Source organism: Dromaius novaehollandiae, chromosome 3 (genome assembly GCF_036370855.1).
Source record: "Dromaius novaehollandiae isolate bDroNov1 chromosome 3, bDroNov1.hap1, whole genome shotgun sequence".
In the NCBI taxonomy this organism is placed as follows: Eukaryota; Metazoa; Chordata; class Aves; order Casuariiformes; family Dromaiidae; genus Dromaius; species Dromaius novaehollandiae.
This window is the reverse complement of record NC_088100.1, coordinates 35,143,447-35,268,210: the sequence shown is the minus strand read 5'-3', so window position 1 is coordinate 35,268,210 and position 124,764 is coordinate 35,143,447. Positions and strand designations below refer to the sequence as shown.

The 124,764-nt window shown below is 39.1% G+C and overlaps 1 protein-coding gene across 4 annotated transcripts; it reads left to right on the top strand.

Moving 5' to 3' along the window:
* Positions 1-15,317: 15,317 nt before the first annotated feature.
* Positions 15,318-121,332, top strand: COL12A1 (collagen type XII alpha 1 chain). Of its 4 annotated transcripts, XM_064508680.1 has the most exons (67): positions 15,319-15,530; positions 15,701-15,787; positions 18,169-18,276; positions 26,487-26,603; positions 27,367-27,510; positions 28,339-28,395; positions 28,645-28,908; positions 29,022-29,186; positions 29,640-29,813; positions 30,644-30,934; positions 31,155-31,757; positions 33,209-33,481; positions 35,610-35,882; positions 38,131-38,403; positions 49,284-49,553; positions 51,422-51,688; positions 54,072-54,264; positions 54,966-55,087; positions 57,772-57,921; positions 58,005-58,124; positions 58,687-58,851; positions 59,034-59,180; positions 59,834-59,973; positions 61,166-61,295; positions 62,011-62,156; positions 62,438-62,567; positions 63,439-63,578; positions 64,330-64,459; positions 66,146-66,285; positions 66,535-66,667; positions 66,770-66,796; positions 67,112-67,254; positions 69,822-69,951; positions 70,727-70,866; positions 72,164-72,293; positions 73,017-73,159; positions 74,178-74,307; positions 75,207-75,349; positions 76,901-77,030; positions 77,219-77,338; positions 77,977-78,123; positions 78,946-79,062; positions 79,550-79,696; positions 80,152-80,226; positions 80,731-80,870; positions 82,359-82,482; positions 82,686-82,829; positions 85,323-85,487; positions 86,362-86,400; positions 86,500-86,638; positions 88,792-88,934; positions 89,315-89,424; positions 96,526-96,675; positions 97,890-97,967; positions 98,623-98,709; positions 99,730-99,783; positions 100,278-100,373; positions 101,737-101,790; positions 103,424-103,477; positions 104,664-104,717; positions 105,618-105,689; positions 113,599-113,634; positions 113,739-113,805; positions 115,455-115,643; positions 116,588-116,656; positions 117,717-117,887; positions 120,235-121,332. In XM_064508680.1, exons 3-67 carry the CDS (start codon positions 18,204-18,206, stop codon positions 120,414-120,416), a joined length of 9,369 nt encoding a protein of 3,122 aa, XP_064364750.1. In that variant the 5' UTR covers positions 15,319-15,530; positions 15,701-15,787; positions 18,169-18,203; the 3' UTR covers positions 120,417-121,332. The 4 variants fall into 4 exon arrangements, with proteins under 4 accessions (XP_025958054.2, XP_025958056.2, XP_064364750.1 ...); XM_026102269.2 differs by lacking the exon at positions 15,701-15,787 and having other exon boundaries at positions 15,318-15,658; positions 119,008-120,387; XM_026102271.2 differs by lacking the exons at positions 15,701-15,787; positions 120,235-121,332 and adding an exon at positions 118,251-118,309 and having other exon boundaries at positions 15,318-15,658.
* The last annotated feature ends 3,432 nt before the right edge of the window (positions 121,333-124,764 follow it).

The window sequence follows — 124,764 nt, the reverse complement described above, 5'->3', positions numbered from 1 at the left end:
TGCTGCACTGTTGCTGACAACTTCAGTTGCTGGAAGCTGACCGTAATATGTCTAGAAGTAATCTACTTCCAGACCACCATGCAAAGATGGTACCACTGTCCTTTGCAACTTCAGGGGCTTAGAAGTATTCTCAGTTGAACTTGGCACCTTCACCTACTGGATTTTTTCAGTGACTTTTGTCTGGTACAGCTTAACGGAATTTTATATTTCCTACAGAGAATGGGGACTTCTGAGTGCACAGATATAATTAGGTAAGTGTTCATGTATTTATTTTGCTGCCTATGAAATCGACATATATATATATATTTATCATCTTTAAGTGCTAGTATTCTTCCAACATTGATTCATGTTTCAGAAGGCCATAGCTGGATTGTTTGTAGTCATTAGGGTAAGAATAGCAATCAGCTCTGTAGCATGAGACATGAAAGAAGATTATAACTGGGAGAATTAGTGGGTCTTTTAGAGCAAGTATTGAAATAGAGGTGAGGCACAATATGTGTTAATCCTAGTTGTACAAGTGCAGTGCTAGAATTCCTCTGCCGGTTTAAAAGGTTTATAGTGACTCCATCAACTAGATAAATATTGTGGCAGTTGATTGCTAATTTGAGCTAGCCTGAACTGGACACTGTTAAGCCAGAAAAACTGAAGATACTGAAGGCAATGCTTACTGAAACTACAAATTCCTACTATTTTCTTCAGCTAATTTTTAATGCTCTTTTGGAAGAATTTCTCCAGAATTCTCTACTTGTAATGGGGCAGATGGGCTAAATGCTTAAAGAGAGTGCCTTCTACCTCTACAAATTGTGGTACTCTTTTGTGCTTTGGGAATGAGATTGTTTCATATCTGTAGGAAAGGAGCAGATCTAGCTGATAACTACACACGAGGCTAAGTAAAGTAGGTTTCGAACAATCATAGAATTATTTAGGCTGGGAGGGCCCTCTGAAAGTCAACTGGTCTAATCTTCTGCTCAAAGCAGGGTCACTTCAGAATTACATTGGGTTGCCCAGGGCCTTGACCAGGCAAGTTTAGAATACCTCCAAGGATGGAGATTTTACAACTTTTGTATAACCCGTTCCAGTGTTTGACCATCCTTTCTCTAAAGAATATTTTTTCTTTTCTGAGTTACAAGAATACTTGCAGTTGTTAGTGCTTCTGTTATGACTCTAAAGAAAGCTACTATTAAATTTGAGAGGAGAGGCACACTGAGGCAGCCAAGAATTTTACAAACTGAAAAGGAAAAGCAGGTATCTTTCAATCTGTTTGGTGTTTTAAGACCTCTCTCAGAAAATGAGACAAAGGCTGTGGTCATGGCAGAGGTTATTTAGGCTATTGCTACTCCTTCATTTCCCTCTGTCAAAGACTGCTGCTCCCAAAGCTCAGTCAACACTATGGTTTGTGTAAGTTCTCCAGTCTGCTCCAATGTAAATTATGCTGGGTCACTTCAAACACTTAGTTCACATTCCTGCCCATGTGGTTTATGCTGGGTTACTTGCCTTAGCAATGAAATGGTTAAGGAGCACTCACATTGTCTGCTTCACCAGCACAGCTGTACCACAGCCCTCTGCATCTGTGTAGGCACAGCAAACAGCTGATAAAGCTAATGGTTTGACTGACCATGTCTGCAGTTCTTCTCTTTCAATGGCTAAGATTTATTTAGAGGCTTGCTAAGACACCGAGAACCACAAATGCGACTGGAGATCAGTCAATGTATTAATGAATAAATAAGAATTGATTGTGGCCCTGAATTGGCCAGGGGTACCTGGTAACAACAATAAGCTTCTATCACGTATTTAGGAATAGCCCTTATTTCTGAACTAGATAATGATGTCAGTGAAAATGCCCACTGTATAAATCTGTGTCTAGGAAACTTCATCTTTAAGTTGGTGGGTAGCACAGTGGGTATCATTTGTAAACTCACTTATCATTAGCTACCCAGATGCCTCTACTTCTTATCTTAGTATTGGACTGACTGTTGCAATTACTGAGGGAGAACATCTCTGACAGACAGCCAGTGCTAGCTGTGCATCTCTGATCAGGTTTTATGTTCCTAAACAAAATTTGTGCCTTTGCAGCCTTCCTCCCAAGTTGCCACTTGGTGGTTCATTGTATGCAGTTCAACTTGTTTTGCTTCAGTCAGTCAAGAAATTATTGGCTGGAGAAGCATTCAAAAGTGGTTTCAGCCTATTCCACACCATTAGATGCAAAGAAATGTTGGATCATATCCCATAAGGTACATCTTGGAAGCACTGTCCCTATAACCATACATAGGATTTTCCCTGAGGTCACTGTAACAATTCTACAGGTGGAAATTTTTTTCTAGTTCAGGGAGATTACAGACATATGTCAGGGTGGAGTCTTGGATTTCAAATCAGTCTCTCCCTTTCTTTACTGTAATCTACAACAAAACATTGTCTCTTTCCCCTTTATCTCCTTGTTAGTCTGATGCTGACTGTGCAGTCATGACGAATTAAAAATAGAGCTTCTAAAAAAAAAAAAACCAAAAAACTGTGCTCTTGTTTGTCCTCTCAAAGGAACAATGAGTTTTCCAAAATGTGAAAACAAGCAAAAAATGCTAGCTTCTCACTGCAGTACTATTTTAAACCTCTTTTGGATTAAGGTTTGTGGTTTTGTTTTTTAATTTTTCATTACCATCCTGGTGAACCGAAGTATGCCTGTTCAACCAGTGAGACAAATTGGAAGGAAATTGCAAGTGTACTGAAGAACTGTAGTAGAATTAAAAAAAGAAGAGTTCCTCATAAGATGAACACTGGTACCTACGAGAAGGAGAAGCCTCACAGATGGGATGTTAAGGAATCATTTTGCTCTCTGCAGCACTGGTAAGGCTTTTGCTGCATCAGCGTGTCCAGGGTTAGTATCAAGATACGGACCAAGTGATACGGATCTGGAAGGCAGCATTAGGAATGATCAGAGTCTTTTAAAAAGCACACATCCTTTCACACCCACAGGATTTGTGAAGAATATTGAAAGAACGGCAGTTTTAAGAGTTTAGAATACACAATCCTGTGATAAGAAAGGCAGTAAGATGTGAGCTAAGCAGAATATGCAGCTATCCCAGTTCTCATAATAAGTCACATCTCAGAGTCTAATCTCATATGCAGCAACAACTGTCAGCTGTGCTACAGGCAGCAACCTTGGCTGGATGCTATATGGGGTAAATGCAAAACAAGCTAGGCAAGAACAGGAAGATCTCAATGATACAGAGTTACTAGACTTTACAGATAGACCCTTCTAATGTTTTTTAGGTAAGGTTAGGCTTCTTCGGAAGTCTTCTGATGGCAAAAAGTTGCTTTGGAAAAAGTAAGTCTAGTAACCCCAAAATGTTTCTCCTTAAATCTTCTGCAGAGTTTGAGGCTGGATCTGAGGCGGGCAGGAGAGCTGCTTGTGTTGCCACGCTGTAGTTCAGCTATGCGATCGCGGGGCGGCGTATGCAAACCATGTTTGTGCTACTGCTTCTGCCTTTTCTGCTGCAGGAGCAATAGAAGAGTGAAGTCGAACTTCATGGTTTACACGGTCAGCTGCTCAGCACAGTCTTCTGGGATTGCTTTACAAAGCTAATAGGGAGCTAATAATTTAAAAGCCATCCCCCATTTAGTATGTACATGTAAGTTATTGCAGGTTTGCCAACATCACAAGCTGCCAGATGTAAACTAGTTGCCTATATTGTCATCTTTCTCTAGGAAAGCAAGCAAAAAGAGCGCTATGCATCTTGAGGGCTGGTAAATGGAAAGTGTTTGAAAATATCTGAAGAACTTTCTATGTCCCTATGGGTATTTCATGACTAGAAGACATTAAAATAAGCAACTTCTATTATTCCCTGCTAACTTGAAAAATGATAAATTTTAAAGAAGAAAATAGTCAAGAACATGAAGTCACAGGTTGCCAACAATTAAATGCACTGCTATCAAAAATACCAAATTATCTATTCTACTTGTTTGTTTCTATTACTGTAGTGCTTAATTACTACCCTTGAGTCAATATTTTCTTGAGTTAGGTTTTGTACTGATGTACAGTATTGTTACCTTACTGCAGGTAAGGTTTCTGACCTGTGTTTAGGCAACAGATGTGGTATTTTTTTTTCCCCAAAAAGAGAATGTTTGGTTTATGTAAACTTTATTTTTCAGTTTCTATCATTAGTAATGGGAGCTATGATTTTTGTGATGTTAGACTTTAAACATTAGGAAACCCTCCTGATATTGAAGCATGGAAATGCTATCCTGGGGTCTACTGAGCTGGATTGTTCTAAATGACACCCCTAAAATGAGGGGAAAATTTTCTGTGTGATGGGCAACTAGTACTCCATCTGTCCCGCTTCTCTTGCTGTCCTATTTTTCACTGTTTAGCCTTTTAAAGTTATATGGTTTTCAGGTTAACAAAGAAAGCTTACTGGTGTGCCAGCTTCGGCAGAATGAAAAACACCGGTCATATCACTGTAAAAGAAGACATTATCTGAATAATAAACAGACCTTAAATAGTTGAAAATTAATTCCTAAGTATTGTAGTTATAGGTTAAACAATCCTTTCTGAGACCTCAAACATAGAGACCATGTTTTGCTTTCTCCATTAGGCAGGTAGCACAGAACCATCTACTATTTGAACAGTGCCCTGGGCTACATCTTCTTGGCTTCTGAACATAACTGCAGATCCAATTAGCCTGACACACACAGGAATTTCCCCAGTAAAAGTCTGAGGACAATAATAATGCACAATGTCACAGCATCAGCTTCGTAAAAGAAAGCATGGAAAAAGCTCACAACTCTCATAAGCGACATGAAAACACCAGAGAGAATTGTGAGCATACAATCCTATCTGTACTTGTTCTCTTCCCAAATCTCAGAGTGAAAATGCCACTTTTCTAATGTAGCTCGTCTTGGCTATTGCTGCTCTGAACAATGAGAAGGCATGCTGAATTTATTTTGCCATCTTTCTCATTAAGCTATCCTTCCTTACCTCCCCTATTCTTGCCTAACTCTGTTACATATCAGAGAGCTGGAGGTTGACCTTCATACTTACTAAAGTGAATCAGACTTCCAAAGACAGACAAACTCAATCTGATCAAACTGACTTGACCCTAAATAAGCTGTTTAGGTGATGAGTAAGTCTTAACCAACATATCTTTTCATGTGCGTGCTTGTGCAACTGCTTTTTTAAAGAAGTTCCTTTTAGTGATAACACCTTTTCTAGTCTAACTTGCCTGAGCCTTTTAATTTATGTTTTCAGTCTTCAGTCAGTTCTACAGTAAAAATGATGGCCTGTCCAGAAAGGTAACCTGAGAAGAATCTCTTGGCTGTGCTGTACTATTCTTCTGAATGCGAGCATCAAGTCTTCAGACTCAAGGGGCAGAGCAGACAATCTGTGAGATGTTTGGGGTCTTAACTCAATATTTCTCAAGATATGCTCTTACTATTTGCAGGTTTTCTATTAGACTAACTTATCACAGATTTCCCTGAGAAACACGCTAAGTCAAGCATGCTCATGTGTCTTTTCTCAATAAAGTATGTCCTTGCAAAAATAATTGATTAAGATTTATGTTTACAAATTTTGTGACAAGCTAAATTCACCCATAGAGGCTGCTGTTGTACTACGTAGAAGAAGAATGTTACATCACGGAGTACCCGGTCAGGCACTGTTGGTATCACTTCCATGGGGAATATCAGGATCCATACACACAGTTCATTCAGTTCACAAAATATTCACTCCCACAGCTTATTGCCTGCCAGATCCCCTAGAGAAAATTGCCACAGAGGGGTGGATTTGTCCTTTGCTAATATGTTTTCTTTGAGTTCCCAGTTCACCAATTTGACTGTTAGAAAGGTAAGGGTTTTTTTCTGCCCTCTTCTGTCTTTTTTTTTTTTGCAGTGCATGTAATTCTCTTGTCTCTGCTTTCCCTAATATTTTATTACAACCAGCTTTGGTATTTTCACTGGTGAAACTGTGTTGCCAGCTTGTCTGTTCCTTGCCTTCTCAGGTCTTCAATGGTTGCAGAAGAGACAAGATGCCGTCTGCTGGGCATGGAAATAAAATGGAAAGGGATGATCAGGTAAGATCAAATAATGTTTATGCTTTACATATAGCAAAACGTGGAAACACAATAGAAAAGGCAACACTGAAAAGGCTTGGAGGTTTAGAGTTATTTAAATTGAGCCTTTTTAAATAGAATTATTACAAAATCAGTATGAAATAACTAATGTCACAGCACTGTTTTAAAAGAATATTGCAGAATAGGTGCTCCATGATCAACTCTCATTTAAATTTCTAAAGAAGAGGTAGGATAGAGATGAGTAGGATGTCTTAGGATATCTGTGTAATAAAATGGTACTCTTATATTTAGAGCTCTATTAAGGAATAACTCTTCTTGAGGCTGGCTGTGAAGCTCAGGTCCCTGTGATTTCATCAGGAGTAGCACGGAGGAGTGTCCTCCTTAAAAAGAACACTTAGGTATTCAATTAAGATACTTTAAATGTGCTCATCTGAAAGTGTTTCATCTGCCACAAAGATCCAGAAGCAACTTGAACTCTCTCAATTTCTTCAGATTAAAAATTTTGTAGAGGACTTCTCAGGGCCAAGAGGGATGTTTGTTTGTTTGTCTACTTTTGACAAAATCTGAAACAGCAGCAAAAAATTAAATGATTGTAGGTGTCTGTCTTTCACTTTTTACAGAGTTTTTTCCCTTTTAACAAAGAAAACTGTTAAGTTCTGGGCTGCGCAAGAACAAAATTTTTGATCTGGCCATAATGTTCTCACACCCAAACTAAGATTCCTCTAAGAGTTTCTATGCAAATGTCCTGGTATCATTCTCACCAATGTGACTGTGACCTTATGCATAGATACTCAGAGATGCTCTTTGGAGGAGAAAAAAAGAAAAAAAAAAAAGGAGAGGGAGCAGATTCAGTCCTGCTAGAGCTTGTCTCACTTCTTGAGGCAGGTTTCTCCCAGCAACAGCTTCTCTTCCTGCCAGAAGCTCAAGGAATCGGTTCTGATGGCATCGAGACCTTTAGGCTACCATTCTTTAACTGATTGGATTATGTATGCTTGTGTAATACCAAAATGCTTCCATGTTGTTTCATCTCAATGTGAGCAATTACCCGGGATGACTAATGCCTTGGGACCTGAAGTTTATAATGGAAAGGCTGACACACACGTGCAACCTTATCTATCATAGCACTATGCAAAAGAGAATTATATAATTAAAACATTTTAATGATCCCACTGCACAGTGGGAAAGCTACAAGTTCCAAAGGAGCCTGGCCAACTTTGTTATCAAGGTTTATTCAGTGATCTCTTAGGAGCAGTAGGGCACATTTTGCTAAATTTAGTGTGGTGTGCTAATATGTGCTATGTGTGGAGCATTGCATCGGGACCACTGTGTCACAGAGCCACAGTGCAGTGACCTGGGAGGTTGGTACACCTCCTTTTGGCTGAGATTTTCAGAAATGACTGCCTAAACTTAATGCTTAAATCCAAATTTAGGCAGTTACATAAATAGCCTAGCTTTTTAGAAGAACAATATCAAAAAACTATCTTTTATTAAAATCACATAAATAATAGGAAAAAATCCTATGACAAGAAGGAAAAGCTACTAGGATTTTATTACTTCTGGAAATAGTACCCAAAATACGGCTACATTTTTGGGAAAAGAAGAGGGGAATGGTAACGTCTGGTTGCCCCACCTTAATTATGGGATGTAAATGCAATTTGTAAAAGGAAGTCACAAAACTCAAGAATCATGCAGCAGAGGGATTATCTGTCTACTGCATGACTGGCCAATAAAGCTACAAATCATGTATTTTTTCAAGCTAGATAGGGACCTCTGCCACAGTCTTTCTCTCTCTGTGGGGGTCTGAGATCCAAAAGCAGATTGGCAGAGAGTGGAAGTCACTGTCAGCAAAATGGCTTTTGATCGACGTCAGATACCTTTGCTGGTCTCACTCTGGCTCCCAGGAAACAGGTATTTATGTGAACAAACTACAAAGCTTGGCACTAGCAGAGGACTTGGCTGACAAAAATACCATGGATAAATTAATGTGAGAAAAAGGTAGAAGTGCTTAACTCAGTTAAGCTGGGTATCTAGCACCGTCGCAGGCTACGTGATGCATTTGCATGGGGCTGGTAAATGCAACACAGGACCTACTGGACCTACTCGCACTCGTGGGACAGCAGCAGGGGCCAGGCAGGGTGCGTGGCCCTAGGTGAGCACGGCCCACTGAGTGTGTTCACTTGATCTTCATCCACCGTTGTGGGAGTTTAGGCACCAGGCTCACATGGACGTACCTCAATGTGAGCATCTTACTCTGGAGCTGAACACTGCCCGCGGTGACCATGCGTGACAGAGCAATGGGCACAGCCAGTGCGCTTGGACAGCAAAGCTGCAGTGGTGGGGCACGTGCTGGGGCACGCACCCTCCTTCTGCCTCTAATCCCTGGAGATTAGAGGAGCTTCTGCCGTTTTCATTAGAAAATTAGGTCCCAACTGCTACTTCTAGCGTAAAGAAAGGGACCTCATCCTGCAGCCTCTGCTGCTCCTACCTGAGGAAGAAAATTGTGGTGCAGCAAAACCTGTGTTGCAATGTCCTCAAGCAGCACATTACCTGGCTGCATTTCAGAGAGCACTGGGCCAAGGATTGACCGGTGAGGTTTCCTGACTGAGCATTTACACTCTAGGACAAGCAACGGTGAAGGATGGAAAGTAGCAGATAGTGGCGTTGCCAAATGTAGCTGGTGCCTAAAAAAGCTATCTATCTGCTTAAAAATACTACGCAGATGTTTTTCTTTGCTGTTTGTAAAGCAGATAAGAGACAGTAGTAGCAAGCGCATTTCTGCAGACAAGAATACGTTATGACAGAAATCAAGACAATGCCAGAAACGAGGCATGTTCAATAAACTAGAGTGGCTAAAAACTAAGAGAGGAGTGAGGCCAGATGGAAAGCATCCAAGAGAGTGGAGGAAAGGGCATATGAGAGGAGACGTTTTAACAGCTTCCTGTGAAATCTCCCTGGAAACCGTAGAGGTGTTGATGCATGAGAGACACTAAACTCCAGCAGGTGAAAAAGGCTGCCAGCAAAGAGTGGGTAGGAGCTTTCAAGTAACCTTGAAAAGCAAAACCAAAAACCAATTGTTTTCTGTTTGCACAACAGAGTGCTTCTGATACCGAAGCACAGGGCAACATCTATTTATAATCCAAATAAATCTTATGTTCTGGTATTTGGAACTGCCAGCTTTCAACATATTGGGAACTAGCAACCGCAGGGCTGCATTAAAAACATCGAGTTAAATCTGCATCGTTTCATTCTGTGCACTTTAGTTCGCTGTAGTCACTAGACAGTTACAGTCCGTGCAAAAGAAACAAGTTTCTTTTTTAAGGTTAGCTCACGCAGAGTTCACTCGTGTCCAGACAGCTGATGCCCAGGCAGTGCTTTTAATGCCTGCTAGCAAAGCTCAGGCCTGACTCTTTTTTTTCACACACACTCAGAATTTCCATGCACACCAACAGGAGTTTCCTCTGATACGTCACATACGCAAACAGAGCCCCATAGGTCTTAGGGAAGCATATCTAGCCCAGGTTACCCAGTTGCTTGGGCCTGGTATATCTCCTGGCCATGGCCTGACCAAAGTTTTGCCTCTTGTGCACACTCTTTCACTCTCTTGGTGAGTGCCCCAAACTGCCAAGCTGGATAACAAGGCACTGGGGCTGAAGGGGGGGCACCAGGGAGTGCACCCACCCTGGAGTTTACAAATGGTCAAAAAACGTCATGACTGCAAGTGAGGACATACTGTAGCAGCAAAAGAGTTTTTAGCAAGACTGGTGGGGTCTCGGCTGGCAGCAGTTACATGCAGGAAGGATTCTCCCAGTCCCGATTCTTTGCTCTCAGGCTTAGAGTTTGCAATGATGCCAGTTAAGCAATCGACTTATTTTGCCTATTAAACCTAGACTACTTTTTGTGGAATCATCAAAAGATAGAGGCTTCTCCAGTGCTCTTTTTGGTAAATAATTTTTTATTTTGCTTCAGAGTACAATTTTTCTCTATAAATACAACTTATTTCCAGTTGCTGTACTTATAGTCCAAATATGGATAAGACAAGAACTGGCAGCCACTAGGAAGTGGCTTCTGAAAACACGCTCTTAGTACTAGGTACAGCATAAAGGATTTGCAATGCACACCTGTTTGAAGTCTCGGTGTACTTTAAATAATTGGAGATGGACTAAATTGCCTCTCAAGATCTTTTCCATCCTCACTTACTGTGGTCCTATGCATTCCTATCAGACACACTTGTGAGAAGGTTTAAGCCACTGAATGTCTGTCTCGCTGAACTGACAGGAAATTTTGGGTTGGCCTTTACACCCTCTAAACCTTCTGGGAAAGGTGCATATCAGGACCTTAGCAGAAGCTGAGTATTCCCCTCGGCAGCTTCTCTCCGACTTGCTCCTCAGCGGGGGGAATCACAGCACCCCTCCGCACACAGAGCCTTTGGTGCCTGTTGAGGAGAGCGCAGCACCAGCATTCAATCCAATGATGATGTGTTCAGTCTTAAAATCCCCCCTGTACCATTAATTATTCCACTGTCTGCAAAAATGCAATCAGATCATTCATTAGCTAACGCAATGTTAACTTTTAACACCCTGTTAGGACTCGTTCTCCATTCAGGCACAAGCTTATCTTTTCCGTAAGCCTACCATATGCAGACCCTGCTGTCAGAATATATATAGATATTTTTTGATATTAGAAGTACTGACTCATGAAAGAGAATTTGCAAAATGCTCATATTCAGAACATGGCATTGCACTGTTTCAGACTTCGCTGCAAATTAATACTGTGTGCTTCTTCGCAGGGAGTGACTACAGTAGAAGAGTGAAGGATTACCAAACATAGGGGAACCCATGGCTATTAACTTTTCATCATGTGTTGAATGAAATTAGGTACTCAGAGGCTGCTGTATTATAATGATCTGCTAGTAGCAGCTAGTGCCCAGTGATTTGTTTAAAGATTTTTTTTAAGCAACCAGTTTCCTTAGTGGTTCATCATTCTTTCAGCAAGGAACCTTCACCTGTGAGGAGGGGAGGGACACTTAGACCTGCATCTGCAGATCTCTGTAGCTAGTTCATTGTTGTGACTGGAACTGTCATGTTAAGACACAATGTGGTTCCTGATAAATATATAGGGTCTCTGTCTGAGGTTAATTTCTTTTCTTGCAGTCTTTAATCAAGCAAAATTTGTGCTGGCTTCACTGGGGAGTGTTTCCTAAATAGGAAGATCAGGATTCTGTTGTGAAAAGATAAACCAGCTTCTTTGAAACAAAGCAATGTAATTTATGAATGTTTTAATATGGAGCATGTTTGTGTGTGCATGGGAACATGTAATTGCTGCCTCTAACTCTGATTTTTCCAATTTTAATATTAAAGATTTGATCTTTTTAAAAAAATGACTGTCTAAAAATTAACTGGGTTTTATAAGACTCCCAAATCACATTAGAAGGCCAGTTCTTTCCTATTTATACCTCTGTCCTCAAATGATTTATTTACTTTTCCAGTTTTGCTTATTTGGAGCCATAATCTTTTTTTTTTTTACTTTCAGAGCATTACATGATGGGAAAATCAGTTATAGACTTTAAAGTATAGAAATAAACAGTTACTAAGAAAATGCACCTGATGAGATAGATAATCATTTCATTGCTGCAACACTCTCCAGGGACACTGCTCCCATATCAGTTCCAGTAAATGAGTGGATTTCAGATAGAAGCAGTGCTGGCTGCGCATTGTTAATATGGGAAGCCGTTCCTCATAATGAGAGGTCAGACTAGTACTGCTTTCTGAATACCAGCTCTGAAATGAAATTATCCAAATAAACAAACACTAGACTGAGTTCTTCTCATGCCATTGACTGGAAACCTGCCACAGAAGGCAGGGCCTCGGAGAAGAGGTTCAGTGTATTTTTTCCTTCTGCATTTGGTTAGCTTTATGACTGATTTTACAAGGAAGAAAAAGAATACACTGTAAAGATGATCCTTTGTGTTGTAAGGACAGAACGGGCCTCCTAAATGACTCTGCTAAGACAATGTCTGATTGAGATACACTGTAGTGATAAACATGCTGCAGTGACAGACCAGCAAAGCACTCCCTGGGTAGATGTAGGTAACGTACTAGTAGAAGCACAGTTTTGCCTGTATAACAATGCTTAAAGCTCAATCCATTCATTGCTTAACGTTTGAAGAGCTCACACATTTTTGGCTTCTTTTTCTGTGTAAGGCATATGCACATGTATGTATATGAAAAAGGGATATACATAGGAAAAGCAGATACAATTGTTAGGAAGCCACGGAGGCCAAATCTCATGTGATATCCACATGGAAAATGATATCCAAGCTTTTACAATGCAGAATGTCCTGTTTTACTTTGCCTTAGCAGCACAGTCTGGGGAAACACAAAAAGGTGCCAGAGGTAAAAAGGTAAGGCACTAAGTCGCTTAATTTGCTTTAGACCCCCAAAGCATTTTATTTTCTAAGAAATTCCTGCAAAATTACTCTCACATACCTATACAAGAAATGAGAAATATTATTAAAAGTACAAGTATGAATTTGAATCTTGATTTTTATGTTTGCATTTTTCATTAAAGTTTCAACTGATTCAGTTTAAATAGCAAAGAAAATCACAGAGCTGGAGTGCATGGTCTTAATGGGTTTAACACTTGTCTAAGAAACAAGTAGACAGAAGAGTGTTAGTAAATGTTTATGCATTACAGAAATGCCTTCTGCATCACATATTATGCACTCAGACTCCGAATGTACATAGCAACAGAGCTGATTAAAAACAACCCATTTTGCCTTTTAATTATTGTGACGTATGGAAGTACACATTCTAAATGCATTTCTTCAGTGTATTTTATGTGTAAAAGATCTTAGGAGGGAAATGAAATGGTTAGAACAAATAGTTAAAGACAAGAATGAAATCCTGCTCTTCTTGGAGTTGATGAATTATTTGCTCCTGTCATCTCTGAGCCTGATTTCACTCCAAGAAATAAAGCAAAGCTAGTCAGCTATGAGGAACAGGACATCGTCCGGTATTAGCATTAGTCCTGTGTAAGTTTATGAAGGCAAATTTTTGTACCTGTGAGAGACCCACTCATTGCAGAGAGCCTCCGCTCACGTAAATCCGGTTGCAGAATTAGTATCAAATTATTTAAATAGTTTGAAATAAATTTTCCAAATAATTTAACTTTTATTTTAGGATAGAACAGCATGTATTTTGTTCTATTCTTATTGAATGCATTAACTGATTTTATCAAGATAAAAATCTTGGTTGTACTACAACAGAGAAATCCAGAGCACATGGAAAAAAAATACAGTCTTGGTGCACAAGTGATGAAAATATCTCATTTGTATTAATTTGCTCGCCATGGAAGGATATTTTAATGTAATTCCTGATATCTATGCTTCTAAAACTGTTGTTCCAGCGATGTACCAAATTTATACTGGTGCTCTTGGTGTGTTCACTCAAGAAATTAAATTAAAATACAAAATCATCAAACATTATGTCTTAGAAATAGTGCCTTCGCATATCAGATCTGGATAGAAAGAAATTGGCCTCTTTGTTCCAAAATGCGGAAAAGGAAATCCAGCTCAGAAGCTGGGCAGGGGGTAAATAGGTCAAGGGAATTTGAAAGTTTATCAGTGGGGGAGATGTTGTTTTTGGAGAGTGCGTTTTATCAATACCAGACAGTCGAAACTGCGGCATGTCCCTAAGAATAGCTGACTCACTTCCAAAGTGTCTGGAAATGTCAGCGCATGTCTTCCGGACAGCACTGGCTTTTCGGCGTTGGGGTTCTCATGAAGACAGCCGGACTATGACAGGAGCGAAGACGGCAGGATTCGGCTCAGGAGGCAGAAGGCCTCGCGTCGGCGTGCCCCTGGTCCGCAGAGACGGCTCAGGAGCTGTCCCCGGGCGTTATCGGCCTCCGGCAGTGGGCACGTCCACCCGGCTGGACATGGCCCCATCGCTCGGGAATTCAGGGCTGCGCGTGAGGTCAACACACCCCCAAAGCGGTGCAGCCCTCTTCCGAGCGCACCGCGGGGGAAGCGTCGGCCTGCGCCTTTCCTCCGCTCTTTTTACTTATTTATTTGCTCATCTATTTATCCCTTTCATCCTTTTGCCCAGCAGCGCGCCCGCGGCCCACCCGCGCCCCGCGCAGGCTCCGCGGGGGGCAGGCCGCGCTGCGCACCTGCCTGCGCCCGCGCGGAGCCGCCAGGGGGAGCCGCCGCCCCGCGGATGGCGCCGCCGCGCAGCCCCGGACGGCGCGGCCGTCCCCGCGCAGCGCGGCCCCGGTGGCCCGGGCGCGCTGCGGCGCTGCAGGAGGGGGGCGAGCGCAGGAGGCGGGCGCGAACGCGGACGCCACATACCCACGGGGCTTATTTTTTCGTTTTTCCCCCTCCCCGTGAGCACTCGGTGCTCGTTTGCACGTCTCCGCTTTGCAGTGCTGCTCTGCGGAGGGGGAGCAGCGTGCTCAGCTGGGACCGCGAAATCCCGTGTTTCAACCCGGGGAGGTCCTGGGGGAGCCTCTTGCAAGCGACATTCGTGTAATGAACCCGTGTTTGCCCTTCCCGACGGGCGCGGGAGCAACCCCTCGTCCCCGCCACGCTGCAAACGCAGGACGAGCCCCGGCGGCAGCCGCCCCGGCGGGCGCGGATCCCCTGCAGCCCCTGCCCGGGGGAGCTGCCGCCTCCGGCCGCCGGGTCCCGCCGTCTCGCCCCGCTGCGGCAGCCGGGAGGCGCCAGGCGCCTCCGCCGGGCTCCCCGGGGCTCCCGCAGGGAAACCCGGCTGCTGGTTTCGGGGGGCGCGGTGGCTCTTCGGGAGGCACCCGGAGGCAGAGCGGCTCTGGGGGGAGCCGCGCACCTTCCCTGCCGCCTCCAGCGCGCCGGCGCCTGCAGCATCCCGCCCCGGCGGCGGGATGCTCGAGGGAAAACACCGCTGCGGCGAAGGGGGAGACTGATTTCACGCGTGGGGGCTGGAGCGGGTTAGGGCGAAACGAAATGGAATTGCATTCAAATTACTGTATGCAATTATTTAGTGGGTGCTTTTCGGCGGGGGGGGCCTCCTGCAGCCGCGCTGCCCACGGACTGCCCCCGGTGGCACCGGGGCTCCCGCGGGGGCTTTCCCGGTGCTTCCCTCGCTCGGGCCCCGCCAGCACCGCCGCCGCCCCCGGGCGCAGCGCAGGGGCGAGCCCGTTTCCCCGTGACCCCCCCCCCCCCCCCGGTCCCCGGCGGGGCTGCCGCTGCGGCGGGGCGGTCGCTGGCACGGCGGCCGGGCCCCTGCCCGCCTCATGCCGCAGGAATGCGCCGAGGTATGCGCCAGTTTCCAGAAGTGGATCCCCTTCCCTGCTGGAGCAGAGGAGCGCATATATCATCCGGTGGCAGCAGTCCACCTTCCCTGCAGTTTCGTAACCGCTTACGAGGGTAAATTGAGAGCTGGGAACAGCCCTCTATTAAGTAGCAGATTGAGACGAGGCTCTTCCCACTCGGAGAAGGCAAGTCTTCCCGGGCGGACCCTCGCGTTGGGAGCTACAGCGACCCAGGCGCCTGCTCCGCGCCCAGCTCCTGCCGCTGCTTCCGCGCCTCCCTCGCCGCCGCTGCCACTCGCCGCCGCCTCCACAAGGTGCCCCGGAGCTTCATCCTTTCTCCTCCTCCCTCCATCCAGGTCCCACGGCCGCTGCTGCCGCTGCTGGAGCCGCCGCCGCAGGAGCTGCCCCGCCACCGGCCCCGGCACCCGGCCGCCGCCCCCAAGGTCTGTGCGAGCCCGGCGGCGGCGCCCGCGCCTGCTCCGCGCTGCGCCCCTCGCCCGCCCTGCGCGCCGGGGCGCGGTCGGTAGCGCTGGGCCGAGGGCTGACACGGGCGGAGGCGTGTGCGGCTGTAGGTGTAGGTGTGGGGGTGTGGGTGTCCCTGCCGGCCACCCGCCGCCGTCGGGCACGGCGCTGGCAGGTGCCCGCGCAGAGCCGCGTCCCGCCCGCGCAAGACGCGGCCGCGGCGGGGGCGCAGCGCCGGCGCCGGCGAGGGGTGCTAAGGCTGCGCCTGCGGGGGACAGCGCTCCCTTCCCCGCCCCCGGGTACGCGCAGCTCCCCGTAAGGTCTTTCTGCCGGTTCGAGTTTTTATGGCTCTGACAGCTAGTGGGTTTTTCTTTCAATTATTTTTTTTTCGTTTAAGTTTTTTCTCTTCTTGAAAGTGGTGAATGTCGCTCGCTGCGCGGTTTGGAATTGCGTTGGGTAATTTTCGTGGTTGGAATTAGTGTGAGATTGGACTGGTATTGGCGAAAGCACCTTTTTTAATATAGTTATCATTTAAGATTAAAGGTAACACCTTTAGTCCTGCTACAAAGTCTGCTTTTGTCCCAGTGCCGCCAGGAGCGGACGGTTCCCCCGCCACCTCCAGGCACTCTTTCAAACGCCCAAGTTTGAGGGAAGAAAACGAAGTGTTGGCTAGGCGGTCAAACGCATGCTTTGGCTGAGAAGTTTTATTTCGGAAAAGAAAAAAAAATGTGTATCAGGCCGGGCACCCTTGCAGCAGTAGCAAAGAACGAAGTTCTAGATGCCTTTGCGCGATGGTTCATCTCTGATGCTCTTCAGAAGGATCAAAAGATGGCACTCCAAGCCCACACAACGTTTCCGGGACAAAAGTCCTTTCAAACACTGAGTTTGAAAGCTGGGCGAGCTCGCTGCGGAGAGCTTTCGAGTGAGCGTGCCCAGGGCTCGCCGCTCCCCCGCGCAGCAGCGAAAGCACTGCGGCGCTCTCAAGGGCCGTTTGATATTAATTTCGGTCCTTCTCATGCGAGAGGCGGGGGCCCATTACGGTCAATATCGCACTTCTTTTTACCTGCGGGAGGTATCACTGAATGGAAACCATAGCTCAGTTTTTCTGCGGGATCTTGGTCATTTTGCTCACTGTAAGGCAGCGGGCTCTGGCAGCTGTATGCAGCCTGTGAGCTTCCCAGTAGCTGGGAAGGGTATTCTTGGATCTCGATAGCGTCTCCCCGCTAAATGTGCCTTGCTGTTTAGATCCGTAGATGGCAGGAAAATAATTCCTTTTCAGCTGTTTCCACGGGCCAGTGATTTATGCATTTTTCTCCGTTTGTTTTGCTTTTGGCACCTTCCCGATGAAATCTGTTGCTCAATTGCTTGTGGAATTCTCTTTCCTCCAGCCTAATTATGATATATGATGTATTTATTACTGTATTCAAACAAATCACTCCTCTCCTACTTACCGAGATGAAAAAACCGCACTTATGCATACGTAATGAAAGCCGTACATATTAGCTCTTAGACAAAAATTCGTATGGAACTTTTACTGGAGTATTTTGTTGTGACTTTGAGCATATGGCGTTATAGAGGTATTGCTGCTTGCAATCAGGAGCCACTCAATCGGCCTGATTCCCACCTATTTTGCTAGGCAACCTGCAGTGATCGAGGGACTCATTCTCCTGCCTACTTTTTATGGTGTATTTTAAAAGCATTTTCTCTCAGAATGTGTAAATGAATTATCAGATGTTGAAACATCGTGGCTAGGCAGACGCTTCAGGTTTCAGCTGTGTGTTACACACGTTTCTGCAAAATCTATTTCAGACCTTCAAGAAATGAAGAATTGCACATTCGTAGACAGAACCCCTCAAAAAAAAAAAAAAAAAAAGCAACCCAAGTTTTACTGCAGTTTCCGAACTGCCTTGAGACCAGTAAAACGCAGTTAACTAAGTGCTTCAACAGTTATGAAAAAGGAGCCGAACGAAATGCCCAGCTGAAAGAGCCATTTGGTGGCTCGGGGGCGGCTGCGACCCCCGGCTGAGCCGCGGCGGCGCTCGGCGCTGCAGCCGCGCAGGGAGCGGGCGCCCGGGGCCGCGGCCGCGCCGGGGACAAAAGGCGCGTTAATTGCGCGGCTGGGCTCTCCGGTTAGTCACGGCGAGCTGTCACCGTTTTGGACGGCGTTCAAGTCGAAAGGTTCCAACCTGGTCCCGTGGGTGGGTGCGGGGAGGGGGGAGGGAACAAAGCGGCGTCCACAGCTCCCCGTTTTTGTGTGTCATGAATACACCCACGCCGACCTCTAATCCGTGCGTCTTGTCTCCTTCTTCCTCCTTTCTCTTTCCTTTTTTTTTTATTTTTATTCCCCCCCCTGTGGCTGCAGATTCATTCATGTCGCTGTAACCCGGCAGCGCAGAGATGAAGACGGAGCTGTGCGCGGCGCTGGCTGCCCTGTGCGCGGCCGCCCTCCTCTCCCGCGTAGAGGCTGAAGGTAACCTCTGCCCCTGCCCCTCGCGTTGGGTGACGAGCCTCCCTCCCGCCCGCCTTCCCTCTCCCTTTTTTGCGTGTAATACTGCACTTTCCTTCTCTCCTTCAGAGAAACGCCTTTCCTTCCTTGCCCAGCTCTCCTGTGCTCTGTGTCTTCCAGCTAGCCAGGCAAAGCGCCGCTCCTCTCTCTGTCTCTCTGGTGTGCTGTCCACACCGCCCCCGCAGGCAGGAGACGCGCTGCGCGCCCCCGCCCGCCCCCGCGCAGCGCCCGCGCCCGCGCAGCAGCGCGCTGCCGCCGCCGCCTCCCGCCCCGCGGCCCCGCCGCGCACCCTGCTGGCTGCGAGTGGCACTGTAAGGCCGCAAAAACGTTTTTGGAGACCAAAAAACAACAAAAAACCCCACACCACAAAACCGCACCCACGCACACGCAAAACAACGCACAGTTTTACAATAAAATGCTCCCACAGAGTCCGGCTCTCTGCGCCTGTGTGGTTTGTTTGGGCCGGCCCTGAGGGGAGGCGTCGCTCCCGGGGCCTGGGTGGGGGCGGCCTTGGGGGCCTCCGCGCGCCGGGCGCCCTGTGAGCCCCGGGGAGATGGGGCCGCCGGGACCCGCTGGGCTCTGGCACGCGTGTGGCGCCGTCTTCCACAGAGAGGCCTTTTCTTCTTCTTCTTCTTGCGGGGCCCCGGCCCGGCCTTGCCGCAGGTGCAGGTCCCCGGCAGCGTCCTGCCTCCCGCTGCGGGGGAGAGCTGCGGGGTCGGACAGTGGCAGACGGGTTTGGCGCCTGCCTCCATGCGCTTCAAAATGACCTGGCCCCTGAGCGTTTGCCTCCCTGGTGGATTGACAGCAAGTATGAGGGTAACTGTGTTTATCTTCTCATGTGTGGGCTGAATGGCTGTGGTAGCAGTAGTAATAGTATTTTTGTTATCAGTGTGTGCCAGGGGAAAGAAAAAAAATGATATGAGGCCCATCTTCATGGCCTGCTCTGCAATGACTATATATGACCTTTGTGGCATGACTCCATATTAGGCTTAATCAAACCTCCGGGTTTGAACTCTCCCAGACTTTTTGGTAAAAGCAGCAGCCAGGTTCTGATAATTCAGCATTTCCCTTCCTTCTCTTTCCATATTGGATGGAAGCGAGTTGTCTGATGATGGCCCGCTGGATTCCTCTCTGTATCTGGACATGGTAGCCTTGGCTCATGGCTGCTAAAAGCGCAGCATCTCAGAAACTCCTCTGGGGTATTTCCTCCCACAGCAGCAGTGCTTGCTTGGGGCACGCAGGCTTAAAGGAGATTGGCTTTCTGGAAACGATGACTTTTTACTAGTAGTACAACATCTGGTCACCCTAGGAGAGAATCAGCCTGCTGCCTCCCCTCTCACGCTATGTTGTTGTTGGCTGAAAAGCCAGAAAGGTGATTTAAAGTCATTTCAGAATTGCATTTGAAATGCAGGACCACTGCTCCAGAGAAAGCTGAAAAAATACATGGTTTTGAGGGAAGAGGAGGGTGAGTGTATTTGTGCATTCTTCCCCCTTTTAGGAAGGGTCTCATTCAGAGCTAGTCGTGTTGCTGTTGTCCTGCTCCACTGTTTACATTTATGGAGTGGGTAGTTTCAAAATATAAGTGAGAATGTTTAAATTAGCTGTAGTGTGGACTAAAATAGCAATAGTTTGAGTACTGTTATTGAAAGCTAGAAAAATACGTTTGGAGAAGCACACAGTTATGCTGTAAGAGTGAAACTAAATGCATTACCAGTCAAGCTGTCCAAGTTTGTTTAATTCTGATTTTGAGGTGTGGGCCATTGTTAAGCAAAAGAATAGGTAAAGCCTGATCTTGTGAGTTGTAGAGCAGTTGTCAGTTCAGAAATTTGTGTTAAATGAAATGCATAATCTACGGCAGTCAGCTTTCTAAAAGAAACTTTTCATAACTCAAGAGTTTTGAAGAGCAGAAAAGTATGTTGAGAAGGATGTGCAGTGAGTAGTGGTGCTGAAAATGGGATATCAAAACTAGGAGTACCATAGGATTTACTCTTGCAGAAACTACTTTTATGGAGCTTTCTGCAGGGTATTTTTTTGTTTGCACTAAACTGGCCATCCTTCTGTACTGTTTTAACTTTGTGGTTCAATTTTGAATCGTTTTGTCAATTGTACATTGTATCTTACTTTAGTTCTGGTCTCATTACAACTTTATACCTGTCTGCTGAACTGAGGTTCTCCTGTGGATGTTTGTCCCTTTAGTCTATTCCTCCAACTTTCGCTCACATTGTGGCACAATCCTTTCCCCACCATTCCTGTCTCAGGCTGCCAGTGCCAAAATTGGTGCTTCTTTAGTGCATTTCTTTTCTTTTTTTTTTTTTTTTTTTCATGGCTGTCCCTATGGTTTTCAGCAGAGGTGCGTCTTTTTTGCAGAAAATTGCAGAATTTTGTTTTCCTGAGATACATGTAGGCACCTGGTGATGAAAAAGATTAAAAAGGGAGAGGAGGAAAAGGTAGACGACCTTTTGATGGTGACCATTTGTTGTAGGTGTGGGCTGGGAAGGTGGAGTGAAGGCAAAGGGAGGGAAGAACATAGTTTTTCTGTTTTTCTGCTCGCCTGCCTTTATTTTTCAGTCTCCCCTGGAAGTAGATCTGATATTGATGTGCACAGATTTCTAAATACGCCAGAATGAAACTGTTTCTTGATCAGTATCACAGGTGCTCTGTGGTCCTTCATGAGAGCAGTGGTCTGTTGCTGTTGGCAGGGTAGTGAGCTGCAGTAATGCTGATAGAGCTTCCCTACAGAAATAATCCAGTGCAGGGGTTTATATTTGGACATTTACTGTAGCAGTAGAGCGGGTAAAGCCAACTAAAGCCTAAATAATTTCATGGCGTTTCACTGGGGAAGTTTTATTGTTCACTCTGGACAAGGAAGCCAGTTCAGTTTTCAGCCTCTGCATTTTGCTCTTTTCTTTTACAGTGAAATTCTACTTTTTCTATTTTGCTGTCCTTCTGACTTCTCTGCTCGCAGCTCAAACTTCTCGTCTTGTCTCTGCAGTCCAGCACTGCAATACTCCAGTGCATTCTGTGTATATCGTTGTGTCAGGCATATGCCGTGGTATTTTAATTAGTAACACATTATATTTCTGATCCCACTGAACATTTGAAAGTTCTGAGTCTGGCTTTTTAGGAACTGATTCAGACCTAGAAAAATCTGTTTTCTAGACTGGAGGTAGGGAAGGAGAGCATCTCTGAGCAAGGGATTTGACCTGTGTGTAGTTTAGGGCTTCATGTAGAAAAAGGTTTTTCAAATAAAAAAACTATCTCCAAAACATAAAATACAGTAAGTGACAAATATTTGCAGCACTGCAGTTATAGAGGATTAAAAAGTTTTTCATGTGTTGAATGCATTAATATTCTTAGAGTATGGTTCAGAGGTGATCCAGGATAGCTAAAACTTTACAAGTTATTCACCTATTTGGCTTTGGATCTTGTTGGTGGGACCTTTATTTCGTTACTGGTTGATATCTGATCTCTGTCTTTTGAGAAATCAGTTGCTGATTTCTAGGTTCCTAAAGAGAGATTGACTGCCTTACAGAATCTGGTAATTTTAAGTGTGAAAGTACAATTTGTATATTCATGAAGGTGACTTGTAACTCCCTGTTTTTCCTACTGATAATTAGAAGCAAAGTATATGTGTGTGTGTGTATGTATAGAGATACTTATGCACATACATGCATATATATGCAGAAACATGCCTAACATTCTGTAAATATTCACACATGCAGTATATGCATTTATATACAATTGTGTTGTTACATATAGCTTGATAAACATATATTAAAAATGAAATGTTTTCAAAGTATACTCGTGAGTTATCTTGTATTTTAAAGAAATTTTATATACATATATAAAATTAAAAAAATGCAAACAGATGGCAATGTTTTTGTGTTGTGATTGTCAATGAATATCTAACAAGGCTGAGAAGGAGCTCTTTACTATGTTGCTGGGTTACAACTCATTCTTCCTCCCATTCAGATTGGCAACACTGACTTCAAAGGAGCTTGACTGGGATGGTGATATAGTTACTTGTGTCAACACAAATTCGTGCCATATATCAAGAAAAGAGTAAATGAGGAATATTGGTATCTCTCAGCCTCAGCTGGGCTTATGTCAGTGAGGCCAAGAGTGAGCTTGTTCTTCAACTTCTATGGCCTGCTAACATGTTAATTTACATACTAATTATAGTTTTTTTTTCCCCAGTGATGGAATTACAGATTTTGTTTCACATAGGGGTTGTGGATGGCAGCTACTTCCAAATTACATCATTCTAAAATCTGATTTTAGATTTAAATTGCTTGATCTCCTGGTTTTGTTTTTCTTCTATCTTATTAGATATTCATTGAGATCCTGAAGCAGTCACATTGTGTTATCTGTAAAAAGCTGTAGACTTTTATACATTAGGTTTGTGTTACCAGTTAAGTAATACAAGCTAGTATAAGACGTACATAACATAAGAAAAATATCTTGCTCTATATTTTTTGTTTCAGAAAATATACTGCTATTATATATGTATATAATGCAAAGAGTGGCAATGAGTTAAGTATATTATATCTGTTTTTTTTTTCTTTTGTGATATATGAGATAGGATATACAATGAAGGAAGTTATCTTATGGTCATTCTAAAAGCAGTGGAAGTTAGTGTTACGGAAACATTAGGTACTGATATTGTCATACAGCAATTTTTTACTTCACTGGAAGCTTGTAGGGGAACCATACATTTCTGCGCATCATAAGTGAAATCAGTGACTTCTGTGCCTGACTTAGCTTAGTGTATGTCCATGTATGGAGTATTATGACTTAAGGATGTAAATGTGGTTTCAAGTCCATTCTCTATGACCACCTAAGCAAAATGTACATTTCTTTTCTTCCCTTCTACCCAGCATTTTAACTCACTAGCCTCTATTTTAATACTTACGGGAATACTATAATACCACCACATGTTACAGTCATGATCATGCACCTTGACAAGTCAGTGAGAGGTTGGTCATTAATTTTGATGGACGCAGGATCAAGATGATCATTACTGTCTACACTGTAAGCATAAATGCAGCCTCACTTGTGTGAGTAGCCCTCCATCAAGATTGCTTGCTTGAGTAAAGCTGTGCTCATACTTAAGCTTTTGTAGAATGAGAGTTTTAAGGCTTATGCCTTTCATGGGACAAACTCCTATCATTACTGGGGTGTTTTGTTTGTAAAAGTCTGGTCTGCATCCATATCACAGCTATATTATTTTTCCAATGGTGCATTCCCTTGCAGAAGAAGAATTTTAATAAAGCCGAGTAATGGTTGCCTTGTTTGATTATCACAATAAGATTTTTATTATCTACATATTTTGCTGTACTTCGGATTGACTTAATGCGCTCAGTCATGTGACCACAGTTTGGTCACATAGTTTGATCCTGCAGCCAGTTTCACAGAGGTGAAACCTGGTCCATGTGAAGGTCCATGGATGTTTGTGATGTTCTGTATGAGTATCAAAAGCTCAGGGGCCAGAAAAATCTTCTATCACCCGAGTAACATTCATCCAGAAGACATTTTGATGACATCGGACCCAAACCTGCTTTTTTCACTTGGGCAAAGCTCCTTTTGGGAATTCAGTGGGAGAAACATTTAGTGCTTTAGTTTGATAAGCTGCAAGATGAGAATTAATGGATTTAAACTTCAGCAACGAAGATTCAGGTTAGGTCTCAGGAATGAGTATCTTTATGATGATGGAGGAAGTGAGTCATTGGAGTGGATCCTAGGGGAAGCTGTCGGACTTTCTGACAGTGGAGGTCTTTAAGAATGATTTTAGCAAACATGTCAGGAATGACATGGGACAAATGATCTTGTCTTGGTCATGGGATGGACTAGGGGACTTCTAAGGTCCTCCACATCACTGTTGTTTTATAAGGCTATGAATACATGGATGAAAGGATACATTAATTACATATGGATGTACTATTCTTTCTAACTGCCAAGATCCACATTTGAATTTTCATAAAATGGATTAAAATCCTTTAAAATGTTAAAGACTTTTCCTCACAGTCAGTTTTTCAGTTTATCTGGAATCCGGTCATTTGGATATCAACAAGTTGGGCTGCTGCTGTCCTTCAGCAGTTAAAGCCTAAAGTCTCAGCTGCAACAGGTCAATTTACTTGCAAGGTTGGTGGCGCTATTTTTTCCATGTACTGAATTTTTTTTAAAGCATGCTCAGGTCAGTTGTCTCTGCCTTTGCATTAAATTTGTCCTGAGCCATTGCTACTGAAACAATATTTTATAATGATATTCTTAGTACCTATATGTATTTTACTATTAACACCGGCTGCATGACTTTGATACTAAGTAACTACCTTGCTTTCTCTAGCAATGTGATTGTAGTAAACAGAATGATGAATAAACTGTGCATGCAGGTTAATAGTCTAATCTCACTGCCTGTGTATGGACAATAGGAAAAATAACATTTCCTCCAATACTAGCGTATCTGTTGTATCAGTATTACAAAGCCATATTATCCTATGTTTGGAAATGACGGTAAATTAAAAGCAAAAAGAATGCCTACATGATATATTTCATTTTCAATTTTTTAAGCTCAGTATTACTCACTGTAATTGTACAGTGTCTTATCATAAGTACACATTCTAGCATTTGTTTCTTTATCTGCTCTTTAAATTATGTTAAAAAACAAAGCAACCAATCATATCTGAGATTTGATGGAGATCTTCCATGAAGCAGAGAAGATCTGACTATTTAAAATGCCTGCGAAACAGTCTAAAATAGTTAAGGAGAGTATGGCTGAATCTAATCTTACTTTGTAGACCTATTTAAACAGTAATATATAATACACCTACCATGCACTGACAGTGAGTCAGTAAAATACTGCATGAAGACGCATGACAATTTTACAAAGAGAATATCATTATAAAATATTTATGAAACGTCTTTGTGCAATGAACCTTGTACATGGAGGCTTTTGTCCATCGTGGGAAGCTAAAAAAATAATAATCAACATTTCCTATACATATGCATGATGCTGCAAAATAGCGTATGTAAACTATTTCTTTCTGTACTGTTCAGTTACTTCTGTCATCAGCTCCTACAAGTTTTATTTGCGGTCATTTGTTCAGATCACTGGTGCCCTCTTTGCTGTTTTCTATAAATTCTGTGAATAAATGTCCATAAATATACTTTGATGTTGTCTTTTCATAATTAACCATTGTGTTGTATGGAACCATACTGGCATTTTATGTTAAAATGCCACTACTGGTATGGGTACACCTGCTGCAAAGGGAACATGAAAACAAGTTTACACCTTGGAAATTGTACAGCAATTTGGTGTAAACAGGTGGAATCTTGCTTTTGTGAATTTTTGCATCAGCTCAAATATTTCAGCAAATTGCAACTGTTACTATGTATTAACCCTTTAAATCCTGAGCTCTTTGCCGCCATAAGCAAAGTATGTCACTTTAGTGGCTTCTAGGAACGAAGGGGTGGAGCTCTCAGCATTTTGAAATAAAATGATACATCAATATGTCATTATTACTGATATACATTTTACATGTATATTTGTATCTACACCCCAATAGAAATTGTATTGCTTAACATTAAATGCTCAATCATTCTCTGTATTCCTAAAAATATTTTTTCTCTGCCAAGTTTCTAGATTCAGTGAAATATAATTGATAAGAAATATGACTATGCAGAGACTTAAAAAGCTGATCAATCCTTTGCTGTCTAATTAAGAAGAATATGGTGTTCTCAATGTTCTGAATGATCTCACGGTGTTGTCAGCAGGTTGTGATTTGGCATGCTTGTATGAATTGCACCCAGCATGTACCAAAATTCCTTTAATTGTTATGTGAAACGTTTGCATATGTGGTGATTATCTGTGAACTCAGTGTACATGTATCCAAATGTGTTTTCTATTGTGCTTGATTTTGCTGGCCATTCTTGAATGTCTTGGCAACTCAAGAAACATATGTTCTGTGCTGTCCTCTGTAATGCGTATACTCTTTGATGTTTTGTCATATTTCATCAGCTTTTATTTTATTCTTTTCCAACAACATATCTGTATATTTGTTGGAAACAAATTTATGCAAAGACAATTGTAGTAAGCTTTGCTCAACATTATTTTATTTATTCATTTGCCAAAGCTTGTTCAAACTTTTAAACATCTACCTGGTATAAATCTTTTGCAGTTAATCCACCGTCAGACTTGAATTTTACAATTATAGATGAACATAATGTTCAAATGTCATGGAAAAGGCCACCTGATGCAATAGTGGGTTACAGGATAACGGTGGTCCCTACAAATGGTAAGCTTTATAAAATTTTGTTATATTATTATATCTTTTAAAAACATAGATTTATTTTTACTTGTATCCAAGTTAGGTGTTAGAACAGATGTTCCCATCTTTCTCAGGTTTATTATTGAATTTGGGTAGCAGCACAGGGCGTGCAGGAGGGAGCTGTGGATTTTTCAAGTAAAGAGCTTTTCTTATCATAGCTTTTACTCTGTGGGGCTGCAAGTACTTTTGGATGCTTTTCCATTGGAAGGAACAAGATGCAAGTAGAATCACTTTGCTTCTTCTCTGTGCTCTTTCCTTAAAATTATGGAATTGTATTGTATTTCACTTGAATACTTTTCCCAAGGGAAATATTGCACATCAGGGAAGGAAGCAGTGATGTCACATGTCCTCTGATAATGGCTATGTAAGACATCCATTATTCCATTACACTTCGAGAAATAATCAGTGTAATAGTGATACTGGATCAGGATTGGACCATGATATGTTTAAGGGTAGCACGTTTTGTATGTGCATTTTGTGTTTCAATTTCCTGGAATTTATTGAACACCTAATTCAGTAATTTTGTTCATTATTGAGAACAGTTTAGTTGTTTGAAGTTTAATATTTCAAAATTCATGTTTTAGGAAAGAGGAAAGTGTATCATTCTAAGGTTGTCATTGGGTATTGAGATAGATCATTCTCTGTTGCTTTTTTCTCTGATTATGAGAAACTTGTCATTGATATTACTGGATTGAAACACTGTATTAACTCTTTTATATGTTTATTGTAGATGGACCTACTAAAGAATTTACTCTTTCACCTAGTACTACCCAAACTGTCTTATCAGATCTTATACCTGATATAGAGTATGTTGTATCAATAGCTTCATATGATGAAAGAGAGGAGAGTCTACCTATTTTTGGCCAGCTGACAAGTAAGTACATGCAATAAGTTAGACAACCAAATAACACAACTAAGTGGTCATTCCAGTTTTGTGGGAAAATATTGATATGTACCTAAGCTCTGATCAAATATAGCTGCAAAACCAGCTTTTTTTCCATTAAGCATAAATTCCTGGTAGGAGCAAAGATGATTTACAGGAGATAAAGGGAGACTAGCAGCCCATACAGAATTCTTTGCAGGAGGCTACCGGTTTTCTTGAACTAGACCTACTTCATATAAACTGCCTCTGCTGAAGTCAAAAGGAAGACTGTCATTGACCTCAGTAATAAGTCCAGATTTCTGTGCAGAAAAAAGTTAATTACTTTATCAGATGATATGACACAATATGTATATGTGCAATAAAATATGGAGTTGAAATTTGTATGGTTTATATTTAGTAATTGTAATTTAATCACAGTAGACTATCTTCTATGATACATTTTGTTCCTGACTTTGTCTCAGACTTCTCAAACAACCACAGGAGAGTTACTTATGATGAGTTTCCATATGTGTTAGAGAGGGGTAATATTGATATGGCATTCAGGGACATTGTAATTCATTTTCAGGAAAATACTTAGAGATACGTAAGTGCAGAGTTTTTTTTAATTGTTTCTTTTTTCTTCATTCTGTATTCCCTTGAGTATTATGTTGTTAAATCTACAAGTATAGGTGATGTAGTCATAACTTGCACTTACGTATTCACATTCTGAGGCTTGTCAGATTTGTTTGCCTAATTGCTTATACTCTTCTTAGATGTTAACAGATTTAACCTGTAGTCTCATTTCCTCCATTAATGCTGTCTATGTTGTGCTTTGTACAGTTCAGACAGGTGGTCCAGGAATACCAGAGGAGAAGAAGGTTGAGACTCAGTTACAAAGTAAGATGTTTTGTCTTTCAGCTCCTCCAACATTTTAGTTCCCTTTTGGTATTGGCAGCTAAAACGTCTTTATGGGTATTTACCTAGGTGAATAGTGCTTCGCCAAGTAAGATATTTCTGATAAGAATACCAGTCTATTCAGTGTCTGTTTTGGCTTTTATGTACTAAGTTTCTGTCAGACATTTCTCACTGACTTGTAAACATGCAATTGCTCATCTATTAATGTATATATATTTTTTTGCGTTTCAGGATGCTCCATAAGTGCAGTGACAGATTTAGTTTTCCTGGTTGATGGTTCTTGGAGCGTAGGGAGAAATAACTTCAGATATATTGTGGACTTCATGGTTGCCCTTGTATCAGCTTTTGACATTGGGGAGGAAAAGACAAGAGTTGGAGTTGTTCAGTACAGTTCGGATACAAGAACAGAGTTCAACTTAAATCAGTATTTCAGAAGAAGTGATCTTATTGATGCAATTAAAAGGATACCTTACAAAGGTGGCAATACGATGACAGGTACAAATTTCTCACATTTGTGTTTATGCAACATTTCATCTTATACTTGAAATTCTACTTAAATCCTTTCTCTTTCATACCTAATAAAACACATGTTGTATTGTTGTTTTTAGGTGAAGCTATTGATTACCTGGTTAAAAACACCTTTACTGAGTCTGCTGGAGCAAGAAAAGGCTTTCCCAAAGTAGCAATTGTCATTACAGATGGAAAAGCTCAAGATGAAGTTGAAATTCCTGCAAGAGAGCTTCGCAACATAGGAGTTGAAGTTTTTTCTTTAGGTACATTGAGATTTTTTAATGCTTGAGTTATTAACATTCCTATAGCAGTAAGTGACACATTTTGCAGACTGTGGGTTTTCAGGTTTGCCTGTATCACTCTTTCCAGGTTGTATGCCTTGAAGTGAGCCCTTCGCACTCTTCAGAGTGGAGCGTTCCAGATGTGTTAAATTGATAGTAATTTTGTAGCTCTTACATGGAGGGTAGGAAGAGACTGGCAGTGGCAGAGACAGTTTGACCCTTGTCATTATTGAACATACCACCTTAGTCCATGAGTTGAAGGTGTAGTATATAAACTCATTGCATTAACTTTTTTCTTTTAGTTTGGTTATTGATAATGACAGAACTGAATTCAACCCAGCTTTACCCCAGGATATTCTGATACTTTAAGAATACAATCACAAATATCTGTATTTTATGGCCGCTTAAAATGATCCTGTCTACTGCAACTTCTAGGAATCAAAGCAGCAGATGCAAAAGAACTCAAGGTAATTGCATCTCAGCCTTCCCTGAAGCATGTTTTCAATGTGGCTAATTTTGATGGAATTACGGATATACAGAATGAAATTATCTTGCAAGTGTGCTCCGGTGTTGATGAACAACTTGGTGAATTGGTTAGTGGAGAAGAAGGTGAGATACTTTATACAAATGTATTTATTGACTTCAGCTTATTCAGATGCGTATTTAAGGGAGATGTCACTGCTTTCTTTGCTTTATTTCTGAAATTCGATCAATCGCCTAATTTAGCTGGTGTAGAAAACAGGATTCAGCATTGTACATGTAAATGCGGGAGGATGGAACATGTGACATTGAGTAGATTTAGAATGGATCCATTATTGCATAGTTCCTCGGGCAACACAATGATTTTCAATGATCAGGGTCTCATACTGTCAATTTGGACACAGGCTTCACTTCTATGGAAAAAATATACCAAAGGGAAAAATCTATTTGGAGAAGGGACAGAAGGTGTAATTGGTTAAGAATCAAGAGTGAAAGCTGGAGAATGCTGGGAAAACACAGATGTCAAGCTGTATCATTGCAACTTTCTGTCCCTGAAAGAGTCTAAGTAACTAGTTCTTCCTTGCCCAAAATGGCACCAGGGATAATGTCACTGTAACAGTGCTCTGCCCACATCTCTGCTCGTTCACACTGTCTGCCATGTTCCTGTGGGAGCAGCTTTCACTTCTGCTCAAAACAGTACTAGTGCAAGACAGCTTTTCCCCTGGAACTTCTGTGACACTCAGCGGGGGGAACACATGCACTATTTATGTTTCTGATCTCTTCCTGTTGCCCCATTTGGACTCTCCTGTAATTCAGTTGTGTTTATTTATGCTAAAAATGTTTGTGGTTTTTTATAAAGAGAAAAAAAATAAGTAAATTTAATTCTGGATTTTTTTCAGAAATAAAAGTGTGGAAGAAAATCTGTTTACAATTGTATTTAATATTTTGATTTCTTTCAGTGGTGGAGCCTCCTTCAAGTCTAGTGGCTGCTCAGATCTCCTCAAAATCTATTAGGATCACTTGGGATCCTTCCACAAGCCAAGTAACTGGCTATAGAGTGCAGTTCATTCCCATGATAGCTGGTGGAAAACAACACGCGCTGAATGTGGGGCCTCAGACTAGGGCTCTGAATGTAAAAGATCTCTCTCCAGACACAGAGTATCAAATTAATGTTTACGCAATGAAAGGACTGACCCCCAGTGAGCCAGTAACTATCATGGAAAAAACACAACAAGTAAAAGTTCAAGTGGGTGAGTTAGCAACTGCTATGTTATTTTCATATGGCAGCTTTTTGTTGTTTAAACCTCGGACACTTGCTTTAATATTGTACCTTTGCTAATTCTAAGAAACAACTTAGAATGGTTTATTTATTTTATAAGTAAGTGGCTATTATACAGGAACTGCAGATGCAGTTGAAATGCCTTTGCTATCAAATACCTGTTTATAGTGGTGATTCTTTTTTTTTTGCAGAGTGCTCACGTGGTGTGGATGTAAAAGCTGATGTTGTGTTTTTAGTGGATGGCTCCTACAGCATTGGTATCGCCAATTTTGTTAAAGTAAGAGCCTTTTTGGAAGTGCTAGTTAAAAGCTTTGAGATATCACCTCAAAAAGTACAGATAAGTCTTGTCCAGTACAGCAGAGATCCCCATATGGAGTTTTCTTTGAACAGATTCAACAGGGTGGAAGATATAATTCAGGCTATTAACACCTTCCCCTACAGAGGTGGATCTACCAACACAGGCAAAGCGATGACATATGTGAGGGAGAAAGTATTTGTTACCAGCAAAGGATCAAGACCAAATGTGCCAAGAGTCATGATTCTTATTACTGATGGAAAATCATCAGATGCTTTTAAAGAACCTGCAGTAAAGCTGAGAGAGGCAGATGTAGAAATATTTGCAGTTGGTGTGAAGGATGCAGTGCGTACAGAGTTAGAAGCAATTGCTTCACCTCCTGCTGAAACCCATGTTTACACCGTGGAAGATTTTGATGCTTTCCAAAGAATATCATTTGAACTTACACAGTCTGTCTGCCTACGGATTGAACAGGAGCTGGCTGCTATAAGGAAAAAATGTAAGTAACTACTATTACTTAGAGAAATACAAAAAATGCAAAGAAAATAATCTGAACTAGATTTTTACTGTTATAGTTACATAAACCAACTGATGTTGATGAAATTGACCATGTATAAATGATAATTTTACTAGCTGGGGACTTGGTTCTCATTTTTGATCATATTAAAAGCAATAGGTGGCAAAATGGAGATGGCAATAGTGGCAATAGTGGTGAAATGGAGATGAAAAAATTACTGGAGAAATATTTTTTCCTGCCCTCTTAGATGTCTAGGAAATTATTAGTGTGTGTCAATCTGGAATGACCTCAGTGGATATGCTCTGCTTTTACACTGCTGTAAGGGAGATTCAGTTATATCTTGCTGAGTAAAATGGTGACTTACTAGGGTCATTCTCCTTTAGCTGTCCAAAATGAGGTAGCCTAAGCTTGTCTTTTAGAATTTTAAAGGCAATGGAGTAAAGTTGCCACCTCAAGAGGGTAATTTGATTAATTTTTAGGGTGAAATGAATGGCCCTCTGAAACTGGCCATCTGTCTTCATCGACTGCAGAGACAAGACAATTTTAGACAGCTAATGTGAGGTGAGATTAATCTCATCTTAACTGTAAAGTCTGAAATGAATTAGCACATGAAAGTCTTCAAATGCTTCCAAATACAGTGGAGCTCGGTTAATGTTTCATATTTAAAGGATGTCGAGATGGCTAGCTTTTGGTCAGCTGAAGTTATGATTAGTTGCACCCTCAGTGCCCCTACTTGCATTTTGTAGAGTGCTAACACTGAATAGCCCCAGCACTGAAAACCCCACTCTCTTTAAAAATAAGCCTTTTGTTTCAGGATAGCTTTGAGGAACAAACCAGCAAAGCAGCTTTTGTTTTAGAGGGCTCAAGCAGTCTTAACATCCCCACTGTTAGGCTGACTAGGCCAACCAAAACAAGCCCAGGATGTCAGGTTTGTGTTTGTGCCTCATGTCAAGTTCCTTGTTTCCCCTTCTAACTCCATTCCTGAAAAAATACTGGGACTCACTTTGTCCTATTCCTAATTTAGCTCTGCAAAAATACAAGGATTCTCAGTTCCCGCTGCGGGCATAATGTTATTGCTGTTCATGGGACATACAAAAGAGAGAAACCAACTTGATTATCAGATTCTAAAATAAATTTTCAGATCTGAAAAGAGCAAATTTTTTAGATGGTCTTCTCTCATTTGATCTAGAAATTACTGAGTTGGTGCTTCTACTCATGTCATATGATTTGGGACAACCTAGGTATGATCTTCATGAAATTTGAATAGATATAAGCAAGTATGGAAAACAGCTACTGTTGCATGTTCAACAAAATACCTGTTCAGTCAGAATAAATCAAATAATTGAGGGACATTGGCGGCTTATTTTAGAGATTTTGTGTTAAAAAATATTCTAGCAAGTATGCCTCATCTGTACATTTTTATTTCCATACAGCTTACATACCTGCAAAGAATATGGTCTTTTCTGATGTAACATCTGACAGTTTCAAAGTGAGCTGGTCTCCAGCTGGATCTGAGGTTTTGTCTTATCTCATTAAATATAAAGTAGCTGTTGGTGGAGATGAATTCATTGTTTCAGTACCAGCTTCAAGCACTAGCTCAGTTCTCACCAACTTACTACCTGAGACTACTTATGCAGTCAGTGTGATTGCTGAATATGAAGATGGTGATGGCCCTCCCTTGGATGGAGAAGAAACCACTTTAGAAGGTACACTTCCCATTATTCGCAGACACAAAAAAGTCGTGTGTTTAAGTAAGAATTCTCTTACTTGAGAGAATATGTGTGTGTGGAACAACCAGGTAGTGCTGAGAAGCTGTACTGGTATGGAGGGTGAGAATAAACATCACTGTCTCTGAATGTGTTTAGTAAAGATACAAAATTCCAATAGTAGGCCAACATTAGATTGTTAAGATTGGATTTTATTTTCCCTAAAAGTTGGCTGGGTACTGTGTTTCTCTGCAATAGCCTCTTTTCTAATGAAGTGTGGCACCGTAAATAATAAATTCATTGGCATGTATTAATATACATTTAATAATTATGAGTCTCATGCTGGAATGCATGTTGACCTTGATACATTTAAAGTCAAGCATGTACCTATGTGGTTTGCTGTATCTACATCTGTAACTTACGTTTATAGAAATTCTGTTTTTATATACCATAGCCTTATAGGGGGCTTAGTTTTTAGTCAGCTCTTTCTCATCAGAACTTCATGGGTCTGACCCTGTAACTCTTACTGATTCAAAACTTCTGTTCATGCCAGTTGGAGTTTTATGTGAGCAAAGCCTGTAAGTTTAAGCATGGTAGTGGGACTCTTTCTTGATAGAATTGCCAAGATGCACTTCCACTGATTTGAAAGAGAAGATCACAGTAAATATGATTTTCTGTTTCAGTAGTTGGATACTCAGACCAGTCTAATTCATGCTTTTTTTATTATCAATCAATTCTTGGCTCATAGAATATGTAGCTTGTAAGCGTAAGGGACAGGAGAAGGAACAGCTTTAATAAAAATAATCAGTGTTCCTACATTGTAACTGCTACCGCATTAAATAATTGTCAGCATCTTGATCAATCAAGATTTCATCAATCCAAATGTGTCTGAGCAGACCAACTTCTTCTAAAATCATGTAAATGTCAGCATCTCTCCATGCAGATCTGCCTAACAAGATCTGTCAAGAAGGTGAGACAACCTTCTTGACGACTAACTTTGGCTTTAGGCTTTTGAAGCGTTCTAAAACCAGTACTGTGATTGTGATCAGTGGAAAACAAAGTTCTTTTCTTTAAAACTGGGACTATTAATTGCTGCACTCTTAACAGGGCTGTAACTGAACACCAAAGAACAATATTTCTGGCATATGATATTCCAACTTAATTATACTTTATGTAAATAGGAACTATGAAAACCAAAACTTTTTTCACCTAAATGGTAATGCTACTTACTTCAAGGCAATTTGTAATACATTTGATTTTGATGTATGTGGGAGGAGTTAAATCCTGCTTCAGTGTGCCGATTGAGTTCATATGAAGTGATCTGACCTGTAGCTATATTTTTCACAAGGAGCAGGTTAGGTTAAATGGTATACCATAATTTTTTCCTACCCTCTGGGGTAACAAGCTATTTCTTGTCTTTAAGGTGGAGACTTTATTCAGAATTCTTTTTTAAACTCATATGAATGTATGAGTTGCAATGAATGTATTTTGGTTGCGAAAATTGAAAATTGAACTTAAAGAAAATAAATTACTTTGGAAGGTTTTTTTTCCTGTTCTGTTTACCTTAGCTGTTTCTTTAAAATTGGAGGGTTGCCTGTGTGCCGTTACGTGCATCTGACAACTGTTTATAAGTGAAGATGATGCAGAAGCAAATGGCCACAACAGTGAAATCTGTGAGATTTCCTGTGTTAAGATATTTCCTCACAGGGTGCCCAGGTGTGCCTTATACAATTCAGTTCTACTCTTAATGTTAAACAGTATCAGACTGTCTGAGTTGCAAAAGTGGTTGTATAAACTGGGATTAATGTACTTTTGGGGACAACTTTGTTACATTGCTGCTTGTAACTCTGGCTTTAAATGTTCAGAAATGACTAATAGTTTGACTTTACTTTAAAACCAGTAGGAGGGCAGAATGATTTCCACCCCGTGTCTGGTAACCAAGCCCACAGAACGTATTTATTGTTGACCATCCAGAATCTGACAGTGCAGAAGTACGAGTCGTTTTTTACAATGTGAACTGTGGTTTTAGTGATAGGATGAGCTCATAGAATGGTTAGAGTGGTTTCACTGCAGATACTGCTTGATCAAAGGCAAATATTTACAAATTATATATCTGTATTTTTTGTAGTTAAAGGTACTCCTCGAAACTTAAAGATTACAGATGAAACTACTGACAGCTTTATAGTTAGGTGGACTCCAGCTCCAGGGAATGTTTTGCGGTACAGGCTTGTATATAGACCACTTGTTGGAGGAGAAAGGAGACAAGTGACTGTCTCAGCAAATGAAAGATCAACTACTCTGCAGAACTTGATTCCAGATACAAGATATGAAGTGTCTGTTATTCCTGAGTATCAGTCTGGGCCTGGGAATTCGCTGAATGGATATGCAAAAACTGATGAAGGTACATGAACATGCTGTGAATGTAGTATGCTTGAGAAGAACTCCTGCATGTTGACATATTCCTACTGAAAAGAGAATAACCCGTATAGTCTTTTTTTGGCCTTATGCATTACCACAGCTGAACAGGGAATTACAAAATTAGTCAAGCCTTATTGAGAGGTAGTTTAATAGAACATAATTTATGAGAACTGTAATACTTCCCCTTTGGTATAGTATATTGAACCTCCAACAACTAATACGGCAAGCTAACTTGGATAATGAATCTACTATTATGTTTAATTAATTGTCCTCATGGTTCTTCGTATTGTCCATGTTATATATTATGTATCTTTTAGCAAGTTCAGGCCCAGTTTGCACTTTATTCTGAGTGAGAAGCAAGAAATGAATGACACATTTAATTTACTAAAGTTATCACTGTAGTTTTGGCTTTTGCTTAGACAGAAGCCATATGATCTTCTAATAGGGTATCATACCATCAAAGGAAACTAATAACCAAGGTGATTCCTTTAAAAAGTGTAATACCACAGTACAAGTCACTGTAAAATGCCCAGAGCATGGACCATATTTTATTCACTGCTTGCATTTCATCATGGGCAATTGTGATGTGGTTTTGACTGGAAGCCACTCTAATATATATAGCAAAAACAACCTATGCACAAAATCAGCTTCAAGGTTCAAAACTTCAAGGTTTCCCTGTAATACAAAAGATAGTATGCCTGAGTGGTACTTTAAAGTTTTCCCAGCATTGCTGAGGCTTCTCATCAAGAACTGAATGTGATGTATTGCTGAAGAATTTAATTTCTTTCTTTTACTCTGCTGTATATTTTGGTGTCGTGATATATAGATGCAATCTTAAAATTCCAAAGCCTTCCAACAAAAGATGTGCATGGACATTTGTGGAACTGCATAGCCTTTCTTTGTCTGTCTTTTTAAGTCTGTTTCTTTTCTAAAAAAAAAATTATCTAATTACATTGTTTGTATACATGTATATAGACCTCTGTCTGTTTACCCAGATAACAGATGTAATAACTTTTAAAGCCTAATGGCTTTTTAACCTATTTAGCCACTTTCTGCTACATTTGATAGAGGGACAGTGGTCTTCAAGAGGTGAATTTTAAACATTTGTGAAATTAGCATATTACGTTGAAAAACCTCATCCTTCATAGATGAGAAGTCCATAATGTGTGCTCATGCCTTATTAAAAGAGAAAGGAAATCTGTAGAGTGCACAGACATTATGAATGTCCTGACCGCTGGTGAAACTTCATTCATATTTTAAATGTTATTAGCAACCAGAGAAAGTATCATCAAAAAGAACTCTGTGGGAAACCATACTTTGTTAATTTTACTATATTTTAGTCATTGATGGTCTTTGATTTGATTGTGCAGCCAGTGACCTAAGGAAGATGGGAGAAGGAACTGTATAATCCTGAATACAGTAAAACTATACTATACTAGTGCTAGTCTGGGCTATTCAGGAATTATTTTTTCTGCATTAAGTCCTATGTTGTGGTAATTTAAAAAATAAATCACTTTATAAAATATGTAGAAGCACTAATTTGCCCTGATCCAGAGAGGACTTTTTAAGAAGCTGATCTCAGGTGATACGAGTGAAAACTTAATGCTGTTGAGTTCTTTTGTTTTGATCTGAGTGGTTAACATGATGAGTGTTTCTTTTTTACCCAGATGGGGTCATGCCAGTGAAATCAGTAAAGCCTGGCACATTTTTTTTTAATACAGAGCACTTGTAGGAGTGGAAAAAATGCAATAAAAATTGCTAGCTATTTTAAGCCTGAATACTGCTTCTAGGAATAGCAACAATAAATGAAGAACTTTTTCTTTTCTCCTACTGGCTGCATAGTCAAATTAAAAGCAGGATATATGTTCCTTAATTAATGGCCTTGGCTGAATCCTTGCAGTCCTTATTGAGGCAAAACCAGTGTTGACACAAGTGGCAATAAAAACTGCTGGATGCTGCACTAGACTTTTATGTGTTTTTGTCAGCAGCAGAAAAGAATTTGATGTATTTATTTTTATAACAAAATGAAATAGCTTTTGAATATTGTAAATTCAAAATACATTGCAAAGAAGCTCTTTATTTTTTTCAGTATTTCATTTCCTCAGAGAAACCTTTTCAAAAATTCCGTAGAAAAGGTCTGACAAGATACTTTTTCTGTTACAATGCTAATAATTAAAACCCAAGAAATGAAGCTTACTTCAGCTTTTTTTAACATCTTTTGACATGTGCAGTCCGAGGAAATCCGAGAAATCTGAGAGTTTCTGATGCTACAACATCAACAATGAAGCTGTCTTGGAGTGCTGCTCCTGGCAAAGTGCAGCAGTACTTTATAACGTATACACCAGTCGCAGGAGGGGAAACTAAGGAAGTGACTGTGAAAGGTGACACTACCTCTAAAGTGCTGAGAGGCTTAGACCAAGGCACTAGGTATGCATTGACTGTGTCTGCCTTGTATGCCTCTGGAGCAGGAGACTCCCTTTCTGGAGAAGGAGAAACACTTGAAGGTAATTATTTGTTGTTTCTGTACAATCATTCATTCATTTGGTTACTGTTTAGGTGCTTTAAAGTGTACTGTCTTCCTGAGATTTGCATAGAAATAAATATATGAATGAAAAGTAGGCATAAAGACATTCTCCTGCTTTACAAGGGTTTTCCAAAGTTAATGCCCACCACAGAAAAGAGTGGGGTCCTCCACTGGCTGTGGAGGGGAATCTAGGCCGCTTGAAAAAGGGTATTACCGCAAGCAGCAACCCAAAGTGACTGTACTCCCACAGCAGCCTCTATGAAACATTCTTTCATACAACTTTCAATTTCTGGATAGTTTTAGTGGCAGATTGTTCTTAATGTAACAGAGTTAGTTAATGGGGTTAAAATATCTGAAACTGAATGGTGTTCAGGGTCTGGTTTTGTATTAGAGAAGCAACATCTAGACTAGGCATAGGAGTAATGAAACACATCCTGCTTCAGAATAACAAGAGTAAGAACATGCAACTGAGCATTAACAGAACACTGGCAGGAGCATAACTAGGCACCAGAGGTTTTCTTATAAGAACGGGAGGCTGCTGTCATTCTGCCTTTGAGGGGAGAATTTCCCAGACTTCCACGCTGTTGTCCTCTGTGAACATTCTCATTGTCATCTGTTAATTGTCAGAGGATAGAGAGAGCTGCCTGCTAGGCCATGAAAGGAAGAGCGACTGCGCTGACCAGGTATGTATTGCTAAAGTCTGGTGTTCCAGCTGTGTAGGCACAGTGCTTGAAAACATCTTACGAATGAATTATGTGGAGATAAAACTCCTCCATTGACACTAATGGTGTTATGGTGGGGATATATTTGGCTCTTAGTTCATCCATCAGTTTTTGTTTATGATGTAGGTTAAAAAAAAACCTGTTAAATAGAAGATTTTAGAAGGTCAGTAGAGTCTTTATGGACTGGATTCATCCCACTAAAATTTAGGCATCTATCTGAGTGCTTAAGTTTACACCATGGACTCCCTAGGGTTCTTCTGTGATTGAAGAAGAGAAGCAGATACCTCCAGGGAGCAGTTAGTCCATCTGAGATCTTATTTTTGCTTTGAAGGAGCATCTCTCTGTGCACTGACTATAGAAGGAGCAACTGAGAGTTAGGCACCAAAAAACCCTCACCTAAGTCTTAGACCACAATCCAGTGGACTCACTTTCTGAGACAACTGCACCCTATATAAATGTGTCAGGCACCTCTCAATTCATGCTGAAAGCTCCGTAACTCCCTAGCTTTCAGTACCCATGTAAGATCTTACATGGAGACATCCTTTCTTTGGAGGAAAGAACCTATCTCCTGCCCAGGACACCACAGAAATCCAGATAAAAGAGAACAGGCACCTGAATTCTGCTCATATCCCCCAGAAAAAATGGAGGTAGTCAGAACTTACTTAGCTTCCCTGATGGTGGTGGCACTGCCATTTCCTTTTGTATGATACTCTAATAGGTGTATCACTTTTCGGGGAAGGGGGAGCCTAGAGATGTAGGACTTACTCAGTTTGGGACAGTTTGAATCTTTATCCCCACACCCCAGGTGATCCAGTAGATGCTTTCCAAGGGCCTTCCTCACTCTTTGTTTTGAATCTGAGCCAGCGTGCATCCAGGAGGGCAAAAGTTTTGCTCTCAGAACAAGAACAGGCAAGATGGAGACTTGGGCCTTGCATGACACTAGATAGGTTTGAGACCCGGACCTTGCTTCGTGAAACCTATGTGTTTTACGTTAGACTGCCATTGGGAAAAAGAGGCCTCATAGTAGGTACCAGAAGCATAAGCCTTCTTCTCTGCCCTCAAACCAAATGCCCTAGCTACTAGTCTAGACTCTGTCTCTCTCTTGCCTGCTTGTCTCCTGGCTGCAGGGCTAAGACCACTAAATCCCAAGTGGACAGAGGAGCCTGACATCCCCTTTTTGTGCTGGTCTCCTGAAAACATTATTCTCTGTATTAAAACTCTCTATTAAAATTTTCTTGGTTAGATTAAACATTAGCAAGAGTAGATCTAGATGTCAGTCATTACTCGATGTTCAAAGGTAAAGACCAGGATACAAATGTTAATTTGCATAATAGCAGAAGCTTAAGTCATACCATATCATGGTGTTTCCTCATGGACACTCACCTTGTATTTCAGTAATGAGCATATCTGCAGTTTCATATGGTAATAAAAATACTCGAATTAGGCCAAGACACTTCGGCCATGTCCACAGATGTTTTAAAAAATTGTCTAACTAATGGTATGAAAGGACCTCAGAATATCTATTAAAATACATATAGGCAATATTTCTCTGTATGGTACTATCTCACTGGAGGATAAGAAGACAAAACCTGTGAAGAAGAGCAGACAATTAAGAATAAAAGGGTTGTAATTTTGGAGCTGAAAGATAACATTCAGAATTCAAAGCTAAGAATAGAAGTTGAGCTGAAAAAGAAGTCATGTTGCCTGTGAGGCTGAGATGAATATGGTAGTGGGACTCAGCTGAAAAGTTATACAAGTCAGTGAAGTGAAAACTTCATTAACCATGAGTTGAAATAACTTGTCTGACTGGTGCTGAGAATGGGACAGATCTTAACTCCTGGAGAAATAAATATTGACAGTAGTGACAAAAAAGCTGTGAAAGGAAGCATAAAAAAGTGTTTAGTAATTCAGGTAGTTTTTCCATGAACCATAGCTTCTGGGAAACAAAATAGTATGGTGAATTTTTTTCATTGCCAAAAGCACTGAAGCACTGCGTACTTAAGTATTTTCCTGTATCAGGACTCCCAGTGGGGCTTATTTGATGCCTTCACCATATGAATTCTCACCAAACCTATTCAGTCAGTGATGCCATAGTTGCTGGCTGCTTCAGTTCATCATCATATCAAGAGCTGGGCTTGAGTTTGCCTTTCAATCTGGGACAGTTGATAGTTTATGGTATTGATATGTAGACTAAGAGAAATCAGTTTTGGCAGCACTAACAGAAAAGTGAGAAAAGAGAAGCTGAGGATACGGTAGCCTCTCCAGTTATTGTACGGTCAAGTGGTAGGAAATGAAAAATCCCAACTCTCAGATGTTTGTGTAATTTCACTGAATCACCAAATGGTCCCCTGTGACTAAGGGTGTAGACAAACATTCTTACTGCCTTCAGTAGTGATTTGTTTTGCACTGGATGTAGTAAGAGAACTCACGTGGTCAAATATTGTATCTATTCGGGTTGCAAGGGTGGTAGCCTTCAGCAGAGAAAGAACAACTAACCCCTTGGGCCAGTAATTTATTAAACTACTCTAATGTGATCCGCCAAAAAACATCTGCCCAGGCATTCAGTGCACATCCTTCTGTTATGTAAGTGCTTTCCAAAATATTTGGAGCGGTTACGAATTGCTCTTTGGAGTTCTTCCTCTTCCTTCACTTTGCAGCATATGGTAGTTCTGTAGTGTTTTCAGATGGCTTGCCGGTTTCAGGATACTCAGGAGAATCAATCTACACAAAAACAACAATCACTCTGGATAGTTGCTATCATTTACCAGCTAGGTACTCTCTGCTCCCTTTTTATTTTTCTTTTATGATAAGTCTATGCTTGCCTTAATGTTTATCCTCATAAAATACAGGGGGCAAATTTTTCCCCAAGGAGCTGTGGATAATTTCTATAAAATGTTTGCATAACTATCTGGTCCAGCCCAAAGATAAGACATGCCAGAGGATCAGAATTTTATGAGCTGTTCACAGACAACACAATATAGAAAATTTAGCAAAGGAGTAATTAGAAATTGAGAGTGTTGTTCCATACTGGACAGGTAATTGTTATGCAGAGAGGATGGGTTTATTTCTTCTTTGTCTTTGGGGAGTGAGAAAAGGAAATTATGTTTTTGTCCCTCTGTTGAAGGAAGAGACCGGTGTGCTTTACTTCTCCAATAATCTAGATTTTATGAAATTTATAGTGCTCTGATATTTTATACAGCCTTTTTCAGCCACTGACTGACTTCGTCTGCAGTTCTGAAGTACCATCCAGAGGTGAAAGTTCTGGAGTTTTATATTTCGTACCGCATTAAACCTAATTGCACTTTCGAAATAGGAGCTGTCGAGAACTCCCTGCTTTTATCCTCTTGCTTTCAAAAGTGTGTGGTGATCCATCACTAGGCAGTTTTGTTTGGAGCCCTTCTGTAAAGGTGCCATGGAAAACTTTTCCTCAGACAGAGTTTGTTGGCTGTGATTCCTCCTAGCTCACACAAAGGCATACGAACTGCTGAAGTAAAGGAAATCAGTGCAGGCTGCCATTCACCATTTGATGAAACAAGGCTTGTGGCAACTGGGAGAGCTAAACAAATCAGCACTGATCATTATTTCTGATGATATTTGATAAAGATTGAGGAACAAGAAAGAAACACCCACAGAAATGCCTTAAGGAAAAGTCTCCCTCTTACCCCAGACACCCCAAACAACCCATTTGGCTTTTGTTTTTTTTGTCATATGACCTTACCCAAATCATCACGCACCAGAAATAAAATCCAGGGATAAACATGATAAGGGCAGGAGTGGAAATGCAACAGAGAGCTATCAGTTTGCAAGAGCTACTGTTTTTCCAATCTGTTTTCTCCTCTGAGAGGCAGTGCTAAGAGCAAGTCTGGCAAGACTTTCATTTTCTGCCCAAAGGCATGTTCTCAGATGAAAAGAACATACTGTACATTAGCTGCTAAATAGATTAACTTTTATAATTTGCCATTAATTTAAAGAAAAACAAATTCATTGTGAGATTAGGTAATCTACACAGAAATGTTTGATCTTAATGAATGTCTGAAAAGTTGGAAAGCTGTAGGTCTATTTTATGAGTGTCCTTTTTCTGGCAGATATATATTTTCGGAACAGCTTTAAGAATGCATCAACTACTGGCTCTAAAGTCACATGCATTAGAACTCTAAAGCAGGAGAGTACATTACCATTTTAAACATGAATTTCAGAGAAATTCAATGAAAAAAAACCTTTTTTTAGAACAAGATACAATAGTCAGATTCCCATCTTGCTTGTGCTGAGAAATTTTGGAGTATTTCCACTGGTATCAGTGAAGTTCCTGGGCTAGAATCACTGCTGATGTAAGTGGACATAGCTCTGTGGAAATAAATGAGCCTGCTGATCTACATTAGCAGAGGTGTCATCCCATTTCATTTCTTACCTTTGTACATTGTAGTATAAACAACAAGCAGTGTGGTTTAGTATATTCATGAGCTAAATTTCATAGAGAATTATGTTGCAGTCCCTTTTCCTTTAGAAGGAGAATCTTTATGTTTGAGTGATACAGGGCCCTGATCTGCCATCCTGTTTGACAAGTGACTATTTGCGCTGTGAGAATTGGGCTGTACTAAAACAATGTATTAAAGGAAAACATTGTCATGACTGAGTCACTTTTTAGTTCCAAGTTATTTTCTGTTGTGTGCATATTTTACAGCTTAGGTTTGAAGATTATTTTTGTGTGTGTGGGGTGACAGTCCTTCTTTTTTTGGCCAGAAAATGAATCCTGGTTCCTTGGTAAATAAATGATTTCTTTTTGCTGTTTCTATAGCAATGTAAGAATGCTTTAGAAATGAATGACCTCCTACAGGCAGAATAGTACAAGGTCAAGTGACATTTTCTTACAATGAAGTTTTTAGCATATCATAGGAGCTTTACGTAATGTTCATACTGCGTAGTGCTCCTTCTGTCCTGACTGAAACAAGGCCTCGGTGTCTTCAGGAGATTTCATACTGTTTCATGCATTTTTAAAATGATACATTCCCAAATTTTTGAGCCTGACATTTGAAAGTAACTTTTGAGGATCCTTGGAATATTATCTTAGTTTTATGTAGGAAATGAAATATTTACCAGAAAAAAAAGATCAGCTTGGAGGAAGGTTGAATGAATAACAAAAATATGTGTCTAGACAGTCAAGAATAGTGGTTACCTGATTAACTGTGATATTAATACAGATATTAATGGGGTTGAGTATGACCCCCTGTTGGATTTATCCTAGAGCAGGGACTCTCTGGCCAAAGAGTCTCTCTGTCTTGGAGTCAGAACTCTCCCAAAAGCATAAGAACAAGAAACCTGTTCCAACAGGGTCAAGTGTGCATTCCCTTTGGGTAACAAGTCCTTCAGAAAATTGGCTTCTTCTCCACACCACTTCCACATCTTCTCTAGCACAGGAAGTGTGGCTGAGGGGCTGATGCTCCAGGAGCACTCAGCTACTTTGTGGTCCTGCAGAAAGTGTATTAGCTGACCTAAGTAGTTGCCTCCTCTGATGCTAAGGAGAGTTTGACCATTGCAGTTAACGTTAAGCGATTCTGCCACCAGTCTCTTCTGATGAGCACACTTGGATCCTCCACTGTGGTGATCTAGCTTGCTGACTTAATGGAGATGTTCCTGATCTAGTTGCAAACAAGGCAAGACTTAGACCATAAAATTTTGGTATCTTCAAGATACAAACCCTGCCTTCAAGAGAGGACTCATTTAGTTGAATCTGACCTTTTTGGATACTGGCTTAGATCAATCTTGTGTTTAACTTGAATGAAATATGGCTCTGCATGGAGTTTGAAGCTGCAGATTAGTCTTGATAGCTGGGTTAAGAGCATATACAGAAAATTGTTTAAATTCATAAAAGGTCATTTGAATAAGGCCATTTGATTTTTATAAATGTCAACATTTTAATTTTAGCTGATTCACAGCCTTGTGTTCAGTGGCAACAGTGATTGCTGGAGATCTGTGGAAAGTGAGCCAAGTGAGCGTAGGAAAACTACTTTAATATGATATTGTGTCTCTGGCATGCTATAATGGGAAAACTTGATATGGAAACTGGACACTTGCAAAGGTCCAGAACTGGGTGTAAGAGCACCTGCCTGAAAGTTACTAAATTAATTTTTTGAGAGTGTGTCTGCACTCTCTACTACTACTGATGGCAGAGATATACAAGTTATTGTAAACAGATTGCAATTCTGAGCTAACGATTACTGAAGAGAATCTGATAGCCTGAAAGAGGTGACTGTCTTGCTTGCCTAGGCAGTGGTTTGACTTGTCTGTGCAAGAACTTTACGTTATTGCATACATATTCACCATGGCTTATGGCTGTGCTTACAGCAGTCGGTTTGGTACTCCAGAGCATCATAGAACCTATGCCCATTACTGGATAATTTTCAAAAAACCATCTGCTTCCTCACATGCTGATGACATGGGGGCTATTTGAAGTGATGGGCATACTTTAGCTTCCATTCCAAGTCAGAAGAAAACAGGATTCTTTTGAAGGTTAACCACTTGCCAAGCAGCCAGCCAGCGCTTTTCTTTCTTACAATGGGCATTGTCTTTCCACTTTCCATATCCGTCCTGCTTAAGTAAGCAGGCAAGAAGCAGATGTGCAACAAACATTTCTGAACATGTGCACGAAAGAACAGAATAACTGCATATGTATTACAGTAGCAGATATTCTGTGATACATAAGCAAGGTAATGAGGTATTTTTGCAAATCTTTAGTTTATATCCAAAGGAAAAATATCTTTTAGGTTTAATTGTATGCTTGCTAGTCACTGCATTATACCAGTATTATTTTGGAGCTTAAATACATTTCTTGACTCTGAGTGTAGCAGCTTAGATGATACCTGATGGAATACTAATAGGAATTACAGTTTGTTTGCATCTTAAAGACAGCTGCTCCCCTAATATAAAAACACTTGTGGGAGGTTCTAGTGAAACAGAAAAAAGCTGTCAGTGAAGTTCCACCTCACACATGAGGTGCAAATCAAGTTAGTGTGTTATGTTAAAGAAATGTTCTCTGTTGCAGTGTGACAAATAAAAAGTCTAATTTCCCTTAGTAGATAAGTTGTCTTGTCAGCAGTTTCCAACTATTTGAAGTCAAAATTTTCCAATTAGTTCTAGTGGTTTGGTAGGAATCCCAGTCCCTTTTCCCTCTCTTACCTTGCCTTATAAAAAGATGTATTTAGTTCCAAAGGATATTTTTTTCAGAACTACTGTATTACAGTAACTGGTGTACATTACAGTCCATTCCAAACAAATTACTTTCCTCTGTTTTTTAATGGGCTAAATAATGACTTAATCAGTAATGGTTTTAAATATGCAGTTATTTTTGCAGTGTTTCCAGGATATATCATTAGCTGTAGAGTCCAAGGATAGACTTGCAAAAAATTGTGCTGTGGTAGCAGATAGTTTAATACTGAAATCATGTTGTGGCAGAGCCGTGTTTTAAAGTAGCCAAAATAAGTGACTTGAATATTTATATTACATTAAAATATGGAAAGAGAGGTTTTTATTGTGAGACATCTGTGCATTCTATCAAGTTAGGTTTTCCATATTTTTTCCATTTGGATTGCCTTAATTTTTTTTTAATATGAAAATGCCAGGATTTGGGAGTAGAAGCTTAAGAGTAGACAGAAAAATTGGTGTAATTTACTTTTGAAGACAAATCGTTTTTCAGGCTTCCAGGAAAATTGGTCTTTGGAGTTCAGATTCTGCCATGGCTTTCATTTAACCCGGTCACTGAATTCATTGAGACTGCATGAAGCATGAGCTGAATTGGGCCTTTTCACTATAGATTTTTCACCATATGTTACTGCTCTTTTTTAAAAGTATAAATAATTCAACTTTACCAGAAACCCTTTTTTGAAAAGAAGATGCCATAGATTGTGCTAATTTTTATTGTTGGAGTAAAAAAACAGTGTGAAGAGTAAAATTGTAAGAACTGATGTAAAAGTTCCAGAAAAACTTCATGAGATATTACAAGACTATGGATTGGATTGGATTAAAAAAACAAACACAACACAAAGCAATTCTGTTGTGTGCTCTATTAGCTACATTTGATAGGGTCAGCTAGATGATTAGAGTGGTACCCTCTGATTGTGGAATCTGTGAATGTGAGGAATCTTTGTTTTATTGCCACTGCTGTTGCAATGTGTTGATGCTGATTTCTATTAATCATTAAGTCAAATGGGATTCACTATCTCAAATTTAATGAGGTTGTGCTGGCAACAAGATCCTTGCAAAATGAAGCCATTGTACAGGTAGTCCTGATTGTTCCAGTGGATTATGTATGAATGTGTTGTAGATTTGTGGTGGAAGTGAAAGATAAAATGAATATGAAAACTGGAAACCCAGTATATGACTTTGGGCAACTTGTGGCCTAGTCTTGGATTGAAACTGCTCCAGGCTTCTGAAACCAGTGGGGTCTGTGCCCGAGGTGAGCCTGAGCAGTGGAAATTGGATAGGTACTGAATTTCTGTCTGTTCAAAGAATTTTGAATCGGCTCCTGTGGTTGCTGTAGTGTAATACAGGGATATATTTTTATCAGTGCAAGTGAAACTTAACTGTGCTGCCGTGAGACCACCTCAAGTGTTTAGGTCCTCATGCTAAGCACTCTCTCAGGAATGTCCTGCAGAGTAAGAAAGGCCACAGAGAATGCACACCAAAAAATCCGAGTGTTTTTATGTGGATATGGATCTGGTTTTGCATGTGCCTTTGGCAAATTTTGCTACAGTGAGGCCATTGCATTACAACCAACAGTCAGTGCTCCTTTCCTGCCAGCAAAAGCCAGCCACTGTAACAGGAAAATGGAACATATGTTATAAGTATATATTAAACATTGAACAGAGGCATTGCTATTTTTGCACCACTTTAGACCAACAAGTGCCATTTTTAAGCAGTGGAATTACTCTGGTGTGTTAGATGAGACTCACTCATCTAGCTGACAGCTTCTGTGATGAGCTGCATCCTTCAGTCCAAGTTGGTTAGAGCTAACTATAGGGAGAAAAGAGATGGAAGTCTTACTACAGCAAAGGTGGGAACTGTGTTCTGCTTTAACTGCTGCATGTTATAAACACACTGCACATCAGTTGTAAACAGATAGAATGGAATAGCTGGTAGATCTGGTAAGCAGCGTTCAGGGAGATGAGCGAGATTGGTAGGGCAGCAGCCAAACACATGATTCTCATATGCTGGAAAGGCAACAGCTGAAAACAGTGGCACATCTCACCTGAGTGATATATGATATGGGAAAACAATGCGCCGTTCTTAATTTGGGATTAGAGAATAAGATGACATGAGAATGGCAAAGACGCATTAAAACTGACAAGAATGACTTAATTGTTACACCTGAAGCATTCAGTTAGCTTTATCCCCAAGTATTTTCTCAGAGGTAGAAAATCTATTGATTACAATTAGACCTTTTATTTTTTTCTTCACAAACAAGCCAAAAATATAGGTGTTTGAATGTATTTCTCATTGATCAATAGAATGTGGTTTATTCCTGGTAACTGTGAAAATTTCTCTTTCAGCAGTGGAAAAAAAAGCTTTAAAAATCTCTAAAAGATCTCATATGGTATACAGATTTTCATGTATAAATGTGAGCGCAGCTATTTGTGGAGGGTGTAAATATAAAGACATGTGGTATAAGAATAGTAATATTAAATAAAACAACGAGATCCTCAGAGAACTTGAACATACTCGGACAAAAGTCTTCTTTGTTTGCCCCCAGAAGAATTACACACATCTGAGCCTAAAGATGGACAAATGCAGGAAAATTATGTAACTGGGAGTTAAAAGCTACTTAAATGAGCTGCAGCACATTTAAGCACTGGCTTCCTTCTAGGTCTTCAATTAATACTGTTTTCATTTTGCAAATTCTAAAGCTAAAGGGCTGAGTATCTTGCATTGTAAGGGATAGGATTATTTATAGTTTAAAGTTATCTTTGAGTGTTTTGCTGCAGGAAGCGTTCAGTTTTCTCCTGGAACTACAAATGTATTTCACTGGAACTAGTGTTGGTGTGGAAAATTTGATTCCATTGTTATGATCATTTACTTTCCATTTGTACTTTACTCTAATTTTTACTATTTGTATTTTAGTGACAGTTTATTGTTTCCTTCCTTGCAGAACGTGGTTCACCTCGTAACTTGGTTACCACAGACATAACTGACACTACGGTTGGGTTATCATGGACACCAGCTCCAGGAACAGTTCATGATTATAGGATAGTATGGAAATCACTTTATGATGATACAATGGGCGAGAAGAGAGTACCTGGAAATAGAGTGGATGCTGTGCTGGAAGGCTTGGAGCCAGAGACTAAGTACAGAATTTCAGTATATGCAACCTACAGCAGTGGAGAAGGAGACCCTGTAGAAGGAGAGGCTTTTACTGATGGTGAGTGTCATACAGTATTGCCATCACCTGTAGCATTCTGTTCTTGATAAAAATAATACATTGGCTTTATTTTTCTTCGTTTTCTGTAAAGTCCCCTCCAAACAAAATCTCATCTCAAATCAATGAATTCTGGCTTTTTGTTTGACCATTAAAAAAAAAGGATGTCTTCTATGTCTTGTAGACTTGGATTTGGCAAGAATTACTTGTATCAGTTAGTGATTTGTGCTGTGATTTTGTCTGAAAGTTAATATGAAGCCAGCCTCTGCTAGGTATGGCTGCTGGAAAGGAGGTGGAAGAAATGCTGTGGGTAGAGTAAGGAGGAAAGGTGGGGTAAATTCCCACAGAATCAATTTCCTTTTCATATTACTTTGCTTTCCACTCTTCATAGTCCTCAAATGGAGGCTCAGAGAGTGATTTCGATATTTGCCATTTACCTTTCCTGTGGCTCTTCTTTTTTCTTATGTGTTAGCACATTAGGTAGTATTAGTCAAAGCTGGTTCAAGCCTCTCCTGCAGTGTATGCAGACTGAGAAACACTGAGAGACCAGAGGTAGCTTGTTGCTGCATAGCAAGAATCAGTAAGTAGAGGAGCTGGAATGAATGACTGAAGGGAAGGTCCCAGGAGGATGAGCCTTGATGTCTCTGCTGTTCCCTGAAAAGAGTATGTGAAGATGAAGTCTGAGGGAGTGCTCTGGGGAAGCATCATGTATGCTTTCTCTGTTCTTATACTCTTTCCTAGGCATCTGTTTTTGGCTAATGTTGTAGGCAGGCTACTGGGCTAGGTGAACCTTTGTCTTTGACCCAGTATAGGTGCTCTCATAGGAGCAGTGATTGTGGCCATTGGTAAGAGCTGTCTCCCTCTCACCCAGAGCAGACTGCTGTCCCACATACCCTCCTCCTGTCTGCAAGGACAGCAGCATTAGTTGTCCTGCCTTTTTGAAGTTAAGTAGGCACCTTGGCCATATAATCTGTTGCTTCTCTCCGTCTGCTGCCTGAGGGAACTCTGTCAGGCCTATCAGTAGACCCAGACCTGATGCTGACTAACATTACCTCTTTCTGGTGCAAATACAACTAAAAATTCTCTGTTCCTAAGACTGTGAGAGGATACTGTAGCCTGCAAAGCCTACCTTACTGTGTGATGAAATACCAACTGATTGTGGCAAGCCAAGAAGGTTCTGTCTTGCCAAAACCTAGATGGCTTATTCCAGCTGACAGCCAGCATTACATACCTTGCATTTTGCTTCAGGTCTTTTGTAACATTTTTACAGTCTGGAATATGTTTTAGAAGCTGAGTGCTGCAATCGGTAGAGAAAATACTTCGTTTGTCTGTTGGCTCATTTCAGCACTGGTACTATCCTATAATTAGTGGTGGGTGACTTTCCAAAGACTTTGAATATCTGTTGTATGGAGCCCAACACCTGGGAGTTTAGATACTTACCCATATCTTATCAGATACATAGGCTCCAAATGTAGAAAATCTTAACTCTTTAGGGCATTTTGTCTGTAAAACAACAATGGCTATATAATTTATCACTTTCACTGGAGAGTGTTGAATCCATTACTTAACAGATTACAGAAAAGTGTTACTACATAAAACTCCTAATAATGCTGTGTCATTCATTGCCTAACTTATCCTTCACTCTTTTTTTTCTTTGTAGTAGAAAGCAGATTTATGTTTGTTTAGTGCATTAAAAGTATAAAAGAAATGGTGTATGGAGTTCCCCTGTGTCCTCCCCCTAAATGAAATGCTGTAATTTTAAAGACAGCCATGAATTTTTTTAATACAACTGAATGAATTTTGTAGGCATGCATTTGAATATATCTTTTTGTGACAAAGTAAACATTTATCCATATTTTTACACTGAAAAGTGTCACCAAATGCCAGGACTGTGACAGTAGACAGCGAGACAGAGCATACAATGAGAGTTACGTGGCAGCCGTCACCTGGGAAAGTCTTGTCTTACCGTGTTTACTATCGACCACGGAGTGGAGGAAGGCAGATGTTTGGAAGAGTAAATGCTCCTGCCACAAGCATAGTGTTAAAGCGACTTAAGCCTCAAACTACATACGACCTCAGTGTTGTTCCAATTTATGATTTTGGACAAGGAAAATCAAGAAAAGCAGAAGGAACAACAGGTATGTACTATATACTACTACATGATTTGATAATGAAAGTTTTATGCTTAAAAACAGTAAGCACAATAAGTAGAAAAGCTATGGTGCAGTCTGCCAAGATCAGGAATTAGCAGAAAAATTAAAGGAATTGTTAAAGGCTGAGAACAGAGGTTGATTTGTTGGAAATTTCACTTATGGCACAGCCTGAGCACAACTTTTTGCTATTTGATACTGAGGGTGTATCTTATGGTTCAGAATACTGAACTTGTTTTTAAAGATTGTCCCCAGAAGTTAATGAGACGATGTGTATTTCTGGTGGCCTGTGAGGAAGGCAGTGTTTCTTAGAGGACTATTTCATCACATGTTGTCAGTCATTTCATAATTCTCCCTTTGGTCCTGGATGTTGACTAAATAACTACCCTGTATCCTGTTACTTAGATTTTTCTTCTTTGGTGACCATATTTTCTGTGGAAGACCTGCAGTAGTTAAAAGGCGGGGATATGATTTTAAAGAGTCATCAGTGGAAGTCTGACCTCGGAGACCATGGTCTTTTGAATAAGCAGTCATCTCAGAACCTGAAACACTAAAACATTGATTAAGTCCTGGTGAGGGTTTTTTTCAGTGTAAAAGGAAAACGCTTCCTAATCTGCCTTTAGTCAGTATCTGATGCAGGTTTTTCTTATTGTAAGGAAATTGTCTCTTGCTTTCCAAATCAAATTAAGTGGATTTAGAGCCCATTTTTTGCTTCCATAGTTATCGGACCATTACCAAAAGAGAATTTTCATAAGATGTTTCTGCCTATGTTGGGCCAGTACAGTTCACTGAGGTATATTATAAATATTTCATGCCATCCTCTGTTCTCGGGAGAGAAGTCATATTGAATGATGATAGGAAGTAAGAAACAAGTCTTCTAAGAGTGGAGATGTCAGCACCTTAATTACTGAAGGAAGATTCTTTTTAAAATTAAAATGTAGTTTTTGTAGAGCAATCATGACCACTTGATCAGGTCTTGTCCAAAATCTCCCTTTTCAATCTTGCAAATTATATAGAGATAAATCTCAGATTATCCAGCTGCTTTTGATTTTTGACCTGTTTATTTTGATGTAGATGAGAATGTGCCATTGTACTTCCTGTGGAAATAACTACGGTGCTAAACACTCTTTGGAAGCGAGTGGAGCCCAAGCGATTTAGTTAGTTGAAGCTGTCATGGTAATTCGGAGAGGAGTATCCTAGGAGATGAGACAGAGAGGCTGTATTTTTCCTTATGAGTGGGAGTATATCTACTGTTTCTTACAGGAATTCATAATCTGAGGGCATTTATGATCTTTCAGCTCCAGTTAGACAATTGTATAGGCACAGGGATAAATCAAGCTCTTATTTGTTTTCATCTTTTTCTTCCAAAGCTACCGTGGTTACTTTCTTGTTACTCTACTCTCCTTTTCTGCAATTTTGAGATTATACTGCTGTGGTATTTTCTATATGGGATTGCACTTCAGATTTACACAGAAATAAAAGTGATGGAGAAGCTAGCAGCACGGTTGTTAAACATTGCATTTGTCTGTGAGTGCTGACCTGTACTGGGTAGACATTAGTTTTCAGGTAAAATTGCTCTTGACCTATAAACCGCAAACCATTTGGCTGTTACTCAAGAATTATTTGTTGACATACTGCCACACCTGTGCTTGGTGAAGTTGCTTGAGCTGCCAGGCCCTGAGCACATAAAAGGAGAGGACTGTTGTCAGGACCTTTTCTATGAAAGGGGCCTTACTTTCGCTGCCTCCATGCAGACCTCTTGGACCAAGAGTGCTCTGAGGAGAAAGCAGCTTGAGGGGTGATGTTGGTGGTGAACTGGCTGGCCGTGACTTTTGCCTGCAGTAAATTTTCTGGCTTTGGTTTGAGAGGAAGCTCTCTTGGTTTCTCTCTTGGCTTGTGCTGCCCACCTACTTGCAGCCATTTAAAAGAGAGAAAGCTAGTCTAAGCTGGTCAAGTAGTCTTCCTCCGTAATTAATAGAGAAAGCAGGTGTCAACCTACCTGACAGCCCACGTACTGTCAGCATTTATTGTAAGATCAGATGAATGTTTAAGATAGGTGAGGTGAATTGCTGTCTATCTTTTCCTTGACTGTAGAGGGAGCATTGATAACAAACTTAGCCTACATGCCTAGCTTTTAGATACCTAAAGCAAGCTGAAGTGAATCTCACCTTTCATATCTTGATACTTGTGTTTATGTCAAAGGAAAGGCACAAAGATTTTAGGATTTTTTTTTTAAATGTGTACTATAAGTCTAACAAAATTCATAGTTAATTAAATTAGTAATGCTGAATTTGCTTACAGATTTTTACATTCAAGAATACTTGTTGTTTTTTCATAAGCAGACCTGATTTAAATCTGTTCATCCTTGCAGCCTCTCCCTTTAAACCACCTAGAAATCTGAGAACTTCTGATTCTACTATGTCAAGTTTCCGAGTAACCTGGGAGCCAGCCCCAGGGCAAGTGAAGGGTTACAAAGTAACTTTCCACCCTACTGAAGATGATAGAAGCCTTGGAGAATTAATAGTGGGGCCCTACGACAGCACAGTGGTATTAGAGGAGCTTAGGTATGGATAATAATAACATATCTTTTTTTTCTAAAAAAACCTTTAGCTTAAGATTTTGTTTAATCATGATCCAGGATTGGAATGCCTTGCAAAATCTGCTATAAATAAGGAAGTACTTATGGCAATAAGCTGTAAGAATATTGTTATGCAGTCTTTGAAAGGCACCTGACAAGGCTCTTCGGAGATTATCCCTGTCACTTGTAGTGTTCTCACGGGAACTAAAAGAGGCAAAGATTTAGGCAGAGGCAGCATTCACATATGGGAGATCTAATGGGACACCGGAGGAGAAAGTTGGGATTTCTAAAGCTTCTCCCCAAAGTTCTTTACTTAATATTAAAAATTCCTGGTTTAGTTCTGGATCCATTTTTTCAGAGGGCTGGATTTATAAAGTGGGCTTCAGAGCATGTCAAAATCTTTTATGAATTGTATGCATATAGACTGAATGTATTAAAAATAGAACCATTAAAAGTTTTAAATGACTTGAACGATAAAACTCTGTAAATACAGATCCAGAACCAGCTCTTAAATGGTCAAAGTTTCATGGCTTCAATGGAAGAACTGGTCTTTGAGTTTTGTATTTTTGCACTTTATTTTGCACTTTATTTTCTGTGGAGTAGAACTGTGAAGATTTTATAAGTGAAGTGTCAGCATTTAGCTAGCCAAGTGGCTTTAGTTACAGTACATTTGCTTAACTATTTCAGGGCAGGAACTACCTATAAGGTAAATGTTTTTGGAATGTTTGAAGGAGGAGAGAGCAGCCCACTGGTTGGACAAGAGATGACCACCCTTTCAGATACTACTTCGGAGCCATTTCTATCTAGAGGTAAACATGATTAAATTGAAGAAAATCTAGTCTTGGATTATGGATAAAAAAGATCGAAAGAATTTCTCAGCATTTTCTTACCATTTTTCCGATGCACATAAATATTTATTTACAGGATTCAGTGTACTCCCTACCCTGATGATATAACCTCTGGTCTGAAATGACCACTAAGTATGATTCTAGTCCTCTGCACCCTTTAGATGATCCTACAAAGATGATAACTCATGCAAGCCATGTTTGCTGATCACTTAAAGCCAGCTGCATAGCATTTGCAAGCCATCCACATCTGTGTTAAATCACATAAGGTCAAATTCTTGAACAGAGATCATGGCTCATCTACAAGGGTGTTCACAGGAGTAGAACAAAGAATTTAAAGCAGATCTTTAGCCCTTTTCGTGTCCTTACATGGTGACTTTTCCTTTTTAGACTAAGATATAATAAATATATAATGAGCAAAGATTTGATAGCTGGGGAAGTCTCAGAGTTATGGTGTATTCTTTAGATTTATATGTGACGTAACCATTATTTAGTTACTTTTACTATAGATGGAAGAGAGTTAGTACAGACATGCAATTGCTGAGTATTCCCCACTATCTGTTTGGGGGTTTCTCCCTGTGTAGCTGAACCTTCTGACCAAAGTATCTATGATTCTTATGATAACAGCTCTGTCTGTGTGGGTAATGGGCCTCTGCAAGTGAATTGAACAGTGTGCCCACCATATGTTTGGAAAATACTGGGCAAATAGAGTTTCAGGACTTAGTCCTCCTTCATGGAAGGTGTAAAGAACTTATCTGCAGCAGGTCTTTGCTTCTTAACAGCCAAACATACAGGTAGAAGTGCAGATCTTTCTCCTCTGCCATTTTAAATTTAGCATAACCGTCAGAGAGAACAGAGAATTTGTTAAGGAGGAAGAACCTAACTGCAAAGGCCTTTCAGAGTTAATTAAAGAAAAAGAGTTTCTGACTGTTAAGTACAGCATTCAGTTGACCCTATATTCTTTTGTCTTAACTTTGATGCCCTCTTTCCACACCAGGCTGTGTAAAAGTAATACTCCTGTGAAAATTTTATTGACAAAATTTTTAGAAACGTCTAAATTTATTGCAGTCCTACTGCAGTCTAATACAACAGAGTAAAACTGAGAAAAATATCATAACAGGCCATCAGTGACATTTGAATAAAACTGTAATAATTCTGGCAGAAAAATAATTACATCAAGAGTGGTTTGTTATTTTTTATTACTGCAGCTGTCATTTCTTTCCTCCGTGTTTATAATCTTTAAGCTAATTTGTTTTACTAATGCATGGATTTGAGTCATGGTTAATGTGAATAAAGAATTTTATATGTGGGACCGTAAATGTAATAGTACCTTATATATTAATAGGGGGAAAAATCACCCTAGGTCTGGTGCCTTTGCTAGAATTTTCCATTTGGGGAACTATGGTAGTTGGAAGAAAGCTAGAAGTCAAAATAATTTAACTGTTATATTGTACATGAAGCTAACCTTAACTTCCATATTAAAGTTATGCATGCAGTTTTTTGAATTAACATGGTTTTATTTAAACCCTACTCCCAGTCTATTTTATTGACCTGATTAAAGACTAGATCTATATTTTCTATGCAGAAGAGGATCATGCTTTTAACCCCCAGGTACATGGAATAGTTATATTCATGAGTCTGCAGTGTTGGATCAATTATGTGGAACATATATGAAATCACAATATCTTTCAACTGTGATGAGTGTGGCTGATTTTTCTCAATGGGATTTCTTCCATATAAAGACCAGAAGCTCTGATGGCAGGAAGCCAGAAAATTTGCAGCTGGTAACACAATCTCCAGGAAAAGAGAGAGAACAAGGATTTTTCTTTTTGCAAATGGCTGCTGATAAAATCATTGTGTCTTTCTGCTTTGTATAAATATTTTGTGATCTTTCTTGTGATGAAAACAAAATGAAACATATTTTATTCTGTAATTTGTAAACTGAAGATATCTGAAATAACTTCCTACCTTTTCAGAACATTGCAGCTTTATATAAATGTTTGTTCTCGTCACCTCTATATCTCTTGATTTTGTGTTTATGTTTGCATATCTTCTTCTAAACTGTGTTCTTTCTTTCCTGTATGTGCAAACTTCTGTACCACCTGTATTACTAAGTCTTTTCCCCTGCAAATTCAGAAATGCTGTTTATTTGAAAGTGTTTGTAATATATGCTATTAATTCCATTACTATATAGTTGAAAATTGGGCAGTAATTTAGCCATCCATAGCCATAGAGTAAAATACTGTGAATTTGGATAATCTGATAATGCTCACTGCTATGTCAGTGGTTAGCTTAGTGGTCTTTTACGGACTCCTAGGGATCTGAAAACAAGTTATCAACCATCTCTAAGGACCAAAATAGATAATGACCTGAGAATAGGGAAAAGCACGTTAGTGATCCTATACATTTTAGAAGTCTGACTCCTGAAAGGATACATACATGAAAAAATTTATACAGTTTTGCCATGGAACAAGTGACTAGTGTGAATAATGTTCACAAATAGGTCATACTTGACAGAGTGCCAGTGAAAAAAACTAGAGATATTTTGGAAGCTAATTCATGACATATGTCATATAAAGGAGGCTGGGGAAAGAAAACTATCATGGCTTGATGTAGCTAAGGTTATATTTTTCTGGTTGATATGGCAGGTTTAGAGTGCAGAACCAGAGCAGAAGCTGATATTGTGCTGCTGGTGGATGGCTCATGGAGTATTGGGCGACCAAATTTTAAAACTATCAGGAACTTCATTTCCCGTATTGTTGAAGTTTTTGATATTGGTCCTGACAAAGTACAGATTGGTAAGTCCTTGCATGTCTGAGGGCAACTGAAGCATAACTGCTGCATGGCCACTTAATAACCAGGTAATAATGGCTTCTTTCAGGTCTTGCACAGTATAGTGGAGATCCCAGGACAGAATGGAATCTCAATGCTTACAGAACCAAGCAGGCTTTGTTAGATGCTGTAGCCAACTTACCATACAAAGGAGGAAATACTCTAACAGGTATGTAACACTTATGTGGAACCAGAATTTTCCGTAAGCTCCATGAAAAAATTTTAGTAGTTGACCCCAGTATTGTTCAGTGAGCTCAAATTTGTACGTGATCAAAGGGGCTTACAGTTCACTTTGGGTATGTCTGGATGAGAACAGGCATAGCATGTGGCCATATATTCTCAGTGGAAACCTGGAGAAATATGGTGGAGGAGAGCTTGGGTGATGAAGAGCTGCAGGGTTGCATTTTGGCATATCAGAAGAAGAAAAGGCAGTTTGTGTCAGGGTTGAGATGAAGACAAGGTGAGGACCCAGAAGGGAGGCTACAGAGAACCAGATAGGAGGGTAATGCATAAAAGGTAAGAGATCGGAGACCCTAAAAGGGTTGAAATGGTGCCAGTTCCTGGTAAGTGTAGATGGTGGACTTCAGCTGGATTCTGAGTGCTCCTTGAAGGAAGTAAATTGTAGAATGATGTTGTCAGAGTGAAATGACCAGGATGAAATACTCTCCTTTACCATGACTGTATGTTTAAAATAGCGTATAGTGATGGTTACCTCCTTTGTATCATGCTAGGAATGGCCTTGGATTTCATCTTAAAGAACAACTTCAAACAAGATGTAGGCTTAAGGCCCAGAGCTCGCAAAATTGGTGTTCTCATCACTGATGGCAAATCACAAGATGATGTAGTCACCCCTTCAAGGAGGCTCAGAGATGAGGGAGTGGAACTTTATGCAATTGGTAGGTATTGTATGAAGAGGTAGGCTGAGTTACCCCCTATATGCTAACTGTACGCAGAAGTGGAAAGATACATGATTATCTAAAAGAGGATTCAAAGAATGTGTTTAGAGGGTTATGTTCATGGCGGTATGTATCATGGCCACTGTTTCTAACAAGCTTCGTTCTCATATCTTCTTTGTAAGGTATTAAAAATGCAGATGAAAATGAATTGAAGCAGATTGCAACGGATCCAGATGACATCCATGCTTACAACGTTGCAGATTTCTCCTTCCTGGCTAGCATTGTTGATGATGTAACCACAAATCTGTGTAACAGTGTGAAAGGCCCAGGTACATCACATATTCTAACTAATTCATCCTCTTTCCATTTATGTGCTTGATTTGCTAATTCCTTTTCATTACTTTCTGGGAACACTGCACAGCCCTGGGCTGTTTTTTCAGCTGCTGGTCTAAGGAAGTTGTGCAGACCACCTGCACTACCTGCAGGGGGTCTTCCTTTCCTTTCAACAATGGCTGTGTTATACCTAACACAGCATGACATGGCTGGATGTGCCTGCCTTTTTCCCCGAGTCGGGAAATATGTTGCTCAGTTTGTCACCTTTTTGCTCAGTCTGGCACGTTCTTGGATGATACTTATTCAATGAAGAAAATTTTAGCAGCTCTGCTCTTTTAAAGTATAAGTGTCTGACAGCTCAGAACCAAAGCCTGGCATGGAAGAACACTCATGTTACCTGATGGTCCTCCAGTGAAACGCTGGTGTTGGAGGTGGGGTGGGAAGGATGGGGAGTTTGTATGGAGTTGAGGGTGTGATGGTGAGCTGTCTGTTCACACAGTTGTTTTAAGAGTTTCCTGAGGAAACAGAAACATCAGCAAATACCTCAACTGTTTGCTTCTTAAAAACATTTTTATGTTGTTGTAAGTCACATTTTTTTCTTGATGATATAAGAATAAATTAATGCCTTTTAATTTGTTTCCACTTGTAGGTGATTTGCCACCTCCCTCTAACCTAGTTATTTCAGAAGTGACACCTCGTTCTTTCAGACTGAGATGGACTCCACCTCCTGAGAGTGTTGATAGATACAGGGTTGAATACTACCCTACCTCTGGAGGCAGACCCCAACAGGTTAGTGCTGTATGTTCCCTTGCACCTTTGCATCACAGTGATGCCATTCTGAAGTTTGTGCTTATTAGGCTGTGTGGTATAACAGTAAATGAAAAAAGGCTCCCAAGGTCAATAGTACCTTATTTAGTAAACCATAAACAAAATTATGAAAATGAGGAGCAGACTTTGTTTTAAAATCATTAATCTGGGAATAAAATATATATTTTTAAAAACAACTGAATGACATTTTCCAATAATTCCTTTCTGTTCCTATTCTATTGTCTTCTGTTGGTTTACATGAATCTGCAGTGGAAACTTTCTGAGCATACTCACAGATAGGCTCACTGTCCTTTTAGTAAATTTTCTAGTTAATAGAGAAAAGGACAGTGGGTGATGTGTGTTGTGAGGTCATGTTTAGATGAGCATTACATGATAGTACTTTGGAGAATGGGCTTAGGCGCAGATTCAAACTGTTAATGCATATGGTCAAGCTCGTCTTGTGGTTATTACTTCTTTACACAGAGAGCCAGTAGCAGGCAACCCTAGATACTAGGCAGTCTGAATTGCTCATCACTCTCTTCAGCCAGGCAGGATAATAGTTAGGAGAATGAAGTTAGACATCTGCATGTGCCTAACTTGGAATGTGCCACCTCTGAATGTGGATTTTAAATCCTAACCCAGATTTGACTCATTGGAAGTTTTGTCTTAGTTTTGTCATGACCTCAGGATTTGGTCTATGATTAGATTTGAAGCAGCCATTTCAATGCATGCTGGCTTTACAGCTTGACTGTCTGCTACCATTTCTGTTCTGTAGGATGTTGCTAATGGCACATGCTGTAACAACCTAGATTACCTTGGTTGTATAACTACTTTTTCCAAAGTAGCAACATATATCCATGTAACTTTCCTCATGTTCATGTTGCTTAGTAATATATGTGTGCACCATGGGTGAAAGCAGGGTGCACAGTGAGTAATGCTAGATACATCTAGCCTTGTTGAGAATAAGTGTCTGCCTGAGCTTTCCCCACAGCTTGATTTGCAAAAGTAATGGTATATCATAAGACAAAAGACATAGAAGATTAAGACCATGCTTATTTTTAGTTCTATATCATTGATTTCTGGGGATTTTCATGAGGAATTAATTTTTTGTTAGAAATAAGATTATAGATGCATTTGTTGTACACTTAGTTAACATTGCTTCTATTTTATATAGTTTTATGTAAGTCGGATGGAAACTACGACAGTTCTGAAAGATCTGAAACCTGAAACAGAATATGTTGTTAACGTGTTTTCTGTGGTAGAAGACGAAAGCAGTGAACCTCTAATCGGGAGGGAAACAACTTGTAAGTTAGAATTGCAATGTGAATAACATTAACAACTGATCTGATAGATGGAAAACTATCCAATAGAACTTTTAGCACTATGGACTTACTTCTTAGAGGAAACAAAATTTTTAATTGGAATGACCAAATTGTGTTGTGTTACACTGGTCATTCAGATTTTATCTGGAAAACTGTAGCAAAGAGAAATTGCTGTGTGGTAAAAAGTGTTTGTCCCAACTTTGGCCTCCTTCCAGGCTTGTAAAGACACTGCTGTACAAGCCTTCTTAGCCTGGAGCAGTAGAGATGAATTACAAGACGGAGTTTATAAATTCCAGAAATGTTACCATATACAGACCTGTACTCATTCATTAATTCCTGCTGCTGGCAGCCAAAATGTTACATGAAATTCATTCTAATTTTATAAGATTAACGAAAACATGTTTCAATACAATGGCATCATTTCTATGTTGAGAGACATAACTTAGCTATTATGTTTCTGCTGTCAGCTGTCTATGTTGCTGATGTTAGGTATATTGATATTGAATGCAGCACAGAGTGACTTTCATGCCTCCTCCAGAATATTGAATGTTAGAGATTCATTTCCCTTCCCTTTCTAATGCCCATGTGCTCTATTCTCAATAGTACTACCTGTGTTGTGAAATACAAAAGGTGTAGAGGGTAGAAATAATAAAATGTTAATGGAAATAAAGTAATATATATTTTTTTTATTTGACAGTGCCAATCTCTTCAGTTAGAAACCTGAATGTTTATGACATTGGATCAACTTCTATGCGAGTGAGATGGGAACCTCTCAATGGAGCTACTGGTTATTTGTTAACATATGAACCTGTGAATGCCACAGTCCCAACTACAGAGAAAGAGGTAAGAGAATTTGTCTTCGCTTCCTGTACTCTGCAAAAACAAAATTAAGAAAAGCTGATAGATTTGCTTCCTGTATCCTAACAGTCAAAAGAAACTGGCATGTACTACTTGAAGTGCTGTGTGAACTTACTTGGGATATTGTATACAATGACATCAGTCAGGAAGCTCTAAATATACTACAAATCTCACAAACAAAATTCCCTTTAAGTTAAATCATTGTTTGCTTTTCTGCATTTGCTTTCTTTATTTTTTAAACATGGTGTAATTTTTTTAATGTGCAGATGCGTGTTGGACCATCAGTGAATGAGGTTCAGCTGGTAGACCTCATCCCTAATACTGAATACACTTTAACTGCTTACGTATTATTTGGCGATATCACCAGTGACCCACTCACCTCCCAGGAAGTGACATGTATGGACATCTTGATTTTTGCTTTGTTATTGGTTCAGCAGCATTTAATTTTCATTTTATTTCATGCAACTTTTTTATTTCCTTTTTGTTTTGTTTAGAAGACCATCTTTTTCCTGTTTTATGCATTTTACACTGCTCTTATGTTTCCAAAGTATCCTGAAGGAAATTTCAATGAAAATGAACCAATTATTAAAAGAGGAACAAAAGTTTTTTCTTGAATAATGAAGAAAGTTGATTTGACAGTCTCTAGGTTATGGTGTTTTAAAAGGGATTCAATTTTGGTTGCATTAATAACTTCTAGGAACCTTGTTCCTGAATTCAGAGGGGGTCACTTAAGTATGGAGAATCTATGGCCCCCAAATATTAATAAAATTTGAAAAGCTGGGTGTGAGGAAGGAAGCATACCATACCAAGGGAAAGACTGATATAAACATGGCTTCCTTTTTTATACCTTTCCTTAAACCAATATCATTTCCTACTGCTGCAGGCATGTTTCTGGGCTAGATGTACTCAGTATGGTTATTCTTATGTTCTTAAACAATGTTAAGCCCTTAAGTGTACATGAAAAGTGGCTGGTTTAATTTGATTGTCTTCAAAAGTTATGTTCTTAAGAAAAGAGCCCTGATACTTTTAAAAGTATTGTGCTTATAATTCATAAAGGTGAACCTATTGTAGTTTTTAGCTATCTTGCTGGTTGCTGGGACAATAAGTTCTTAACCTGTCTCATCTAATGGCCAGAGCAATGAACTGGAAAGTTACTGCTGCCATTCGAATTAAAGGCATGAAAATAATTAATTTAATTCGTTCAGTGAGAGACTTATATCTCTCTTGTGAATAGCATTTTCACTTACTACTGTCATTATTTTTATAGTACCTTTGCCTGGACCAAGAGGTTTAACAATTAGGGATGTTACTCATAGCAGCATGAATGTCCTTTGGGATCCTGCCCCAGGCAAGGTTCGAAAATACATCCTAAGATACAAAGAGGCTGAAGAAGCTGACATAAAAGAGGTAAGGAAAAGGAACATTTTTGCTAGTACTTGAAGAGAGTGTTATTTTAAGAAGTTGGATTATTAAAATAATATTAAAAGTAATACTAGAAGCCATCACTGAGAACAAGGAACAACAGTCAAGAAAGGATACGGATGTCTTGGGAGCCGAATAAACTTGGGCTGGGATTCTTCATGTTCTCCCCTCTTTCTCATAAAGAGGGGGAAAAGGCCTCAAACTTACTAGAGAGTTCTCCTGTGTTTTGATAAATAGCCAGTTCTGCTCCATGACTGTAACTATGCCAGGCTTTAAGAACAGCTTACAATTAGGAGGAACATGATTGTGGATTAAAGGAGGCATGTTAGCACTTTTCCTCACTGATACCACATGAGTGAGCATTATTACAGATGCCTTTCTTTGAGTTATGTGCAAGCTTTCCATAATTGCACTGCTAGAATCAACTCTTTGAGGATTAAATGTGTTTTTATAATGGAATGAGAACTTTCTGGAAATGCAGTTTGCATCCTTGTCTCCAAAATGAATGAAGCAGTGAAACAGCCAGAAGTATCTTACTGGTATCTGGCACAATATACTTTGCAATGGCAGTTACTAGACTGACTCTCAACATTCGGGTGTAAATGTAGGGGAAAATGTCAAAATTTAGTGCCAAATACTTTTGTCTTTTTCAGTACAGGAATTTCTACAATCTAATTAAATGCCGGGTCATAAATAGAACAATTTGTAATTCTTAAGCCACTATTTTTATTCCTAGGTGGAAATTGACAGATCCAAAAGCAGCACAACTCTTTCTGACCTTTCCTCCCAAACACTCTATAATGTAAAAGTTGTTGCTGTATATGATGAAGGGGAATCTCTACCAATATCGGCAGAAGCTGTCACTCGTAAGTTTTCCTAATAACTCTACTTTTAGCTATTTTTATCTTAGATGCTATTTAAGGAGTGTGTGTTGCAATATATTACTGAGTTTAGGTGGAAACATAATTTAATCTGTTCAGTCAGAGGAATGTTTTACTTGTATTTGTAGCATTATTTGCAATATAATCCTGAGGATCTCTGGGAATCTCAGATGAGGTCAGCATCTTTTTGCAGTAAACACTGAGCCTGAAGTCTTTAGAGAGGGAACAAACCAACAACTGAAGAAAAATTTGTTGCGTTTAGATGCTGAAGGAGGAAAGTAGGGGTAGAATTAATGAGAGAATATGAGAATAGAGGAAAGGTTTAGCAAGTCTGTGAAGTTACTTGGAATCTAGGAAAGTGAGTAGGAAGCTAGGAAATGTGCTAGACAGTTACAGAGATTTGGTCTTGCTTCTGACACAAGATTATTTTTATATTGTGGAATGCTAAGCCAGCCTGTACTTTTAGACACATATTATTCAGGTAATCATAAAGGCAGCATTTCAGTAATCACAAGGAAAGGGTATTGCATGGATGGTAAAAGCAAATCTCCAGACAAGAGCTGATGCAGACTGAAAAGAGAAAGCTGATACCAGAGAAACCCTCATCCTGATCGAGGCTTATGGTTTAAGAAGAGAGCTAGAATAGAAATGAGCGATGTTACTTTATCACTGATCCCCACTCTGAAGTAAAAAAAAAGAAAACATGCTCTCTTCCTTGTATTTCTGCTTAATTTTTTGTTTTGTAGCCTGGTGTATTTGAAAATGTTTGTGAGATTTTTTTTGCTTGCTTTTGTGTGAGCTTGTTCTATACCTGTATTTTTGTGTGAGTGTGTGTGAGGAAAAAGAGGAAAGCTCTGCCAAAGAAATTATTTTTAGTTGAGGTCTGTAGCTTTACCTATTGTTTGTGGGAGTGAGTCTCACAGGCTGTATTCGGTTTTGTGATTGTTCTGGCTTCTGCATAAGGGATGGGGATTAGCTCCTGCAGTTGAACCTGTTTTTCAGAGAGATAGTGGCCCATGCTCCAGTCTCATATAAGAATTTGAATGTTTGGACTGAAGGAGAGCAACAGAGAGGGTGAGAAGGTTAATGGGGAGAAATAGGCTTCTCCAGGAGATGGAGAACCTGATTGTAGTTTCTGTCTCTCATTTGCCTTTTAGAGGCACCCATTTCTTTCCAGTGACTATAATCCTTTGTCTCCTTAGCCTACTGTTAACCTCTGTGAATTCCCTGCTATCTTTCTAAAAAAAAAAAAGGTGTAATTCAGCCATACATTATTTGGCTTATATGAGAAATTTTAAGATCTAGGTGAAACTCATGCAAGAGCTCAGAGCCAGGAGTTGGTAGTAGGGCCATAATTACTCCTTCTAACTCCACAGTGTAGGGGCTGGAATTTCAGTTGTTTTGAGTAGGCATAAATTGACTGAGGTCAGTAGAGCTATGTTTGTTCTATCAGGCGATGACCTGGTGATGTGAAATTATGAAGGACGACTTGCTCAGTGTAGCTGCTGAGTTATACTACGGGATTTTGTTGTTATTAGAAGCATGGTAACTGACAACTGAAACTTCTACAGAAGACTATCTTCTAAATTCTTTATCTGAGCAATTATTCGGTTTAACTATATTCATTCTGTAGTTACATTTTGTGGAGTATTTTTCCTTTTCTCATAATAGAGCCTGTACCAGCACCAGTCAATCTCAGAATCACAGATGTAACCAAGCATAGTTTCAGAGGAACTTGGGATCATGGAGCTCCAGATGTCTCTCTGTATAGAATAACCTGGGGACCCTATGGAAGACCAGAAAAACAGGAGGTAAGAATGGATGGTCGCTGTAGGATTTTGGGGGCAGTGTCTCAGAGTGTATATTTTTAAAATCAAAAACCTAATTAATAATGACTTACGTCTGGCAAGCATTCTTGTGCTCCTTGGAAATTCTGTGAGAAGACCTAGAATAGAGAGTTTGAGTTATAGCCACTTGTTGTGATGTTACTGTATAGAAAGTTACTCATTTCTCTCTCTCTCTTTCCCTCTCTCTCTCCTTTTTTTTTTATTCTCCACAAGACCATCTTAAATGGGGATGAGAATAGTTTGGTCTTTGAAAATCTGAATCCAGATACATTATATGATATCTCAGTTACTGCCATCTATCCTGATGAATCAGAAAGTGATGACCTGATTGGCAGTGAACGGACGTGTAAGTAATTTAAGAGTTTCTACATTTTGTTATTCATACTTATTAAACTGGAAGGCGTCCACATGCAAGAGTTCTGAAAACTCTTTCTACCTTTTTTTCTAGTACCCTTGGTGCCTATAACCACACAAGGTAAGAACCTGAATTTCCAGGAATGGTATTAAAGAAAGCGTATACCTACCTTTTTCTAAAATGAGCAGAACGTTGCCATGAAAAAGCTGAGATTGTTTATTAAACATTATTGTGTATTTGGAGGAATGCTAAACACTAGATTACCACTTGTTTATTATTTTACAAACATTACAGTTTATGTTGTCTTGTTCTTATTTTTAAAACATTCTGCTTTTGGTGGGATGTTCATGCAGCCCTAAAAGTGTGAGTGCAGTGTTTGTCTGTGTTTTTTTGCTTGAATTATATGTTTATTCTTTGCTTTACTACCTTTCTCAGCCCCAAAGAGTGGCCCACGAAACCTTCAGGTGTACAATGCGACTTCGCACAGTTTGACTGTGAAGTGGGATCCTGCCAGTGGTCGAGTACAGAGATACAGGATCATTTACCAGCCTATCAGTGGGGATGGCCCTGAACAGTCGGTAACTAATTCTGAAATGCTGTAGTTATTAAACCTTGTAAGGTAGTTCTGTAAATTAAACCATGAGACAATTTATTTCCAAGGCACAGCACTGCATATATTAATTGTCTTTTAGGGGAAGATTTCTGTTTACAGTAAATATGTACATGTTAGCATCTTTTTTTTCCATCCCTTTCTTCAAGATAATATGTTCTGTATAAAGCAAAAACTAACTTTGGATACAGCCCATTTTCTTAAGAGTCATATAATACTAGAATAAAATTAAAATTTTTGAGGAACAAATCAATCAGCACATTAGAGTACAAGTCACAGAGATACATTTATCACAACAGTCAGTAATATGAAGTAGCATCACTACTTCCATAGTCAAGAGTTTGCCATTTTTTTCACAGTGCAGTTCATGTGCTATCAGAGGGGCTTTGCCGTGGATCATACCATGGACAGCTGAGAATTGTATGTTATCCTCTCTTATCACACTAGGGACAGAATAACCAACAAGAAGTGGCACTTGCAAAAGCTATTCCATGGCAAACATATTTTAGGGAAGTGTTTAAGGTATTTTAGTGTCTTTTAATGTGATCAAACAGCTGTAATGATGGGAGAGAGCCAATATCCTATGACCAGCCAGCTTTCCCTGGATCATCAGCATGAGTTGTGTAGACTGCTGGTGGTCTAAGCAACATACCCTGGGAACGGTAATTCAGTCAGCCTGTTTATTGAAAGTGTGTGCTACTTAAAAATGCCATATTGTGCAGTAGGAGGCTGTTGTGGTTGCTGCCATGTGACTCACAGGAACAGTCTCAGAAGAAAACCACACATATTTAGCTTGTTACTGTAATCTGAGATCCTGCATGTTCAGAAGTGTATCTAGGCATGTTTACTTTAGAATTGGTTGGATGCTTACACACTCAGTTCTACTCTCCTGAACAGCATGCATCTGAGTTGAAGTAAAAGCTTTTTTAAAATTCAGACCAGTACTATTAAGAAACAATGTATCTGAGAAAGACCTAAAGATAGCCACTAACAAGGAATTTTTTTCACAATCAATACAATTCTAGTGAGAAATCGCTAGCTGTAGCAGCAGTAAGGTTAATTAAATAGTCATGTTATCAGCCGGATGTGATCTGTAATTGCTGAAGTGAAAAAAGAATGGGCATTCTGTGGAAATTTGTGTAGTGACACAGAACGTGGAATAGACTTAGTTGTTCTCAGCTAGATAGAAAGCCCAGCAGTAGCAGTCGGTGAAGACATCTCTGTTCTAAGGAGAGCACACAGAACAGTCACGCTCTGTTTATGAAGTGTTAATCTTTCTTTATCTGAAAATGATTCTCAGTAATATGATAGCAATTTCTTGTCCCCTTCTTTGTGACTGTGATATTTGATTAAATTGTTGTTGCTGGAGAAACTATAGCACTGTATATGAAACTCTTCCCACTGAAATATTTAAAATGGAATTTCTAAAAGGTTTTATTGCTCTGTGAGACTGATCTGACATCTGATGGCCTTGAGACCAGGAGAGGACAAAAGTGATTTGAAGATAGGTCTGCAAAAACTGCATACCAAACTGCTGAGACCATTGTGGTCGTTTGGGGTCAGATTTTGAAAGGCATGTAGATACTGAAATATGGAGGCTGCCATGATGGTATGCTAAAAGTATTTATGCTTTGAACTGAGTGTTGGATACTTGAATACAGATAAAGTTTCCTGATAAATTAAAAACATCTAATTCTAATGAAATGTGAAGGTATATAAATGCTTGCTCATTTTCAGAGTTCTTCATTGTTGATACATTTTAAGTGTTATGACATAACTACATGAACTGAATAGGCTTTGAAAATTTTCAGGTAGTCCTGAAAAAAGAAAAAGAATGCCCTTGAGCGAGCACAAAATTCCCAAATGCTGATGTTTTTAGTGTTATTCTCAATGCACTGTAAATCTTTTCCTTGGTGGGGATTGTGATATATGGTTATCAGAATGGTTTTAACATAGTTCTATGTTGAAGTTAAATTGGAAAGATGTATAATACTTTTAGACTCTTAACAAAAACATTTCAGAACAGTTACTGAAGCTACATTATATAAAATGCATGAAATCAAGGAGACAGAATGTTGCTATTGCACAAAATGTACCTTAGAGATCTGCAGATTGTTCCATCCTTGCATTATACCTGAGAGTGGAGCACAGTAAGCCCAATTCAGGGTCTATCAATCAAAGCAGATAAAGGACTTACCAAACTCAATATGATATAGTCAGAGGCAATGTGGAAAAACAGCTCTATGCTGGCACAGAACAGACTGACAGTTGATACATAACTGTAGTTATATGCAAATTTAGACATCTTCAGAAATATTGGGTTTTGTGTCTAGACTCTGTCTAAATTAGCTAAAACAGATATTTACTGAATATTACCACTGTTCAATGTCTACTGTCAGCTTCAGTCACAAGAGTTTTGCACCATATGACAAGTCCTAGTGTTTTCTGCTCTGTATCAAATAGTTACATTCTTGACTATAATGTTAAAACTTAGCATAAAGCGGATTTTAAACTTTTTATTTTGTCTTATTGCAGACTATGGTTGGAGGACGGCAGAACAGTGTAGTGATACAGAAGCTGCAGCCTGACACACCATATGCCATCACTGTGTCATCAATGTATGCGGATGGCGAAGGGGGACGAATGACAGGGCGAGGCAGAACCAGTGAGTAACTCGATCTCCTTGTTAGGTGTCAAACAACCTTGATGTATTGCTTTTCAGATTAGCTGAGACATATTTCCTATGGCGAAAATCATCCCATTTACTTCAGTTATTTGTCTTCGGATAGGTTTTGAATATCTAAAGTAAATAAGAGTTTCTACCAGTCTACTCACTGTAGGGAAACCGTGGACCACTAGCTAATGCTACGATGGAACTTTTTCCTCACTTCAATCTGTTTGTCTCCTTATGCCACAGTTTAGAAAACACCTTAAAGCATCTGAAGGTGTGTTGACTCTCATAGGTGTGCTGTTAAGTATAAGTTTACTACTTTTCTGCCAGCACCTTCAGTTCACAGACTGAGCTTTGCAGTGTGCACTTTGAGACTGTGCTGTTTTATGATGAAAGTATTGTTTTGATATTCCTATAGAAAGCACTAAGTGATTTGCTAGCATACACACTTTGGACATAGAAGATAAATGTACTATTAATTCATTTGTATTGTATTACTTTTGAGCCTGCTATGGAAAGTCAGATATAGGAATGTGCTTGGTGAGAAATTAAGAAAATAATCCTAACTTTTTTTACTGTAGTTAACATTCCTCATGTGGTTGGACGGGGCTGATGAGTTCTGATTAATGAAGACAAATAACATTTAACATGAACTATTAAACCTGTTATTTTTTTAAATTTCATAATAATACGTTGCATACTCATGATCTGACGTGCGCCTGTGAGTGAATGTGACCCACATTCCTGACAGCTCATTGACCTATTTCAGAACCTCTCACCACTGTGAAGAACTTGCGAGTTTACGATCCAACCACTAGTACTCTGAATGTTCGATGGGATCATGCTGAAGGAAGTCCTCGCCAATACAAAGTGTTTTATGTACCTACAGTTGGAGGTTCAGAAGAAATGGTAAATCCTTCTTGTGGATCTCACTGGCTGTCTGAGATAAACAGCAGCCTATGATTCCACTGACAGAAATGCTGTGGACCGAGGTGGGGTTTGTTTGCCTGTACTCTGGCTGTTTTCTGTTCTTAGTCACCCTGGAGCAAATGCAGAGCATCTACATGAAAGTCAGCAACTTCCATATGTAATACTAATATTTGATTTAATACATTAGATCTTCAGTGATTAGTTCTTAGTACAGGGAGTTAATATCACAGTTTTATGTCTATTTATTCTTAGGGCAAAGTGTGTTGGTGTAAAGCTGATTTCAGGGTGTGCAAAGGGCTATAAAGTCAGGAGACCTCATTTCTACCCATTTTTACTGCTAAGGAGTCCTGGGCTATAGTCAGTTACCTGGGCTGATATTTGCTAAAGCAGAAAAATCCATGTGAGTGTCTTATTACAATCTTCTAAAATGACTTAATTACTTAATAGCTAAAACAATTTTGTAAATGGGTTTGGATTGCCCTCATTGCAGATTGGGAAAATATTATTCTTTCCCACTTGGGCTTAATTTTCCACATCTCTACAATTGATGTGCTTGTGAAATGAGGAGTACATCACTTAGAACTATTTCAAAAAGCATCTGGAGAGCTACTGGTAATGAGTATTCCTAAATGCTAAGGAGTTTTACTTGTTAACGTGAGGTATTTATTACCTCTTGTCATTGGCATGTTGTAGTATTATGTAATGTTTATTTGATTTAGAAAGTGACTTCTTAATGTCTCTGAGCTGCTAAATAGTTGTCATTAGAGAAATCACTGTAGATTCTGTTACTGATAGTAGTAGAACAAGATCTGGACCCAAAAGTGAAGACCATCTATAGGTGATTGTGTAGGAGAGCATAGGATTTAACAAACACTGTCAAAGACAGAACTTTCCTGAAGGCTGATTGCAGAAGATACCATATACGCTTACTTCAAATTTCAACTACATAAAGATTTCGTCATATCCAGTCTAGAAACGAGATGTGGTGGAGGGCGTGATTTTTAAAGGAGAGGAGATTGCAATCTACCATGCTGGATTGTGAGGTTACAGCTATATTCAGGGATGTAAGTAATAAAAAAATATATATTTGAACTTGTATTAAATTGGATCTAATTTGATGTTAATTTCAGTTTATGTTCCTTTGTGGGGTTTGTAGTTAAGTGTAGAATAATCTAAAATTGGTATCAACAGTAAGGGAGACAGACAGGAAAAAATCTAAGCTTTTCGTGTTCTTTATGTAAATGCCATCCCCCTACCTTTCTTTTTAAATCTGTAGACCACCGTACCAGGGAACACAAACTATGTCATCCTGAGGTCTCTCGAGTCCAACACACCTTACACTATTACTGTGGTTCCAGTTTTCTCAGAAGGGGATGGCGGACGTACATCTGACACTGGAAGAACTTGTAAGTAAAGTAGTCCTTTTAATAAGCTGTTAGGACTTATGTGCCAGTGACTCAAATCAGTAGAAGCTGAGGAATTCTGATTTATTTTATATCAACCGTGGAAGTTTTTTTCCCCAAGCTAAGGCATCAGTGTAAGAAACTCTGTTTACCTGCTTGGTTATGGTTGCAGTTCTCTAACTTAAACAGTTTTCTTTGCTTATTCAGATAGGGGTTTTCTGTCCATTTAACTCAGAAAATCTCAGCTCTATGCTGTGCAGCTAACTTACTGTTTACCTCCACACAAGAGCAAAGTTTTAGTTCTAGTGCCAGTAGCAATACTGGTGAACAAATGGCAAGTACTGGTGTTAATCCATGTTGATGTCCATGCCATGTACTTAAAATTTTCCGAGAGTTTGAACTCTGAATGCCAGCATGAGCTAAAATGCGTGTTTTGTGACTACTTTTCTTATGTGGTTAATTAGGCAACACCAGTGTGGAAACAAAGTGTTATACCTTCAGTTTGCAGCGTAAACATATGCAGTTCGTTGCATGGCAGGGATGTTTGTAACGATTAATAACTGATTTTCTTAGATTCATAGATTTAAGGGTAATACAAGTAATGTATGTATCTTGGGCTGATGAACTTTTCAGTTGCTTTTTCACACAGTTGTAAATTCAGGTAGAAATAGATCATTCTTAAGTAAACAGCTTTGTAAAACTTAACTTAAATTATCCTTGATCTAGTGGAGAGAGGAACACCAAGAAACATTCAAGTTTATAACCCCACACCAAACAGCATGAATGTCCGATGGGAACCTGCTCCAGGTCCAGTGCAACAATACAGAATTAATTATTCTCCGTTGTCTGGCCCAAGGCCATCAGAATCTGTAAGTAATTTTGTTCCTATGCTATTCCTTAAAAGTGGCTGGAGCTTGTTGCTTCCTTCAATGAGTATAGAATGATAATAGTGATCTGAAGACAATTATCTTCCTAGTAGTGTCCCTGCTGAAAACTCTATGCCTAAAGGAATTTATTCCATTGTAAATAAATGCTTAATTTAGTGAAATAAAAGAAATAAGAAATAAGCCTTTCCCATTTAATGCTGAGGATTGAGGACTGAGTATCCTTTACCATATTTTGGGTAAAAATGAGTTACAGTAAAACCTTTTTTGAATGTACGAGAAGGAAACAACTGTTCATTAAGAAATGATTAATTATGAAGCCAGATGCCAAGTTTTTGTGATTTTTACCACTGAATCATCTGTTTACCCCAAATCATTAGCATTTAAGTAGGACTTGGTGCGGAGTGAAATCTGGATATGAGAATGAGTACAAATTTGCCTTCCACATGTAAAGTAAGAGGTCTTAGATTTGTGTAGAAATGGGTGCAGTCTTGGACCTAGGCCTGTGAATGTACTCACACAAAATGTACACTCATATTGTACGTGCAGAGATGGATATGTTTGAATGTATGAAAGTGTTAGAATTTTTAATGAGTCATTTGCATCTGTAAAGTGTGACTGTATAATACTTTGCACCCATGTGGGACCCTGTCTGTTAATACCTATTAGGAAATGTCCTTTACATGTCAGTAAACCGTGAGAAAATCTACTTTTTTGCTTTGGGTTCCTGAATGTTTCTTTTTTTCCTGTTTTCATGTAAAATGTAAAAAATAATAACTCTGTTTGAAGAATGAGAACTCCTTATGTATTCTCCAATCTTTTGTAGCACCTGCTGTTGAATTTTTATTAATATTAATTGGTTGTTTTAAACATATATTATTTTACTCAGAAAATACACAGCATGGTTCCCAAATTTTCTTTATTTCATTCAAATTGCTCATTCTAACACGACATGGTATGGATTGAAGTTTTTTTATGCAGGTGCCTTTTGTTTCCATTTTAGATTGTGATACCAGCCAACACTCATGACGTGATGCTGGAGCGCTTGACTCCTGACACGGCTTACTCAATAAATGTTATAGCTCTGTATGCAGATGGAGAAGGAAATCCAAGTGAAGCACAGGGAAGAACATGTAAGAGGCACTACTTGCTTTGTGAAATCTATGTCAACATTTGGTGTATTAGGAGTTTAGAAAGTTGATGGCAGTCACAAATAGTGTAAGCTGTTCAGTGCAACCCTGAGATCAGTGCAACTGAATTATGGCTGAAGCTGTTATAGGCATTTCGGGAAGGGAGCTGTTGTTATGTTGTCTGGCAGTTGTGGCATGTGCATAATCACTGAACTCTCTTTCATCTGTGAGATAAACCTAATTTCATCCTACATGTTTGAGAGTGTAAAAACTATTCTTTAAAATTTAATCGCAGCTAAATATCTAATTGTCTTTCTGAATAAAAATAGCACATTAAGATGGGTAGAATTTGCTGTCAACAGAAAAAGTTATTATACCTCATGTTCTGTGTCTTACATAATAATTGTATATGTGGCTCTCCCCAAATATTTGTTTCTCTGGAGTTGCCTAAACAGCAAAACCTCTTTGTTGCAACTTAGCTTGCAGGATCTGAGTACGCAGGGTGTATTTCAAATTAATTCGAGAAATAATGTGTTAAGAACCTGTCTGTGGCATTTATATGACACCCCTCTTTTGACGCCTCTATGCCTTCCTTATTATATCCCCAGACATATATATAAAACTTGCAAATGTGACAGGCTATTTATATAGATGCTCACCTTCTATGTCCCTTCAATGTTCTCTCCCTTCCATACTGCTCCAGTTCTTCAAGTTAAGGTGCTATTTGTACTGAAGAACTTCAGGCACTGCTGTATTATCTACTGAATCTGCCTGTATATGCTTATTTTGGGTTTCAGGGAGAGCCCTTAGCTTCTGCTCCAGGGCAATGCTTGCATCAGTGAGAGTTACACTGGACTGGAAGAATTGTGCTTTACAGCGGCTTCTGTATTTTCTTTCTTTAGTGCCTCGCAGTGGGCCAAGGAATGTGAGGGTGTTTGATGAGACCACAAACAGCCTTTCTGTACAATGGGACCATGCTGATGGACCAGTCCAGCAATACAGAATCATTTATTCACCCACTGTGGGAGATCCCATAGATGAATATGTAAGCTCTGTAATTTGTTAATAAACACTGAGATGTTTTCAGCTGATTTTTGTAGGCTACAGACAGCCAAAGATACCTGTTCTACATGTAGTACACTTTGATAGCTTTATGGGTGGTTTGGTCATTGTTGTTTAAGAGTCACTGATGCTGATAAGCCATGGTTTGTCTAAAACAGTTTGTTTCATGATGTTGCAGTGCATAAACAGTTTAATGAACCAAACCATGTGTAAAATAATGTTAAACGTGTGAGTCACATCATTAATCAGAAGGTTTTGAGCAGAACCTGCTTCCCACATGTAGTTCAAAGATTTTGCTGTGGTGAATAGCCATTACTTCATATTCTATTCAATATGCAGTCATTGTGCTAAGATGCAGAATAAATATAAGTCTGCATTTTACAAATTGAAGTGAGTTGGCCAAGTTGGTTTAACTAAGCAAGCAGTGGTAACTTTGATTCAGCATCTAACTTGCTTTTGAAATGTTCAGTATGAGTTTTAAGTGTTTGTGTTTAATTTCCTGCAGCTTAATCATAGCACAAGTTAATCTGATATTTATAAAATTCCCTGAGTGTTTATAGCAAAGCCAAACTCGGATCCCATAGAGGTCAATGGCGGAATTCCTGCTGACTGCCACCAGCCAAAATTCAACATGTAGAGCACCACCTAAATGCTGTTATGGCATGTATATCATTTTGTAGGACATATTGGATGTTCACTGGTTGAAAATTCCCTAGTGAAACTGTTTTTCAGTGGAGAGATGTGTTTTGAACACACACAGCTTTCCTGCAGAAAATGTTGGACATTTCATAACAACAGCAGGTCTCAAACAACTGAAATTTTTTGTCAGCTAATAATGGAAAATTGATTGGGGAATGCTTTTGAGATACCTTGAGATACTTTCTGCAGTTTCAATGCTATATGGCCTTTTTATGGAGCAGCTTCACTTTTTGGAATTACACCTGACTTTCAATTAGAAGGGAGCTATAGTGTATCGTTGCTACAGGAAGTTGAGAAGACTGTTGTTTGCATAAATAGGCAAGTTTTTACATATCAAAATATTTACGGCTTCCTTCTCAGAGTTACTGTTGTTTATATGAGGAAAATGATATCCTGATTTGAGGATAATGAAGAAGCAACAATGAAACTGATGAGTAGTGTGAATGGCTTTGTCTTCCCACCTCATTTCAGGAGCTTTTTCTTCTCTTTTTTTGTCTCTGAACATATCATCACAACTTTCCCCTTTTTTGGAGGGAACAGTACTGAAATCTGGGTGAGGAATGGCAATGTCTTAGTCTGGTATGAGGGTAGGGACCAAAGAGTCAATTTGCATTATGTTTTTATGGCAGCCACAGTGGTGTATATTTTAAAGTAGCACATGTTTGTAATTGTTCATAGGCTATAACCATTAAGATATATTGAATGACTTTATCTACAGTGGACATAATAAAAAGAGTGCTAGGTGTTGAGCACAGTTTTAGTTCTAGTTACTGTCCTTATTGGTCAGTTGCAGTACTTTGGGCGTATTTACCTCTGTCTCTCTTATGTGTTCTAGACAACAGTTCCTGGGATAAGAAATAATGTGATACTACAACCGCTGCAGTCAGATACACCATATAAAATTACTATTGTGGCTGTGTATGAAGATGGAGATGGTGGACAACTGACTGGAAATGGAAGAACTGGTAATTCGTTTTAATATTTTATATTCTTTTTAAGATAAAGATTGCTTGAGCACTCCTACATTGTTAAGGTCTCATTATGCTAGTGATGGATCTGACATGATTCTTTCCCTACAGACTTACACTGTGGGTTTATAGAGGTTGAAAAACAGTTGCCAGTCTAATTAGGGTATTTTTTTCTTTTTTTTCAGTTGGCCTACTTCCTCCGCAGAACATGTATATATCTGATGAATGGTATACACGATTCAGAGTTTCCTGGGATCCTTCACCATCCCCTGTTCTGGGCTATAAAATTGTATACAAACCAGTGGGTAAGAAAACCTGTTCATTATGAAGAGAGCATTCTCAGAATAGTGAATGGCTAATGGGAGATCAGAATAGAAATCACATGTATAGTGAAAACATTTGTGATAAACGATTTATTTATTTCCATTATTTACTGGATTTGATGCAAGTTTAAGTCTTCTTATTACCGATATTTCATAAGAAGTGCAATCTACCAAATACAGTGTTTCATGCATTCAATTACAGAGAATAAATTGTCCAGTTGAGATTTAATATGGTGACTAGATAAAGTTCTGGACTCTCATTAATACCTCTTCTCCTTCTGAGGATATGGGCTGGTGTATGTGAGATGACTGTTGGACAGATATTTTGGTATTAAGGTCCTTCAAAACTTTTGCTTTATGAGAGAATGAAATGATAAACATACCTTTCTAGAAATTGAATTAAACACAAATGTGGCACAATAGGTTGTGAAGCTATATGTGTTCTGTTTGCAATAGTCTTGCATGCTAAAGTTAGATGATTTAAGAAATGAATTTGTTTTGTTTTAGTAAACAAGATTAACAATTAAAGACATGTTAGAGAAGGCTGATAATATTCTAGATCATCTAATCATGAGTCTTTTCCTCTCTCTGTCTTTTCCTGATGTTTTCCTTCATTCAAGGTTCAAATGAGCCAATGGAGGTTTTTGTTGGAGAAGTGACTTCCTACACCCTGCATAACTTGTCTCCCAGTACTACTTATGATGTGAATGTTTATGCCCAGTATGATTCTGGAATGAGCACACCTTTGACAGATCAAGGCACTACCTGTAAGTCAAAATAATTTTGTTGTAGTCATGCTAGATACACATGCTGGTCTGAGATAATGTTGATTGAAGAGAGGATTTTTAAGGCTGGTTTTTAGAAGGTCTGAATATCCTTCATGGAGAATTGAGTTGTCCATGATGTAGGTATTACAAAATTAAGCTTGGGTAGTGTAAATATATTTTTTAGTAATGTTTTGATGATACACATTTTTCTAGTCTGCTTCCTAAAATTTTGCTTAGCTATGGTTGGCGCCAATCTTGAATTGCAGGACTGCAGAATCTAACCATGCTGTGCAGGTTTAGGTTTTTTGTTGCCTCTGATCATATCTCACAGGAACATCCAGTGATTGAAACTCAACATTTTCAGCAGGAGATGATTTTGTTGATAACCTCAGTAAATAAGCTTCTAAAAATTCTTACATTTAAGTTGAATTAGACATCCAGACTTCTGTTGATACACTGGTTTTTTTTCCGTGCTATTGTAAATATAATGAGACAGATTCTGGTTTTCAGATGTGTCTTATTTTATAAAGAACTCCACTTAGTGAAAAAACTCATAAAATGAATTGTTGAACTCATAAAATGGGTTATTACCTAATATGAGAAGGCTGTCAGCCTTTGGGTCTTTGTAAATAGCTCAGCATCTACAGGGCATAACAGAAAATAAAGGGATTTGACTAGAACTGCTTTTTTCATCTATGAATATTTAAAAAAATCAAGTTCTGGACGAGCATTGCTAATATAATTTTCATTTTGACCTTATTCATTTAACATCCATTACATACCATTCCCCACAGAGTAATTTATCTCTTTCTCTGTTTACAGTATATCTGAATGTCACTGATCTAACAAGTTACAAAGTGGGTTGGGATGCTTTCTGTATCCGATGGTCAGCTCACCGATCAGCAACTTCCTATAGACTAAAGCTAAATCCAGCTGATGGTAAGTGCATTTTGTATTTCATTTTTTCCGGGAACATATCTGTTTTATTTCAGTGGCAGCACACTGTATTTAGTATGGTGGCAAGGCTCCACCGGAAGTCATGCTGCATGTGGTTGAGCTTTAAAGCTCTGAACACAACCTGTTTTTCTAGAGTGATGAAAAAGGTGCAAGAGGGAGTTAGTGCTGCTTGTTGTGATGTTAACTTTCATCAATGGGAATCTGCTAGTTACCAGGGTTCTAAATGGAAAATAATTGCTCTCCAGTATGCTCCAGGGTGCAGAGTTCTCACAGCAAAATCTTGGTTCAGAAAGGCTTTTAAGGACTCCTTTTTAAAGACTCTTTATTCAAAGGCTACTTTTTAAAGACTGCTGTCCAGTCTATTCCAGCCTCCTCCCCAGAGGTCCCTAATTTCTACACTTATTTGCACACATATTAAAAGGGAAATACTGGCTTCTAACATTCTTTCAACTGGGCTTTATTTTAACAGGATCCAGAGGACAAGAAATCACAGTACGTGGATCAGAAACGAGCCATTGTTTTACCGGCCTATCACCAGACACAGAATACAATGCTACCATCTTTGTTCAGACCCCTAACCTTGAGGGACCTCCAGTCTCTCTGAGGGAACACACAGGTAGGTACCAATACTATGAACCTTAAATTTTGGCTATAGAACTTGTCTTATTTCGACTGTAGAACTTGTCTTGTTTCAAAATGCCTTTCAGTACTCTTAAGTAATCTTTCCTCTTCCTCTGATTGTACTGTTAACTGGAGTTTGTGAGGGAAAGAAATGAATTTTTATGCTCTTCTTCAGCCCAAGTATTTCCTTGCATTTAGATGAAAAACTGGGAAGCAGTTTCACAGTAGGATGTTACTCAGCTTATGTAACAATGAAATCATGTACCTTTGTGATGACAGTGGTTATAATTTCATTACTTATGTAGTACAGGAAATTTTTCTTTGCTAATTATACATTGTATGGGTTAGTGAGAAAGGGTGGGATTCTTTCTTCAGTAATATAAAACATAATCTAGAGTTTTTGCTTGAATGAAAGAATTTATATTGAATCAAATGTTTATTTTCTTTCAGTCCTCAAACCTACAGAGGCACCAACTCTGCCACCTACACCTCCTCCACCTCCTACAATCCCACCAGCTCGAGATGGTATGTTTATTTGTAGATTTATTCAGTATTTTACATAGTTGCTGCACTGCTTCAGGCTTTAATTCTGTTTTCCCTAAGTTGAAATAGATTTAAAACTTGCACAACCTTGTAGGTAATGAAGTTTGAGACCAATTTCCTAATGCCATCCATTCACTGTGGAGTTTTCATGGGTTAGGATAGCAAGGCGCATACCTCTGAGGGAAAAATCATGTTTTTTATAGCTTTTAAACAAATTTGTGAGCCTTGCCTTCAGAAGACATATTTGATGTTGGTTACTCAGAAAAAATGACATTTAAGACATTTTTATTTGCTTCCTGAGCAAATTTTCTTTGAAAATTTTTAATAAATGTGTTTGTGTTGGGTATAGGCCACCTGCCAGGTTGACTGCATGATAATAGAAGTTTGCTGAATATTTGTCACTCATGAATTTTCAGTTTTTGAAACAATCCTCTTTATTCCAAAGTGCTATGAATGATATATTCCTTCTCTTTCTTTATCTTTCAGTATGTAGAGGTGCCAAAGCAGATATAGTATTCTTGACTGATGCTTCCTGGAGTATTGGTGATGATAACTTCAACAAAGTAGTGAAATTTGTTTTTAATACAGTAGGAGCCTTTGACTTGATTAATCCTGCTGGAATCCAGGTGGGTTCATTATTCCTCTTGAGTGCATTTTGGAGGGAAACTAAAGATAAAGTTGAATTATTGAAGTCACATCTGGTTTTTCCTTTTTTTAGGACTTCTGCTAGTTTTCTGTGTTGGACTGTTGTACAATGCTTGTGTATGTGTGTGTGCATGTGTAAGTGTATGTGAAATATATGGGGTGCTCTGTAAATGGAAAGAGAATCCAGTCTGTCCTGAGAAGTTACTGTTCTGAAAGAGAAAAGTTGAAGGATCCTATGGGAATCCTACAGACAGAGAAACTGGGGCAATGTATGGTTAGCTTCATGCTTTTGTTTCTTTGTATAGGGCATTAACAGCTGGCATGCTGCCTAGTTGTTATAAATTAGTTTTCATCTGTGTCATATCAGAAATCTGTTTTGAAGACAGTGTAAGTTTTGAGTTGGGGTTATGTTTTAATTTCTCAGTTCAAGAAGAGAGTCTTGTGTGTGGAAGGAATTCAGCTGGCTTGTCATTAGCCTTGTCTGATCTAGCTGCCTAGACTCCCCCTGCAGTAGGCAGGTAGAACCTCTTTGAGATAAGCACTTCCAGAGGTTCATTTGTCCCATACTAAAGATAGATAAAATGAGTCCACTCCACAGTGGGCCTTGTGAAAATATGGGGAAGAGTTAGTCCTCTGAATGAATTAATGCATCGTTAAAAAATAAACAATAATAGCTAATGAGGAATAGAATTTCAAGATTTCTGGGCTGATCATGGCTCTGACAGAGCACTTTTCTGGGAGGCTTCTTACTGTAAGCCTTCCACCATCAGCATTTTTCTTCTGCTTAGGGGAAGTTGGATGAGAGTGCTGCCTAGGGTCCCATAAATATCTCTCTTTCACTAGATGAAGTGAATAACATAAGACATGAGACAGTTACTTAAAAGGTATTTCTGGAGCATTGCAATGACCTGCAGGTGCAATACAATTTCCTTGGTTAGAAGGCAGAGGGGATTTTTGTGGAAGAGTGTTTTTTCTAGTAACTGTAGAAGCTATTTACATTGCTTGTGAACTACCTTTTGTCTTCCAGGCATATCTGTAGACCTTTGCTTTCCCATCTTTAACTCTTTAGACTTATTTTTAAGGAAAAGGGACCCCTCATGCTCTGCTTTTTCTCATTCTTCTTAATTTCTTAAAAAAACTGGAAAAAGTTTTGTAGACACTGTACATCTGCTCTGAAGCAGAGAATAGGTACTATATATTCTATCGTAATAATAGCAGACAATTAATCATACCTACTTAAGTCCTTATCATATTTTATACACTAAGAAGAAAGAATGAAAAAGTATTGTATGTACACAGCTGTGAGGGTATCTATGTATATAAATATGTATGTGTGCGCATATACATATCTATATGAAAAAAGTTTAATTATTAATGCTTACTAATATTCTGTAATACATATTTCACCAGAGGGAGTTTCTCTGAACACAGAGGTATGAGACTAAACACTGTGATACTTTCTGTTTCAGGTTTCATTTGTGCAGTACAGTGATGAGGCAAAATCTGAATTTAAACTGAATACATTTGATGATAAGGCCCAGGCCCTTGGAGCTCTTCAAAATATTCAGTACAGAGGTGGAAATACACGCACAGGTAGCTCTGAGCTATAATTATATTTCTTTAGAATAAATTGTTTTTGGAAACTGTCTCATTATCCTAGTACTGTGTGGCAGAAGGTTTAGGTTTTTATTTCCTTCTGTTTTAGTTTTGTGGCTGTCACCTTTTCAAGATAAAGTAATAGATTTATATTCTTGTGGATAACATGGCTGACTCCTTATTCATTGTGCACTTTGCAGGCAAAGCCCTCACATTTATCAAAGAGAAGGTCTTGACTTGGGAGAGTGGCATGAGGCGAGGCGTTCCCAAGGTACTTGTTGTTGTCACAGATGGTCGATCGCAGGATGAGGTGAGGAAAGCAGCAACGATCATACAGCATTCTGGTAAGCAATTCACAGTACCTAGCTGTTGCATTTCCTTAAGTGCTAAGCAATACAGTTTTAAAATGGTGTTTCAGTTGTCTGGGAGTTCTTTATTCATCATTTGTGGACTCAGAAACGTGTGTTTAGAATGACTCAGAACTATTTTAAGAATTTAGATTCCCTGGCCAGACTTACTTCTTTCTCCTGTCCTCCCTGGGGGTGGATCTGGCTTCCAAAGGCTTTCAAGAAATTCCTTATGTATATCATTTAGTAGAGCTGACTTTCAATCACTTTTTCCTCCTCCTTGCTGTGTGCATTATGAAGTGCACTGCGTTCTGGTGCTCTTGAGGTACTGGGCTTGACTGTTTTGAGTTTTAAGCTGTAGCTGGCATAAGCTAGAGGAGCTTCAGTTAAAGGAACTGCTATTGCTGGAGGTGGGTCTGAATTGACTCCTTCATTGCCTTCCAAGCCGAGAAACCTTGCACTCCCTCTTTAGATGTCCTGAATGTGGCTTATGTGTAACTGAGGACCCATTTCTTCCCCTGCCATCACTAGCCTCTACTGAGATCACCCAGCAGTTCTGCGTTTTAGTGTATGAACCACCTGGAGTTCAGTTGCCTGAGTAAGAAGATGGTATACTTCCTTAAAGAAATCACAGACTTGTAGGGCTTAGAACAGATCATGAGTGGTCATCACGTTCATCTCTCTGCTCTGAGGGAATCAACTCTATCTAGATTACTTCTAAAAATGTTTGGCTAAGTTATTGATGAAAACGTCTACAGTCTGCCTGGATAATCTGCTGTAGTGCTTAACTACCCTTTTAGTTAAAAAGTTTTTCTTCACTTTCCAACTTACGTGTTTCTTGAAGCTAATGAAACTGCTTTCTTCCTTTCATGTCCCTAGTTAATCAGGAAAGAAATTGATCACTATCCACTTTGTAACAGGCCTTCGTACTTGAAGCCTGCTGTCATTTCCTGTCTCTCTCTTCTCTTTTTCTAGACTAAACAAACCCATTTCCTTCAACCTTCTCTGTTGATCGTGTTTTCCAAACCTCTTATCATTTTTGCTATCCTCTCTACTGGCTTCAGTTTCTTTGCGTCTTAAATATAGTGCCCAAAACTGAACGTAGTATTTCAGCCAAGGCATTACCAATATTGGCCAGAGAGGAATAATTATCTCCCATCTCTGATATATGTTTGTTAATATACCCCAGAATGACATTTGCCTTTTTTGCAACAGCATCCATTGTTCATTCATAGTCAGTTTGTCATCAAAAACGTTTTTTAATTTTTTTTCTGATGTATTGCTGGCTAACTAGTTTTTCCACATTTTATATGCACATATTTGATTTTTCTTCAGGCTAACAGTTGTATTTGGACAATCTTACCTTTGTTATCTTTCCATCTGTGGATCTCTATTGTGTAATTACTGCTGTGACAGCAGCTTATGAAGATATGCTTGTTTTAGCTTTGACTTAGCTTGTCTGTGCAGTTTCTTGTCACTGAAATTTTGTGGGAGATTTTGCTATATAATGTTGAATTCTGCAGTGACATTTTTTTCCTTCTCTGTTTTGTGATATGGCAAAGAGAGGACAAATTATTAAGTGGAGGATTAGGTAGGAGAGGGGAAAGAAAGAAATGAGTCAGAGAGACAATTTTGTAAAGGCTAGAAGATAACTGGAAGCTAAAACTTGACATAGAAGGCAAGTAGAAGCTATTATAAAGATTTATAGAGGAAAACAACCCTGACAAAGAAGCAGATTATACCTTTACTTCTGGTGTTATATGATTAAATTCTAGGGGCTGTATTCTTCTCATTTAACTTTAGACATCTAACTACTAAATGTCTGGTCTGAGCTGGTCTTTTAGGGTCCTTTCGCAGTCATTGAAGAGAGCAACAAATAGGTATCTACAGAATGCAGTTTCTCCTATCTTGAAGTAAGCATCTTAGGGAGGTGAGATGAACTGCATTCTGAATCCATCTCTCTCTGTTGCTTATAGAGGAAGCCTAAAGAGCTGGCTTAGACTTGTTGTTAACTTGGAAAGTAAAAATTGGTGACATGAATCCCACCCTAAAAACAAGAGAGGGAAACAGAGAAACATGAAAAGCAGGAGGTGGCAAGAATTAAAAGATCAGATAACTGTAGATAGTGTGCACAGAGATTTTGGACACAGAACAGATCTGAGATACTGTAGAATGGAGAAGATGATTGTGCATTTTGTGTGAAGGAGTGAAGGGACTATGGAGCCAGGCCCGTGAGCTTGGATAATGCCCAACAACAGTCAATGAAGGAAGGAGGATAAAGTTTTGAAAGAAAGATGCAAAAATCATCCTAATCCCTCTTGAACTTTGATAAAGTGAAAGGATGTCCAGAATATATGCTCATAAAGAAGATCAGATGCAAGACTTGGTAGAGCTTGAGAAGTCAATGACAGAGATGGTTTGTGAAATGTTGACCTGGAAAATGGTAATGTGTATTAACTACATCTTGCATTAAAAGTGCTACTTTTACAGGTTTCAGTGTCTTTGTGGTTGGTGTGGCTGATGTGGATTACAATGAGCTGGCCAAGATTGCCAGCAAACCCAGTGAGCGTCATGTATTTATTGTTGATGACTTTGATGCCTTTGAAAAGATTCAAGATAACCTCCTCACCTTTGTGTGCGAGACAGCTACCTCAAGTGAGTAACAGACAGTGTTTTCTATTGTCCTGAAACTAGTACATTTGCTTACATAGTGCTGCAGTTGTCATCCCATTTACAGTACTTTAAAAGAAGTGTTCATATGGAAAAAATAAGTTTCATTATAGTTCACATGGTTTGAGAGAGAAAGTTATTGTTTTTAATTTGAAGTAGTTATTATATTTTATGTAAACTTTTCTCATGTTTCAAGATACTGGTGTATCAAAAAGAGAATAACAGTCACTAAGAGCTACTCTTTAAGAGAAAGCAGAATAATGCCTAAGGTGTACTGTGGGACATGACAGGTCTCTTCCTTACCACTGGTCTGGACTGATATAGGGGAGCAGCTGAAGTGTGTGATGTTGTTTTAAAATTATCTAAGTTAATGTCTAGTTGTTTACTCATGTGAAATCCTTCTATGGCAAAAATGAAAAATTCTCAGACTTGTCATGTGCAACTATGTACTCCCTTACTGCCTCATCTGCAGGCTGCTGAGGAGCCCTATAAATCTGCAGTTTTTCCTTGTGAATCTGACAGCTGATATGCAGCCTGACTCATGCATTAAATATCCATGGAAAGATTGTGTCACTTTGCCCATTTCTTCTTATGAATTGGACTCTTAAAATATTCTTGGAGTTCATTTATTATTCCGTACGATTTGTCATGGTAGAAATATCCTACTGCAAGTAGTGAATAAAGATTATAACAGTTCATCTATTGCAGAACAGAACACAGGATGACAAACATAAGAGAAGCTGGCTGATAATTAATAAGAGTGCAGCTTTTCTGATAATAAAACGTTGGAAGTATGTACATGTTCATATCATGTTAGGTTTTATTAGTTTGAATTTACATGTTGTTTCATTTCTTTTAGCTTGTCCTCTTATTTACTTGGAGGGATACACTTCACCTGGTAAGGAGCAGTCTGTAATATTTTGGCATAGGTTCATTTGCGCCATTTCCCACAGTTACATTAAAGTGTTTTTTTTTTCTTTCCCCTCCTGATGTAAAGGCTTCAAGATGCTGGAATCATATAACCTAACAGAGAAGCATTTTGCTTCTGTACAAGGTGTATCACTGGAATCAGGCTCTTTCCCAAGCTATGTAGCATACAGACTCCACAAAAACGCTTTTGTCAGCCAGCCGGTACGGTAAGTTGTCTGTTTAGACTGTTTTCCTAGAAGACTCATACTTAGGGCAAGCAGGTGGAGAAGGATTAATAGCGTTTATAGATAATAGCATTAGTATCTTATAGAAGATGCGGTTATTTGGTGTTCTTTTTACTGAACTCCAGTGAATGTGTCATTGTTCTCTTCTTATTGTTCTTTTTTTAAGACTATGCTTCTTAACCATTCAAAGCCATTCAAGTTATATATAGTGAATATAATCCACAGTTTGGCCTGAGGCAATTGAACAGCAGCCTCTTTAATACAAAGAACTCCATATTGCCAGAGGGAAACGGTTTCAATCTGGAGGGATAAGTACCACTTTTTGCAGAGGCATCATACTGCAGTAGGCAGCACACTGATGTCATCGATGTGGGGTAGTTTCTCCTCTAGTTGAGTTGCTGTATTTTGCAAATGAAGTGGAGTTTTCAAGTGTCTGTAATCCTAGCGCTTGGTTATGGAGGGTAACATGCGGTCGTTCTTTTCAACTATCTCACACACAAAAAAAGCAGAGTTAGCTTGAGCAAGAGGAATCTAGTGGTAAAGGGAGAACACTACCTCCCTCATTGTCTTATTACATCTGTTCCTCTCTCTTCTTCTTCAGTATGTTTTAGAAAAGTCAAGAGAGATGCCTAAAGCTAGCCCATTACTCCTATTAGATTAAGGAAGTTTAGTCAATTGTTCATATAAACTTTTGAAAACTGCTGCCATCCTGTGAGATTGGGTAAAGATTAGATCACGCATACAGGAGCTGAGATGTATGAAGAATTAATACCTTTTGCTAGCTTTCTCAGCTCACAACTATAAAATTTTAGTACGTGAGGACTTTTTCTTCTTTGATGGGCCAGTATAGTTTTGGGTGTGACAGATCCCTGACAGTATGGATTTTTACAGCCTAGGGAAGTGCAGATAATTCCAGTTAGTGGGACCTTGTTTTGCAATTCTGTTATATTAACATAAATGTTGCATTTAGCAGGATAAGTAAGATGATAAAAAGATGATAAAAAAGACAGTTTCTGTTTATTTTAATTTTTAAAATGTTGTAATACATATTCTGTTGTCTGCTTTAAGAGTTGGAGTAGACTTGTCAGAGTATTCTTGGCACTTATTTTTCATGAGGAGGCAGAAAGTAATACTCACTTCAGACTGAGGCAGCAAGGCGTAAAAAGTTTCCTGATCCTGGTGGCGTAGTTGTTTTCATATCTGAGATAACTTGGCATCAGAGTTATAGATAGTGTTGCTGTATCTACTTTATTATTTTCTTTCTTGCACTGTGCTGTGTGTTGTTATTGACTTAATGATATGATTATTATTGTAGAATGTCTCTAACGGTATGGGTACCTGAGCTATGCCCAAAATACAGAGCAACTTCTCTATTAATCTTAAGGTTTCTCTGTCCATGTTCATGAGGCCAAATCACCCTCTAAGTCCGCAGAAGTGCCAGTATATTGGCTAAGGAGAGACAGAATTTACCTCCTTTTTTACAGTTCCCTTCCTGTATTTTCCACCCTTCAGAATATACCAGAGGCCATATGATGTGTATTTTTATTTACTTTTGGCTTTCTGTCCTTTTAATACCTAACAGTCTGAACATCACAAATCTAAACCTCAGCAGTCAACGATGAATGAGGTGGAGCCCAAATACTGTACCAATTTCAGGGAATACCTTACTATTTCCTTCATTGTACATGTGCCTGGCTGCCAGTGTAGTCAAGGGCAGTGTTGCCTGGCTGTCTAAATTGGGCCAGGTGAAAGAATAATAAAGCTATGGTCTTTCTTTTATCTATACTTATCATGAAGAAATTTAAAATATGTGTAGTTTATGCTGAAGCTTTCCACCAGAATACATCTCCAAGACCTCTTGGTCATATTGGCTGTCCCCATAACCATGGACATAACCATGGACTCAAACATAGGCTGTGAGTTCATCTTAACAAATCACAAAATGATTTTTATCACATAGTTCTTTTCTATTTGATGAGGTAAATAAAATGGTCAGTTCTGTTGAACACATCACAACACTGTGATTCTCCATTACTCTTATGTCTTTTCTTTGAGAAAGAGCAAATGATGAAGATCTTGTTTATTTTTCTCATGTGTTTTTGATGTGAAAAAATGTCCTCATATTCTCTTAACAGGGAGGTTCACCCAGAGGGATTGCCACAGGCTTACACTATCATTATGCTCTTCCGCCTTCTGCCGGAATCACCCAACGAGCCTTTTGCAATTTGGCAGATTACAGACAGAGATTACAAACCACAAGTTGGAGTGGTGCTTGATCGTAAGGATGATTATGATTATTGAACAGAGAATTTGTACTTTATAAAGTTACTTTTCATGCATTCTTTCCAAATCTTTTCAAAGCCAAAGCATTTTTACATGGCAAAGGGATTATATGTTTTTTGTTTTACAAGAATTTTTTTACTTTATACTTCAACTAGTTACTCAACTAAGAATAATTCAACTAAGCTACGTTTTGACTTTGTTATTACCTCTAAAACCAGAGGAATGTACATCTACGCAGTTACGGTCCTGTAAAGTCATCTATAATCCATGTTTATGCAGCTGAGTGGTGCACTATATTTTATCCATGAGTGTATCTTAGGACAGTGATTTTGGTAGTACATCTGAAATGAAATATATTATCTTCATTTGTTGCAGCTGCCAGCAAAGTGTTGTCATTCTTTAACAAGGATACAAGGGGAGAGGTTCAAACTGTAACTTTTGATAATGATGAAGTAAAGAAAATCTTTTATGGAAGCTTCCACAAGGTAAAGGATTGAAATTATGAATGTTATTTTGTAAAGTGCTATTCTTTGAAACAAAAGACAAGTAAGCAGACGCCAGTCAGTTGTGTCTACTCTCTGTGAGCTGATTTGCAGGGACTTACATATTACATAAAACAAGATCTCTGAAGTTGTAGCTCTTCTTTGTTTATTGAGTTAAAGGCCTAGTCTGAACCCAAGGCAAGAGATGATTTTGCCAAGCTTGTGTAAGTGGAGAAATATATCTGAACAAGATTTTATAGCCTCATTCCTCGCATATGAAAAAGGAAGAATAAAAGATAAACTTGAAAAGGGGAAAAGGAAGCTACAATGAGAAAAGATTGGAGGAGAGTGCAATGATTTGGAATCATTCAGAGAAGAGGAAGATAAGGCCACAGAGAGTAAACAGTTATGAAAGTGTAGGTGGAGGCAAGGAGACAAGTTTGGAAGATAAATAGCATATTGAATGAGATTTATATGTTTAACAAACATAATGCATTATATACATATAGTATGTATGCATACGTATTGATATATTGTTGGCTTTAGAATCACTGGGTCTAAAATATTCCAAAACATTTAGCAGAGAATATTCTGTTAACTGAGGAAGCAACAGTAATGAGAAAGAGCACATAATGCATCGCATAATCTATTTGCATGTATATTTCTGGGTAGATGAGGGGAGAGCAGTAGATGTTGTGTACCTTGACTTCAGTAAGGCTTTTGACACTGTCTCCCATAACATCCTCATAGGCAAGCTCAGGAAGTGCTAGATGAGTGGACAGTGAGGTGGACTGAGAACTGGCTGAATGGCAGAGCTCAGAGGGTTGTGATCAGTGGCGCAAAGTCTAGTTGGAGGCTTGTAGCTAGCAGTATCCCCCAGGGGTCAATGCTGGGTCCAGTCTTGTTCAATTTATTCATCAGTTGCCTGGATGAAGAGGCAGAGTGCCTCCTCAGCAAGTTTGCTGATGATATAAAACTAGGAGGAGTGGCTGATACACCAGGGGCGCGTGCTGCCACTCAGAGGGACCTCAGTAGGCTGGAGAGATGGGCAGAGAGGAACCTCATGAGGTTCAATAAAAGGAAGTGCAGAGTGCTGCCCCTGGAAAGGAATAACCCCATGTACCAGTACAGGCTAGGGGCTGACCTGCTGGAAAGCGGCTCCGTGGAGATGGCTCTGGGGGTCCTGGTGGACAACAAGTTGACCATGAGCCAGCAATGTGCCCTTGTGGCCAAGAAGGCCAGTGGTATCCTGGGTTGCATTAGGAAAAGCATTGTCTGCAGGTCGAGGTAGGTGATCCCCCCGCTTCTACTCATCCCTGGTGTAGCCACACCTGGAGGTCTGGATCCAGTTCTGGGGTCCCCAATACAAGAGAGACATGGAGCTACTGGAGCAAGTCCAGCGAAAGGCTACTAAGATGATTAAGGGACTGGAACATCTCTTATATGAGGAAAGACTGGGAGAGCTGGGCCTGTTCAGCCTGGAGAAGAGAAGACTGAGGGGAATCTTATGAATGTGTATAAATATCTGAGGGGAGGGTGTAAAGAGGATGGGGCCAGACTCTTCTCAGTGGTGTGCAGTGATAGGATGAGAGGCAACAGACACAAACTGAAACACAGGAAGTTCCATCTGAACATAAGGAAAAACTTCTTTACTGTGAGGGTGACAGAACACTGGAGCAGGTTGCCCAGAGAGGTGGTGGAGTCTCCTTCCTTGGAGATATTCACAAGTGGTCTGGGCAGGGTCCTGGGCAACGTGCTCTAGGTGACCCTGCTTGAGCAGGGGGGTTGGACTAGATGACCTCTAGAGGTCCCTTCCAACCTCCACCATTCTGTGATGCTGTGATATTTTGAGCTTGATCTACTATTAGTCTGCTAGCTTGCATCAGGGTATCTATCTTTATCATCACCCTTTTATGCAAATGTAGCAGTTCCTAGCTGTCCCCTTAGTCAAGAGATCTAAAAGTTTGGTTTCACAGGATTAGGAGCTATTTGGTGAACGTGTGCCCTCTGTAGGACTTAAGCTCACGTAGTTAACAAGAAGAGTGCTTTCATTGGTAGAATGGATCAATAAAATATGGAGAATCTGATTTCTATTCTCCCATTTGCAACTCATTTAAACTGATTTTCAGCTAGATGGTTCACTTCGTTGTACCTCAACCTTCCTATTTGATAACACTAGCAAGTGTAAAGCCTTCTCAAAGCAGCAGATGAAATGATCATATATATATCAAATATCATTATATTCATTGTTCTAGTTAATAAATATGCAGAATGAGTGGACATGCAAATGCCACTGTTCTTGCTTATTAGGAATAGTGTCAATGCTCAACATTAACTGAGGAAGATATTTGCGTTAGACTATTCATGTAAGTGAAGTATTTAGAATGAAACGCTAGTTTTTTGAACTGTCAAAACCTAGATGGCTGGTGAAATCCTTACGGGTTACTGCATCTGCATGAAATTATGATAGTTTTGTGCTTGCTTTTATAATTTTATGCACTGAATTATGAAAACTGGATCCTGCCAGACTTGCTTCCCTCTAGCCTTTGACAGATACTTGGTTCAGACTAAACGTAAGTCTGAAAAAACAAATTTAAAAATATTTTCCTGCTGCATTAAGCATGTGTGTTTAGGACAAGAATGAAAGTGAGTTGCAATTGCAACATTTGCAGTCAGTTGAAATGCATATGCTCATGTGTTCCTTTATCTCCTTTCTGTTTAGTTTAGTTTTCTTCTGATGACTAAATATGGCTGCAGTATACCGTTTGTTTTCTTTATGATACCCTCAGCTGCATGACTAGTCACTGCCAGCATTCCTTTAAGGATACTGATAACGGGTTGCTTCTGTCAACTTGCTGATGCTGGAGAGCACATTGTGCACCTCGCTCTGCTACGGCTGAAGGCAGTGAAAGCTGATGCCAGCCTTCTAATATGTTGAGACTTGATCTCTTTAAAACACTGATGACTACAAAAATCACTCAATATTATAGAAGCTGTTGTTTTCTTCAGAATTTGACAAACGGGGTAATTCCCCAAATTGCTCCTAGATCATGTCCAATTATTTTTGTGTTTAAAATCTATTTGATGACTGATTATTTTCCTATATATGAAAAAACGCTTATCTCTTTAACTTTGTGACCGATATTTATGAGTGGGCTTGGATCACACCTGCATTAGCCTCTCTTTTGTCCTTGGCATTTGGCTCTTTGCCTTTCTTTGTTTGATACCTCAGTAGGACAAATGAGTTTTCAGGAGATGTGTTAATCTACTGGAGTGAGAAAAACTACCAGTAAAGGCTAGAATAAGTACTGTTTTGGTGTAAAAGTGGAGCCATTCTTACTTCCAGGAAGTAATGTTAAAACACAGAGCATCATTTAGCATGTCTCATGCTAGCTGTTAGTTTGAGAGCTGAGACTTCCTTTCTTGAGGACTATAGAGTTCTTCAGGTGAGTGGTGTGAAGCTTTCTACATGCTGTACTGCCAGCAGTATGTTTAAGTGCCCGCTGGTGATTTCATTGACATTCATGGTCATATTTTTCCTTTGTAGCTTTCTCTAAATGTGATAGAGCTGGGCAGAATTCTCTGATAACACTTACAATAAAGATCTCCTTGTTAATCAGAGCAAACAGGGAACAACCCTCAACCTCAGCAACACTAGCAGTTACGTTTAAGTGTTTACTACACTTGTTGGTGAAAAGCAATTAAAGGGAAAATAAACATCCAGAATTTTATATTATTTTCATTTTAAATATACTCATATCTATAACTGGAAAACAGTGCAAAGATGCAGAACAGTGTTGAGGAGTAGCAGCCATCTGCGAAATACATTAAAACTCTGGAATTGTGAGTTCTTGGTTATGAGACTATTTCTTAAGCAAAACTGAACCATGTATCTGTTCTTTAGTGCAGTGAGCTAATTCCCTTCTTCTTTTCCCAGAAAAGAATCAGAAGTTCACATTTTGATATTATTAAAAGCAACTGGGGTAGCCCTGATTTAAACAACTGTATTTAGGATCTTACACCATGTAGCTGAGAGCAGACTCCTCTGGACTCTCTCCAGAATGATTTCTGAGATTGCTATATGAGTCATGTTGCTAATGATAACATCATGGGACTCCCCAGCTCATGTGCTGGGAAAGCCTTATGTATCAGCCATGTTGATTAGCTTCTAATAAAAGTTAATAGTAGGTTCAGCTGGATGAGAGAAGGAAAATAAGATTACCACATTTCAAAAGGTACTTTTGCAATTTCTCCTACCATCCAGTTTCAAAGAAATGACAAATCTTTAAATACAAGATGTTTTCCAAAATGTCAAACATTTTTGTGGTTTTCATTCGATGACTTACTGGCTCATTCAGTAAAGCACAGTTAACTACACCTAACTGTGCGGGAGAATTTACTTTGGCATACTTGAATGCTTTGCGTAGCACAGCTATGGTAAAAGCTGTTGAATCTGGCAAGTGCCGTAGGAAAAATCCTGACTCCCTGAGACAGCCATTAAATTTATAACCGAATGTTTTGGAGAGACAGACAACTTCTACTTTCTTACTGCTTACCATGCTAGACTTCCTTTTAGATTGCAGTTTTGTGCTAGTCAGCCACAGGAAATTTGATAATGAACGTATGTCTTTCTGCTGATGTACATATGGGATAATAGTTTGCTTAGCTTATTGATGTGGTTCATTTAGCAGTAGATCAGAAGACTGTCAAACTTTGTCTTAGAGGAGTCCAGGGAGAGACTCAAATATATATTCTTTCTTGAAAGTTAAGGGCCATCTGGCACCAGAAATGATGCTTTACACTAGTGCATTAGAAATTGGAGACAATGTTTGTTAAAGTTGTTTTGTTGAAAACAAAATGCAAAGATGTTTTATTTACTATTAACACTAGATACACATTTGAATTAGGGGTTATGTCTGGGCCATGAAATACAGACTGGAATTCAGAGCTGGTATTAAATGAGCAATGTGCTTAAGAGAGGTTGTCAATGACTTGGGGATCACTGCTTATTTTGACTGTATTGAGTCATTTCTTACTTTGGATGGATAGATGATGCCCAGTCATTGCTGGTTGAAGTTTTTCAAATTGGTGGTCCCATTCAGTATCCTGAAATATGTTTCCCTCTCCTAAGTTTTGTGTGAAAATGAAAATGGAGTAATATGCACATATGCAGAGGTATTCTTTGCTTTATTTAATTTGTTGCAGACAGTTAACATTCTGATGGAAAGATCTGCATGTTAAATACCTTTTAGAATTAAATTACATCTGTGATGAGTTTAAGTGTTCAGTGCAGTCATTAACCAGGAAAATGTGGTCATATAATCAAGTGACTGAATATATGATGTATAAATGATAATGAATTTAAAAGTTTTGGTATGATGCTTATTGTTTCATTTTGGGGGAACTTTGATTTGTAATCCCAAAATATCCTGTGGACACAGTCAGTTATCTTTCCAGTTGTTTCTTACCTGGTTAATGAACAGTGTTCTGAATGTTAATTAGAAAAACACACCCTTACAGAGAGCACTGAAAATTAAACTGTGACGCCAACTGAATTTAAGATGACAAAAAGTAAGGGCAGTTTCAGAAGTCTTAATTCAGATTATATAAAGCATATGCATGTAATGCTTAGAGAGTTTGAGATAAGCTATGCTGATGCCTTGGAGACAACTCCACATGGGAAAATATTTTAGTATGGAAAAAAAAAAAGAACAAATTCTCAAGAGATTGTTCAGCACTTGTTGACTCAGGACATTTAAGGGAATTTCTGTTCTTTCAACTGTATGCCAATTTTTAAAAGTAGTCATCGAATAGCAGTATGTTTCTGGAAGGTTATGTGCTGTGGTAACAGAAGCCTTTGAACATACATACATACTTCAAGGATCGTTTACTGATGATCTTAATACTTTGATATTCTAAAAATTATGTAGATCTTATATGTTGTATTGAAGATGCATACAATATGGAAGGTATATAAAACCACTGAAACCTTTCTGTAGCCTTAAGATGTTCTTCCATCAACTGTGTATTAGATTCACTAAAATGTCAGACAAATGTCAGACTTTTTTTTTTCTTGGGGAGTCCTGAAGGTCTTCTGTTTTCATGGATATGTAGGAAATTCACTTGCATAACTTTCATTAGCATAATGGCAGTGACCTCGTCAAGTCCTTTGCCCACTGTGAATGAGCAATAGATTCTCCTTTTGTTTTATTCATACATGCTCTGTTATTTAATCCTGTGCAGTCACAGCAGGATAAATCACCGTATTTCCTCTGAGATTTCAGAAGGGTAACCTTTGTTTCAATTTCTTTTGTTCTTCTGTTTAAAATTTACTGTTTTCCCAAAACATTTCATTCTCATTTCCTTGTAAACTTGCTCTCCCTTTGCTACAGCCATTGTTTTCTCCCTCCTTAGTTTCCCTTATTTCTAATAATTAATCTCTTCCTCTTCTTCCCTATTTCCTCTTATTTTGGCATATGTTTTGGTAGGCAAATTTCTTTCTTGGAAATTTCTCTCTTGCATCTCTTGTTCTTTTGTCTTTTTCTGGGCAGGCTTCTCTGCTCCCTTCCTTCATATCTACGTAACTAATGCCTCTGATTGAGTCATCTGTTGAAATTGAACCCTAGACCTTGGATCTGAAACAATCTACGTTCTGAACTACAGACAAAGTCTATTAGCAAGTGGGCAGTCACAGACTCATAAACCTCTTGTGTGGTCCCAGACATCAGAAGAGGACAAGAAAGGCTTATATTCACTTTCTCTCCCAAATTCTTTTTATTTTTGACTTTTATTCCATCATAAAGCAATTTTCAGGCAAGCTTTTTTTAAATAGTTCATTGTAGTATTACAGTTTTATATTAAGTATTACTTATTAGCTATGCCTCTTTATTCATTTTAATAGACCTTCAAGGAATTTTAAAGAAATAACTAATGTAGTAGGCATCTCTTAAATTAGAATTTTTCTCCCACTTGAAAGTAAAGCAGGATTTCTAGAAACCAAACTTAAAAACCATATTACGGAAACTGGGAAATACTATTAAAGATGATATATGCCTATGTGCTCTTGTTCAACTTTCTAAATATTACATTAAACCCCTTTTCCAGGTCCATATTGTTGTAACTTCATCAAATGTTAAGATTTACATTGACTGCAGTGAAATATTGGAGAAACCAATTAAAGAGGCTGGAAACATCACAACTGATGGCTATGAAATACTTGGGAAACTTCTGAAAGGCGACCGGAGATCAGCTACAGTAAGCAATAAACGTTAATCCATTTATTAATGCAAACTCTCGACATTTTCTGAAAAAAAGAGATTAGAGATTAGGAGTTGCTGAGGAACCAGTACTGCATTTGAACCTTCAAAGTGTCTGTATTGCAGAACCTGACATACTCAACTGAGAAGTTTGGTCATTTTCTTGACAATGTCTCACTCTAGCAGAATTACGAGAACAAAAACCAAATGGCTGAAGGTTGCATACAGATAAATTCGGACAAGAGGGGAAATGTTTTTCTTTTAGCAGTTGGTCATTGGAACCATTTACTGTGTATTCTCCATCACTGGAAATCTTTAAATGAAGATTGCTTTGTTTTCTTAAAAGACATTCTTTAATGAACAGATTTTAATTCTGGAAAGTCCTGTGGTCTTTCCTACACTGGATGATCACAGTGGTCCCTTCTGGCTTTGTGATCGGCAAACCTATGATGAAAAAATGGCTGCTACTATGAAAGGCACATAATTATCTTGATGGATTCACTATATTTAATGTGTAATCAGTGTTATTACTCAGGCTTCATATTAGAAGACCTAAGTCTGAACTCTGATCCATGTGTGCAAACCATAACACCTGAAAAAGTTTCTTGGTGAACACATATGTTTACTTGTACATATCAAACTTTGTGGCTCTGAGGGTGGAAAAAAAAAGAGAGAAAACTGTTTTTACTATACAGTCTACCTAATGTCCCCACTTCAGCCTTTCTGTAGAACTATTACTGGCTGATGTCAGTGGAAAGTTTCATACATGAATCTAGGTTAATATATGACCCAAGGATTGCTGTCCTTAGAGCTGGTCCAGATGTTCTCTAGCCAGATTTCATGTTGAAGTGCGCAGGCATTCCGCAGATGTAGTTCATCTGTGTTGTTCATTAAGTATTGTGAAATAGTCATTGGGTCAGTTTGTATGGTTACCTTTTGCCCCAGAAGGGGAGCAAGCATCAGTGCTTTAGGTTGCTTCTAGCCTTAAGTAGGCTTATTTTTTAATTTTTAAATTTCTTTTTAAAAATAATTTAAAGTATGTTTTCTGTTATTATTGTCAAAAAAGAAGTGAAAATGTGAGTGATGTTAACCATATTAGAAAGGAATTGTCTTAGGAGTCATTTTTAATGGTAATGCCACCAGGTTTTATAAATAATGTCTCTTGTACCTGTAATTGATCAAGATATAAAGCCATCTGCCCTTCTTTCACAGTTTGAAATCCAGAATTTTGACATTGTATGCAGTCCAGTTTGGACTAGCAGAGACAGATGCTGTGACCTTCCTTCTATGGTAAGTATAAATGAACCGGGGTCTGCTCAGAAAATTGTATTAATAACGGATTGAACAATTTCAATATTAATCCAGTATTATACCTAATGATGACAACACATTTGAATCACACTTGTTAGAGCAGCCAGTGAACAACACTATATTTCTAAGTTTTGTGCCTGAGAGAAAAAGATTCTTGTGTGCTAGAATGAGTCCCTTAGGAATGGTGGAAAAAAAGTCAGTTATTTTGTGTTTCAGTGATATTTAACATCCTAGGAATTATGAATGGAATAGCTGTAATATTTTTCATTTCATCTGTTGTTAAATGGGCCTTCAAAAAGTAACTAGTTTTTTCTTTGGCAGGGCAAGCTGGTTGTCTAATGCCTGTGACTATTAAAACAACAGAAATTGCATATGATATTGTTTTAGCCTGTGGCTTTGCTGTTAGTGTCTTATATTTTTCTTGTATTTTCTCCCAGAGAAAATAATTTGCTAAAAATCTGAAAAGTCCTGCATAAAAAATTTGAAAAACACTCTTTAGCTGTAAATTCTACTGTACTTTAAAATAGTTGGGATAATAGAGAATCTTGCTGTTATTGTTGTAAAAAAAGAAAAATAGGCTGCCACCAAATACTTTTTTTTAAAAGGACAGTAATAGTTGTGATTGAATTTTCAGAGGGATGAAGCCAAATGTCCAGCTCTTCCAAATGCTTGTACCTGTACTCAAGACAGCGTTGGACCCCCAGGACCTCCTGGACCAGCTGTAAGGAACTATTTAATGATTTGCTGGATTTTAAATTTATCATGGTACTTTTATGTTGATCAAAGTGAAAAGAAATAGTTTTGTCCAGGAAGAATTAAAACCAGCTAATTTTCTTCAGTGTGTATCTTGTGGAAAGTTTGACACTCCTGTTCTTGTGTTCCCCTAGTAAGTGGAAACCGCTGCTCAGTTAATTTATGGTTTTGTGAAAACAAAGGTCAGTCAGAGATAGCTGCAGTCAATAGGTTCGTAACATCATATTAATCTGTTTGTCTTCCTTCTTAGTTTTGAACACAATTGGGCAGCTCCTGCCACCTGTGCTTCTGTATATAATGATCTTTTTTGCATTTTTTCGCTTTGCTCACTGTGACTAGCTCCTCATTGTTTGATAGATTGGAAAATCTGGCCCAATCGCAGCTTGCACTTCATATACAAGGTATTTTTTGTATGGAATGTGCAAATATTTTTCCTAAATACAGAGTCAGAATTTCACTCCAAGGAAAGACACTTTACTCTGTCAGGGAAAGAAATTAGTTACTTTTTTTTCTTTAATGATGTGGAGAGAGAGTACTCTATGGGATGGACATGCTCCTACCAGTTGCTTTAAAAGTAAGGGAATTGCATTCAGCCCACTAGTCCTACTTCGAAACTATCAACCAGCGCTGTATCAGGCATATGAAGCCTGTTTAAATTGCCTGGCAGTCTACTGGAGAGGTATCCAGTGACTTTGAGGGTTACTGTATCTCAGAAAACTGGATATAAATTACATAAGTTTTTATCTGCAGAGACAAAAATGATAGAAATAGTTAATGGGCTGAACGAGCAAGGCTGAAGCCGATGTGGTTTACTGAAGTCTTGATGCATCTTTTATTTTAGTAGTGTTAGCATTGTGATCTATACACTTCAAAACTTTGTGCTTTGACATGGAAATTTGACATAGGAATAAAGGGGATTCATAGCTCAGACTAGTATGATGTACCCTTGCTTGTATAAAATAGATTTTTTCCCAAATGTTCAATTTAGGGTGGTCCAGGTGCTAAAGGTCCCAGAGGTGAAAGGGGTTTGACTGGATCATCTGTAAGTATCTTTCTGGAGTACATCTATCATGTTGTGACATACTTACCTGTATGAAAATTTGTATGCTGAATTTTATCTTGTGCTAAGAATGGGGATTATAAAAAATTTAATTGGAAATACATCTATGTAATATTTTATTTATGTGTAGTCTATCTAAGACTATATATGTAGCCTAAAAGACATTGACCCTGCATAAGGAAACTAGATTGCATGTATGAGGGTGGAAATACACACCCTGCAGCATTGTTCTCTTTTCTTCTGTACAGAGGAGACAGCTATGCTTCCAGTTAACACTGCCAGAAAGCTTATATTGGTCTGAGACTTCCAGGAAAGATAAGGCATTTGAATAACTGCTTCCAGGATATACCTATTTTGAGTGTCAGTGTGTCTCCAGGCTGCTGACTTACCCTAAAATGCCTAACGCAAAGGATTGTGCAGCTACAGATCTAAGAAGAGGTTGTAGTTTTAAATCTTGTTTTATTTTCTGCTTTAAGGGGCCACCCGGTCCTCGTGGTGAGACAGGTCCTCCTGGGCCTCAAGGCCCACCAGGTCCACAGGGCCCCAATGGGCTGTCGATCCCAGGAGAGCCGGTGAGTGGCCAGTTGGAGTGTGGGTGACACTGTGTGCGGAGACAGCGCGGTCTCAGGAAGGGACTGGCAACTTTGCCCTAATGCTCCTTTTCCCCTGTGACATGGGAACATCATGAAACAAGTCTCTTTCACTATAATAACATCATCTATTCTACACCTATGGACAGGGAGTGAGTGTTAAGTGATGTGCATTGCTATTTTGTGTGCTTAAATCAGCAGCTGGAAGTTCAGAGAGACAATTGGTGCCTGATTCTAGGCATACAAACATAGCCCTGAGTTCCTTGGGGGTCTTCTTGGTAACAGCATATATATTTTAGTAAAGGCTACTTCTCATTTAATGTACATGTCCTCAAAGCCAAAGTAACTCTATCAATACTGATGAAGTTTTGCTAGATTCAGGTGTATTTTAATAAATAATCATCCCTAGAAGCAGTAGTATAGTCTTGCTGTTTCCTGTATATTAGGAATAGTTGGATAATGAGCAGCTTTTTGTATGAATTCTTTGTATAAAATATAAAGCTTATGAAGAAAATTCAATAGAGCTGGTGTTGCATTGCACATTGTCTCATTTTACATTTGAAACCAGGTCACCTTCTTACTCTGTAATGTGTGTAATTTGATTGGAAAATGGAAGACAAAATGTGCTGTAAGGTAGAAATTAAGTATGCTGCTTTCATTAACCAGTTAATGCTGGATTGTCTAGCAAGCCACTGCTGAAAATAAGTATCGTATTGTCAAATCTTGCTCATGTGCATTAGACTGTGCATTTAAACTATAGCCCTGTAGTATATGTGGAATGCAGGCAGGCTGTGAAAGGCAGTACGTTGTTTCTTTATGTGCTTCCACACTTCGTGTCCTAGAAGTGCATAATGCCTTTTAGACAGTGGGCTAGAGAAAAACTGTGATATCTTAGGAAGACTGAGCTTTTACCTTCTTCCTTGATGTGGGAGCTCCATTCACCAGTTGAGAAGGATGAGGATTGATAGGAGAAAATATGTAACCCTTCCCTGCTTTCTCACCTGTGAAGTTATTAATATTATATTATAGTCTCTCTTACTGCAAACTCTGTATCACTTCCTTATCAAAATATCTGCCCCTCCCCTCCAAATCTCTGCTGGTTTATGTTTTTAATATTATGTCAACCAGTCTTCCTGCATTTGCAAATGCTTGTGAAATGATCATTACTACTTCACTGAAGAGATATATACATATCTTGTTTTATCCCATAGTACACAGTTGGTTTATGGAATCCTTAGTTTAGGTATTTTGCAGTAATTATCTTGTGTCCATTTACATGGATTAGTTATTTTGCTGTTCTCTTCTGTAATTCAGAATCTCTAATAATCATTTATGCAAACTGTAGGGGCGTCAAGGAATGAAAGGTGACGCCGGCCAGCCTGGGCTACCAGGGCGATCGGTAAGTTGATTCTTAGATAAGAATCTTGTGTCATTTAACACTATTCCTAATACAGGTTGGCTGATAGGCAGCTGTCTCTGACATCACCAAGAGTCATGGACTCTTTTCGTAGCTTCCTAGGCAATAATTTTGGAAATACGTTTAGCTTACACTTAGTAATTTGAAATGTAGGAAATACTAACCCATTCAAAATAGAGAAAGATTAAAAGGGCAGCTGTACTGCGTCAGACCAAGTGTCCATCTAGCAAGCCATGAACACAAGGGAAAAGACCAATGGATTAGGAAAAGTACACTGATTCTTCCCCTGGAAGGCCTCGACTTCTGACCGCCTGTGGTTTAGTGTCTTCCTAAAATAGAGGTTACAGAACCTTTGCTGAACTCTTCTTTAACAATGTTACCTAATTACTTTTTGAAACCATTCTTGTGGAGCTGAAATTGTCTTTGGACAGTGACTTCCACAATTAATTATGTGCTTTGTGAAAGAAGAAAACAATATAAATTTCATTTACTCGCAGGATTCTATATTGTAAAGTTGGATTAGGTTTTGAGGAGAAAAACTGAGAATTTTTGGATGATCATCCAACAAGTTGTTTTTCAGGTTGAGAGTTTGGGGTTTTTTGTTTTTTTGTTTTTTTGAAATGTGTATGAACAGGGAGGATGGTATCATCAGTATATTATAGGTTTACTATCTAAGGTCATTGATCTGCTGACATCACTAATCTTCCTTGATTGCCTATATTGCCCTTCATTTTACTGGGGATGTAAGGATTATATGGGAGTTGCTTAAGTGGTGTTGTGGATGTAGCTTCATATATCAAATGAGGGCAGTTATCGCTCAGGGGCCTGATGTTCTCTACCTGTTTTGTTAACTCTTGTAACTGTGAGGAATATATATTTGGGCAGTAGAAATGTCCTATAGAAAGCAATGCTGCATTTGAATGATGGTGGGATGAGATAGAAAAGGGGAAGAAATGGATCACATGACGTAACAAGACTGTTCAGTGTCTGATTCCTATGATAGTGGCCTTGATCCTGCAGGGTGCTGAGTGAAATCATTCCTGGGTGTCCTCTCATGTAGCCTGTTTAATTTTAGCATTTAATCTTAACCCAGAAGCTACAACAGAGCAGAGAACTGAGAATCTGCAAGATATGGCAGCAGATTGTTAAAAAATAGGAGAAGAACAGTGCAAAAGCGGGAAAAGAATAATTAAGCAAAACTCTAATTTTTGTTTCTTCTGAAATTCTTTTCTGATGGATGACTGCAGCCTGATGTTAGTTCCAGGTGTTAAAGGATTAGCTGACACTTAGGCAATACTTGAAAAGGCAATGAAAAGGATATGTCTGTTTTCTGGTAATAGGACTGAAAATTCTTTTTGGAGTTGAATTGTGGGTTGGTAAGAGAGGAGAGGAAAACCGCAGTAAATAATAAAGTGAGGATGAAATAAGAAGTAGAGTTGTATCATGTATGTGAAATAACTGGTTTATCCCAAAGGTCTGTTTTATTTTTATATTACCAAAAAGCAACATTGAAGGCAGTTGGATATTTAAATGTGTACATCTGTGCTGGGAGAGTTAGCATGGCAGAGATACTTTCTCTGTCTCGGATACAGTTTATCATTTCTCTTCTCTCTAGGGAACTCCAGGTTTACCTGGTCCACCTGGCCCAATGGGACCTCCAGGCGAAAGGGTAAGGTTTCCTCAGTTTATCATGTTAAAGAACTAAGTAATGGCTTTTTTTTTTTTTATCATAGCTTTCTGTTTTAAAGTGCTTTGTAGAAAGCATCTAAACTGGAGAAGTTAAAGTGGAAGGACTGAGAAATACTGGGGGTGGAAGCCTCCCCTGATAGTCGTAGGGTAGCCACAGCTAGTTTCTGCCCAGTCTGTTGACTAGGTTGTCAGGCGTCTGCACATGCAGAGCGGTAAGCCCACTGCGCAGGGCTCTGCTGAGCCACTCAGCCCTGCTGTCTTCCACATGCTGTTGCTGCTGGCAGGGACCCCTTGGAGCTCTACTGGTCTCAGTGTTTGGGAGATGTCACATCCCTAAAGAATCTGTCTGTGCTCTTACTGGGAAGACCAAGTTTGCTCCTTAGCCCTTGTTTGGAGCCAACAACTTTTCTTTGGATCAGGGAATCTGAAATGTCCTCATAATGAAAGGAATGCTCACAGTTTACTGTGGGGCTATTGAAATCACCCTCTTCTGATTTGGAGTCATCTAGGCACATCTCTTTTACATTCCCAGTGGCATGTCATCCTTGAGATGACTGAACCAGTGACTTACCTTGACAGCCAAAATTAATAGATGATATATGCATTTATAGTTTTCCTTTAGTGGGATTTGATAGCCAGAAATGAAGAAAGAGCACTGTGTGATATCCACTTGCCAAAGAACATACTGGAGCATGGGTGGGTCATCAGTGGACCATAAATGTTTGTTTGAGTAGGCTGTGTTAGATTATTGAAATGGAGTTTCTCAGCACGTCTTCTTGTAGGGGGTGTATCTGAGAGGGAGCTGTTCTGTTGTTCTTCATCTGTTGAAGTAGAAACCTCAGATATTCCAGCTAATCTGTGAGCAGAGAGAACAGCAATAAGGACAATCTTCCTCTTCTGAGATGGAAAAATTCCTTCCCTGAGATAGTGTTGAGAGGGACTCACTCCATCTTCAATTAATCAACGGCAGCTGGACATCTTTTAAATTTGCAGAAGTCCACTGTTCCATAGATAGCCTTACCATTAGAAAGCATTAGCTATGGTAGCTACTTTGGGATAGTTTTAAAAATACATGCTAGTAGTAATTAGGAGTGTGGCAATTATGTAATCTTAAGGACCATTTTAATCAAAGGATAATCTTTATTCATGTTTTCATTTTTGAATAGGGTTTCACAGGAAAAGATGGTCCCACAGGTCCAAGAGGTCCACCAGGACCAGTGGTAAATATTATTTTGTCTGTGATATACGCTGAAATAAGAGGCATGAACCAAAAGATCCAAACTGACATTTTCACTTTCTGTCAAATATGAAATGGATCCTTTGTATAATATCTCAAATGGATCTGAAAAACTTTCAGTGAAAGGTGAACAGAGAGCTGTGTAAAACATGGATTCACGAACATCATGAGAGTTTAATTCTGCTTCCGGTTGGTTTTATCCACTTGACTTCCAGTGGTTTCTAAGCTGATTTCTGCCAGTGTAAATAAGGGAAGAACCAATTTGCCTGGTTCTTTAGTCATGAGCTTTAAATGCATAGCTAGATCTACTGAAACCAAGCACCTTATAACTTGTAGTCTGGACAAACCAGCCTCTGTTAGTAATACAAGTAAGTGTTTCCTGACAAGAGTTTCTGAGGATTAGTTTTTTGCTTAAAAATCTACTTCATTGTTTTATGTGTGGCCGTGTTAGAGAAGGTCTTTTGTTTGCTCACATTTATCTAAAATCACTAAAATGAATTTTTTGGGCTCACTGTTGTGAACTTTTACATGGATCACAGACTTGCTACAAAAAGTGAGAAGGCCCAACTGTCTGATACTTGTTTGGGAAGCCTTCATTAAGAGCCATACCAAAAACATACAGGCACTCGCTACATCTTTTGATTCTGAAATGCCTTTAGAATTGTGGTGTTATGCAAAAGAACATGTTTCTACAAAGAAACAAATCCTTTTTTTCTGGAGGAAAGTTTTCAAACTGATCAGTACCTAACAGAAGAAAAACTGATTGGAGGCATTTTCGGTATTGCTCTGCACTCATTAATACTACAGCAAGTTTCTTACCAGCCAATTGCACTGAGGCTGTTGTGGGTCTCCACAATTCCCTTTACATATCTTTCTGCTGTAGGGTGCCCCAGGAGTTCCAGGAGTTGCTGGCCCAAGTGGAAAACCAGGGAAGCCAGGAGATCGTGGAACACCAGTAAGATAATGATACATATATAGTATCAATTTTAAAATCACACCCTCTCTGTTGATGAATATAAGACTTACTCTCGCTTTAAATAGTTGCCTCACACTTATGACAGTGGTTGATACAGTGGAGCTGACCTAAGACCGCAGAGCTGCTTTCAAACAGTTTTGTTTTTACAGTATGTCTTTTTGCTCAGTTTAATAGTTGGGGCTGGAAATTGTGGTCACTGGTTTCTACTAAAAAGATTGTACACTGTTATGTGCCAAGATATATATTCCTACACTGTATAAGCATGAAGAGCTGGGTCAGCAAAATGACTGGAAAATCTTGTGTCTTGTCTGTGTGTGTGTAGTAAAAAGTAGTATGCTGCTGAAGGTGGAAAATCTTTGATAATGTTACATGATCACTTTTGGTTTGCAAATGTTTGGAGTTTTTACAATCTGATTTTGAAATTATTTGAGGACTGCGGGTTCTATTCAGACCTTTAAAGTTAAAGTGCATACTGGATGGGGAGAAAGAGCAGGAGCTTCCTTCTACCAGCAATTTCAGGAGAAATTTGAATTGATTCATCTTACAGCATCTCTGAGAAATTATGTTTGAGTCAGAATTGCAGGTAGCAATTGAAAGGGGAACTCATCCATTCTTTGTAGCATATCATCTGGAAATCAGCCAGAATTTTCTGTCCCACTTCAGATTCTCTGTGTATACAACAGCTGGATAGTTCGGAGGAATATATAGTAGGCTGGCAGCTTGATGATTTCAAGCTGTAAGATCCCAGGAGCTCCTGGAAGCTGGATCATTTTCTCATATGTGTGCTGAATTCAGCCTGCACTTATGAGCCTATAAATCCCGTTTGTCCTTGCAGTAGAGGGCATTGGGTCTCTTAGGAGGAACTGAAGCTTTCCTGCCTTTAGACATTGCTCATGTGATATTCCTGCCAGGTCAGATGATTGATGGATGTAGTCGTGCCAGGTGCAGGGTGCTGTGGTTTGTTCTCAAGTGTGCTTCAAAGTACCAGGTGCATCTGAGTTTTCCCTCACCTGGGGTACTGGATAGGTGCCTCAATGCAGTGGTAAAGATGTTTTGCAGGTAACTAATGTGAAAAGGAAGGAAATTTGGCTTCAAGCCTAGTTCCAAAGCTTTGCAAAGCAAGGCAGTCAACCCCTGTCTGAGCACCGCATGTAAATTCTCCTACACGCTAATCCTAAGAATTCCTTTCAGTTAGAAACACAATTCTTTTCAGTTATTCCACTTTTTTGTAATGTAACACTCTGCATCATATTTACCATTTCTTATGTTTCTAGAACATATCCCAGCAGGAATTCTGGCTTGCACCTTGCACAGATGTTTTTATCAGACTCCTGGTGGACAGAATTTCAACACTTCCCTTTGTGTCCAGTGGTAGAATTGCCAAAGGTGCAGCCTAATGGCCAAATGCAACTTGCAGTGTCCTGAATCATACTCCAGGCCTGCCTGTATTTGTAACTTCCTGCGGTGGAGAAAGATAGGCTTTGCATTGCCTCTGGTAAATATGAGGAGTAAATAATTTGTGAGTAGATCCTGTCATTTTTCTTCTACTTGAGCAATCTGTAGTGTTAGTACTATACAACACAGGTCAGGTGATAGACCCCTGCAAAGCAAGGAACATTATATCCCAGGCCAAAGAATCACAAAGTTATAGGCAAATTATGAGGAGCCTTAGTGTTGCTAAGACATTCCCAGTGAATGCAGTCAACTGAAGTTCTTTCCTGATGTGTTAAATAACGTTAATGTGCTAAGCTAAGGCAGACACACCGCTAACATGGCTGTAAGCATTTCTCCACTGTGATGTGAGACTTATATTGGAAAGAGTTGTTACCTGAAGTTTTAACTGAATTTTCATAGGAAATAGGAAATTTGACTTTATAATCTGCTCACTTCCCAAAGAAACCTATGAGGGTTTTCAGTATAGTAACAAAATAACTGGGAAAGAAACATTGAGAACACAAATGAATCAGTAATCTGTTGAGAACTGAGGACTGTCTGTCTTAGAAGAGACTACAACATTTGTTTAGTTTGGTCAAACAGAGGTTGAGAAAGAATTTGATAGCTGTCCGTAAGTATAGTAGGGGGTAGCAACCAGCAAAAGCTTAGAAAGAGTCATTAAGCTAAAAGAGGATGTTGGCTCAAGAAGAAACAGATACACATTTTCTGTGAACAAGTTTAGCCTGGGAAGTAGAAGATTTTGGACTATTAGAGAAGAAAAGTACTGGTTGTTGTTTTATGTGTGTGAGAGTGCACACAGTAATGGGATAGTTAGGCAGACTAAGTCCTTTTAAGATGGAGCTGTCTTGTTATAAAATAGACTCTGTGACATAGTGTCTGTGACAACAGGCTCTTGCTTTCTTGATTTAGAAGGGCCCCAGGAAATGTGCAAGACATTTATGTTTTATGTATACAGTGCCATTAGACTGATGCCTCCAGGACTTAACAGACTGTGAAAACGTTTAGAGCATAATCCTGTGCACGTAAGGGAGAAGTCTGTTCTGATATAAATGCAGTTCTTGAGCATTATCCCTTCTCTGCCAGCAGGTATTCACTGATCTTGCATCCATCTACGCAGAGATCCTCTCCAAAGAGGTCTCAAAAGGTGGTGGTTTGGGAGCAGCAAACTGATGGTTCTTGTGGAGAGCAAACATTCTTTTGGGGAAAACAATCAAGGACATTGCCTTTTAAATAAAAATAGCAAACCTTTTTTGTTTTGTCCTCCTTCAGCTGCAGAACCTTGCCACAGCTCCAGCCTTCATCCCACAGCTCAGAAAAATCCTACATGCAGCAAAAACTAGCATTTTCTCACACTGACCCCAAGTGACTCCCTCATCACAGAATGTCAACAAACTAGAATTTCAGCAGCAGCTGCTGCTTCTCAAATTCTGGCAGTTGGCTAAATTGCACGTTTTTGTCTATTAAAAGAAAATAAAGTGAAATTTAAGTAGAATGTAACTGAGTGGGAGGAAGATGCAAATAACAACTCAGTAATTGCATTTGTAATTATTTTTTGGAAATCACAGTTCTAAAACATACAGATGGAAAATAAACTTGGTTATTAACATAGCCAGTTGGTCTCTAATCTTTAAGTTTTAAAATTAATTAAGAACAGCCCCTACATTTCCAGTCACAAGGCTAAATCAGTGAGTGCATCTTTGCAAGGTAACAAATGGGAGAAGGAGGCTCGTTTGATTTCAGTGAATTGTAAAAGTCGACTGTGCAGAGCTTATAATTAATGAATGGCCTTTGCATTCTTCTAGCTGGGGGACTTTTGCTGGCAGCACTTTGGGGCAATGTTGTACCTTGTTACTGGAGCAGCTTCCAGCCTGACCAGCATGGCTTTTGGCTGAAATCAGCCTCAAGAACTTTTCTTGACTGGTCAGCAAAAATATTTCCAGAAATAGTATATAGGATTGGAACATTTTAAGTTTGCTTCTGTTTTTTTCTCTTTCATGTATAGCTATCTTGTGTGAATGCTCTAGCAAATGAAATCATTGGAACAGGATTTTTAAAGTAAATATTAGAGTATTGCCAACACAGTAAACCAGAAATGAGATTTTGATCTGTATAGGTACTAATAATCTGATTTCCAGTGCTTACACTTATCTAGTAGAGGAACAAGAGATATAGCATATGATTTATTTCCAGTCAAAACAACATAAGGTAGTACTATGGAAGCCTTGCAAAAAATGAGCAGTTATAACAACTATGTACTCAGCAGATAATTTCAAATAAATATGCTTTCAGAGAATGACAAAATTGCCAAGTTGTAAAGAGAAGGAGAAGCATCATTATTGACAAATCATTTGTTAATGATGTTTCCCCAGATTTTCGTGTTACAGACTAGTGAAAGTGAAAAAGCTGAATACTATCTTGTGGGTATTTTAGAGAGATGTGATAGTTTATGACTGAGATTTCAATGTCTGTTGAATTGAGAGTCAAATTACATCTCTTTTAGAGCTTTGGTACATCACCATTTGCGATAGTGTTAGTTATTAAAGACTGACAGATACTAATGTCATAAGTAGTTTTCTGATTGTTTTAATCATTGCAGTTTATTTACGTTGCTATGGCATTTACAAGTCCCTATTCTGTTTCAGCACTTGGCTGTGCTAGGCTAGAACTGAAAGACAGACCTTTTCCCTGTGGAATGCGCAGAGTAAGAAAAGATGCAGGCGAAAGGGTGCAAGGGAGAAGGGAGAGAATATTCATCAGTCTGATGGGCAATAGACTTTTGATTCTTCATAAGTATATTATGTGCCTATTAGTAAGTGGCTAATGTTTTGCAGATTAGTGGTATAGTTTATTCTAGGGGCACATACGCCATATCAGTGTGGCCACTCTGGATCTTTCATTTGAGTCTGTACAATTAATTTCACATGAACAAGCTGCCATGCAGGAGGCTGCAATGCAAATAAGCCATGTGCCAAGTACGAACTCATTGATGGATGGGCTGCCTTGTATTTTCTGTGGAGTGTCATGGGAAGGTGCATGCGTTGCTACTGCTGAGAAGCTCAGCGTACTAAGTTCACACCCTGGGATGTGTCCCATGGGAATTTGTTTGCCGAAAACCTTGATGGAGTTTGTGAAACAGTGCCGCTGCTTTCAATTTGTATCCAGCTCCGCTGTGACCTCACTGGAATGATTTGTTGTCTTGAGTTGTTGAAATTATTTGTGGGTACTGTAAGAATGTTATGAAAAACAGCTGCAGCCCACACTTAGCACTTGCTTTGTTAATGGTGATAAACAGGCTCCTTAAAGAGATATTGAGAATTAAAAAGTGGTAATACTTAGGATGTATGTGTAACTATGTGGAGAGCCATGCAGAGCAGCAGATGACTGAACTGGTCTTTCAAGTTTGAAATATGCCATGCATTCAAACCGTATTTTAGGCTACAAGCGAAAACATATATGAACTTGTAGTAGCCTCTTTTTGCTCAACTGACAAAGCCTCTGTGCTCTTTGGACACATTGTAACAGATGAATTTAGAATAGGTTTTTAGAAGGACTCACCTGTGGCCTAACTCTGCTTCCATTGAAGTCATCTGTATAACTCACACTGGCCCTAGTTTAAGCCAAAGTTTTGTTTATATTACCCTGAAATTTGGCACATATATGTGGCATTTGCAACAGTGAGGATTCAAGAGCACTGGAAGGGCTATTCATGACAGCTTCCTAAACATCTCTTGCAGCAAATGCAGTTTTTTCCCTTCCTTTTTATCTTTGATGTCAAAGCTAAAAGAATAGGTTTAAAACACTTTGCAGATTTTTAGATTTTTCAAAGAGTGACCTAACGACTGAAACAAATGACAATGTATTTGATTTTCTGCTTATTTTAAATGGGCATCCACAATTTTTACTGTGGCCAAAATTGTGTCAAACAGACCAAAGCAAACTATAAACATCCTTCTGAGATCATTGTTGTCTATTTTGAAAATCTTTAAAAATACACCAATTCAAGCGTCACCATTACATTTTCCTGGGAAAATATGGTTTATTCTATCTTGGCACTTTTCTTTGCTAACAGTGGAATGCAAACATAAGGCTAAAGTCTCAAAATATTGTGTAGGAGGTGCACACGCAAAATTTTGTTTGCAGAGTAGATTATCTGCGCATGTCTTTAGTTCGGCATTTAAAGAAATCTTTATAGTATCTTACGCTTTCCCAACAATAAAGACATACATTTTTATAAATGAGAGTCAGTCCTTTTGGTTGGCCTCTTATACAGTATCCTTGAAAACCAAAAAAACCCCATAACAACTGCTAGAATATTCAAAGGCAAATGGAAATTGCTGTTAGACAAAAGTTAGCTCTTGACAAATGTTAATAATTATAAAACAGCTCAAACTAAGGCTAATGTGAGACTATTGTAAGACTAGAAATATTTGAGAATTAGCAGGGAAGCTATCATTGTAAAGAGAATAAGAACTTAAAAGCATCTTTCTCTGTCTTATGTGATATCTGTGCATAGCGCTTTTTTCCTTAGCACAGCCTATTTCTTTCTTGTGGTTTCAAGGAGACAGCTACCCTTCTATACATCTACTTCTCTTCCTAGCTTATCTTCTTTAATGATGAGTTGGGCTAAGGTTTAAAATTAAAGTCACATATAATTCACACAAAACACACTGTAAAACACACACGCTTCACCATTTACAGAAGTGTGATGCTAGAAATACAGCTGTCAAATTTCTAGTGTGCTTCCAGTGTCAAAATATGTCAGCTTCTTTGGCCCTAAGTTTGTTCTTGAGATCTTTTTCTTCACCATCTGTCAGTGTGTTTGATCGTGCAAAAAAATGGCTGCATGTCCTGTCTCTTCTGGCACTTCCTTTAGCCTCAGAATTGTAAAATTCAAGGAGGATCTCTGGCCTCTTCAAGGAGTCAAAAAGCTTTCTCAAATTGCAGATCTCAGGCCTCTGTCGAGGGTAGAATAACAGAATCCTTTAGTTGTTTTGTTACTGAATTTCCATGAAATAAGCAGTTTTGTCAGAGCATTGCTGAAAAAAGTTTAATATAAGACAAGGATGAAGAATGAGGAACATGATAAAAACAAGAATGTAATTTATTCAGAATTATGTGGCAATCTTTTCTTTAGTGTTTCATAGAATCTTCTACAATTTTACTTTGATCATTTGGTGTATCCTTTAGACAGATAATAACAAGACTCAGCCAGTGAGAGTTGTAAGTAAGAGATGGTGCTCTTAAAATAATGTTGCTCATTGCTGATGAATTTAAAATTACATTGTGACCATATAAGCTTACTCCAGAAAGTTTGGAGAAAAACAGGCATATAGTTGATCTAGGAAAGTACAGAAAGACTAAGCAGAATCAGAGGAATATTTCTTATTTGATTGAATTTGATCAGTATGGCTATCAAGGTGAATGTGTTATCTAAAAATGATAGACTTTGCAAGAAAGTAATTTGGTCTAGCCTGAATAACTAGAGTTTGTCAGGAAAAGAAGATTACCATTTTATGACTGCTTTTGACATCTGTAATATTTACCTTGTCCTTATGAAAATTCTGTAAAAATATTTTTTAAAGTTTTCATTAGAAAATTCTTGGGACATCCAAAATAATTAATGATGTGATGTTCCAATGCTACACTTCTGGCAGGTGGGAGGCCTGTTGCAAGTCACTGTTTTGCCTGATTTGGAGTAGGGTCTTGCATATCATGTAAATGCTCTGACCATTGGGCTGTCAGATCTCCAGCTTTTCTGACCTGTTTGAAAAATTAAATATTGATTAGGCCAGAGAGGGACTGACTGTTTAGTATGGTGAAGAAATCTGCTTTTGGTGAAAAAATTTACTTTTGGTGTCAGAAGTAAGTGTGCCTGTGCTGTGAGCTGGGCAGCACAAGGACTGGAGCCTGTATCTCCTATATTCCAGGACTGCCCTGACCCCTAGAATATTTAGGCCTTTTTGTCCTGAGACTCTGTCCCAAGCTGGAGACGCATTCCTCTGATGAATGCACTTTGCGGGCAAAAAACTATGCATTATTTAGTGAAGAGTTCCCAACCATTAATGGACATAATTTAGTTTATTAAGTGATCTGTAAAGCACATTTTTTGTTAAACAAAGCAAAAAAGATCTGTGGCACAATTTTGCATCTGTATATTATGCTTAAACGTCTGTTTTACCTAATTTCCAGTGGAGAAAGCCCTGTCTAGCAGGTGCCTTAGGTACCTGGTAGAGTTCTTCATCCATCTGTATGTAATTGTGCTAAGAAACAGCTCTGAAGTATAAGATTTAGAGTATTTTCTGTTTGTGTGTATGTGTTTCTTTACCCCCATAGCACTATTTTTGCTTTGATCCCTCTGTGTCTGTGTACCTGAGCAAATATGTTGCTGTATATTTTGATAAATGACCTAATAGTAGGAATATATTTATTTTAGGGTTCACCTGGAATGAAGGGAGAAAAAGGTGACAGAGTAAGTCTGCTTTAAAGTCAGTTTTTCTCATATCTTTTTAATAAAATACCTTCTCTTTAAAAGCACAGACACTTGCTAATAAAACATTTTTTTTGCTTATTTAGGGAGACATAGCTTCTCAGAACATGATGCGAGCAGTTGCAAGACAAGTCTGTGAACAATTGATAAATGGTAAACAGTGTTGCTTTCTTTGTGCTTCATACCCCTAATTTACTAGTGTGCCTGTTAAAAGAGAACAGAATGGTTTAAATTTAAGATGAAGGATATCGGCCACAAAGCGTAAAAAACGCTTGAGTGATGTTGTAGCTGTCCAGTGCCACTGACTTAATGGAAAAAAGAATCCAGTGCTAAATCATTGCCAGATCCCAATGGCTGGCTTGACCATGAATGGTCATGGCTAGCTGTGACCTTTGGAAATACACAGACAAGTCCAATACCCACTACAGGGCAGGTGATCTTCGTGTTGGCCATGTGGTCTAAGCTTACCTTATCTGTGTCATAAAGTCAGTATACATTTTCTCATTAATTATGTCTTATCTTCAGGAGGAGGGAATCCGCAAGAGAAAGGATGCTCGCTGCAGATTCTTTACTAGTGAGAAATAACAGATGATCTTTGGGTAACTAGTGTGCACAGAATCAGCTGTGGTATGCAAGTAAAAATGAAATTACTTTGGATAAGGACTCCAAATTAAATTTCAGTCCTCTGCTGCCACACAGGGGGTAGTTACAGAGTGCAGCTCTGCATCCCATGAAAATTTTCTCTGCAGAGACTCTTTCTCTCTGTTGCTGAGGCAGTGCTTTTGCTATCAGCAGGCCTACCAAGGAAGACAGAGCCCAATGTGCCCAAAAATTGTTCCTAAAAATTAATGGTATCTCTGTAACAAGGGCACGTGCTGGTTAGATCTTGATTCTTTGCTTTTTTGTGGTGAACAGAAATACCTTTTGGACCACTGAGTGAGTGTGCACAGGTGGGGAGGGCAGTGTGTCCTTTAGAATATCTTCAGTGGCTGGTTTCAAAGCATGTCTAATTCATTAGCCAGCACACGGGAAGAAAAGTGCAATCATGATTGTGTATGAGGCTTATGAATAAGGATACATTATCTGAGGTCACTTAGCTTCTCCTTTTTGATCAACCTTGTATTTTTTTCATAATCAGCTCAGCTCTTCAGAGTTTAGGCTATGATTTGCACATTACACTGATCAGGGAGGGCTAGATGTGTCCTCCCACCCTCCCCCTCCCAGTTAAGGGCTCATTTCTGCCAGGCTACACAATGCTGTTGCTCTCGATCAAAGACATCTTTCTGTGGAAATGAAATTCACCTATATACAGAACGCCAGCACAAGCCTCTGCATCCTGCATAGTTCATAGACTCTGTGCTGGCTGTGCTACAAAGGGGTAATTTATCCTGTATTCTTTGCAACTTCTGAGCTCCAAGAGTACACAGAAATGTGGTCCTCTTCGCTGTTTGAAGTGTAACAAGTCCTTTCTGTTCTTCAGAGTGAGAGACAACCTTTAACTAGACCTTTGAGAGCAAGAATGTTGTAAACAAGTACTTATTTTCTGACTTTAACTACTTTAATGTTAATTTTTTGATAATGTTGTCTGTTTGTAGAATTCCCCTTTACCCTTCTTTCATTTATTTTCAGCCTTCTTATTAGACGTTCATCTTAATTCACCCTAATTCATCTGCACTGATTTGTCGCTAATTATTTGGACAGAACAAGGAGAGGATTTAATGAAAAGAGATACCTCTTTATTCCTTCTCACTCCAATAAAAGTTTTTCATGTTTTTACTGAAGCATTTTCTTTTCTTTTCAAGGCCAAATGAGCCGATTCAATCAGATGCTGAATCAAATCCCCAATGATTATTATTCAAACCGTAACCAGCCAGGGCCACCAGGACCACCTGGTCCCCCAGGAGCTGCTGGGACAAGAGGAGAGCCTGGACCTGGAGGAAGACCAGGGTTCCCAGGACCTCCTGGTGTCCAAGGACCACCTGGTGAAAGAGGTGAGTAACACCTATAGCAGCCATATATTTCACTGTGGACATAGTGCAGAGGCTGCCAGGGGAGCAGTGTGATCCCTTTACCGTATCAGACTAGGAAGCACATACCTACCAGGTCAGCTGGGTTGCTTGGAGGACACTGATGTACTGGAGGAAAGATCAGTTACATCAGTTTGTATCTACAGTGCTTTCCTCTGCCTTTTGCTCATGTTTCATGAAACCCAGGGTAGTGTAAAGTTTTGGCTGCTATCTCAGTGAAGTGCGAGGCATCCTCAGGATATCCCAGGAAAGAGAATGTTCTCAGAGCTCTTCTGGTGCTAGAGAGCTACATCTTGAAAGGCTGTCTGGAGTAACATAACTCTTCGCAGAATAGACACCTGATTAAGAGACAAAGTGCATCGTTACCAAGAATAAAAAGTAAGAGTCAAAAGAATTAGGACTTCATCTTTGGCCCTTTGCACTGTTCTGAGAAAGGGAAGCAGCTCTAAACTAGGTTTGACAGTTGGTACTTCTATTCTATGGCTACGTTGGATCACTGCAATGATGTGAAGTAGCTGTACTGAACTGTCATGTGGTGTCTGCTTATTCCAGCTACTCTGCAGCATAGGCTTAAAGTATGCAAGCTTGAAATTACCTTCCTGTTTGTTGTTTAATGTAATAAGGTTCTGCGGTGGTTTAACTGTCTCAAAGCTTTTTCTGTGTTTTGAGAAAGCTTATTCACACTAAATTATTTCTGCTTCCTACTTTGTTTTTAGGTTATTTATATCCAAATTAAGTATTTCCTCAAATATACTTTTAGGCATCTGTATAAAATAAGGTTTGACCAGCCCTAGTCTGTTAAATAATTGGAATTAAATATTAATATCAATGAGAGCGCATGAAGAAATATTTATTGATGCAGTTTCCTTCCTTTGGTTTTTACTATTTTTTTTTTTTAAATTCCATAGGAATGCCTGGAGAGAAAGGTGAAAGAGGGACTGGATCTCAAGGCCCACGAGGTTTGCCGGGGCCACCTGGTAAATATGTCTTGTTTTAATTAAAATCAGATTATAAAAAACTGGAAGAAAAGGGCAGCATTTTTTCATAGGGAAGTAGATTGTTTGTGGCAAAGGAACATACTTTACTCTGTGCACTTCATATTTTTGACATGTATTAGAGTACAAAGGAAACCTCTGCAACAATGGGCAATTTAGAAAGACTGTTGGATGTGGCTAATAGATACTTATCTTTATCTTGTAATTTACTTATCTGGCATGTTTGCTTGTGTGAAAATGAGTTTCATGAAAATACATTGGCCAAATATTTAATGGATGTTTTCACAAGTTTTAGCAGATGATACTTCTGGAATACCTAATTCAATTTTTTAATTATATCTGTGATTACACTTTGTCCCAGAACTATGAAATATTCCATGATACAGAGTTACCAGATGGTAGTCTGATGACTTGACCATTGCTTTTTCTGTTTGTATCATGCAGTTTTGTTCAATAATGCCCTGGCAGAAATCAGCTGCATCATTCATTTCTGCTTTTAGTTTACAAGGCTAAACATGATTTTTCATTACAGGATACATAAGATGTTTGCAGCAAATTGTAGCTCCAGTTACTTGAAGCTTTATATTTCTGCTAACTATAACACAACCTGTTCCAAAAAAAACATTACCTCATCTACCCTAGGGCTTCAGAGTAGCAGAATTAATGTACTCCTATATTTTAATTGAAATCCAGTGTGCTTGTCTAATCTAATAGTTTCCCTTGAGATCTTCGTATCTTACACAGAGTGGAAATAAACCAGAGAATTCATTGATGTTTCTAGCTTGGCTCAAACCTTGCTAAATCAATTTCTGTGAATAAATCCTTAAATAAGCCACACACAGGGAAGCAACTAATGATGAGTCATATTTCTGGTTTTCTTTTATTTTTCTTTCCGTTGACCCCCATATAGCAACAAAGTGCAAGTGTTTTCTCACCAAAGACATAGACTAGACTGTGTAGTCTAGACGGCAGTAATGTTAGCTATTTTATCAAGCTGCCTCTTAAAGAAAACAACTTCCCCACCTTTCAATTCTAAAATTAGGTCCACAAGGAGAATCTAGAACTGGCCCACCAGGCTCCACAGGATCACGAGGACCCCCGGGGCCACCAGGTCGTCCTGGAAATGCGGGTATCCGAGGTCCCCCAGGGCCACCAGGATATTGTGATTCGTCCCAGTGCGCTAGCATCCCTTACAATGGCCAAGGATTCCCAGGTATGTTACCAGCAACTTAACCACTCTTTGCCCTAAATAGCCTTCACAGATGTGGCAGTTCATATTGAATTGCTCTACGTGAGACAGTCCTGCTTGCCTGGGCATACTGAATCAGGAGGAAATGGTTGGAAGGAGCAGGCCTGTCTCACTGTAACCTGCAGGTGTATGAGCAGCCATGTAGATTTTGATACAGATTTACCTGTGGTACATGGTTCAACTTAAATAGGAAACAGTAGCAAAATGTTTGTCTTTTTTTTTTTTTTATGTAGAAGGTTAGTAATTGATAATGTTGCTCATAGGATTTAAGTGACTGTTTTCTTCTTCTTTCTCTCCCCCCTCCCCACCCCTTCCAATCATCTTCAGAACAAGGTTGAATTCTTCATGTGTCTCTTGAAAAATAAAAAGAATGCTGTGGTTGGCAATTTCCGTGTCTCTCTTTTTGAGCAATGTCAGGATTATTTATACAAAATTGATACCTGAAATCAAAATTTTCCACAAAGGAAATCCGTTCTGTGATACAGTGCAGACAACTGAAAAACACCACTGTCCTACAATTTCTACCGAGTTAAACTGCCTGGAGTCTGATTAGCCGTGGGTCATATCAGCCTTCCACTCTGTGAAACAGCTCAAAACAGTGGGCTCCTTTTGGAATCAGTATAAAGGGTGAAAGTGGCCACGAATTTGTGACTGAGAAGGCATTAATGTATTTTACATGGGGATCCTGCAGGACCACAGTATTGTTAACAAATTAATATGTATGCATCGCAACATCTCAAAATTAGTGTATGTGATACTACTATTGGATATGGTTTGCTGTTAGCATATTGTGCATGTACCCATGAAAAGAACAACAAATATATATATATATATGTACACAATTGCAGACTCAGTGCTGCTGGTTAAAGACTCAGGTGTTTATGCAGATCTCATGCCAAATTCTGGTTTAAATGAAAAAGAAAGAAAATTGTATCTGTGATTCAGCAGTGATCTCCTTTCTAGTAAGCAGCTATGTATACATATATAAATATATGCCTATGTTATGTATTTATTTGGATGAAAGTATGTTTTTGCAAATGAGTTTGACTTTTAAAAGACTAACATCATCTTTGACCTGTTTCAGGTTTCGGCTAACACATTTTCTAAGTCTCCAGCGCTGCTTACAGTTTGAATACATGAAAATCCTGTTTCTGAGATGTTTGCGCACGTGCTTATTAGAAAATGAGTCCGTATGGATATTTCACCACGGATATGGTTTTTGAACCATGCTGGCCTCATAGAATGGGGAGATTCTTTTACTAACATAACTCGTGAATGAGATAAAGGACAGTGATGTTGATTCATTAAGCCTGTTGCATTTCAATAATAAAGTAGACAGTCTTTCCTTTTTTAAAAAAAGACCCAAATCTTCAAAAGCCTCAGTGATGAAGGGGGCTTATAAAACTACTAACCAGCAAAGGTAATGCCATTAGAAGAGACGATTTAACCTGGTAAATGAGAAATGACTTATGTAAATAGTAAACTAATTGTGGCTTGTAAATGATTTGTATGGGATCGTATCCACTAAAATCTGTTAACAACTCTACGTGATGCTTCTGCATAAAAGCCTGCTGCTGCTTGCTACATGCCAGAATAACATCTTTGACAACTTATGAAATCTCCCTGTCTGTTGCTTGTTACCAACATGTCTGATTTGGGGCATGTGCCTTTTTTGTATATGTAATCTTGTTGGATTCTGTAACTGCAGATATAAATACAAAAGTTTTATAATTTTTTTTCTGTTTTGCTGTAGTTTTTGGTGTTCCTGAAGCACCAGCTGTAACTCGGTTTGTTACGAGGAACAGCACCAGAAAGCGATATGTACTGTATATTGCCGCTGGTGATAGTTACATGTACACTTATTTTCCTATTCTCAGAACAGATTAGTAAATGCCAAACCCACCTGTTCATTTTACCTGCTCCCTGTGCTCTATTGATTACATAATCTAAGATAAAGTCCAGTACTTGGATTTACTGAAGTAGCTGTAAAATAATATTTTTATTTGATTTGCCTTTTTTTTATTTTTTACAAGTCGGTCCCTTGCATATTTTAAGATTCATTCTGCAGTGTTTTGTGTATTATAGATACAAAGCCATTCAAAATGATTTTTTTACCTTTTTATTATTTTACTGCCAGAAATCATTCATGAGCAAAACTGAAAAAGAACCCTTTGAATTATTAATTTATATATTTATTATATGGAAATAAGCTTGGACTAACATTATGTAGTCAAACTAACTTTCATTGTATTTGTGGATATAAAGACATGCGATAATTATAATGTTCAATCGGACAACTATTTTCAACCAGAATCATACGTGCCTGAAAGTGGACCCTATCAACCTGAAGGTGAACCCTTCATAGTACCTATGGAGTCAGAAAGGAGAGAGGAAGAGTATGAGGACTATGGAGTTGAAATGCATTCACCAGAATACCCTGAACACATGCGCTGGAAAAGATCGCTGTCAAGAAATGCAAAAACAAAACAATAAAAGATCTGTGTCTTGTTTTGGTTTTTTTGGTTGGTGGTTTTTGTTTTTGCTATGCTTGCATATGCAGATACACATGTGGAGAGTGCGTAATTTCTTTTGCAATATAGCTTTCTGTTTTTTTCGAATCAGACATGCACCCCTGTTTTGTAGGAGTATCTTGCTTATGTGGGAATAGCAATGTATGTAACTAGAGATTTCATACCGCTCTGGAAATGCTTGTAAAATACTTCTGCTTAGAGTGGCTGCCTACAAGTTAATATGTGCATCCAGTAATCCCAGTGCTGCATTTTCATTAAAATAATGTAAAAACTCCAAAAAACAAAAAAAGAAAACCAAAAAACCAAAACAAAAATAACCACAGAGCTACAGCAAGTTTTTAAGGACTGTTTGCTTTAGCTCTACATTTTTGTTCTTTTTCAAATGCATGTTTGCAGTTCAGTCAGATCACAGGTCTGCATTATCTAGTTAAATAAGAAAGAAACAAAAAATCCCTCTCCTTCCAATATCATTGTCATTTTTCTTCTATTCTTAGTTACACTTTGCAGAGCATGTACTGCTCTTATACATCTCCTTTTACAACCACAAACATTAAGCGAAGTAGCTGAAATCATTGTATCAACTGGATACAGTTTAATAATGCATTAAATCTCCTTGTTTTTAGACACAACATTTATGCCAAATTGCAGACAATCCTGCAGAGATGGAATTGCATGTTTGTGTTGTATATTTAGTATGGATTTTTGTTTTCAGAATACAATGTTTCTTAGTTATCAAAAGCAGTTGGAAATTGTTTGCAAGACTATGGATATAGAATTGCTGCTTTTATATTGTAACTGCAAATTGTGAATTTCACTGCCTTATATTATTTATTTCTGAAATGAAAGAGGCATTTTTCAATAAAACTACTGAAAATCTATGTGTCTGTTCATTTCTTGAAAGGCACTATGAGGCTTCCTATCTCTAAGGTGCTCAGCATGATGTGTGTGTATACTATTAGTTTTCTTTATTCAATCTTTCAGAAATGTCAAGTATCAAAATAATCTAGAATGGGAATAGTGTTAAAATAGGTTTTTGGGCTGTGGTATCTAGACACAGGTGGATAAAAGCAGAAGAGATTTCCACTTTCTCATATATGGATATGACTCCTGACAACATTCAGTCTTCAAGGTGTTTGATGAAGAAAATCAGAGAGGCTCTGAGCTCCAGTTGCTGTCTTTTTGGGGGGTTTCTGGTGGATGGCTGTAGCAGCAGAAGAGACTGTTTTCACTTCAGGAACTACTCAGACTGCATCATGTAGCTAAAGCCACACAAACTTCTAATTCCTCTTCACAGAAGGATTGAGGTTGGAAGGCACCTCTGGAGGTCATCTAGTCCAACTCCCCTGCTCAAGCAGGGTCAGCTAGTGGCTGGGCACCACTGTGGCCGTAACAGTACTGAGTTCAGTACTGGAAAGTGGCTAGCCTGAGTAAAGTACTTGGGTTTCTGGTGTTTGCTGAGCTTCTTCAGGGGGACCATCCTGTTAATTCTACATGAGCTGGCTACCTGTGTAGTAGGTCATCTGTATGTGCGCAAACTTTGATCACACTAATGCCTGTAGTGTAGCTATATCCAGAGAGGGCAACAAGGGTAAACTGGAAAAAAAAACAACAGGAGTGGAAGAGTGTCAATGGTCCAGAAGAATCGCTTGCCAAAGGGGGAGGAGTGGACTGGTGGTGATTCCCATGGCCCTTCCTAACCATGGTGTCTCAGAGGCCTGTCTTTGAAACAGAAGCAGCTGTCACCATAGGACCTGCAGCAAACCCTTCTGAAGTCAGTGCAGAAGCTGCCAGGGCATTTCTCAAGATGATGCAAGACATCTGTCACAGAGTGAAGCTGGATGTGCAGGCTGGCTTCCTGGCCACTCCATGGTCCTTTCTCTGCACTGGAGACTATATGGTGAATTTTAATGTCCACAAATGGAGATTATACAACTTCACAGATTGTCTAACTGGTTACTGGTGAAATGAAATCCAAACAAATGGCATTTCGAAGAGTGCCTGTTATTGCAGCTCTATGTCTTTTAGACTGTAAGAGAATAATTCTGGGCTTAACAGAGGAACATTTAAAGGAAAAATCAAAGGCATTGTTTCTTTATGTTTTCTTCTAGTTGCAGAGAGTTATGCATCAAAAATATGTCCTGCAGCTTGGTGTGCAATAAAGAAAGAAAAAAGGCAGAAAAAAGACTGGTTGGAATTTGGAGGAGTGATTAAAATGTTTCTCTGACCTGTATTTAAAAATAAAGACATGCTGCGCTATCCCTCATCTATCTGTTTCTGGAATAAAGTGTCTCCTTAGGACAAGCTTAACCAGATGTCCATATCTTCATAAAAGATTCCTGTTTTCCAAATAGAAAGTTTTACAGAGAGAATACCTTATTTAAAACACATAGTTTAAATAATTTTTCTAAATCTTTGCAAAATATACCCAATGCCTGCCAAACACACCTTGTATTCCTAGTGTTCTTTACTGATGTCAATCTTAATAGAGGTGCCATTATTTGATTATCAGAGGACCTGAAATATTTAAACATTCAAAAAAGGTCAGCCTGTTGGTAACCCGTGCATTTTTAATAACAAAATTCTGCTTACAGATCTGTAGGATGGATATCAGATATAGGATCTGTCCTTCCTGAAGGTACAGAATCAGAAGTATGAATTAAGACTATCTCTGAACTTGAGATAAGCATTTGGATTTTGGAAAAACACCCCCAAACATGCTTAAAGTTTCTTTCACCTGTACCACAAAGCTTGATTGAGTCATCTTTCTGCTGGCAGTCCATTTTGGAGTAAAAAGGACTTTGACTGGCTCATCCACAATCTGGAGAAACTACTTGAAGTGTGCTTGGACAGCATGTAAATGAGTGTTTACTGATGGAGACCAACAAGGAAGAATAACTCATTTCCAAGAACTCTCAGGGGAATAACTCTCAGGGGGGTATTGATGACACTTCTGGGAAAGCTGTGGTGAAGCAGAGCCAAGCAAGTCGTGGACAAATATAGATGCAAAGGAAATGCAAGCAAGTCTGAGTTCCTGAATATCTCATGCACAAGTGAGCAGTTGCACAAGTGAGCAGTTTACAGTCTGACAATTTTAAAGAAGGAAGTTGTTTAAAAGATCGCTTGTAATTGTATATACATTTTCTCTCCTTTTGGCAAAAATTGTGGATATGAACAAGCAGGTGGGAGAGGACTGCTGTGCATCTAAAATTAGGATGGAGCATTGCAGGGAGGATCTCAATGAAGATGTTTACAGCCTTCCTCTGTGCCCTGCAGACATTTGCACAGAGAGGAATTCTTTGCATTCCAGATAATACGGATAGGAAAACTGCACAAATACCCTGGCAGTGTTACTGATTTACAAAGGCTAAATATTATGGTAGTGTGTCACTGTTGAGATCTCTGTGTGAGAATAATAGGGAAAATGGAGCGAAGGAAAGCTATGTAAAGTGCCTCATTTGAAAGATTGCTTCCCTTTATTTTTTTCTGTTGTGGTTCTGGTTTGAATGCCCTAGAACTGACTGCACAAAGAGATGCTTATGAAAGAAAAATACAAAGGGACATTGATTGATTTTATTAGACACAAAGAGTTTCAACCATCAGCATTAACAATTGCTCTTTGTTCCTATGAAGGCCCTTTATGAAGAAAAAAATTGTTATATTAGTGATATTACTGATGGCTCTATATAGATCCTAAAGGCAGTAAATCACATTAGCAAGTTTCCAAAATGAATTCCATTGTGGAGAACCCATTCAAGGAGTCACATAGCCTTTGAGGTTGTTCCCTGCATTTATGAAGCAAAATAATGTATTGAGATTTTTTTTTTTTTTGACTGCAACTCAGATCAAAGTTAAAAATGACACAGTAGAACACCTTTTGGGAAAACGTGGAAACGCTAATTATTTTCATATCAGCTTTTGAAAATAAAAATGAATATTTTTGTAGCATTTTACTTTAGATGGCCCATGGAACATACTGATATGAAGATAGTTGTATTTCAGGTCTGCAAAACCTGAAAGATCAGACTTCAATAAAATACAGTTTCTAACACAAGATTTTTTTCCTTCACTATTCTGAAAAAGACCACACATTTTTCCCTTGACTAACTAATTTAAAGATACACAGCCATCACTTTCATGCCCTGGAAAAAGAGATAGGAATGAAAGGAAATTCTCTTTTGAAGAATTCTCCACAGCTGCAAATTTCTTAGTCGACATCCTCTAAAAAAGAGTAGACTCAGACAGTGGTTTGGTGCTGAATATGATTTGGGCTTCCGAAAACAAGAAATGTCACTTGCGTTTTCATTGAATTC

What these genes read in the sequence shown, in the direction of transcription:
- COL12A1 (XM_064508680.1), top strand. Translation starts at nt 18,204, where the DNA reads ATGAAGACGGAGCTGTGCGCGGCGCTGGCTGCCCTGTGCGCGGCCGCC. An exon ending in TAACAGTGTGAAAGGCCCAG is followed by an intron (nt 59,181 to 59,833) that starts GTACATCACATA and finishes TTCCACTTGTAG; the next exon opens with GTGATTTGCCACCTCCCTCT. An exon ending in GACAGGGCGAGGCAGAACCA is followed by an intron (nt 69,952 to 70,726) that starts GTGAGTAACTCG and finishes GACCTATTTCAG; the next exon opens with AACCTCTCACCACTGTGAAG.